The 130,365-nt window shown below is 46.8% G+C and overlaps 2 protein-coding genes across 2 annotated transcripts; one reads left to right on the plus strand and one right to left on the minus strand.

The window, feature by feature from the left end:
• The first annotated feature begins 13,798 nt into the window (after positions 1-13,798).
• On the plus strand, positions 13,799-44,225 carry hal (histidine ammonia-lyase). The gene is made up of 20 exons (XM_068004623.1): positions 13,799-14,117; positions 14,220-14,280; positions 14,709-14,736; positions 16,180-16,254; positions 16,356-16,428; positions 16,650-16,716; positions 17,780-17,817; positions 17,914-18,039; positions 19,313-19,452; positions 22,721-22,768; positions 26,764-26,911; positions 27,745-27,840; positions 27,940-27,998; positions 28,824-28,904; positions 32,601-32,666; positions 33,417-33,582; positions 38,874-39,008; positions 42,337-42,445; positions 42,549-42,618; positions 43,627-44,225. The coding sequence occupies exons 1-20, from the start codon at positions 13,871-13,873 to the stop codon at positions 43,756-43,758; spliced, it is 1,965 nt and encodes a 654-aa protein (XP_067860724.1). The 5' UTR covers positions 13,799-13,870; the 3' UTR covers positions 43,759-44,225.
• Positions 44,226-49,784: 5,559 nt separating this feature from the next.
• Positions 49,785-89,387, minus strand: amdhd1 (amidohydrolase domain containing 1). The gene is made up of 9 exons (XM_068004624.1): positions 88,943-89,387; positions 88,321-88,427; positions 88,154-88,218; positions 77,738-78,015; positions 73,989-74,214; positions 69,859-69,983; positions 56,087-56,180; positions 52,870-53,030; positions 49,785-50,210 (listed from the first exon to the last, which is right to left on the minus strand). The coding sequence occupies exons 1-9, from the start codon at positions 89,077-89,079 to the stop codon at positions 50,105-50,107; spliced, it is 1,299 nt and encodes a 432-aa protein (XP_067860725.1). The 5' UTR covers positions 89,080-89,387; the 3' UTR covers positions 49,785-50,104.
• Between the last annotated feature and the right edge of the window lie 40,978 nt (positions 89,388-130,365).

The following is a 130,365-nucleotide window of genomic DNA, read 5'->3' on the forward strand; positions in this document are numbered from 1 at the left end:
GACTCAGCATCCACAGTCCTCTGGGGTAGAGAATTCCAAAGATTCACAACCCTCTGAATGAAGAAATTTCTCCTCATCTCAGTCTTAAATGGCCGACCCCTTATCCTGCGACTATGCCCTCTAGTTCTAGACTCTCCAGCCAGGGGAAACAACCTCTCAGCATCTACCCTGTTCAAGCCTCCTCAGAATCTTGTATGTTTCAATGAGATCACCTCTCATTCTTCTGAACTCCAAAGAGTATAGGCCCATTCTACTCAATCTCTCCTCATAGGACAACCCTCTCATCCCAGGAAACAATGTGGTGAACCTTCGTTGGACCCCCTCTAAGGCAAGTATATCTGTCCTTAGATAAGGAGACCAAAACTGTGCACAGTACTCCAGGTGAGGTCTCACCAAAGCCCTGTACAATTGTAGTAAGACTTCCGTACTCTTGTACTCCAAACCCCTTGCAATAAAGACTAACATACCTTTTGCCTTCCTGTGTTTCGTGTACAAGGACACCTAAATCCCTCTGAACACCAACATTTAATAGTTTCTCATCCTTAAAATAATTCTGTTTTCCTATTCTTCCTACCAAAGTGAATAACCTCACATTTCCTCACATTATACTCCACCTTCTTGCCCACTCACTTAACCTGTTTATATCCCTTTACAGATTCTTTGTGTCCTCCTCACAGCTTACTTTCCCACCTAGTTTTCTATCATCAGCAAACTTGGATACATTACACTCGGTCCCTTCATCGAAGTCATTAATATAGATTGTAAATAGCTGAGGCCCAAGCACTGATCCTTGCGGCACCCCACTAGTTACAGCCTGCCAACCTGAGAATGACCCGTTTACTCCTACTGTCTGTTTTTTGGCCGTTAACCAATCCCTTATCCATGCTAATACGTGTATATGTGAGTTGTGTGTGTGTGTGAGTTTGAGTGTGTGAGTGTGAGTTTGAGTGTGTGAGTGTGAGTTTGTGAGTGAGTGTGTGTGTTTGTGAGTGTGTGTGTGAGTTTGTGAGTGAGTGTGTGTGTTTGTGAGTGTGTGTGTGTGTGAGTATGAGTTTGTGAGTGTGTGTGTGTGTGAGTGTGTGAGAGTGTGAGAGTGTGTGTGTGTGTGTGTGAGTGTGTGTGAGAGTGTGTGTGTGTTTGTGAGTGAGTGTGTGTGTGTGTTTGTGAGTGAGTGTGTGTGTGTGTGTGTGAGAGAGTGTGTGTGTGTGTTTGTGAGTGAGTGTGTGTGTGAGTGTGTGAGAGTGTTTGTGAGTGAGTGTGTGTGTGGGAGGATAGCTGGTGACTGGGACCAATTACTCCCCGAGTGTAATGTTTGGAAACTCATCCCTGGAGTAAAAAGGCCATAAAGTAAACCTTGCCAATGAGCCTCGTGCGTGACGGTTACCAACAGTGCCACCTAATGGTGGTTGATGATCTGAACCTTGCCACAGGCCTCTGTTTTCTTGGGCCTCAAATTCCGAGGGTCACATTCCACTGCCCCGTCCGCCCATGCACTAAAATGTAGGCCCTTTCCCACACTGGGGGTCATTTGCGAGTTCAGAGCAGGTCACCGGCACCTGAACGTGAATTTCCGCAGCTCCTGCCCCGAGCCGCCCCTTTAAGGTCGAGCTGCCCACAGCTGCGATATCTGACGTTTCCCCAAGGCCCTCCAAGGTCAAAAAAAAATTACAAAGGTCTTCAGATCCAAGTAGAGCCGGCCGGCCTCCAGACAAAGCTTCATCAATCCCCTCTCCAGGACCTCTCGGAAGAGCTGTGTCTCACAAAGGTTTACTTCCTCAAAGCCGTCATTGGCCATCTCTGTGAGCCTCTGGATGAAGATCTGAAGTTGTTGTTGTCTGAACGGAGCCTGGGCTGTAACAGCTGTGGACAGTGGTGACCATCCCCGTCATCACCAGCTGTGGACAGTGGTGACCATCCCCATCATCACCAGCTGTGGACAGTGGTGACCTTCCCCATCATCACCAGCTGTGGACAGTGGTGACCTTCCCCAACATCACCAGCTGTGGACAGTGGTGACCATCCCCGTCATCACCAGCTGTGGACAGTGGTGACCTTCCCCGTCATCACCAGCTGTGGACAGTGGTGACCGTCCCCGTCATCACCAGCTGTGGACAGTGGTGACCTTCCCCATCATCACCAGCTGTGGACAGTGGTGTCCTTCCCCGTCGTCACCAGCTGTGGACAGTGGTGACCGTCCCCATCATCACCAGCTGTGGACAGTGGTGACCTTCCCCGTCATCACCAGCTGTGGACAGTGGTGACCGTCCCCATCATCACCAGCTGTGGACAGTGGTGACCTTCCCCGTCATCACCAGCTGTGGACAGTGGTGACCGTCCCCATCATCACCAGCTGTGGACAGTGGTGACCGTCCCCATCATCACCAGCTGTGGACAGTGGTGACCTTCCCCATCATCACCAGCTGTGGACAGTGGTGACCGTCCCCATCATCACCAGCTGTGGACAGTGGTGACCGTCCCCATCATCACCAGCTGTGGACAGTGGTGACCTTCCCCATCATCACCAGCCGTGGACAGTGCAGAGGAGATTTACTAGAATGGTACTAGGGATGAGGGACTTCAGTTATGTGGAGAGACTGGAGAAGCTGGGATTGTTCTCCTTAGAGCAGAGAAGGTTAAAGGGAGATTTGATCAAAATCATGAACGGCTTTGATAGAGTAAATAAGGAGAAACTGTTTCCAGTGGCAGAAGGGTCGGTGACCAGAGGACACAGATTTAAGGTGATTGGCAAAAGAGCCAGAGGCGACATGAGGAAACATTTTTTTTATGCAGCGAGTTGTTATGATCTGGAATGCACTGCCTGAAAGGGAGCTGGAAGCAGATTCAAAAGTAACTTTCAAAAGGCAATTTGATAAATACTTGAAGGGAAAAGATTTACAGGGGAATGGGACTAATTGGATAGCTCTTTCAAAGAGCCGGCACAGGCACGATGGGCCGAATGGCCCCTCCTGTGCTGTAGCTACTATGATACTATGAAAGGTCATCGACTTGAAACGTTAACTCTGTTTCTTTCTCTACAGACGCTGCCTGACCTGCTGAGTATTTCCAGCATTTTCTGTTTTTATTTCAGATTTCCAGAATCCACAGTATTCTGCTTTTGTGGTAATGTAACTTGCTGGATCAGGGTTATCATTGCTAGAGACAGCTGACCTGTTCCCTCTCCTTTATTAAGCAGGTAGGGAGGGGTCTCAAATAGCAGGTGATCAACAGGGAATGCAATCCCACTCTAGTTATACCCACTCACTTGATATGAGAGTGAGCCTACATCACATGCTAGAACATTCCCTACTTTCATTACCGTGTCGGTATTTGTCTGCCTGGTTTTTAAGGCTGACTCATGTCCAGGATACTCTACTATGTCTTGACCTCTTAGGCCAATTTGGGCGTAGAATCTGTCAAAGAATTGCACCTTTCCTCTGAAAATTGAATGCCATGTTCTTCCCCAGTACTTGCTTCACCCTGGGGAGACTGACCACTGCACCCTGGGGAGACTGACCACTGCACCCTGGGGAGACTGACCACTGCACCCTGGGGAGACTGACCACTGCTGGCCATTGATGATCTGGTCTCTTGCACAAGTAGTAATTCTTCATGACATCCCTGACAGCGAGCAATCAGCAAGCTATTAACCATGGGGGGCGTTTTAACTGAGCCCAACCCTGTTCTCATCTGATGCTGGAGAATTACTCAATAGCACTGTATGTAGGAACTGCCTGTACTGTAACCAAGGAGGTGCTGTCTTTCGGATGAGACATTAAACCGAGGCCCCGTTTGCCCTCTCAGGTGGGCATAAAAATCCCATGGCATTATTCGAAGGAGAGCAGGGGTGTCCTGGCCAATATTAATCCCTCAACCAACATCACTAAAACAGATTACCTGATCATTATCACATTGCAGTTTATGGGATCTTGCTGTGCACAAATTGGCTGCCACATTTCTTACATTACAACAGTAACAAGACTTCAAAAGTAATTTGTGTGAAGTGCATTAAGATGTTTTTCAGAGACATGATAAGACACTCTGTAAATTCAAGTCTTTCTCTAGGAATTCAAATATACAATGAATGGAACTGAAAGGGGGATATAGAAAGGGGCCTGGGAATACCAGCAGACATAGTGACTCCAATCAACAGTTAATGTGGTGAATGCTATGGTGTTCAGCCAGATCAGTGGGTCATAAGTCTACAGGAGTTAGTTTAAGGCTTTACAATGCACTGCTCAGACACACTGACGAATACTGGGTTCTGTTTTGGTCACCATGTCACAAATAAAATAAACTTGAATTTTTTATAAAGGCTGTTGATAAGTGAACGGGACCCTCGATGTTCCTTTCATTTAAATTAAGACCCAGGAAAATCTTCCCTTAATAGTATTGAAATATGGCAACTTGAAGAGTCTGACTAAAGTGTATAAAATACTAATTGTACAGGTGAAGTAAACCCAATTTATTACGTTAAAGTATATCAATAAAAGGTAGATGACAAAAAATTGCATTAGTGTAAAGTATACTTGACAGGAAAACTTTTACTGAAAGAGTGAAGAATGTTTAGGATCATTTACCAAGCTTAGTGATCCAAACTACAGCTAGGTACCAGGACAGGCGAGATAAAACAACGGCGGAGGGAGTGTCTCAGGGCTAAAAGCCCTTCTCGTGCTGTTCCAGCTCTATCTCTCCCTGTGTGACTGGGGGCCGATAGCAGTGGTTCAGGGCTCCCCGGCTAGCGTGCTCCTGAGGGGCAGAGTATCGGCTGGAGGTCGGGGTTCAAGGCTCCGAGAGACAGAGACCCTGATGGTTATTTAAGTGTCAGGAGCTGAGGCAGATTGTTACTGTTCACTTACAACCTGTGGCTCAGGTTTATCAGAAGCAGCAATTCACCCGCGTCAGGATGGACATTGACCTTTCGGTCCGAAGGACAGTGACCTCTCGGCCCGATGGACAGCGGCCTCTCGGCCCGATGGACAGCGGCCTCTCGGCCCGATGGACAGTGACCTCTCAGTCGGGATGGACAGTGGCCTCTCGGTCTGATGGACAGTGGCCTCTCAGTCGGGATGGACAGTAACTTCTCGGTCTGATGGACAGTGACCTCTCAGTCGGGATGGACAGTGACCTCTCGGTCTGATGGACAGTGACCTCTCAGTCAGGATGGACAGCGACCTCTCGGCCCGATGGACAGCGGCCTCTCGGCCCGATGGACAGCGGCCTCTCGGCCCGATGGACAGCGGCCTCTCGGTCTGATGGACAGTGACCTCTCAGTCGGGATGGACAGTGGCCTCTCGGTTTGATGGACAGTGGCCTCTCAGTCGGGATGGACAGTGACTTCTCGGTCTGATGGACAGTGACCTCTCAGTCGGGATGGACAGTGACCTCTCGGTCTGATGGACAGTGACCTCTCGGTCTGATGGACAGTGACCTCTCAGTCAGGATGGACAGTGACTTCTCGGTCTGATGGACAGTGACCTCTCAGTCAGGATGGACAGTGACCTCTCGGTCTGATGGACAGTGACCTCTCGGTCTGATGGACAGTGACCTCTCGGTCGGGATGGACAGCGACCTCTCGGTCTGATGGACAGTGGCCTTTCAGTCAGGATGGACAGTGACCTCTCGGTCTGATGGACAGTGACCACTGGGTCAGGATGGACAGTGACATCTCGGTCTGATGGACAGTGGCCTCTCATTCGGGCTGGACAGTGGCCTCTCAGTCGGGATGGACAGTGACCTCTCGGTCTGATGGACAGTGGCCTCTCATTCGGGCTGGACAGTGGCCTCTCAGTCGGGATGGACAGTGACCTCTCGGTCTGATGGACAGTGGCCTCTCAGTCAGGATGGACAGTGACCTCTCGGTCTGATGGACAGTGACCCCTGTTTGGGATGGACAGTGACCTCTCAGCCGGGATGGACAGTGAACTCTGGGTCTGATGAACAGTGACCTCTCGGTCGGGATGGAAAGTGACCTCTCGGTCTGATGGACAGTGAACTCTTGGTCCAATGGACAGTGACTTCTCGGTCGGGCTGGACAGTGACCTCTCAGTCTAGATGGACAGTGACCTCTCGGTCGGGATGGACAGTGACCTCTCGATCTGGTGGAGAGTGACCTCTCAGTCAGTAGGGTCAGTTAACTCCCGATCAGGATGCACAGTGACCTCTCGGTCCGATGGACATGACCTCTTGGCCGTGATGGACAGTCACCTCTCGGTCTGATGGACAGTGACCTCTTGGCCGTGATGGACAGTCACCTCTCGGTCTGATGGACAGTGACCTCTTGGTCTGATGGACAGTGACCTCTTGGTCTGATGGACAGTGACCTCTCGGCCCGATGGACATGACCTCTTGGCCGTGATGGACAGTCACCTCTCGGTCCGATGGACATGACCTCTTGGTCTGATGGACAGTGACCTCTCGGTCAGGATGGACAGTAACCTCTCGGTCAGGATAGTCAGTGACCACTGGGTCAGGATGGACAGTGACCTCTTGGTCAGGATAGTCAGTGACCACTGGGTCAGGATGGACAGTGACCTCTCGGTCTGATGGACAGTGACCCCTGTTTGGGATGGACAGTGATCTCTCGGTCGGGATGGATAGTGACCTCTCGGTCTGATGGACAGTGACCTCTCAGTCAGGATGGACTCTGGCCTCTCGGTCGGGACTGACAGTGATCTCTCAGTCCAATAGAGAGTGACCACTCGGTCAGAATGGACAGTGACCTCCCGGTCTGATGGTCAGTGACCTCCTGGTCGGGATGGACAATGACCACTCGGTCGGGATGGACAGCGCCCTCTCGGTCCTATGGAAAGTGACCCCTGGGATGGAGAGTGACCCCTGTTTGGGATGGTCAGTAACCCCTGTTTGGGATGGTCAGTGACCCCTGTTTGGGATGGAGAGTGACCCACCCTCCCCCGGTCAGGATGAGATTCAATTATTTGGAGACGCAGGACTGTCCATTAATCTGGCTGGAGTCACTGTACAAAGACCAACCTCTGGAGGGCAGAGGGAGCCACTGCACTGGACCAGAGCAGGGTGAGAGTCTGGGGGCTGAAACTGGGGTGCGGAGGGGGGGAGAAAGGAACAGAAATGGACCATTCAACGGCTCGAGCCATTCAATAAGAAGGTCCAGGGGAGAGTCTGGGACAGGGTCCAGGGGAGAGTCTGGGACAGGGTCCAGGGGAGAGTCTGGGACAGGGTCCAGGGGAGAGTCTGGGACAGGGTCCAGGGGAGAGTCTGGGACAGGGTCCAGGGGAGAGTCTGAGACAGGGTCCGAGGAGAGTCTGAGACAGGATCCGGGGAGAGTCTGAGACAGGATCCGGGGAGAGTCTGGGACAGGGTCCAGGGGAGAGTCTGAGACAGGATCCGGGGAGAGTCTGAGACAGGATCCGGGGAGAGTCTGAGACAGGGTCCGAGGAGAGTCTGAGACAGGGTCCGAGGAGAGTCTGAGACAGGGTCCGAGGAGAGTCTGAGACAGGATCCGGGGAGAGTCTGAGACAGGATCTGGGACAGGGTTTGGGAGGAGTCTGGGACAGGGTCTGGGGGGAGTCTGGGACAGGGTCTGGGGGGAGTCTGGGACAGGGTCCGGGGGAAGGGTCCGGGGAGAGGCTGAGACAGGGTCTGGGGGGAGTCTGGGACAGAGTCCAGAGAGAGTCTGGGACAGGGTCCGAGGCAGTGTCCGGGGGCAGGGTCCAGGGGCAATGTCCGAGGGCAGGGTCTGGGGGGAGTCTGGGACAGAGTCCAGAGAGAGTCTGGGACAGGGTCTGAGGCAGTGTCCGGGGGCAGGGTCCAGGGGCAATGTCCGAGGGCAGGGTCTGGGGGGAGTCTGGGACAGAGTCCATGGAGAGTCTGGGACAGGGACTGGGGGCAGGGTCTGGGGTAGGGTCTGGGGGACCCGGGGGGAGGGGGGTTTATGGGGGGTTCCAGAGTTCCAGTTGCCCTATGGGTGGGCAATGCTTGTGTTCCGTGTCCTGGACACCAGTGGAGAGTTTGACATTAATCAGATATTCGGACCAACCTTTATTTACTGTGTGGACAATTTTAAAATGACTCTTGGTGTACAGACTCCAGGTAAATGTTTCAATCTTTGGGCCGTGTTTGTTCACAAATTAATTCTAATTTTTTTTTTCAGAGACAGAAACAAACCATGAAAAAACACCATCTGAAAACTAATACTCGACGAAGATTGTTCAAGTGAAAATTGTACAAAGATTGAATCGTGTGAAACTAAAACTGGAAACAGAAAATAAGAACAGTAGCTGAAAAACAGAATGAAAAAATAGTTCAACCCTTACTGTCTGTGAACTGATCTGCATCATTTTATGGAATACCTGTTCTGGGATCTTTCTGAAACTGCACTGAGTTGGACTTTCCACAACAATGAATTTCCAATTTCAGGAGATCCACCAAGCATTTTGTAAGAAACTATTCCTTTGAACCACAATTTCCTTATTTAGGAGAATCCAACAGAAAGTGTAACTCCGCTTATCACTGGATTTTGCCAGTGACAGACCACATTAAGCAATACCACTTGTTTCAATATGAGTTCTTTGAAGCCTCCAATTTTGGTCATCATGAAACAAGATAGCAAAGGTCAACTTCATGTCTTATATTGATATACGTTGCCCTACTTCACATTAAATTATCCATATATTTGTCTCTATGATAGTATATTACTGGATGGTTTTATATATATAGTTAAATATGAGGTATCTGATGGATCTCACTCATTTGTCTGTGTTTATCTTGTGACTGGGGTGTATCTGGAGATCTAGCTGATGATTGGTTGTTACTGTGTCAGGCCTGCTCTCCAATACTTGTACTCTGAGCCTGACCTGATTTTATCTCTGAGGTAACACACAATTCCTAGAACTACAGGCTTTATTACAGGAAGCAGGGAGAGCTACGAGACAGACAATCTGGGCGATCCAATTGACTGTGCGATTGATGATGCATCGATTGACTGGACTGGAGACACCACGAGAGGGTCATTTTCAAGTTCACCTCCTGGCAGTAATCTGGTCGAGTGAAATGCCCGCCTTTTATAAAACCCGCCTGGTTTTCGTCCCATTGATGTCAATGAGATGGAAATCAGACAGGTTCTACGACAATCGGTGAAGTTCAAAATGACCCTCCTGATTTGTGTGTTTCTGTGTATTGGTTATGCTTCTCCACTGCTCCTAAATGACCCTCTAGCTACAGGAGTGTCAGTGGCATAAAGTAAGAAAGAAAGGACTTGCATTTATATAGCAACTTTCGCAACCTCAATTTGTCCCAAAACACTTTACAGCCAATGAAGTACTTTTGAAGTGTGGTCACTGTTATAATGTGAGAAACACAACAGCCAATTTGCGAACAGTAAGGTCCCACAAACAATGAGACAGTGACCAGATCATCGGTTTTAGGTGTTGGTTGAGGGATAAATACTGGCCAGGACACCAAGAGAACTCCCCTGCTCTTCTTCAAATAGTACCACAGGACCTTTTACATCCACCTGAGAGTGAGGAAGGGGCTCGGTTTAACATCTCATCCAAAAGACGGCACCTCCAACAATACAGCACTCCCTTAGTACTGCACTGAAGTGTCAGCCTGGATTATGGGCTCAAGTCTCTGGAATGGGATTTGAAACCACAGCTTTCTGACTCAGAGGCGAGAGTGCGACCCACTGGGCCAAGCTGACATGTCACTACTGAGCCATCTCAGTAGTGAGCTGCTTGTGATTCAGAAGGCCACCAAATTACATCTGTAACTCTCTTGTGTCTGCACTAGTGCCTTTTGCTGTAACTACCGTGGTTTCCTAAAGCTGTGCTTGTAGCCACTAGTGACGGCCAAAAACTGCCACTGACACTACTGGCACTCAATGGCCTTTTCACAATTGCCACTGCGGAAAGCCATCGCCTCATGGTGCCCATTATTCTGTCTGAGCGTAGAAGTGTGGGCCTCTATCAGGCCATTGAATCTCTCCCTGGGGTTCTCTGTAAGTATTGTTCAACTGAGGCGACTGCTTTGACTGCTTTCTTGGATCCTGGATCCCAGAGCATCTACAGCAGCATCATGAGAGATGCATGTCTTGCTGCGCCTATAGCAATTGCCATGGGTGTTCCCTGCTACAGTGAAGAAAACTTTTCATTCATCTCTTAAGTGGGAGTAAGTCAAGTGTTGTTCAACACACACCATGTTGTAACACTGGCTGTAGGAAGGCAGGCCATTTAGGATGCTAAACCTGTGGCCTATAGCTGCTGGTCTCTCAGTAGCCATCACCTTCACTAACTGTCATCAGCCCACGTTGACTCATCCTCCAGTGTAAATAAAGGATGGGAGAGGTCTGTCTCTGGCCTGCTGATGATACAAGCATTGATGATGTCACTGGTTGCTATGATGAATGCTCCTCTGCTGCTTCACCAAGCTCCATGAAGAAAGCACATGGGAATTTACTAGTAGCTAAGCACACTTACCTGTTTAGGTAGTGTGCTTTCATTACAGGAAGGATGAAGCATTGGCGGACAAGCAGTGTGCATGGTCATGTTGATGCAACATGTTGTAAATCATACAGTGCCTATAAAACCACCGTACATACCAGGATTTTGGTGGAGATTTGCTGCTCTCCAAAAGTTAGGCCTTTAAAAATAAGACCAATGTGAATTCAGACAGAGTAGTTTGAACCGTGTAATTTGTTGCAAAAATACATTCTCATTGCCATTCTAGCATGTGTAATGCAATTTGCATTAGTCTATGATTTTCACTTACACCAATTTCCCTTGTTACTATCTTTTTCTCTGTGTCCTGCAGATTACACATAATTAAAAATTTATCATACTGATGTATACATCACACCCCGAGTGTCACACATGTTGCATGACTAAATATCCATCACATCCTTCTGATTGGGTTATTTAACCACTATCTGATTTCCTCAAGTATTGACATAGAAAAAAGAGGCATCATAGCCAATCGTAAACGAAGTGCTCACACAAACCCAACCAATCAAATTACGCAATTTTTCCTCCCAAAAAACTGAGCCACTGAGCTAGATCCAGCAGCCGACACTAATCGAGTCTTTCAAACAACGTTCAGCCCTCATTTTCCTTCCTCAGTCAGATTAGAATGTTCAGTTAGATTTATAACATAATAAACACATACAAAATTACACAATTCTGGAAAAAAAAAATCATTAAACTTACTCATAACATTAGTTATATCGTGTTAGCAATACCTGGAAGAAAATTCCCACATAAGTCTTCACCTCTACCTGGGACCTGGGGCTCAGAGATTTTTAAATGACCTGAGGTAACTGAGATAGGAAATACAATAAAAGTAATTGCACATAAGGGTTGTAATATTTATAATATATTAAACATTTTACATCAGCACACACTTGTCTACAAAACTTTACTTCCTGTTGTCATGTTTGTTTCACACTTTTAAGTCACCTTTATCATTACAACTTCCTATGTCCACATTTATAATGGGAACTGCTTATGTAAACGTGTCCCCTGTAATCACTCTGTCGAGCCTCCCATTTTGTGTTTCCCAGATACTCAGTATGTATTACAGAGAAACTCCTATCTTCCAACTGTCTCTACCCCTCTACTTTCCAAAGTAATATAAATTCAATGGATCATGTAAAAATGACAGAATGTGTGACTTCAAAATGGGGTCTGGATTTTATTGTGTGATCTGGTCCAAATATCCCCTGCCCTCCAACTTTATTTCACCTGAACACTACACTTGATCTTGATTCCCCCTGCACAACGCCATGGGAGATCAACAAGGAAAATAAGAAGCAATATTGGTATAAACAAGCTAATAGTGTAACAATAATAGTGTAAACATTCAGGTGTCACACTCACCAGTGAGTCAGAAGGTGATAGGTTCAAGTCCCACTCCAGAGACTTGAGCATGTAATCCAGACTGACACTTCAGTGCAGTACTGAGGGAGTGCTGCACTGTCAGAGGTGCTGTCTTTTGGATGAGAGGTTAAACCCTCTCCGGTGGATGTAAAAGACCTCATGGCACTATTCTGAACTAGAGCTGGGGAGTTCTCCCCGATGTCCTGGCCAATATTTATCCCTCAACAAACATCACTAAAACAGATTATCTGGTCATTTATCTCATTGCTGTTTGTGGGATCTTGCTGTGTGCAAATTGGCTGCTGTGTTTCCTACATTATATCAGTGACTACACTTCAAAAGTTTTGTAAACACCTCAAATTGGTGTTTTGGGATGTCTTGAAGATGTGAAAGGTGCTATCTATATGCAAATCGTTTTTTATTTTGAAGAGAACAGACCCTGCCACTTACATCAGGCTCTGCTTCTGGTCTCAGGCCCTAGACATTGCCACTCCTGGTTGCCAGATCATAGGAACTGACCTTGCTTCACCCCTGCTTCAACTCAGGCTTCATGTCCCGTTACAAGTTTTGGGTCCAGCAATGACAATTTTTTGGACCAATTTTGCTAAGAATGTTTCAGTGTAGCAGCAACGCTGACAGGAGCAGTAAAAACAGAAGCTGCCCTGCTTATTTGTGTCTAGGTTTTGTTCCTCTTTGTTTCAACTTCAGTTTTATCTCTTTTACCCAGTGCAGGAGGGAGATGTCATCTCTCGCAGTCTGAGAGAGTTCACAAGAATCCTTTTGATACAAATATTTACAGATCTTTGGATTGCAAATGAATATTGGGATTTGGGACCAGGGTGGGGAGAGGTAATTAGGGTGGGATGAGGTTCATGTGTAAAATCACTGGCATCAACCTGTTGGGCCGAATGGCCTGTTTCTGTGTTGTAGATTCTATGTAATTCTATATGTAATGAAAGGTTTAAGCAGAGCTGAAATGATGATTGCTGTAACCAGCTGATGAAGCAGATTCATCAAATATCTGGAGCGAGATGGGGCAAGCAGCCTGGGATTTACTCTCCACAGGGTTGACATCTCTGGACAAACCTTTCCTCACTTAGCTTCTCACAGGAAGCCACACGAAGCAGGATATTTGCTTTGCACCCAGTGTCACCCCTACTCGACCACCTGGAGAGAGAGCAGTCAGCTCCTGGGTTAGAGGGGCCGCCGTCCCCAGGAGGCAATGGGCGGGGCCACCCGGTGTGGGCGTGTCTTTGTGGGCGAGGGGCGGGGACTGTGACGGCTTTCCCGCGCGATTTCAATTACACCCTGTAACAATTGGAGGAGGGAGATCGGCGGAGAGGCGGAGGGGAGGAGGGAGATCGGCGGAGAGGGGGCGGAGGGAGATCGGCGGAGAGGGGGCGGAGGGAGATCGGCGGAGAGGGGGCGGAGGGAGGGGGGCAGAGAGTGGAGGGGTGGGATCTGGGGACGGAGGGTGGGATCGGCGGAGATTGGCGGAGGGATGGGCGGAGAGGGGGGATCGGCGGAGGGGAGGAGGGCAGAGAGTGGAGGGGTGGGATCTGGGGACGGAGGGGTGGGATCGGCGGAGGGGAGGAGGGAGATCGGCGGAGAGGGGGCGGAGGGGAGGAGGGCAGAGAGTGGAGGGGTGGGATCAGGGCACGGAGGGGTGGGATCGGCGGAGAGGGGGCGGAGGGCAGAGCCGGGAGCAGAGAGCTGGGACGGAGGGGTGGGATCGGCGGAGGGGAGGAGGGAGATCGGCGGAGAGGGGGCGGAGGGGAGAGAGTGGAGGGGTGGGATCAGGGCACGGAGGGTGGGATCGGCGGAGAGGGGGCGGAGGGGAGGAGGGCAGAGAGTGGAGGGGTGGGATCGGCGGAGGGGAGGAGGGAGATCGGCGGAGAGGGGGCGGAGGGGAGGAGGGCAGAGAGTGGAGGGGTGGGATCTGGGCACGGAGGGTGGGATCGGCGGAGAGGGGGCGGAGGGCAGAGCCGGGAGCAGAGAGCTGGGACGGAGGCGGCTGTGCCGAGATGCCCCGGTACACGGTACATGTGCGGGAGGAGTGGCTGACCGTGCCCTGTAAGGACACCTCGGCCAGTGTCCGCTGGCTGGGCCGGGAGGCTCTCCGCCGCTACACCAAGAACAAGCCGGACAGCGGCGGCCTGAGCTGCGGGGACAGCCCCGAGTTCCTGGTCAGACGCTGCCAGGGGCTCGGCTTGCTGGATCCCGACGATGCCATCGAAGATGTCTTGGAGGACAACGACTTCATCGAAGTTGGTAAGGAGAGGAGGGAGTCCCCGTCCAGTCCAACTTGTTCCTGTCTTAACTAATGAGTTAACTAATTAGGTAACTAATCTCAGCCTTTGTCTCTTTAACTAGTGCTGGAGGGCGATGTCATGTCTCCAGACTTCATCCCGTCTCAGCCCGAGAAGGTTCACCTGTATCCTTTGATAGAAAGGAAGACTTGCATTTCTATAGCACCTTTCACCACCTCAGGACGTCCCAAATCGCTTTACAGCCAATTAAGGACTTTTGAATTGTAATCACTGTTGTAATGTAGGAAACGCGTAAGGTCCCATAAAGAGCCATGAGATACATGATCAGATCATCTGTTTTTAGTGATGTTGGTTGAGGGATAAATATTGACCAGGACACTGGGGAGAACTCCCCCCTGCTCTTCGAAATAGTGCCATGGGATCTTTTACATCCACCCGAGAAGGCAGACGTTTAACGTCTCACCTCTGACAGTGCAGCACTCCCTCAGTACTGGGCTGGAGTAGAATTTTCCCCGTAAATATTTGCAGATCTTTGGACTATAAACAAATGGTTTAAGCAGAGCTGAATTGCCTTAACCAGCTGCTCACCCAGATACACCAGATATCGGGAGCCAGACGAGGTAAAACTATGGCTTTGATATTACTTGATCTACACTTCTATCACTCTCTGTGTTGTTTTTATGTATCCCCTTTTCCCAAGCCCTGAAGGCACTGATGAACTCAAGAGGGTTCTGCTTCTAGTCTGAGGACTGGTTGAGTCTTGGATGTGTTTGAGGAACTGACTTGGAAAAAAGTGTGCATTGTTAATCAGATTCCAATATGCCAACCAGGACCACAACTTGCATTTATTAAAAGAGCCTTTAACATGGAAAAGGCCCCAAGAATGGGAGGGAGGGGGGACATAGATGTAAGGAATAAAGGAAGGGACAGTGAGCCATGGTGGGAGACTTGGGAAAGATGACCAAAAGTCCAGTCAAAAAGTTGGGTTGTGGGAAGGTTTCTAAAGGTAGAGGGAGAAGTGGGGAGGCTTAGGGAAGCAATTCCAATGAGTGGTGTCAATAGTGGGTCGAAGGGATGATGTGAGGCTGGAAGGTATTGCAGAGATAGTGGCTTGTAGATGAGGATATTAAGTTCAATGCATTGGGGGACTGGGAGCCAGAGTAGGTCAGTCAGGACAGGGTCGCTAAGTCAGTGAGGCTTGGGGTGGGACAGGAAATGGGCAGCAGAGTTTTGAACAAGTTTATGGAGGACATTGGAAAAATTGAGTCAAGTGACGACAGAAGTGTGGGTAAAGCTTTCATTGGTGGTGGGGCTGAGATGGGATGGAGATGGGCGATGTTGCCAAAGTGGAACTAAATGGTCATGGTGATGGAGAGGTTGTGAGTTTTGAAGCTCGGTTCTGGGCTGAACAGGGTGCCAAGGTTTCACACTGTCTGGTTCAGCCTGAGCAGGTGAATGGGGAAGGTGATAGAGTCGGTGACAAGGGAGCAGGTGATGATTTCAGTCTCACTGACCTGAGTTGGAGAAAAGATGACTCGTCCAAAGCATGCGTGTAACCTGCTAATCAGCGGCTACTGCCCCAGTCAGTGGTTTCAAGGAAGGCACAGTTCCTGCCCGTTGGAGACAGATCCCATTTCACTGTTGGCTGTTATGGGTTGTATTCCATCAAATATGTGTTTTCCAAAATTGCAGGCTACAAAGACTTAAAATTATAATTTATACACCAGACGTGATAATAAAATTGAGGTTGATTGCATCATTGCTAACTTTCCTTTTTGCTAACCTAATGAATGATCACACAATATCATGGCCCTTCACATATTAGTCCCTATTAACAGGTTTTAAGTATCTTCCCACATTTTAATGAGACCTCAAAACCATGGCTGAAAATGCAGATATTGAGCAGAAACACTTTTCTGCATTGGTGGGTCAAAATTGGAAATGTCCCATTTGAAGCCTGTCTGGTCACCTCGCATTAACCCAGTGTGAAAATTTGCTGCTTTTGTATTTGTAGTTTGTTCAGTGCTAATCAAACATTCTAAAGGAGAAACGCAATCTCTCAGTATATTTATTTAGATGGAAACCATTTAACAACAGAAGATCTAATTCATTTGGGAAGAGGACTTTACAAGATCAAGGTGAGTGCCTTTATTACACCTTTGAGTGTTGCGTTAATACATTTGGAATTCAGTATAACTACAGCTGAATGACAGGGGTTTGACATTTTCACCCCCCCCAGCTCACTGCGGAAGCAGAGGAGAAGATCAAACAGTCGAGCTTACTTCTGGATAATATTGTGAAAGGAAATAAAGGTATGTTGAAAAAGGGAAAGACATGGAAACTCAATGAGGCGAGACATCAATAAAACATGGTCCTTCGAGAAGTTCTAATGAACGCCTCAGTTTACATTTCATACTGGATTCTGTGACAAGTGTTATTCTCATCCCTCCCACATCCCTTATTGTGTGCTAACAAAACACAGCAGCCCAGGACAATGAAGGGAAAATACCTTTACACTTCTTTCTTCTTTCAGTTGTATATGGAATAAATACAGGCTTTGGGAAATTTGCACGGACTGTTATCCCAAACAGTAAGCTCAAGTAAGTTGTGCTGCTTTATGATTCGATGGCTGCTCATGTTAATTCTCTGTAGTCCCTATAGATTCAGGTCTTCATGTTCCTTTGCAACACTGGGGGCAATTTTCACTGAAATCGCCTGTTGGGAAACTGACGGGATCGGGTGCAACGTCGGTTTTACACTCCGCTCGATATCACTCTCCGTTGAAGTCAGTATTGGGCGGGGTGTAAAATCGGCATTCCACCCGATCCCGTGTGGTTCCTGCTTGCTGAGTTAGGTTAAAACTAGCCCCTGTGTTACAGAGAGACTCTAATGATAGTTATTCAAACCCTTAGGCTGGGAATTTCCTTGGAGCTGCTCCCGCTCCGCCACTGCAAATTTGCAGGAAGTGCGACACAAGCTCTAAGTGCATAAGCGGGGTTTCTGCCGCCCTTCCGGTGAAATTCCCGGCCTGTTAAACTCCTTTTACACCAATGTATTCAAACTCACCTTTATTTTGTTAACCATTTTTCAAACGTTGATCTTCCTGTACCCTGCTTCCAATGGTGCTGACTTCCCCCTGGGGTTTTCATCCACCGCTGTCCAGACTACCTCCTCCAAGGCCCTATTCTACCTGTGTGACCCTGGACAAGGAGTGTCAGAGGACTGCTCCTTGCCTCAGAGCTCAAAAGCCAACAGTTACTTGTAAAAAAAAAAGGTCGACCATAATCACAATTGAATGACGAAACAGGCTCGATGGGCTGAATGGCCTCTTCCTGTTCCTATATTCCAGTCCTGTCCTCACCAGTATCCAGTGATCAAGAGTGAGAATTCGGAGAGCTCATTTTTTTTTTGCACCTTTTACATAGCCCGGGGTCTCTCAGACTAATTGCAGCATCTCCCTCCCTCCTGCTGCCTCAGTTCCCATCAGTTAACTCAGGATCAGACCCCGAGCTGCCCCACATTTTCTGAAAGCGTTTTATGATATTCCACATCAGCCTTTCCATCCTCCCCCGCCCCCCCCCAACCCTGTGTCAAAATGTACAAATCAGTTTGCGTTTAATAAAAATATTTCTCCAATGTGTCACCTTTTCTCTCCTCATTCAGAGAACTCCAAGAAAACCTTGTCCGATCCCATTCAGCTGGTAAGGGCCATTCTTCTCAACGTTATATAGGGTGTTTTAATGCTTGTTCTTAGTATCCATTTGCTTCATTTGTCTGTTGCTGTGCTTCTCCCCCAGGTGTTGGTAAGCCCTTGTCACCGGAGAGGTCCCGTATGCTGCTGGCCCTCAGGATCAATATTCTTGCCAAGGGTTATAGTGGAATCTCCTTAGAGACCCTCAGTCAAATGGTCCAGGCATTTAATGGTAACGTACAACTTTTCGAATTTATTAAGCAGACTTATAATAATTTTAATTATTGTGTAATTAACTCCCATTACTGTGGGCTGATGCTTTGTGTTGGAGCACTAACTCCCATTACTGTGGGCTGATGCTCTGTGTTGGAGCACTAACTCCCATTACTGTGGGCTGATGCTGTGTGTTGGAGCACTAACTCCCATTACTGTGGGCTGATGCTGTGTGTTGGAGCACTAACTCCCATTACTGTGGGTTGATGCTCTGTGTTGGAGCACTAACTCCCATTACTGTGGGCTGATGCTCTGTGTTGGAGCACTAACTCCCATTACTGTGGGCTGATGCTCTGTGTTGGAGCACTAACTCCCATTACTGTTGAGGTTAGGATACAGATTCAGTTCCCCTCATTGCTCAGTTTCCAATGGAACCACCAGCAGGCAGGGGGATGATCAGCAAAGGCGTTAGGCCCCTTGAAGATGTAAACGAGAGGCCTAACGATCGTTGAGGACCTCAACTAAACAGCCTCCAACTAAATGTAGGTTATGAAAATTTATAGGTAAAATACGGGAGTCGTGATTGCCCCCTCCTCTCCCCTTCCCCCCCCCCCCCACACCTCACCGTAGCCCCCTCCCCCCCACACCTCACCGTAGCCCCCTCCTCTCCCCCCTCACACCTCCCCGTAGCCCCCTCCCCCCCACACCTCACTGTAGCCCCCTCCTCTCCCCCCCCCTCACACCTCCCCGTAGCCTCCTCCCCCCCTCACACCTCCCCGTAGCCTCCTCCCCCCCTCACACCTCCCCGTAGCCCCCTCCCCCCCACACCTCACCGTAGCCCCCTCCTCTCCCCCCCCTCACACCTCACCGTAGCCCCCTCCCCCCCTCACACCTCACCGTAGCCCTCTCCAACCCCCCCTCTTGGGACTGACCTGAGGGTATGTGCTGGTGAGGCAGGTTGCCCAACATTGATGTGTTTGGTCAGAGGAGGTCCCTGTGGTGAACTACCAGTGCCGACACCTCGTGCCGAGTTTCCCGACGAGGGCCTCTTCCTTCGGGTGTCTGTTGGTTGCACAGCTCCGAGTCCAGGCCTGAAAACGAGTCCCGGCTCATTTTTACCTCATGAACTTTGTTAAACTTTTATTTTAAATGTTTCACATCTGTGTCATTTAGTGTAGCATTTTTTAAAGTATGATATTGTAATAATATACTTTATCTTTAAAGGTACTTGGATGAATATATTCAGTGCAACCACATACCTTTATTAACCTGAGCTATACTGTCTCCTGTAGCTTCCTGTCTCTCCTACGTCCCAGAGAAGGGAACTGTCGGGGCCAGTGGGGATCTTGCTCCTCTTGCTCACCTTGCCCTGGGACTGATGGGTGAAGGCAAAATGTGGTCGCCAAAAAGTGGCTGGGCTGATGCTAAATATGTGAGTTCTCCATTTCCTACTGTGAAGTCGCAAAGTAAGGTTGAAAAAATGGTTTATGTTAGGTTAGTGACACTGGGACCTGTTATGTACCTTGGGATCTACAACTACAATGGCTGAATGACTGCACTTTGATCTCTCTCACTCTGTTCAACAGGAAATGAAAATCCTATTTCTTGCCATTGTCCAAAGATATAGTTCCTTCACGTCTCTCCCAAGTGTACCCTACCACAGCTTATGTTTGGTGACTCCAACCTTAATTTGTTTTCACCTGTCAACATTCTTGGCCTCAGTATCTCCTCTGACCTTATGTGGTTCTCCCACATCTCCTCCCTCACTGACGCTGCATTCAAGAAACTCAGCTTCTTCTTTCATGCCGAGCAGTTATTCTGCCATCGTCTACCCTCGACTCTCTGTAAAGCCCATGATTCCTTGGACTCTTCGTATGTAACACCTCTCTAGCATTCTTGTTCTCTGAGCAATCCCTCCCCCATCTCTACGGTCCAAACTTTCTACATGGTGACCTTTCTTGGTCTTTGCTTTCTCTTTGTTATTCTGGACAGTTCTTATCTGAACTTCCCTCTCTGGTTCCTGCTAAGCTCCAGAGACACTGCATTCTGTGCTATTCCCTATATTCTCACTGCATCGGAATCACGACTCAATGCACAGTTTGTCAACACTTCAAAACTGTAGTGTCCTTACCTCCCTCAGTCTTTCCTTTCTCTTAAATCCACAGGCTTTTAAAATCCAAGCTTGCTGTCACCCAGTCACCTCATCTCTCGTTGTTTTGATGCTATTTTCCATTGTGGGCCTTAGTTTCTCAGTAAAAATATACCAGGCAACAAACTGACTATTATAACATTAGTGAACATCGTTGAGTGTGTCTGCGATCTAAATTACTGCTATTCATGAGAACAGAGGAACAGGAATAGGCCATTCAGCCCCTCGAGCCTGTTCCGCCATAACTACGATAGAACCAGCCACTTGTACCTGACTTTGATGTAACTGCAACTTTATAATTTCTACGTGTTTGGTTGGGTTACATAGAATCATAGAATCATACAGCGCAAAAGGAGACCATTCGGCCCATTGGGCCTGTATCGCTTCTTTGAAAGAGCTATCCAATTAGTCCCACTCCCCCGCTCTTTCCCCATAGCCCTGCAAAATTTTTCCTCTTCAAATATATATCCAACTCCCTTTTGAAAGTTGCTATTGAATCTGCTTTCACCATCCTTTCAGGCAGTGCATTCCAGATCATCTCCCCTCTGGTTCTTCTGCCATTTACAGGCAGTGGGTGCTGTTATAAACTTCGGGTTTGCACTAGATAGTCTCTTGGAGAGCACCATTACTGCTCAGTATCCAGACACACCACAGTATGACCCACAGTGCATGTACTGGACTCTGTAATCTCGCACATGCCCCCTTGTGTGTTCCTCTCGTCAACCAGAAGGCAGACTGGTGAATACTTTAGTGAGATGGGGCCAATTGTAAACTAACAAACTGGTTTATTTTATATGTAGTACAAGAATGCACAGAATACGGTTTGCAGTGAATTTCAATCTGTTTCGTCACGCCCCTTATGATGTGAAAGTAACACATCAAGCTACACTACCCCTGTTACTGGGCTAAATTCACTTCATACACCAGCAACATCCCTGAAACTAGTTGGCTCTAACTTTAGGAAAAGAGTTCTCTCCCTCTGTGTCTTCAACTCCAAACACCCAACTTTAACTGAGGGCGTAAGTGTATGGTGTGGGAGCCAAGGTGAGCAGCAAATCTCCCACCCTCCTCCCACCGCACCCACCCCTCCCACCCTCCTCCCACCGCACCCACCCCTCCCACCCTCCTCCCACCGCACCCACCCCTCCCACCCCTCCCACCCTCCTCCCACCGCACCCACCCCTCCCACCCTCCTCCCACCGCACCCACTCCTCCCACCCTCCTCCCACCGCACCCACCCCTCCCACCCTCCTCCCACCGCACCCACCCCTCCCACCCTCCTCCCACCACACCCACCCCTCCCACCCTCCTCCCACCACACCCACCCCTCCCACCCCTCCCACCCTCCTCCCACCGCACCCACCCCTCCCACCCTCCTCCCACCACACCCACCCCTCCCACCCTCCTCCCACCACACCCACCCCTCCCACCCTCCTCCCACCACACCCACCCCTCCCACCACACCCACCCCTCCCCTCCCACCGCACCCACCCCTCCCACCCTCCTCCCACCACACCCACCCCTCCCCTTCCACCGCACCCACCCCTCCCATCCCACCACACCCACCCCTCCCATCCCACCACACCCACCCCTCCCACCGCACCCACCCCTCCCCTCCCACCGCACCCACCCCTCCCCTCCCACCGCACCCACCCCTCCCATCCCACCGCACCCACCCCTCCCCTCCCACCGCACCCACCCCTCCCACCCTCCTCCCACCACACCCACCCCTCCCACCCTCCTCCCACCACACCCACCCCTCCCACCCTCCTCCCACCACACCCACCCCTCCCACCCTCCTCCCACCACACCCACCCCTCCCACCCTCCTCCCACCACACCCACCCCTCCCATCCCACCCCTCCCACCCTCCTCCCACCACACCCACCCCTCCCCTCCCACCCTCCTCCCACCCCTCCCATCCCACCACACCCACCCCTCCCACCGCACCCACCCCTCCCCTCCCACCGCACCCACCCCTCCCATCCCACCACACCCACCCCTCCCACCCTCCTCCCACCACACCCACCCCTCCCACCCTCCTCCCACCACACCCACCCCTCCCACCCTCCTCCCACCACACCCACCCCTCCCACCCTCCTCCCACCACACCCACCCCTCCCATCCCACCCCTCCCACCCTCCTCCCACCACACCCACCCCTCCTATCCCACCACACCCACCCCTCCCACCCTCCTCCCACTGCACTCACCCCTCCCACCCCTGCTCCCTGCAGTGTGAGGAGATTTCAACTCTGAGCTGGGCTCGAATGAATAAAGCCATTCCACGTCACTGGAATGTCTTAAACTCCACTGCCTCAAACTGATGTGGAATGTGATAAACCCCAAACTGGACTGCCTCATTGCCTGAATCAAATCTGCATTTCCCAGCAGCTCCTCTGTGTGTGTGGTGTGAATTTAACCCTTTATGTGCTGAATTCAACTCAAGAGCAGCATCTTGGTATAAATTCCTCGTGGGTCATATGTGTATTCTGTTTAACATCTCACTTGGAAATGTTTGTCTGGTGCAATAACGGAACCATCTTCTCTTTAGGTTTTACAAGCACATGGACTGAAGCCGGTTTCACTGAGACCGAAGGAGGTAATTGCATAGTTTGTATTTCCAGCTACTCTTTCTTTCTATAGCTTGCACTATTTTCACTAAGACCCAATACAGATCTCTCTCTGTGTAGGGCCTCAAACAGGCTTGTCTGATTAGCTGATGTTTGGTTTAAAGAAAGAAACAACTTTCATTTATACATCGCTTTTCACAATCTCAGTAATTCCCAAAGTGCTTCACAGCCATGAAGAACTTTTGAAGTGTAATCACTGTTGTAATGTAGGAAATGCAGCAGCCAATTTGCGCACAGCAAGATCCCACAAACAGCAATGTGATAATGACCAGATAATCTGTTTTTAGTGATGTCGGTTGAGGAATAAATATTGGCCAGGGCACCGGGGAGAACTCCCCTGCTCTTCTTCGAAATAGTGCCATGGGATCTTTTACATCCACCTGAGAGGGCAGACAGGGCCTCGGTCTCATCCGAAAGACGGCATCTCTGGCAGTGCAGCACTCCCTCAGTACTGCACTAGGAGTGTCAGCCTGGATTTTATACTCAAGTCTCTGGAGTGGGACTTGAACCCACGACCTTCTGACTCAGAGGCGAGAGTGCTACCCACTGACACCAGTATATACTGGCTTATAACCAGTAACCATGGAGCCCAATATCTTTTCCATCTGGAACTACAGAATCCTAAACAAGCATGTTTGCTTGTCGAGGGCCTTTCGTTTTGGGCCAGTGCATTGTACACTTTATATCAATTCTACAGTGTTGAAGGAATGTAAATGTCTGCTGTGTTACGGCAGGATTTGGTTTAACAGATGCGACGTGGGACCATCGTGAGGAGTCAGTCTTTGGGCTATACACTGGCTGCAGTATAACTACCATCACAGCAAAATAAATTTTACAAAGTGCCCTGACATCGAGTAACAGACTGCACTGGAAGGTAACCCTAACCACTGAGAGAATGCACATGGGCTGGAGTTTCCATTTGCCCGATTTGATGCACGCTCCCAGGAGCCCATTATAGGCAGAGACCTTAGACTCAGGCCAGCAAGAACCAAAGCTGAGGAACCCCCAGTGTGGTGGGGATATTACTGGAGATTAACCAGCTGAAAGCACCCAGATTACCCACCCCACAGCAACGGTAAACCTCACCCAAGTTGCCCAGCTACGAACGCTCTACCCGTTGGGGCACTGGTTTACCTTGGGAAGAAGCAGGAACAATCCCAGCCCACGGTGCCAGGTCTACTGCGCTGGCACCCATCAGTGAGACAGGCAGGCTGGTTAATCACCAACAGTGGCCACCTGTACCCGGGAGCACCCAAGACTGGGAGCACCCAGGACCGGGAGTACCCAGAGCACCCAGGACCGGGTGTACCCAGGACCGGGAGCACCCAGGACCGGGAGTACCCAGAGCACCCAGGACCGGGCGTACCCAGGACCGGGAGCATCCAGGACCGGGTGTACCCAGAGCACCCAGGACTGGGTGTACCCAGGACCGGGAGCACCCAGGACCGGGTGTACCCAGGACCGGGTGTACCCAGGACTGGGTGTACCCAGAGCACCCAGGACTGGGTGTACCCAGGACCGGGAGCATCCAGGACCGGGTGTACCCAGAGCACCCAGGACCGGGTGTACCCAGGACCGGGTGTACCCAGGACTGGGTGTACCCAGAGCACCCAGGACCGGGTGTACCCAGGACCGGGAGCATCCAGGACCAGGTGAATCTAGTACCAGGTGTACCCAGGACCAGGTATACCCAGGACCGGGAGCACCCAGGACCGGGAGCACCCAGGACCGGGTGTACCCAGGACCGGGAGTACCCAGGGCCTGACTGACCCAGCTATCAGATTATTAAACCTACTACTTAATAAATCCAACTCCATTCCAGTCTCCCTTTCCCCAGCCATTTCACCTCAAAATCACATTTACCCTGAAGGGGACACTGATTCCCTCCCTCCTTGCGGAAGATTGTCACTAGTTAGTCGCTAGTGTGACAGATAAATGAAAATAACAGAACTGGTGGTTTCCAGTTAATATTTAATAGAAGTTCCACACAGATTGGTTCAGAAGCTTCTATGAACTGAGCGGTTTCCTTATAACTTCATCGTTCTGTACAGCCAGAGACACAGGCTGTGAGAATCCTGGACCCAGGAACAAGGCCACAGGTTGCATGGCGGGGGGGTGGGGGGATGTAATTTGGGGTAGTTCCCTGCTACCCGCCCCTTTCTCTTTACATTGTGAAACTCTAGCAGGGGGCACTTCTTGCACTCTTGCCCCTCCCCCCTTCACCCTGATATGGTTGAAAGAGGCGGGTCTTGGATGGGGGGGGGAGGTGACGTTCCCCTGGGGCAGTTCCACCCTTTCCCACAGCCGGGGGACAGTCTGTATAACTGTGGAGTTCTGGCTCCCTCTTGCCGATCGATCACTAAACCGTCTGGAAAGTGGCTCCGAGATAAATGCCCAACATTTCTCTTTAAAAACTGGAAGCCTTCGTCCGATATGGCCAGCTTCCCCCGCCCCCCCCCCCCCCCACGGTCGATCAGCTCTCTCTGCGCCAGACGTCCAGGGGACACTGCAAATGGCTGGGATTCAGGAGTCTGATGTCTCGCTCCTCCCCCACACTTCCGACGGCGGAGTTATACCGGGGCTGTTACGAGCATCTTACCCACGTTCTGTAACAAGGGCAGGACCGTCCTGGTCAAAATCAACACATTCTCAGGGGTCACTTGTTGCTAAATATTTGCTGAAGCCGTTTTGACCTCTGCGTTGTGCAAATATTACCTGCGGTTGAAGGCTGTCGCTGTAAACCATTGACCCGACATCTACATGAGGGACGGAGAGGCCAAAGGATGAGGGCGTTATTGTACACTCAAGGTCACTTTTCAAACCTGAGGAGCAGCACTTTATTAGAACAAGAAAAATTGTGAACTTAATGGGGGCTAATTTTGAATTTGGGCGATAGTGTAAAACGGGTGATCGACAGCCTGTTTCACATCTCTCCCCATTTTTATTTCCGTTGATTCCAATGGAACATAGGAACAGGAGAAAGCCATTCTGCCCATCGAGCCTGTTCTGCCATTCAGTTAGATCATGGCTGATCTGTATCTTAACTCCATCTACCCACCTTGGTTCCGTATCCCTTAATACTCCTGCCCAACAAAAATCGATCAATCTCAGTTCTGAAATCTTCAATTGACCCCCAGCCTCAACAGCTTTTGAGGGAGAGAGTTCCAGATTCCCACTCCCCTTTGTGTGAAGAAGTGCTTCCTGACATCACCCCTGAACGGCCTAGCTCTAATTTTAAGGTTATGCCCCCTTGTTCTGTACTCCCCCACCAGAGGAAATAGTTTCTCTCTATCTACCCTATCAAATCCTTTAATCATCTTAAACACCTCAATTAGATCACCCCTTAATCTTCTATACTCAAGGGGATACAGGACTAGTCTATGCAACCTGTCCTCATAATTTAGCCCGATTAACCCAGCTTCCATTACAGCCTCCTGCTGCTCCTCTTCCTCCAGGATCTGGATCAAGTACAGAGGGATTCCCATTGGAGGATTCCCATTGAACCTGGTTCAGTAACTCTGTTGAAACAGAATACTTTGCAAGGGTAGGGTAGAATGGAGGGGAGGAATCACTGAGTCCCAGGTTATGGCCGACAATCTCCACAAGCAATCTCAGTGAGCAGTGTCCCTGTAAACGAATACTTTTGCCTCACTGAGCAGGTCCAGGCAAAGTATGGTCCTAACTCGAGAGTAGAGATATGGGCCAATAATACGAAGGAGTGCCAGTCCCTGAGTAATTGGACAAGGAGATCTGAGCCCGGCAAAGTGGCTGATGCTTTAGACTCTCAATACCCTGATAATGGGCTGTGAATGCAGATGGGGCCGGGAGCCAACAGAGGAGACTCCCTGCACGTGGCCAGTACACCCCCCGTGGCAACTGTTTTGTTTTGTTACGATGTTGCTGAGCTTCCTTCTCCCACTGCGACATGTTTTAGCAGAGTATTGTGTTGTGTTTTATCACATAGGGACTGGCCCTCATTAATGGGACTCAGATGATCACGTCGCTGGGCGCTGAGGCAGTGGAGCGAGCGACCGCTATAGCCCGACAGGCGGACATTGTAGCAGCTCTTACACTGGAGGTTCTGAAAGGCACGACCAGAGCCTTTGACAGTGGTGAGTGGTTACTGGGGGCCGTGAGTGGTTACTGGGGGCCGTGAGTGGTTACTGGGGGCCGTGAGTGGTTACTGGGCGTTACTGAACATATAGTTGTGGTGATTTTTGGCCCCTCAGATTGTACCGTGCGCACACATGATACCCAATGTGATAACCTTCTTAATCATCCTTATCCCAACATTTTGTGTTAAGCAATTGCAATGTTTAAATTTGCTGGAACATTTATTTATCAAAGATTGTTTGGATTGTAATGAAAGAATGACCTGCTGCTCCATGGCACAGGCCTTGGCAGCGACTCTCACATCCCGAGAATGAATAAAATAAAGGTGTCCATTAATCCCCGTTCCACAGCCAACTCCTCAACTATCCTATTGCAGTACAGCTGGCCCCCCCCCCACCCAGGCCCCCTTCCCACCCAGGCCCCCTTCCCACCCAGGCCCCCTTCCCACCCAGGCCCCCTTCCCACCCAGGACCCTCCCCACCCAGGATCCTTCTGCCACTGTGAATCTTATGTTGTCTCAGTCCTTTAAACATATAATGAGACACAATGTCCTCTGCTTGCACGTATCAGAGAAAAAATCTCCCCCTTTACCCCAGAGCTGATTTCTTTGCTAAAGTTAGGGGAAGGAAGAAAATATTCCCTCAATTGAATGAACTCGGCAAATTTGCTCCTTGTGCATTGTAAACACAATTAGACACAGAAATAAAACCAGCCAATAAGTTGTGAAAGGCATTTAACGACGAGCCATAATATCCTGTTTTAAACCCTCTGTGCAAATATAACACAATCTTCAGCTACTGGTATTAAAATGTGCTGTTACCCGTGTGTTTAGACATTCATGAATTGCGTCCTCATCCTGGCCAGGTGGAGGTAGCCTTTCGATTTAGGTCACTGTTGGGATCCGATCACCATCCCTCGGAAATAGCAGGTAAGCCCTTTCTAACGGTGTGAGGCCGTTAACAATGTTTCGAGCGTACGTCAAGACGTTATTTTTCAGCCTTCCTCTAACTTTGTGCTCTCTTCACAGAAAGCCACAGGTTCTGTGATCGTGTCCAGGATGCCTATACACTACGATGCTGCCCGCAGGTAGGCACTGCCAACGTTTCACTGAGATCTGACGGTGTAGGACTCTTTTCAAATTAGATTTACAACCAGCAGACGCCAATGATTGACATATTAAAACCGCAATGAGCTGCATCCTATATTCTGTAATGCTGTTGATTTCCTGATTATACTTCTTGTTTCTATTATTGAAAAGAACGAACTTACATTTATCAGGCGCATTTCGCAACCTCAGGACGTCCCAAAGGGCTTTACAGGCATCAAAGTACTTTTGAAGTATAGACAACTGTTGCAATGTAGGAAATGAGGCAATTTGCTCACAGCAAGCTCCCACAGACAGCAATGTGATAATGACCAGATAATCTGTTTTAGTGATGTTGGTTGAGGGATAAATATTGGCCCCAGGACACCGGGGAGAACTCCCCTGCTCTTCTTTGAATATTGCAGTGGGATCTTTTATATCCACAGGGGGCAGCTCATCCGAAAAATGGCACCACCGACAGTGCAGCACTCCCTCAGTACTACACTGGGAGTGTCAGCCTGGACCATGTGCTCAGTGCCCCCACTGAGCCAAGACTGACAGATATTTACACTGTAGAAGATGGGTAAATGTTCTGATTTCATGCTCCTGGCCCAGAGCCTCCTGTAACAAGGTGCAGAATTGGATTCACTCAGTACCTGATTCTCCTCACTTTAATGGTCTGAAGAGCATGTGTGATGTGAGCACTGACCTGTGCCCATTCTCGCTTTGTGTGGGGAGCACTAACTCAGAAAACTGACCACTGCATTTGAAATTTCAAAAAATAAATGCTTACTATACTCGGTTTAATGTGATTGCATTTTTTGCAGGTGCATGGAGTAGTGAATGACACTATTGCATTCGTGAAAACTATAATTGATACTGAAATCAACAGTGCCACAGATAATCCGGTATCCTTTGTGAGTTTAGTGTAGCACAGTGTGAGCTTTCTTCTTTCAGGCTGTGTTGACTCTGGGTCTACCACAGCGAGGCCCTGAAAGAAACTTTGAAAAAAGGCACAGAGGTACGGTAAGACCATTACTGTAAGGGACATACATGGAGGTGAAGGAGGTGCATGGCAGTAGGTTAAGTGGTATGTGTTGCAAAAATGGCTGAACCTAATAAATTTCAATATGCCAAATCACCCAACAAAAGGGGACTATGTGGAAGGTGAATTAATTGTTGTTTGTGATGAAAAGAATTCACAGAAATTAACAGATCTCAATATACCAAATTAACAGACCTCAATATACCAAATTAACAGATCTCAATATACCAAATTAACAGATCTCAATATACCAAATTAACAGACCTCAATATACCAAATTAACAGATCTCAATATACCAAATTAACAGATCTCAATATACCAAATTAACCTGTCTTGATCCAATCTGTTCTGTTTAATCTGAAATAAAAACAGGAAATGCTGGAAACACTCAGCAGGTCAGGCAGCATCTGTGGAGAGAGAAACGTTTCAGGTCGTTGACCTTTCATCAGAATGTTCGAGATTAACTGTTTATAACTAAGTGCAGAGCCAGGGATAAGGTGGGAGGGAGAAAAGAGCAAAGGGGAGGGAATGTGATAGGGTGGAGGGCAGGAGTGATCAATGATAAAAGGGATGATGGTGCAAGGCAAAAGGGGGTGGTGATGGGACAGGTAAAGAAACAAAAGATGGGTCCAGGGGAGGTGTAAATGGTGACAGCAGAATAGCAGAGGGGGAGGGAAACATGGGAATTCTGGCAAAGAGGAGAAGGTTCCCGTGGCCCAGGAACGTGATGGAGAAAGGTAGGTAGACCCCAGGAGTGCGGACCACCCCACCGACCGTGGGGACCCCCACCCCAGGCTCCGGCCCACACCTCCCCCACCCCAGGCTCCGGCCCTCACCTCCCCCACCCCAAGCACCGGCCCACACCTCCCCTGGCCCACACCTCCCCCACCCCAGGCACCAGCCCTCACCTCCCCCACCCCAGGCTCCGGCCCACACCTCCCCCACCCCAGGCTCTGGCCCACACCTCCCCCACCCCAGGCTCCGGCCCACACCTCCCCCACCCCAAGCACCGGCCCACACCTCCCCCACCCCAGGCTCCGGCCCACACCTCCCCCACCCCAAGCACCGGCCCACACCTCCCCCACCCCACCGGCCCTCACCTCCCCCACCCCAGGCTCCGGCCCACACCTCCCCCACCCCAGGCACCAGCCCACACCTCCCCCACCCCAGGCTCCAGCCCACACCTCCCCCACCCCAGGCTCCGGCCCTCACCTCCCCCACCCCAGTCACCAGCCCACACCTCCCCCACCCCAAGCACCAGCCCTCACCTCCCCCACCCCAGGCTCCGGCCCACACCTCCCCCACCCCAGGCTCCGGCCCACACCTCCCCCTCCCCAAGCACCAGCCCACACCTCCCCCACCCCAAGCACCGGCCCACACCTCCCCCACCCCAGGCTCCGGCCCTCACCTCCCCCACCCCAAGCTCCCGCCCACACCTCCCCCACCCCAAGCTCCCGCCCACACCTCCCCCTCCCCAAGCACCAGCCCACACCTCCCCCACCCCAGGCTCCAGCTCTCACCTCCCCCACCCCAGGCTCCGGCCCTCACCTCCCCCACCCCAGGCTCCGGCCCTCACCTCCCCCACCCCAAGCTCCCGCCCACACCTCCCCCTCCCCAAGCACCAGCCCACACCTCCCCCACCCCAGGCTCCAGCCCTCACCTCCCCCACTCCCACTGGCTATGTACTGATGGATCATATTTTTTAATCAGTTTCACGATTCAAGCAGAAGGGGGAGGGCCACAACAGTCCTGGTGGTTTCATTTGCTTTTGTATTTTTACCTGATTTCCATATTAAATAGCCTGCCTCCTCGTAGTCAGCTTTGCTCTGAGAGCAATCTCTGAGTGTCTGAGATGAGTCGGCAATCTCTCGTGCATTAACATTTCAAAAACACGAGGGAACGTCTGAAGCAATTAACTTGCGAATACATGCAACAATTTCAGAGTGGGAGACCAGCTCCACCAGTTGGCCCCTGCTGAAATGTAGAGATCCCTGGACAGTATTCCTGTGTTGTATTTTGTTCCCCCAAAGATAGAAGAATTCTTTTAAGAAAAGGCGAACCGATGTCCATTTTAAATTCACCATATTTTGCCTGACTGAAGCCATGTGAAAAGTAATGTTGGAGGCATGCTTCTTTCACACAGGGAATAGTAGAATTAATAGGGGCCCTGAAGAGGTTGGATGGGTTTGCAGATTACTAGGCATCATCGTAACCATTTGCTCTGATTTTAATTGTACTTTACATCAATAGATACTGGTTATGTACAAGTGCTAAATAGTTCATGTAATGATATTTCAATACCCAAAGGGATACATGATCTGTTATACTCATATGTTCTAGACCCATTGAGCTGTCTGCTCCTTCTTGAGTGGTCTCAGGATGCAGGTCATAGTGGGCATGTTTTAGATTGAAAGTTGCTATAATGGATCCTATTGAGCAGAATCTTGCCTGCATATGCTCCATGGACTTGGATGGAAGGCCCTTCTCTGGTACACCTCACTTCCCCATCATTTATAAAACCAGTGCAGAATATATATTTAATATCTATGCCATACTGATACCCTCCACAGATCCCCTCCTTCATCCCTGAACGATCCTATCCTCTTTAACTGTTCTATTTCTTTTTATATGCTTACAAAAGCCCTTATTATTTCCTTTAATATTATCTGCTAGACTTTTTTCATATACCCTTTTGGCCCTTCTAATCTCCCTGTTCACCTCCCATTAAACTTTCTATATTCCTCACAATCATTTTTACTATTGTTAGCTCTAACTTTATCACACATCTCCCTTTTAAGTTTCAGTTTTTTAATCTCTCTATTCATCCATGGAATTCCATTCTTTGATTCCCCCTTTTTTGCTTTATAGGAATATATTGATCTTGTACTCCATCCATCTCTAATTGAAGATTTTCCACTGCTGATCTGTCATCCTATTTACTAACTTCTCTGCCCATTTAATTTGTCCCAGATCCCTTTTCCAATCTGGCATCATCATTTTTGACTCTTCATTATCCCTTTTCTATTCTTACATTGAAGCTAACTCAACGGTTGTCGCCATTTCCCAATTATTCTCCTACTCTCACGTCAGTTATTTTCCTCACTTCATTTCCCAGAACTAAATTGAGCATCTTGCAGACCTTCCCAGAGGTCAATGAGCCCCTGTCCATCCGATCAGTTCAAGCAACACCAGTGTTGCTTTACCTCCCCAAATATCTGACCAGTGTAGGCCCCACCATGTAGCTGATTTGTGCAGAGATGTTATTAGCCGTGGTTGTATTGCATAGTCTATATCTGCGAGAAAATCAGTAGGTTAGACTTTGCAATTTAAATAAATGGACCTGTTGAATATAACAGATGGATTTAAATGAATCCCAATGTTCTTCTCTTTCACCAAGAACTTTGGGTCAAATTTTACTTGTGTCAACACAAAAACCATTTAAGTGCCTTGGCGAAACTTAATTCTGTGGTAAAGTTTTTTTGGTTACGGCCACTGGGCTCCCGGTGACATCATAGCACCCTACGCCGCTGGTTATAAACCTTAATTTATTTACTTAAGATGGTGTTTGCAGAAAGAGGAGAGACAATTTCTGGCGGAAACTTTCATGGAGAATATCCTGCGAAAGTAAGTACTTGTACTCAATATTATTAGAACAAAAAGGTTAAGAGAGCTGATAGAGGCGTTCCAAATTACAAAGAGTTTTGATGAAGTAAATTGGGAAATACTATTTCCACTGATTGGTGAGTCGGTAACTGGAGGACAGAAATTTAGGATCATCAGAAGAACGAGGGGAGAGGTTGGGAGAACCTTCTTTACACAGTGGGTCATTAAGACATGGACTGTCCCACCAGAAACAGTGGAGGAACCAGAATAAGTCATGGCTTTGAAAAGGCAAGTGTTTGAAGAAGATAAAATTAAAAGGTTCTGGGGGAAAGAGCAGGGGAGTGGGAATAATTGGATATCTCTTTCAGAGAGCTGGCACAGGCATGATGGGCTGAATGACCTCCTTCTGGGCTCTATGGTTCTATGTTTCGTGGTGTCAATTATTTTGGGTCTTACATATAATAACATCTGTGGAATGTTTACTTGTGCAGTATGTTGTTATCGATGGTGGTTAACGGTCTAAATCACCTACTCATCCCATAATTATTACAGATATTAAATACCTTACCATGTTTTTAAAATACTGAAAAGTATTAAGACGGATAAGAATGCCTTTTATTTCTGTCAAACACAAGGTCTGAGATATTTGTAATAGCCAAAGAAAACCCAATCACAGGCAGCGGACGTACACTTTTTAATTTCAGACCATAGTTTGCGCATCGCTGGAGTCCCGTTAATCAGAATCAATTCCTTGTGTTTGTTTTTACACAGGCCCTTGACTACCTGGCGATTGGTGTTCACGAACTGGCTGCGATCAGCGAGAGGAGAATTGAAAGACTGTGTAATCCATCCCTGAGTGAACTGCCAGCCTTTCTGGTCAATGAAGGGGGCCTGAACTCTGGCTTCATGATAGCTCACTGCTCAGCAGCTGCCTTGGGTAGGTCAATATTCCAGTCTGAATTTCAGAAAGGTCTGAATCAGTTGCTGTTTTATTAGTGGCACCTTTCAGGATTTTATAGCCCAGACAGACAGTGGTTTTCCAGTGGGGTACGGTTGGGATTTGGGATATTTGTGGAGGAATGTTCCATCCTTTCTTGGATAGAAAAAAAAATTCCAGCAGAAGTGGGCGGGGCTGGTGCCCCAACGTGACTAACCTGTGGGCAGACGACAGGATAATGAGGGGATATCGTGATCCCAAAGTTAATTCCCACCAGCACTGCACTTGACTTGATCCATCCCAGTATAAAGCAGGTGTGAGTTAACTGCATGACTTGCCAAACCAGGAACTGGTTGAGTTCGCATGGTCTGACTGTCCAGAAACGTGTTCTGATAACTTAGCTTTGACTGGAATGATTTGATTTTTTTTGTGCTGCGCTTCTAAGATTCTACATTCTGCCTTTCAGCAGTTTCAGGCAGGGAATTCTTTTTCCCCACATCCTTCATTCATTGAGCCCTTATCACAGGGTTCGTTGTGGACATTCCCATATATGCACTAATGATGGAGACAGAACAGGAATGGGATGAAGAGATAATGAGAGAAGCTCACAGGATAAGGCTGTTCCAAAGGGGAAAAAAAAGACCAATTAGGAGGTACCCATTCCACTAGATTCCAGAGTCTGTAGGAACATAGGAACAGGAGGAGGCCATTCAGCCCCTCGAGCCTGTTACGCCATTCAATTAGATCATGGCTGATCTGTATCTTCACTCCATTTACCTGCCTTTGCTCCATATCCCTTAATACCCTTGCCCAACAAAAATCTATCAATCTCAGTTTTTAAATTTTTAATTGTCCTCCAGCCTCAACAGCTTTTTGGGGGAGAGAGTTCCAGATTTCCACTCCCCTTTGTGTGAAGAAGTGCTTCCTGACATCACCGCTGAACGGCCTGGCTCTAATTTTAAGGTTATGCTCCCTTGTTCTGGACTCTCCCACCACAGGAAATAGTTTCTCTCTATCTACCCTATCAAATCCTTTAATCATCTTAAACACCTCAATTACATCACTCGGTAATCTTTTAAATGCAAGGGAATACAAGTCTAGTCTATGCAAAATGTCCTCATAATTTAACCCTTTTAGCCCCGGTATCATTCTGGTGAATCTACGCTGCACCCCCTCCAAGGCCAGTCTATCCTTCCTGAGGGGCGGTGCCCAGAACTGAACGCAATATTTCCAGATGGGGGTCTAACCAGAGCTTTATAAACTGAAGCATAACTTCCTCCCCTTTGTATTCCAGCCCCCTGTTAGCCTTTTTAATTATTTTTTGTCATTCCTGTGAGGATGTGTCAGAAGAGGTTTGCTTGAGGAGACGTTGCAGGAATTCTGAGTCCTTTTGCAGCCAGGCCTCAAAACATCCTCTCAGTAACTCACAGCTCTCTCTGTAAATATCACCACGTCTCTCAATTTCTATGCTACGGGGAGCGTTAAGTCTGCAAATGTTGCCTTCCCAGTTTGAGCCTGTTGCTATATACATCAAGTTACTGACGGGCTTTTCCAGAGGGCTCCCCAATTTAGAGCCTTCAGGATGTCCAAACACGACACCCATGTCACAATACGAGCCCCACTTCAGAAACTCCAGAACTTTCTAAATCACGAGGGACTCCACTCCCCCAACGTTCAGGTGTCGTGTGACCAGCAGTGTAAGAACATTCACGACAAAGCCAAATTTTCAGGGAGCTTTCACAACAACTTCATCCTAAGGGACTCAGGTATTCCCCTCCCCCTCCCTCCCCCAACGGTATGTATCCCAACCCCTGTCAGGCATTGCTGCAGGAGTTCCTCAGGGCAGTGTCCTAGGCCCAACCATCTTCAGCTGCTTCATCAATGACCTTCCCTCCATCATAAGGTCAGAAATGGGGATGTTCGCTGATGACTGCACAGTGTTCAGTTCCATTCGCAACCCTTCAAATAATGAAGCAGTCCGAGCCCGCATGCAGCAAGACCTGGACAACATCCAGGCTTGGGCTGATAAGTGGCAAGTAACATTCGCGCCAGATAAGTGCCAGGCAATGACCATCTCCAACAAGAGAGAGTCTAACCACCTCCCCTTGACATTCAACGGCATTACCATCGCCGAATCCCCCACCATCAACATCCTGGGGGTCACCATTGACCAGAAACTGAACTGGACCAGCCATATAAATACTGTGGCTACGAGAGCAGGTCAGAGGCTGGGTATTCTGTGGCGAGTGACTCACCTCCTGACTCCCCAAAGCCTTTCCACCATCTACAAGGCACAAGTCAGGAGTGTGATGGAATACTCTCCACTTGCCTGGATGAGTGCAGCTCCAACAACACTCAAGAAGCTCGACACCATCCAAGATAAAGCAGCCCGCTTGATTGGCACCCCATCCACCACCCTAAACATTCACTCCCTTCACCACCGGCGCACTGTGGCTGCAGTGTGTACCACCCACAGGATGCACTGCAGCAACTCGCCAAGGCTTCTTCGACAGCACCTCCCAAACCCGCGACCTCTAGCACCTAGAAGGACAAGAGCAGCAGGCGCATGGGAACAACACCACCTGCACGTTCCCCTCCAAGTCACACACCATCCCGACTTGGAAATATATCGCCGTTCTTTCATTGTCGCTGGGTCAAAATCCTGGAACTCCCTTCCTAACAGCACTGTGGGAGAACCGTCACCACACGGACTGCAGCGGTTCAAGAAGGCAGCTCACCACCACCTTCTCAAGGGCAATTAGGGATGGGCAATAAATGCTGGCCTCGCCAGCGACGCCCACATCCCGTGAACGAATAAAAGAAAAAGGTATCCCATCCCTTGGGTATCCCTCACTTCGGGTATCCCCCCCTGTGTTCCAGGCAGAAGGAGAAGGGCCCAACTGCCTCCTTCCTGACACAGACTATCCTGGATAACGCCCCTTGTCCATGTCCCTCCAGTGATGCGGAGGCTCACCCCCGTTCATGTTTGGTTGTGGAGCACACCATAGGCATCCTGAAGAGGCACTTCCGCTGCCTCCATAGATCAGCGGGATCGTGGCAGTACAAACCGCTAGGGTCTCTGGAATAGTTGTGACATGCTCTGTCCTGCATAACTTGGTCCTGTATAAGGGCCTTCCGATGAAGATCCCAGATGAGGAAGGAGAGACAATAGAGAGAGCTCAGTGGTCACTTGGCCATCAGCAGGAGGGAGAAGCAAAGAATGGCCCAGGATCTGAGGGAGAGAAATTAGACAACATCTGATAGACTCTGCCCTCTCCATCCAGTAAATGACGAGGTGGCCTAAGACCTGAGGGAGAGAGAGTAGACAACGGGGGAGAAATTGGCCCTCATTGCTCTTGTTTTACAGGTATAAAACTGGTGCAACGAGGGCCAATTTTGGTGACCAACGTCCTATGCCCTGAGGATACCTCAAAGACATCCGACCAATTTTGGATCGGCCATTTTTCATGCCAGATCTCCGCCCCCTTTATGCCAGTGTTGTCCAATATGTTAGCCACTATCCACATGTGGCTGATTAGGAATCCAGATGTGGCTACTTGCATTTCTGATTAGTAAATAAGAAATGAGTAATAGACACCGTCGTTGTGATCTCAATACTCATATTCGCACAGTGTGTACACATGAACTTTAACCTTTTTGTGCGTTTGTTGGTAAAATGGTACGAGTAAAAGCAGAGTGTGGGAGTGTTCTTTTGATCGTTGTGAGTGCTTTACATCCATTGTTCCTGAATGGTGGGAGATGTTTGTTCACTAAATATACACGAGTGACGTACATTTACCTGTCGTGTGTGAGTGTGTGTAAATGCAAGTTGTTGTTGTTGTATTAAGGTGTTTTCTACTAAAATTAGTGAATGTGGTTAAAACAATGTCACCGTAGCCTCAGCTGTGGCTAGTTGGCCATTTTTATTGGGCAAAACTGCTTTATGTTGCTCTCGGTGGTTTCCCCCCCGGGGAGGGCGGAGCTCTCAAGGGTTTCCCCCCCGGGGAGGGCAGCGGTCTCGGGGTTCCCCCCGGGGAGGGCGGAGCTTTGGGGGTTCCCCCCCCCTGCGAGGGCGGAGCTCTCGAGGGTTTCCCCCCCGGGGAGGGCAGCGGTCTCGGGGTTCCCCCCCGGGGAGGGCGGAGCTCTGGGGGTTCCCCCCCCGGGGAGGGCGGAGCTTTGGGGGTTCCCCCCCTGCGAGGGCGGAGCTTTGGGGGTTCCCCCCCTGCGAGGGCGGAGCTCTGGGGGTTCCCCCCCCCCGGGGAGGGCGGAGCTCTCGAGGGTTTCCCCCCGGGGAGGGCGGAGCTCTCGAGGGTTTCCCCCCGGGGAGGGCGGAGCTCTCGAGGGTTTCCCCCCGGGGAGGGCGGAGCTCTCGGGGGTTCCCCCCTGCGAGGGCGGAGCTCTCGGGGGGGTTCTGCGGGGTGGGAGGGGGTTCCCCAGGGTTGGCGGAGCTCTTGTGCCTACAATGTGCCCAAATGCAAATGAAGTGGGAGTGATATCACCATGCTTCCTGCCTCATTTTCATAGCGAGGCCCCGAGGTGGGAGGCACGGTGACATCACTCGGGGCAACACCCACAGTTAGTAGGCCTCAATCTTGCCCGCGGTCAGTTGACGAATACAAGTTTTTTTTAATTAATACAAGATGGCAACGGAATTGGGAGACTTCAGAAACTCACTCCACAGAGCCACCCTAGTGGCCAGTGCCACCAACTATAACAATTTCCAATGGTAAATGCGTGACAACAGGATGCAAGGTTTGTGAACAAGAAGTGCACATCCTATGCAAGATTTTTAATTATATAGTAATAAATCATTTTTGTTTACACACTAATTGATTTCCTGTGATGTCGCACACAAGACCAAGTGTGGTCTTCAGGTGAAGTGGAGTGAGATGCTGGGCATTATTGGACCAGGCGGCCTGGAGTTGGTTGGAGCTCAGGAGGAGTTTCTCCACAGTACAGACCGAAGAGGTGGGAGGTGCAAAATGGAGGCTCCACCAATGGTGGGAGGGTGTAATTACAGTGTGACATGTTTACATAGGCAGTTCTCATTATAAATATGGAGATAACCATTTATAATGGGAAAAGTTGATATAAGTTGACAAAAACACAACAGGAAGTAGGGTTTGTAGACATTCAGTGCATGCAGATGGAAGACTTTTAATATCTCATTGATAATATTCCTCTATCCAAAAATGATACCTCTTTTTCTTCCATGAAAAATTATAGTCTTAAATGTTACCATTTTAGTTTATAAAGCAAGTATATTGGAAATCATTTTTTTTTATTTTTAGTCTCTGAGAACAAGGTACTGTGTCACCCGTCATCGGTTGACTCCCTGTCGACCAGCGCTGCCACTGAGGACCATGTCTCCATGGGCGGATGGGCTGCCAGGAAAGCACTGAGAGTCATTGAGCACGTTGAACAAGGTAAGACTAAGTACCGATGACTGTCCTTTTATTACACTGGTAAATATTGAGAACAACTCAGAACTGTGTATTCCTACTTGTAACATAAGTAAATAATGGTTCTTACTCGTTTTCATATGTTGTTCCTCACGTTTTATTAGTAAAAAGTTTAGTGTCTGTGTAAATGAGTGAGCACAGAGAGAGGACAAAGCAGTCCGCTTGATTGGCAGCCCATTCATTGGCATAAACATCCACTCCCTCCACCACTGGCACACAGTGGCTGCAGTGTGTTCTATCTACACGATGCACTGCAGCAACTCGCCTAGATTAATTCGACAGTACCTCGCAAACCACCTAAGACGACAAGGGCAGCAGGTGCATGGGAACACCATCACCTCCAAGTTCCCCTCTAAGTCACACACCATCCCGACTTGGAAATATATTGTCACTGGATCAAAATCCTGAAATTCCCTCTCTAACAGCACGGTGGGAGCATCTTCACCACACGGACTGCAGCGGTTCAAGAAGAAGGCCCACCACCACCTTCTCAAGGGGCAACTAAGGATGGGCAATAAATGCCGGCTTTGCCAGTGACGCCCATATCATGAGAATGATAAAAAAAACGTCATTGGCTCCCACACGGACCACGATGAATGGTTGCTCTCCCTCCCCTTGCAAAATCTTTTCCAGTCCATGCGATGTGCCCCTAACCCCAGCACCATGTTGGCCCCTCTAATCATTGAATCCCCATCCCTACTGCATTTTTTGCTAATCTCTGAGTGATCTCTTGTTTAAATAGGAGGGAAAGGCTTTCTTCATATTTCTATTTCCTTATACCAGGCAGCATCCTAATGAATCTCTGCTGTACCCTCTCCATTGCCCCAACATCCTTCCTGTAGTGTGGAGCCCAAAACTGCAGACAGCAGAAACAGGCAGTGAGCAGTAATTGGAGTTAGTGGAGAGGACCAAAAGCATGGTTGAAGAGAGAGGTTTTGAGGAGGCTTCATTAGGTACCGAGAGCAAGGGAGAAGGGTTTAGGGAGTAAGGTTACAGAGTAGGGCCAAGCTGGCTAAAGGCTTTGCCAACACTGGTGGAACAGAGGGAGATGGGGATTGCACAGGAGGCCAGAGTCAGAGGACTAAAGTGTGTGGGCCGGTACATTGGGCTGGAGGAGATGTTCCAGCAGTCGGGTGATGGTGAGGCCATGGAGGGGTTTGTAACTGAGGTCAAGGATTTTGAATTCATGGAGCTGGAGAATGGGGAGCAGGTGGAGGTTGGTGAGGAGAGGGATGATGGATGAGTGGGGCAGGATGCGGGCACTGGCGTTCTCAACGATTTGGCATTTATGGAGGTTGGAACTTGGGAGACCACTGAGCAGGGCATTGGAGAATTGGAGCCCGGAGGTTACAAAAGAATGGCTAAGGATTTCAGCAGCAATGGGGATGAGGTAGGGGTTGGAGCAGGGGCTGTTGCGGAGGTGGAAGTTAACAGTCTTGGTGATGGATAGGATATGGGGTTTGAAGCTCAGCTTGGGGTCGAACAGGTCGAGCTTTACTTGACAGAGTTGTTGGGAAGGGGGTGTAGTTGGGCAGACAAATGGCGTGCTGGTGGGGCCTGAACAGAATGGCCAAAACTCCTTGGTTGCATTAGCAAGTCAAAAATGGTTGTATTGTTGCCTAAATAAGTCATTGGGTCAGACACAGTCTTGAGACTAGTGTGTAGTACTGACCATTTAATCATAATGATTTTCTTAACTTTGTTAGGATATAGAGATTAACATGGGTCTGGGTATCCAGCTCCAACAACACTCAAGAAGCTCGACACCATCCAGGACAAAGCAGCCCGTTTGATTGGCACCCCATCCACCACCCTAAACATTCACTCCCTTCACCACCGGCGCACTGTGGCTGCAGTGTGTACCATCCACAGGATGCACTGCAGCAACTCGCCAAGGCTTCTTCGACAGCACCTCCCAAACCCGCAACCTCTACCACCTAGAAGGACAAGGGTAGCAGGTACATGGGAACAACACCACCTGCACGTTCCCCTCCAAGTCACACACCATCCCGACTTGGAAATATATCGCCGTTCCTTCATTGTCGCTGGGTCAAAATCCTGGAACTCTCTACCTAACAGCACTGGGAGAACCGTCACCACACGGACTGCAGTGATTCAAGAAGGCGGCTCACCACCACCTTCTCAAGGGCAATTAGGGATGGGCAATAAATGCTGGCCTTGTCAGCGACGCCCACATCCCATGAACAAATAAAATAAATAAATAAATAAACCCTGAAGAGAAACAAAGAGCGTTGGGCTTAGGAAAAAGAGGAAACTGGCATGGTGACCTAATGGAAGAATCGAAGGTTATGGAGGGGATTTATAGAACGGATCCAGGCAAATAGTGCATTATTATCAAGAGTTAAAATACCAGGCAAAAGCAATTAAAAATTAGGAATTTAGGAGGAAGAGTGAAAATCAGGCTGAAAGTTTTTACACAAAAGGTAATAAATGATCAGGGAAGGCTGTTGGAGTGAATAATGTAAATGCAATCAATAGACAACTAGATATGTTTCTAGAAAAAATAGCTTAAGCAATATGAAGAGAAGACAGTTACGTGGAGTTGAGATTAGTCGAAAGGGTCAAACTTGTTGGGTACAATGGCCTCCTCCGGTTTCTAAATGTTTTTAATTCCTATGCGACGCGAGTCTCCTTGATCTGCTGCCTGCAATAATCCGACGTAAAATATATTTGGGCAAATTTCATCCACAGCGTAATGACTATGAGTTAAGAATTCAGAATAACCCTAAATATTGGGACAGTGTAGAGGGAGCTTTACTCTGTATCTAACCCTGTACCTGCCCTGGGAGTGTTTGATGGGACAGTGTAGAGGGAGCTTTACTCTGTATCTAACCCTGTACCTGCCCTGGGAGTGTTTGATGGGACAGTGTAGAGGGAGCTTTACTCTGTATCTAACCCGCGCTGTACCTGCCCTGAGAGTGTTTGACGGGACAGTGTAGAGGGAGCTTTACTTTGTGTCTAACCCGTGCTGTACCTGCCCTGGGAGTGTTTGATGGGACAGTGTAGAGGGAGCTTCACTCTGTGTCTAACCTGTGCTGTACCTGCCCTGGGAGTGTTTGATGGGGACATGAGATACCTGAAATTTCCCAGCATGATAATTCCTCATGTGATAATATAAATTCACCACAAAAAAGGTGAGAGATTCAGACTGAATTACCTCATTACATACAGTTTCTGTGTTGTTGCAGCCCATTAAAACCTTTGTTTCTGACTGTTTGTATGTGTCTAAAGTTTGTAATTCCTGATGATCGAGTGCTTTTGTTTCACTCAGTGCTCGGCATAGAGCTTCTGGCAGCCTGTCAGGGTATCGAGTTTTTACGCCCCCTAAAAACAACGACGCCCCTGGAAAAGGTCTACGATCTGGTCCGCACAGTTGTGAGGTACGATTAAACTAATGACCTACTTTGGTTTGCGTTTGAACTGTGACGGTCTGGGGTGGTCCCAGTCAAGCTGGTTAATGTTTTCTTACTGTCTGCTTTCTAGACCTTGGATTAAAGACCGTTTCATGTCACCAGATATTGAGGTTGTCCACAGGTTATTGGTGGAACAAAAGGCAAGTTGGTATATTGTGGTGTTTATGTTAGATAACACTTTTAATCTTTAACAAGTGATCTGAGAAAACATTATCGAAATGAAGATCCAGTGGCCCATTATTTTTTAATCATTTATACACAGACATTGGTTCAGAAATGTCTTCATTTCTTGGAAAATTTTCATTTGGCTGTTTTAATAAACGTGAATTAAATATTTTTTGTATGGGATTTGTCATTTAAAGCAGTGCCTAGCCTGTGTTGAATGCTTACAATATGATGTAGTCGAATCTCCATCCCACATAAGTCCTTTGGGATACAAAGGGGTGGAAGTGATGTTCCAGTTATATAAAGCTCTGGTTCGACCCCATCTGGAGACTGGGTTCAGTTTTGGGCACCGCACGTCAGGAAGGATATATTGGCCTTGGAGGGGGTGCAGCACAGATTCACCAGAATGATACAGGGGCTAAAAGGGTTAAATTATGAGGACAGGTTGCATAGACTAGGCTTCCCTTGAGTATAGAAGATTATGGGGTGATCTAATTATGGTTTTTAAGATGTTTAAAGGATTTGATAGGGTAGATAGAGAGAAACCATTTCCTCTGGTGGGGGAGTCCAGAACAAGGGGGCATAACCTTAAGATTAGAGCTAGGCCGTTCAGGGGTGATGTCAGGAAGCACTTCTTCACACAAAGGGGAGTGGAAATCTGGAACTCTCTCCCCCAAAAGGCTGTTGAGACTGGGGTCAATTGAAGATTTCCAAATTGACATTGATAGATTTTTGTTAGGCAAGGGTATTAAGGGATGTGGAACCAAAGCAAGTAGATGGAGTATACGATACAGATCAACCATGATCTAATTGAATGGCGGAACAGGCTCGAGGGGCTGAATGGCCTCCTCCTGTTCCTATGATCCTAGGGCAAGTTATCATGCAAAAGAAATGTCCAACTGCCATTGCACTTTGAGGTCTTGTTTACGCACACACTATTGGATTGCTTCTGTTGCTGACTGGGTTCCGCCTTCTCCCCATAGGTTTGGGAAGTGGCACACCCTTATATCGAGAAGTACAGATCGGCAAACCTGCCAGAGGCTAGGCCCGTTTCACCAACCGCCTTCACATTGGAGCCTCCGAGGTCTCCCTGCAAGCGACCTCGGAAAGAATAGCATGACACGCAATGTTAGCTCAGCTGCTTCACAGAATCATTTGTAAAACTGACACGAACAGAAACACTGTGTAAAATCTTCTGTAATGTATAATATTCTTATACAAGTGCGCAGTTCAATCTTTAAAAGTAATGTTTACAAATGGGATATGAAATACATTTTAATTTAAATATTAAATTGTCAAAAATGTATCTTGTATGTAATGTGATGTGCAAGTAACTAAGGTTAGCCACAGTCTGCCTCAGTATCCCTGAGTTCTTCGAATACTGACAGCTCCAGGAAATTCATTGCTCCCTGGACTGACCATTTTGTTTTTAAAGATTTGACCTCCTATTCTGTGATGCTGGCGTGTCCATGTCACAGTAATGCCACTTTCTTCCTACAATATTACGGCCTATTACAAAATTCGACAATTCTGTTGGATTTTTTCAAAAAAAAAATTTAAGAATAAAAACTGTTACGCCTCCTCTGCCTTTTATTTTGATTTCTTCAGTTTTCCCAGTTTTGTTATTCTGTTTTCATTACTTATTTTTGTATATTTAATACTTATTCCAACTACTTTACGATTTGTTGGGTTCCACGTCAATAGATTTTGGTCGCTCTTTGGTCATTCACATCTCAGCACATTAAAGATTGACATGGCTCTATTATTGAAGTGATAAAATCAATAAGAAAGAATGAACTTGCATTTATATAGCACCTTTCATGACCTCAGGAAGTCCCAAAGCACTTTACAGCCAATTAAGTACTTTTGAAGTGTAGCTATTGTTGTAATGTAGGAAACATGGCAGCCATTTTGCACACAGCAAGATCCCACAAACAGCAATGAGATACAGTGCAGAAATCACTCAGGACTGCACTGAAGTGTCAGCCTAGATTATGTGTTCAAGTCTCTAGAGTGGGACTTGAACCCATGAGCTTCTAACTCAGAGGTGAGAGTGCTACCACTGAGCCATGGCTCTCACAGGACTGGTGTGATCGACCATGTCAAAGGCTGCAGAGAGGACGAGGTGAGAATGCACCACTGATAGTCACAGAGGGTGTTATTTGTGACACTGGTTTGGGCTGTGTCAAGGACAGAACCTGATTGGAGAGATTCAAACATGGAGTTGCAGGAAAGATGAACATGGATTTGGGAAGCGACAACAAGTTCAAGAATTTTGGAGAGTAAAGGGAGGTTGGACAAAAACAAAGGTTTCTTGAGTTCTATGTGGTTTTAAGATCTCAAAACAAGATTATTCACCTGGTTTTGTTTCAATATTCAGGTAAATTATAAGTGAACACAGTAAATAAAAGTAAACCTAAATAGTTCTTTGTGGGCCCTGAAACAACACATCATATTCTATGTATCAACACCGCCTGAAATTTGTGAAAAGATTTGAACCAGAGAGCTGTCAATGCAATGAAACTTGGGGAATTAAAGGAGCGAATTTCCTCTGGGTTTCTCACACTCCACAGATGGAATTTTGGTGGAAACCCCATTTATGGCATCAACGGAATTTCCGTTGAACTTCTGTCGTCGTTTATTACAAGAGGATTTGAGTACAGAAATAAAGATGTCTTACTGCAAATATATATGGCCTTGGTAAGACCGCACCTGGTGTATTGTGTACGAATTTGGTCTCCTCACCTATGAAAGGATATACTTGCCATAGAGGGAGTGCAACGAAGGTTCACCAGACTGATTCCTGGGATGGTGGGATTATTATATGAGGACAGATTGAGTAGACTAGGCCTGTAATCTCTAGAGTTTAGAAGAATGTGAGGTGATCTCATTGAAACATACAACATTTTTACAGGGCTCAACAAGATAAATGCAAGGAGGATGTTTCCCCTGGCTGGGGAGACTAGAACCAGGGGTCACAGTCTCAGAATAAAGGGTAGGCCATTTAGGACCGAGATGAGGAGAAATTTCTTCACTCAGAGGGTGGTGAATCTTTGGAATTCTCTACCCCAGAGGGCTGTGGAGGCTCAGTCATTGAGTACATTCAAAATAGAGATCGACAGATTTCTCGATATTAAGGGCATCAAAGGATATGGGGTTGGTGCAGGAAAATGGCAATGAGGTGGAAGATCAGCCATGATCTTGTTGAATTGCGGAGCAGGCTCAAGGGGCCGGATGACCTCCTCCTGCTCCTATTTCTTAAGTTCTTAGAATGGGAGAAGCTCTGAGGAAATTCACCCTTAAGTTTCTCCTAAGATTCCTATACTTTTCAAAAGAACTTGAGTGCACCTTGCAGAGGAGATTCACCAGAATGATACCAGGGATGAGGGACTTCAGTTATGTGGAGAGACTGGAGAAGCTGGGGTTGTTCTCCTTAGAACAGAGAAGGTTAAGGGGAGATTTGATAGAGGTGTTCAAAATCATGAACGGTTTTGATAGAGTAAATCGGAAGAAACTGTTTCCACTGGCAGGAGGGTCGGTAACCAGAGGACACAGATTTAAGATAATTGGTGAGAAATTTTTTATGCAGCAAGTTGTTATGATCTGGAATGCACTGCCTGAAAGGGTGGTGGAAACAGATTCAGTAGTAACTTTGAAAAGGGAATTGGATAAATACTTGTAAAGGAAAAATTTGCAGGGCAATGGGAAAGAGCAGGAGAATGGGAATAATTGGATGGCCTCTTTCAAAGAGCCAGCACAGGCTCGATAGGCTGAATGGCTTCCTTCTTTGCTGTATGATTCTCTGAACTGAACCTATTTGAAGACTTTGACTAAAAGTCATAATGTGTTTACCCCGAAGGCTGTCTGCAATTGTGTATTTCAACTTGTGATAACAACAGATGTTAGAAACCCAGCAGCATTTGAAAAAAGGTGGGTCAATGTTTCCAAAACCTTCCCTCTGAACACAGGACCTCCCACTTGAAACATTGACCTATTTTTGATTTCTTGGGTGCAGACAGCTGCTAGTTTTCTCAAATTTTTAATTTCAGATCTCCAACATTTGCAACTTTCTCAAAATCTCCATTTTTATTTATATTGATGCTGCCTGCTGAGAATTAATAACTTTGGAATTTTGGACTCTATTTTACTGTAATTTTTTAAAAATTTGCTTCCCACAAAATTATAATTGGGGTATCATGCTGTTGCCATGGTAAACTGATCCCAAACATTTATAGGCCTATGGGGAAAGAGCAGGGGAGTGGGACTAATTGGATAGCTGTTTCAAAGCTGGCACAGGCACGATGGGCCAAATGGCCTCCTTTGTGCTCTATGATTCTTTACACTCAGAGATAGGGTCAGACTGTTAGAAGAAGTATAGTCAACAATACAGAATGTGTAGATGAAAACGAGCAGTCTCACAGTGAGGGCTCCCTTTCATTACTGTGTGTGGAAGGTTCTCCCACAGTGCTGTTAGGAAGGGAGTTCCAGGATTTTGACCCAGTGATGAAGGAACGGTGATATATTTCCAAGTCGGGATGGTGTGTGACTTGGAGGGGAACGTGCAGGTGGTGGTGTTCCCATGTGCCTGCTGCCCTTGACCTTCTAGGTTGTAAAGGTCGCGGGTTTGGGAGGTGCTGTCGAAGAAGCCTTGGCGAGTTGCTGCAGTGCATCTTTTGATGATATGCACTGCAGCCACGGTGCGTCGATGGTGGAGGGAGTAGATGTTAAGCTGGTGGATGGGGTACCAATCAAGCGGGCTGCTTTGTCCTGGACGGTGTTGAACTTCTTGAGTGTTGGAGCTGCAGTCATCCAGGCAAGCGGAGAGTATTCCATCACACTCCTGACTTGTGCCTTGTAGATGGTGGAGAGGCTTTGGGGAGTCAGGAGGTGAGTCACTCGCCACAGAATACTCAGCCTCTGACCTGCTCTTGTAACCACAGTATTTATGTGGCTGGTCCAGTTAGGTTTCTGGTCAATGGTGACCCCCAGGATGTTGATGGTAGGGGATTTGGCAATGGTAACGCCGTTGAATGTCAAGGGGAGGTGGTTAGACTCTCTCTTGTTGGAGATGGTCATTGCCTGGCACTTGTCTGGCACGAACGTTACTTGCCACTTATCAGCCCAAGCCCGGATGTTGTCCAGGTCTTGCTGAATGTGGGCATGGATTTCATTAGCTGAAGAATTGCAAATGGATCTGAACACTGTGCAATCATCAGCGAACATCTGACCTTATGATGGAGGGAAGGTCATTGGTGAAGCAGCTGAAGATGGTTGGTCCTAGGACACTGCCCTGAGGAACTCCTGCAACAATGTCCTGGGGCTGAGATGATTGGCCTCCAACAACCACATTAATCTTCCTTTGTGCTAGGTATGACTCCAGCCACTGGAGAGGTTTCCCCTGATCCCCATTGACTTCAATTTTACTAGGGCTCCTTGGTGTCACACTCTGTTGAATGCTGCCTTGATGTCAAGGGCAGTCACTCTCACCTCATTCCTTCAAGCGAGAACTGGGCCTGTTTCTGGCTGGGCCGGAGAAACCTGGTACAAAAGGTAGGTATTATCAGGGCCAAAGTGGTTCCCTGGACTAGTTCTGATCGCCTAAGAGGGTTGAAGAGGAATTACCCATGTATTTTTTTCCCAAATTGACCTGGGTTTTTGTCTAGTTTTTTGTCCCTCCCAGGAGATCTCATGGTTTTGGGTGGGGTGGGGAGTGCATATATTGTGATGAACAAGGTATCACAATTGTGTGTGACTGGCTGGATGGGCCAAAGGGTCTTTTCCTGTCCATCATTGTTCCTCACCTCTGGAATTCAGCTCTTTTGTCTATATTTGGACCAAGGCTGTAATGAGGTCTGGAGCCGAGTGGTCCTGGCGGAACTCAAACTGAGCATCGGTGAGCAGGTTATTGGTGAGTAAGTGCCGCTTGATAGCACTGTTGACGATACCTTCCATCACTTTGCTGTTGATTGAGAGTAGACTGATGGGGCGGTAATTGGCCGGATTGGATTTGTCCTGCTTTTGTGGACAGGAGATACCTGGGCAATTTTCCACATTGTCTGGTAGATGCCAGTGTTGTAGCTGTACTGGAACAGCTTGGCTAGAGGCGCGGCTAGTTCTGGAGCACAAGTCTTCAGCACTACATCCGGGATATTGTCAGGATCCATAGCTTTTGCTGTATCCAGTGCACTCAGCCATTTCATGATACCACGTGGAGTAAATCAAATTGGCTGAAGACTGGTATCAATGATGGTGGGGACCTCGGGAGGAGCCTGAGATGGATCATCCACTCGGCGCTTCTGGCTGAAGGTGGTATTGCCATGGAGGGTGACCTCGGTGTGAAGACAGGATTGGTCTCCACAAGGACTGTTCAGTGGTCACTTCTACCAATACGTTCATGGACAGATGCATTTCCGACAGGTAGATTAGTGAGGACGAGGTCAAGAAGGATTCCCTTGTGTTGGTTTGCTCACCACATGCCGCAGGCCCAGTCTGGCAGCTATGTCCTTCAGGACTTGGCCAGCTCGGTCAGTAGTGGTGCTACCGAGCCACACTTGGTGATGGACATTGAAGTCCCCCACCCAGAGTACATTCTGTGCCCTTGCTACCTTCAGTGCTTCCTCCAAGTGGTGCTCAACGTGGAGGAGGACTGATTCATCAACTGTGGGAGGACATATCATTTAGATGCATCTGATGGAGTCTGATAGATCATACAGAAAGTCCAAGTCAAATATTCCCATTCATTTGCATATCTTAACCTTGTGAATACTAATGGTATTGGGTGTTCTGATTTAGGATGTATAAACCAACAGCTCTTTCTAAACTTCTAGGCCTATGCGGTTTGAAGAAGACAAACCAACAAATTAGAAATATAAGCAAAAATGTAGCTGAGTTTCCCAGACCCATGAGCTGTAGATCGGACACTATCCCAGTCCCTCCAGTGCATTCTTCAAAGTTTGAACTCCACCTCAGTGCCTGAGTTACCAAGGAAATTACCCAACCAAAAACTAGAATCAACCAATGGGTTGGGTGATGCTGAAGCCAGCTGTGATTGGTTGGACGTCAGAGTCTTTCACACTCACAGATGAGCATGAAAATACAGACCATCCAGACAAGAGAAAACACCTTCAAATGAAATCTGTAAGGCTGTTCTACAGGTAGTTTATTTAAACACAATTTCCTACCGGTTTACAGTGAATAAAGACCTCACTAATATAGATACATAGTATATTTGAATTAATAAATGATCATTAAGACATTTCTTGTGATATCAATGTGAATCCCATTTCAGTTGAGTATCTGTACAAGGCACCATTCAATCTTCATCTTATTCCAGTGTCTTAGTTTGTACACAGATCATTTTAAGCATGAAACAAGGTTGGTGATCCGTCTATTTTAGGTGCTTATATTGATGATCAGAATAGCTCCTAGTCACTTCAGATGAAGATCTGGACTCCCAAGCAGTTAAAAACCCAGACAACTTTCATTTTCATATGCAATCTTTCCCTTGGTAATTACGTACTTGATTAGTTCCCGATGGCCTCCAAACTGGTAAATCAAGTGCTCCCACCTTTAAAAAAAAGAAGGGATTACTGTAACAGTTGTATAAATCACAATGTAGCTTTAAAAAGGAATCTTATCTGGATCTTCAATTTGGGAAGATGAAATGATTTTGTGGATACTTTAGCAGAGTGAAAGACGTGAACTGCAACTCAATCAAAAAAGGATGAAGTAAAATTATAGAAGATAATACACAATTAAAATATTGTATTGTCTAAATGGGGAAAAAAATAACAGTACAAATCTATTGATATATTGCAGGTTTTGTAACTTATTATGGCCTGTTTAAAGAAACAAACAATGTTAAACTTCCTGAGACATGGGCAATGATCAATTTAAACTACTTACCAGTCTGTAAATAAAGTTGTGGAATGGCCATTTTCGAAACATTTTTTCAAGTTATTTGAGGCAAACAATAGAAAAGATCAACACTTTAGTTCAACTTTGATGAAGTCACTGATTGATGTGACTGTTACAAACGGGGGTTTGACATAGATACCTTCTCGGGTTCAGTGGGGTCAGTCACTCCCGTAAGCGGTCTGAGTGCCGTATTTTTATGGGAGTTGACTCTCACTGCCCTGTATTGCCTTGAACGGTTGTGAGACATGGAGGTATAACAACAGTACCCTCTTGTGACCTGAAGTGGATAGTCGTGGCTTTTGAACGTGTACTGCGCCAGTCTCCCTGAAGGCAGACCGAGCAATCATTTGGTGAGGTGAGGCCCGATAGGAATCGATGAGCTGCATTATTTCACAGTGAGGTAAACCATATGGTCAGACTGGCTTCATTCAAATAGCCAACTTCTCTTTGTGCAATGATACAGAATAAGATTAATCTGACACAAGCAGCATCATGAATGTTAAAGATCCCACGGCACTGTTCGAAGAATAGCAGTGGAGTTCTCCCGGTGTCCTGGCCAACATTCATTCCTTAGTCACCACCACCACCAAAACAGATTAACTGGTCATTCATCTCATTGCTGTTTGTGGAATCTTGCTGTGCACAAACTGGCTGCTGAGTTTGTCTACAAAACAACTATGATTACACTTGAAAAGTAATTCATTGGGCGTAAAGTGCTTTGGGACGTCCTGAGAATGTGACAAGTGCGATATAATGCAAGTTCTCATGTATTTAAACTGAAAGCAAAACAAAACAAAATGACTGGCATGGGTTTTAATTGACCAGGGTGAAATGGAAAACTAATTCAGTAATGGCCGGTGATCGTTTGGACTTTATCTTTCACGGTCTTGTATTAAAATCAGTAATAGTTTTTAGATCCAGAATATGAAATACATAAATTTATTGAAAATCTACCACAGTCTCCTCACTGAATGTTGGTGTACGGTGCTGGTCATTTCCATATTGTGCAGATCGGATTTATTTGAACAGTATTAGCCTAGAAGTGACTGCTAGCAATATGAAAGCAGGAATATTTATTTGACATTCCTGTTAATCATTTTAAATGAGGCATTAACATGTTTAAAATAACCAGATTAATGCCTGTTAAGATAGTAGACAGAGGAATATCAAACAAACATGTCAAGTGTTTGCAGTCTCATATTGCAAAGTTTACCACAGACACTCATACTGCAGTTATTTCTAGGTTGTGCTTAACAATAATACCTCACTGCCCAGCAAAGTGGATTTTACTAAAATAAATATTTTCTATAAAGCAAAGCTCTAACAGATGTAATTATAGTTCATTCCTGATAAAGAAAGAAATTGCATTTATATTGCACCTTTCACAACCTCAGGATATCGGATTATCAGATCACTTGAATGAAGCAACTTTGAATCAAGAGGAGTGCATCACTTCTTTTAAATCCATGGGCAAACATTCATCAAATTAAAATTTAAACTGTTTAAAATTAGTTTCATAAAATGTGGCAGAGGAGCAAAAGTTTCAAAGTACATATCAGCACAGCCATAAAAACAAAACTATCTCTCACTTTCAAACCTTTTGTACTTTTAAATTGCCGTATACAACAGTGCAAGTCCTAGGTGAAGAGAAGGCAATCAGTGAGGAATCAATCAATCAATCAGTGAGAAATCAATCAATCAGTGAGGAATCAATCAATCAGTGAGGAATCAATCAATCAGTGAGGAATCAATCAATCAATCAGTGAGGAATCAATCAATCAGTGAGGAATCAATCAGTGAGGAATCAATCAATCAATCAGTGAGGAATCAATCAGTGAGGAATCAATCAATCAATCAGTGAGGAATCAATCAGTGAGGAATCAATCAATCAGTGAGGAATCAATCAATCAATCAGTGAGGAATCAATCAATCAGTGAGGAATCAATCAATCAATCAGTGAGGAATCAATCAATCAATCAGTGAGGAATCAATCAATCAGTGAGGAATCAATCAATCAGTGAGGAATCAATCAATCAGTGAGGAATCAATCAATCAATCAGTGAGGAATCAATCAATCAATCAGTGAGGAATCAATCAATCAGTGAGGAATCAATCAGTGAGGAATCAATCAATCAGTGAGGAATCAATCAATCAGTGACTAATCTTGTATTCTCCTTTAACAAGGACTAAAACTTCCTGTCACCTCATTAAATTTATAAAGATTTTTGTGTGCGTACGAATTTATTTTTTACCAACCAGATTATTTGTTATTTGAAGACAGATAAGTAATGCTTCAATGTGTGACGTACCTTGGTGCATTAATGATGAGGACATCTCCTTGCTTACCCACCTCCAAGGAGCCATGAGACTGAGATTTTCCAAGGGCGTAGGCAGCGTTGATGGTGGCAGCTGCCAGACTCTCAGCCATGGTCATCTTCATGTTTACACACGCCATGTGCATGATCATTGGCTACAGGGGAAAGAAGAGTTAAACGTGACGTAGACAACAGCAAAGTTATAAATTAAATATCCATACAGTACACAGCCCTCACTCAATAACTGATCATTTTTTGTACAGTTGTAAACTCCCATTAAACTACAAAAACTTATCTGAATGTGTGTGACACAACAATTCTAAAGCACAGCCCAGACTCTGTACATTTGATACACACAATCTGAATGTTGTTTAAAGTGCATTTTTCACTACAACAACTTACATTTATAAAAACATCCCAAGGTGCTTGACAGAGGTGATCAAAAAAAATGGATGTTGAGCCAAAGCAGGAGATATTAGGAGGTGCGACCAAAAGCTCGGTCAAAGATGTGTGTTTTAAGGAGGGTCTTAAAGGAGAGAGAGAGGCAGCGAGGTTTAGGGAGGGAATTCCAGAGCGTAGGGCCTGGACGGCTGAAAGATTAATAAATTGTATTAGTGGGTTTCAGCGCGTTTTGTCTCAGTGACCTGAAATTGCATGACTCTGCCAAGAAGAAGATGCCAAGGAAAGGTTAAAGGAGCCATCTGTCCTCCCTTCAGACTACTTAAATGCTAAAAAGCAATATCTTTGCTTGAGAAACCTGGGGGAAGGGTCAAGGCCCACAGACCAGGACAGCAGCAAGGGTGAAAAGAATAGAAGATAAGGTAGTTAAGCAGGTGATGATTAGGTGATGGCAACATTGGGTTTTAAAAGCTTGGAGAGTGTACGAGAAAATGAAGAAGTGAGGAATACCACAATTTTGAGGTCTTGGGAAAGACTATTGGAATAGGAATCATAGTGAGGCATGCAAAGAGGAGGAAATTAGACAGCCTATTCACTGCTTAGGAACAGAGAGTGATAATAATCAAATAATGAGCGTTTTGCTTTCTCTTGGTCTGTTGGCCTATCCAAGGAGTGACACTAATGATTGTTGGATAACCCAGCTTCCTTCCCTTCCCCCTCCCACCAACAATGAAGTGACACGGACTGAATTAGGCCAGAGGGACACGTCATACTTTGCCAAACTAGGATCAGTAATGATGACCATGAAACTACCAGATTGTTGTAAAAACCCATCTGGTTCACTAATGTCCTTTAGGGAAGGAAACCTGCCGTCCTTACCCAGTCTGGCCTATATATGACTCCAGACCCACAGCAACGTGGTTAATTTTTAACTGCCCTCTGAAGTGGCCTAGCAAGCCACTCAGTTATCAAGAAGGCGGCTCACCACCACCTTCTCAAGGGCAATTAGGGATGGGCAATAAATGCCGGCCTTGCCAGCGACGCCCACATCCCATGAATGAATTAAAAAAACCTAACGTTGGTTGCTGTAGTTTGTTGAAGGAGGTGGATATATGTGGTGATCTGGCCTCTGGACATTTTATTTTTGCAGTGTCAGATACGACTGATGTTTTCACGAATAAAACGTAACTTTTATTCAGTCACTGCTACGCAGATTATTTAAGCAGAACACATTGTAGAAATTGACACAAAATTAAACTTTGCAATTTAATTATTGCTCTCAGGTAATGCTCAGTATTCTTAACAGGGACAGAACTATACTCTGCCAGCTGTATTGCTGCACACACTGAAAATATACAGGGATTCAGAAACTAAATACAGCAGAAAACAAGAAACCCCAAAACTGCAGATGCTGGAAATTTGAAACACTCAGCAGATCAGGCAGCATCTGTGTAGAGAACAGTGTGGACCTTTCATTAAAACATCTGTCAGCCGTGGCTCAGTGGGTAGCACTCTCATCTCTAAGCCAGAAGGTCGTGGGTTCAAGTCCCACTCCAGAGACGTGAGCACGTAATCCAGGCTGACACTCCCAGTGCAGTACAGAGGAAGTGCTGCACTGTCAGAAGTGCTGCCTTTCGGATGAGATGTTAAATTGCCCCATCTGCCCTTTCAGGTGGTTGTAAAAGATCCCATGGCACTATTTGAAGAACAGCAGGGGAGTTCTCCCCGGTGTCCTGGCCAATATTTATCCCTCAACAACCATCATTAAAATCAGATTATCTGGTCATTATCACATTGCTGTTCGTGGGATCTTGCTGTGAACAAATTGGCTGCTGTGTTTCCTAGATTACAACAGTGACTACACTTCAAAAGTATTCCATTGGCTGTAAAGCGCTTTGGGACATCCTGAGGTCATGAAAGGCGCTATAGAAATGCAAGTTCTTTCTTTTCAAAGGGTCCATATCGAAAACGTGAACTCATCTGTTCTCTCCACCAGATACACCATTCCATTTACCAAACATTTCAAAAACTGTAAGAATATGGTTAAAAACAAGAATAGTCAAATATCCCGGGTCACATGGAGCCAAAACGGCAATGTTGAGAAGGGAGGCATGGGTTCAGCATCTCTGAGAACAAGGACAGCTCACACAGCAGAACATCAGGGAGGTCATAGAATAGATAACATTAACGTCATAAGATGGTTTACACCAAAACAAAAGGTGTGGTTGCTAAGTAACCGACATTGGTGGGGCCGTGCAAGGCCGAATAGGGGGGCTGTACTCAAATAAGAAGGACCCATTCCTCAGAGGAACAAATAGCTTATTATCTGAGATAAAGGTTGAGGTCATTAGTTACGTTATGTGAAACAGCTTATCTTGAATTGCTAACGTGATGTCAACACGGTGGGATGACTTACAACTAGGAGATAAGACCAGAGATGCTTACGTGCAGAACAACATAGCCGAATAGTATAGATAGGTTATGCTCCCTCCCAAAGGTTAGAGCTCTCAAGAGCACAGTCGGACGTCCACTGCCCCAGACAGTCTAGGAGGTCAGAGCTGATCAATCTGAGTCCGCAGGCAAACCAGGTTGTATTAATTGCTTGTCATTTAATGTAATCTGAAGACAGTTGTACTGTAATTATTATACTGTTGTTAGTCAATATATTAAAGCTTGTTTAATAACAACTCGTGTCAGAATCATGCGGAAGTTACTGTTGAAGGATTAACAATCCTTTTGTTGCGAGACAGTAATGGGGAAAATCCGTCAACAAAATCACTGAATCAAAAGATGAAAGAAGGGATTTACTTACCATAGAGAAGCAATACGCATTAGGGTTAAAGTCACTGCCTAGAGCAACAATCACTCCAGCGTCAAGCATATCTCTAGCACGTGGCGTTTTAAGCCTGAAAATGTTAAACATTCAGTATGATTTCACACTACATAAAGTTTAAAAAATATACTTGTAATATTCTAATATACCCTCCAGTTTCCTCCAACTCTGGCCTCATGCATCCTCCATCTCTTTGCCCCACCGTGTAATTCAGTCCTCACATCTGATCCAATTATCCCCCGCCCTCTAACCCCACTTCACCCAATGACTACATTTGGTCTCGACCCCCCCCGGAGGCAACTTTAACTTCCATCACCGGGCAAATCCCGGGTAATAGTGAATCAACCACCTGACTTACACTTCCGTTGACATCAATGGAAAAGAATATCAGGAGAGTTGTAAAACGGGCCCCTGATTCACTATCACCTGGGTTTTGCCTAATGATAAAATATAGGATCAGGAAGAGGTCATTCAACCCCTCGAGCCTGTTCCTCCATTCAATTAGATCATGGCCGATCTGCATCTTAACTCCATTTAAGCCTTAGCTCCATATTCCTCGACACCCTTACCTAACAAAAATCTATCGATATAGGAACAGAAGTTAAAAATACCCTCCTACGTGCATCGTCATGGGAGATTGAGTAGTTTTCTCTCTCCTTCTTTCATTCTCTCCACTATCTTGAATCTTTTAACCTCAACTGCTTCGCATGAACTTATATTGGCCCTGAAAATACACCATGGGGTCTCAGGATACAAACGGTCATCCAACATTTCTCTGCCATTCTAGCCGAAGCATGAACCTGTTTGAGATAAATGGATCAACATCTCTCCTATAATCACACAGAAGTACTTCAGACAAATGCATTAAATTCTCGTAGGTTAGTGTCCCTCAGTGCAGCTCCGAGGCCACAGTTTAAGACAATTTGAAGACATTTTTATTGGCTGGGTCTAAGTATGAACCTTTTTGCTTCCATATGCTAATTGACTTTTTGACTCTTCCATGAAAGCAAGTAATTTGCCTGTGATTGGTTTGTCTCATAATTCAATGTCCCAGTTTATCTGTTAAAGCCAACATTCAGTGCTAAATGCAGGCCTGCACATGACTCTTGGTAATGAACCAGGATAAGTTAAGAACCTTTAGATCCAGTGACCACAACATAAATAGGTTCACAGACCAGCAGTGAAAAGTATGAGATGGGTGGGTATAGAATATAAACATCCCGACCAGGAGTAATCCAGTTGCAGCAAAGGCCAGAGCTCCATAGGTGAATAGGGAGATTAGGTCTAAGAACAAGCTATACAGTAAAATTAAGGCTGGTCATAGAGGAGGAAACCAGTAGAAATATCAAAAGCACAGAAGAGAAATAAAAAGGGAGATTAAAAGTGCTGAGTGTATAAAGAAAGGTTGATTGTCAACATAAGGGGCACAGAAAAGTACTTTTATAAGAACATCACATACTAAAGGACAGAGGAAGGAAAGTTGGCACTACTAAAGATAAAGGTCACCATCTTATAGGGAGAATGGCAAAGGTGTTTAAAACAAGAGAGGAGGATGAAGGAAGGGCTGTAACTAGGGGTTGCCAACCCTCCAGGAATGTCCTGGAGTCTCCAGGAATTAAACACTTATCTCCAGGACACTGCTGTGAGCAAAACCCAGGAGAAAACTCACAGGGGCAATAAAAACAATTGTGTGTCTTTTTCATTTTCTTTGAACACTTTTGTTTATTGGTTATAAAAATACTGGCGATGGGGAAAAAAGGCTGTTTGGCTGTCAGTCAAGAATCATCCAATTGGGTAATGACGAGTCTGTTGGCTTTCCAATTGGTGCGTTGCGGTGATGGACGTGTCGAGCGGCCAATGGCGGCAATGTGGGCGCGGGGCAGTTGGAGACAGGAGGCCATGTGATGAAACCACCTGGAATAGGTCCATGTTACAACCATGGTTCTAGCAGTAGCAGAGAGTGGCATGTAGGAACAATCAAGATATATAAATATTGAAAGGATTCCAGGGATGTAGTTAAGTCACTGGGCACTGATGGGCTGCACTCCAGAATACTGAGTGAGCTTAGGGATAAAAAAGCAAAGTTAGTAACCATGCAATTTTCCAAAATTCTCTGGAACCAAGAATTGAATTCAATTTCCTCTGGGGCTCCACCAGACTCTTACGTAACTCCGGCGGAGCCTTCCGGAAGACGGCAGGGACCCAGGTATGTCGGGTTCCCGTTTCTGGGGTTTTCCTCCCACTCCTTACACAGCCAATGATGCTGGGGGGGGGGGGGGTGGATGTTGAGGAACAGTCCTGGGAGTGGAGACTCCCTACACTGGGTGCTCTTCCTTCCCCAGCACCTAGCGTAGGACTGGGAGCCAGTATGCTTGAGAGAGATAAGGCACGCTGGTCTCCAGGTGGGAGCAAGTGGGCCCCACCAAAGGGGTGGGTGATCCAGGCCAGGGAAGAAACCTGGACCCCCGAAGATTGGCACTCAATGGGGCTGGGGGAGATTGCAGGTGGTCACTGGATTTTGCGATGACCAGGGGACAGGCATGTGTTGGAGATACACCCCTATTGATGTGGGTGCCATGCAAATTAGGTGACCCCTCGCTGACCCTACCGACTCAACGGTCCTGCCACAACCTTCTGCCACCGCGGCCCACAGATTTTCGGGCAATGATTTACCCGCTGGCCTCACCTACAGTACAAGAATCACATGCAACAAACTAAGAGCTTCCATATGTAGAGCAAGGTCAATGAGCTTTATCCATACTGGAGGATTGTACTCTGGTTCCTAACCCGTTATTGAATTGCTTACAGCATTAACTATCAATTATAGCCCCAAAAATGGCTAACGTTAGCAAAACATATTTGCCATTACAACTAATATTGACTGAATGTTTCACCTATAACCCTTTAAAAAAGCAACACTGATAAACTCTTAGTAAATCATTATCTCATGCAAACAATGCCAGATTAAGTGGAATGTATCTCAGTGACCCATGACAATTCTTTCATCAGTAAGAAAGGTTCATCTCTCAAGAGGCTCATACACACACATGGTCCTTCACAAGTTAAAGAATGCTTGGTGCTGCTAATTCCACAAAAGGGAGATATCAGCATCATTACATAAACTTGGGAAAATGTGGAGTGAGATTATTTTACCCGGGTTATCATCATTTTGGGATCTCTCGTGTGTAAAATGTTGTTCTGGGGTAAGCAACCAATTGACCCCACATTATTTATACTCCAACAAAGTAAAGGGTGGTATGTGATCTGAATTAGTTTGCCTCCTGCTCGTTACGCTTCTGCTCCTGCAAACCCCCTCCACCCCCCCCCCCCCAGTTTTCTGGAGCCAATGACACAAAGTCATGTTGGGATACAAGTTTTGCTGCCCTTTGTCACTTTGCCCAAGTGGCTATTCTTGGATCAGCTTAGGGGGTGAGCATTTCGATCACACCCGAGATCAATCTGTCTTCCCCTGCAAACCATGGCTGATGTCCTCTCCTCTCCTTTGCTCTCCTTCCACGAACCCTGAGGTCAATTGCAGTGCCCCCCAATACCATCTCCACTGAGAAGAGCAATCCCAGCAAAAACCTGAACCTTCCTGGTCAGTATGGCTCACTTGCACACTGCCTTTACCCACAATCACTGGGGAGTGGTCAATATGAAGGGAAGTCAATGCAGTTGACTTATTTAGAGAGTCAGTTGTGGCTCAGTGGGTAACACTCTCACCCCCGAGTCAGAAGGTTATGGGTTCAAGTCCCACTCCAGACATTTGTGTATGAAATCCAGGCTGACGCTCCCAGTGCAGTACTGAGGGAGTGCTGCACTGTCGGAGGTGCTGTCGTTCAGATGAGATGTTAAACTGAGGCCGTCTGCCCTCTCAGGTGGACATAAAATATCTCAAGGCACTATTTGAAGAAGAGCAGGGGAGTTCTCCCCAGTGTCCTGGCCAATATTTATCCCTCAATCAACATCACTAAAATAGATTATCTGATCATTTATCTCATTACTGTTTGTGGGATCTTGCTGTGTGCAAATTGGCTGCTGTGTTTCCAATATTGCAACAGTGACTACACTTCATTAGCTGTGAAGCACTTTGGGATGTCCTGAGGTTATGACAGGTGCTATATAAATGCAAGCCTTTCTTTCTTTCTGATTGCACTGAAGTAATACATTGTAAGAAATACTACAAGGATTAAAAGAAAACCAACAAGGCCTTTAACGTTAGAAAAGTGACATATTTCAAGGAAAACAATTGAAAGCCAGTCAGCCTAATTGCAAAAGTGTAAACTTTGACTTTGACTGTTTTCCTTGAGTTGATTAACCATTGAGCTGATTTAACTCAATACTCTTATTACTCATGCCCAAGAAATAATGCAGGCAACCTCTATGTGAACGATTCTGAAATAAATTCCTGTACAGCCCAGGGGTCCGTCAGTTTGGGTCATGGTCACGTCAAGTTTCAAACAGGGGTTTCAGGAGGCTCTGAATGGAGGTTAGATATTCCATCCCAGGGGAGAGGCTATCGAGGAAGTGTCACCTTGGACTTCTCTCCTACACAGGTTAGCTGCGTAAGCAGGGCCTGAGAGCAAGGTCCCTGCCTGGCCCCTCAACAAAGGAAGGACACCTTACACAAGGTGTGGGAACTGTGCGAATAGAGAAACTGTAAATAAAAACAACATGAGCAGTACTTCCCAGTGAGCTATTCAACCAAGTGAGCCTGGTCTTGTCTTCACCTGATGTCCACAAGCATGTTCTTCGCAGCAGGTCGCACTGGGTAACTTGTCTTACATAGAATTTACAGCACAGAAACAGGCCATTCGGCCCAAATGGTCTATGCCAGTGTTTAAGCTCCACATGAGCCTCCTCCCACCCCACTTCATCTCACCCTATCAGCATATCCTTCTATTCCTTTCTCCCTCATGTATTTATCTAGCTTTCCCTTCAATGCATCTAAGCTTCTCGCCTCAACTACTCCTTGTGGTAGCAAGTTCCACATTCTTACCACTTTCTGGGTAAAGAAGCTTCTCCTAAGAACGTAAGAGAAAATAAGAAATAGGAGCAGGATAGGCCATACGGCCCCTCGAGCCTGCACCGCCATTTAATCAGATCATGGCTGATCTTCGACCTCAAGTCCACTTTCCCGCCAGATCCCCATATCCCTGATTCCCCGAGAGTCCAAAAATCTATCCATCTCAGCATTGAATATACTCAATGACTGAGCATCCACTGCCCTCCGGATAGACGATTCCAAAGATTCACAATCCTCTGAGTGAAGAAATTTTCCTCATCTCAGTCCTAAATGGCTGACCGCTTATCCTGAGACTATGACCCCTCGTTCTAGACTCTCCAGCCAGGGGAAACAGCCTCTCAGCATTTACCCTGTCTGGCCCTCTCAGAATCTTATATGTTTCAATGAGATCACCTCTCATTCTTCTAAACTCCAGAGAGTATAGGCCCATTCTACTCAATCTCTCCTCATAGGACAACCCTCTCATCCCAGGAATCAATCTAGCGAACCTTTGTTGCACCGCCTCTAAGGCAAGTATATCCTTCCTTAGATAAGGACACCAAAACTGGTCTCACCAAAGCCCTATACAACTCCTTTGCAATAAATGCCAACATACTATTTGCCTTCATAATTGCTTGCTGCAGCAGCATGTTAACTTCCTGAGTTTCGTATACCAGGACACCCAAATCCCTCTGAACACCAACATTTAATAGTTTCTCACCATTTAAAAAATATTCCATTTTTCTATTCTTCCGACCAATGTGAATAACCTCACATTTCCCCACATTATACTCCATCAGCCACCTTTTTACCCACTCACTTAATCTGTCTATATCCCTTTGCAGACTCTTTGTGTCCTCCTCACAGCTTACTTTCCCACCTAGCTTTGTATCATCAGCAAACTTGGATACATTACACTCGGTCCCTCATCGAAGTCATTAACATAGATTGTAAATAGCTGAGGCTATTTGCGGTACCCCACTAGTTACAACCTGTCAACCTGAAAATGACCCCGTTTATTCCTACTCTCTGTACCCCATGAGCCCTAATCTTGTGTAACAACCTCTTAAGTGACACCTTATTGAATGCCTTTTGTAAATCCAAATAAACTACATCCACTGGTTCCCCTTTATCTACCCTGCTAGTTACATCGTCAAAAAACTCTACTAAGTTTGTCAAACATGATTTCCCTTTCATAAAACCATGTTGACTTTGCCTAATCATATTATGATTTTCTAAGTGTCCCATTACCTTGTCCTTAATAATGGATTCCAGCATTTTCCCGACTACTGATATCAGGCTAACTGGCCTGTAGTTCCCTCATTTCTCTCTCCCTCCTTTCTTGAATAGCGGTGATATATTTGCCACCTTCCAATCCACTGGGACCATTCTAGAATCTAGGGAATTTTGGAAGATCACAACCAATGCACCCACTATCTCTGCAGCCACCTCTTTTAGAACCCTAGGATGTAGGCCATCAGGTCCAGGGGATTTGTTGGCTTTTAGTCCCACTAATTTCTCAAATACTTTTTTTTACTAATATTAATTACTTTAAGTTCCTCAATCTCATTTACCCCTTGGTTCCCCACTATTTTTGGTATGCTTTTCGTGTCTTCTACCGTGAAGACAGATACAAAATATTTGTTTAACGCATCTGCCATTCCTGATTGCCCATTATAATTTCTCCCGTCTCAGCCTGTAAGGGACCAACGTTTACTTTCGCTACTCTCTTCCTTTTTACATACTTGTAGAAGATCTTACAATCCGTTTTTATATTTCTTACTAGTTTACTCTCATATTCTATTTTCTCCCTCTATCAGTATTTTGATCATCCTTTGCTAGTTTCTAAAACTCTCCCAATCCTCAGGCTTCCTATACTTCTTGGCAACATTATAAGCCTTTTCTTTTAATCTAATACTATCCTTAACTTCTTCAGTTAGCCACGGATAGATCACTTTTTCCCGTGGAAGTTATATTCCTCAATGGAATGTATATTCGTTGAGAATTATGAAATATTTCTTTAAATGTGCGCCATTGCTTATCTACCACCCTATCTTTTAATCTAATTTCCCAATCAACCTTATCCAACTCACCCTGCATACCTATGTAATTGGCTTTAAGTTTAAGACTCTAGTTTCATACTTAAGTACGTCATTCTCGAACTCAATGTGAAATTCTATGATCCCTCTGCCCCATAGGATCCCTTGCTATGAGATTACTAATTAACCCTGTCTCATTACACAAGACAAGATCTAAAATGGCCTGTTCCCTGTTTGGTTCAATGACATATTGTTCTAGGAAACTCTCTCGAATACATTCCATGAACTCATCCTCCAAACTACTTTTGCCAATTTGATTTGCCCAGCCTCTGAGGATTAAAGTCCCCCATAATTATTGCATTTCCTTTGTTACACGCTCCTCTTATTTCTTGATTAATACTCTGTCCAACACTATAACTACTGTTAGGGGGCCTATAAAATAGTCCCACCAGTGTTTTCTGCCCCTTGTTATTTCTTGTCTCCACCCATACTGGTTCTACTTCCTGATCATCCCAGCCAAGATCCTGTCTCACTGCTGTCTTTATCTCATCCTTTATTATCGGGGCTACCCCCACCCCCCCCCAGCTTTTTCCATTTTCTGTCTTTTTGAAAAGCCAAGTACCCTAGAATATTTAGTTCCCAACTTTGATCACCTTGCAGCCACATCTTAGTAATGGCCACCAGATCAAACCCATTTATCTCTGTGCCATTAATTCATCTATTTTGTTACGAATGCTTCGTGCATTGAGATAAAGTGCCTTTAATTTTTAACTACTTACTATTTTTCCCTGATTTGACCTTATTTGCTGATGCACTATTATCGTTAAACTCTGTCCCTTCCTGACGGTCTGCTTATCTTTACCCAAATTGCTACACTGCTCTATGGCCAGGACTTTTCTCTTTAGATTTATAAATCTACCTGTACATAAACCCTCTTTCTTCACCACCCCTGCCTCTGCCCCCACACTTCTTAGTTTAAAGCCCTATTTACTGCCCTAGTTATTCGATTCACCGGGACAGTAGAGCCTGTCCCAATGGAACAGCTCCCTCTTTTCCCAGTACTGGTGCCAGTGCCCCATGAATCGAAACCCCTGTCTCCCACACCACTCTTTGAGCCATGCGTTTAACTCTCTGATCTGTTTGACCCTATGCCAATTTGCATGTGGCTCAGGTAGTAATTCAGAGATTATTACCTTTTTGAAGTGCTGCTTATTAATTTGGACCCTAACTCCTCAAACTCCCTCAGTAGAACCTCATTCCTAGTTCTACCTATGTTGCTGGTTCCTACATGGACCACGACAACTGGATCCTCCCCCTCATGCTCCAAGTTCCTTTCCAGCCATGAGACATCCATAACCCTGGCATCGGGCAGGCGACGCAGCCTTTGGGACTCTCGGTCGTGGCTGCAGACAAGTGTCTATCCCCCTGACTATACTATCCCCCACCACTACCACATTCCTTTTTACTCCCCCCCCCCCCCCACTTGAATGGCCTCCTGTACCACAGTGCTGTGGTCAAATTGCCCATCCTCCCTGCAATCTTTGTTCTCATCCACACAGGTAGTAAGTACCTCGTACCTATTGGACAAGGTCAAAGGCTGAGGCTCCTCCATATTGAATTTATTAGTGACTATCTTATATTTAAGGCCCCTTGTTTTGGATTTCCCCATAAGTGGAAACATCTTATCTACATCTACCCTATCAAACCCTTTCATAATTATAAGGACCTCGATCAGGTCACCCCTCAGTCTTCTCTTTCCTATAGAAAAGAGCCCCAGCCTGTTCAATCTTTTCTGATAATTATAACCTCTCAGTTCTAGAATCATTCTTGTAAATGTTTTTTGCACTTTCTCCAATGCTTCGATATCCTTTTTATAATATGGAGACCAGAACTGTGCACAGTACTCCAAGTGTGGTCTAACCAAGGTTCTATACACAGAGTGAACAGCTGAGAGTTTGGTGAGTGTGGGAGTTTAAGGGTTAATCTCTTTAAAATCTAGTGTAAATTGCTATCAACTGTTTAAGTTCAATTTTAAAGTTTAAATTTGTAAGTTTCTGTCAGGCTTCAGCAGAGAGCTGCTGTAGTAAGTTAATTGGTTAGCTAGATTAAACTGGTACCTGAAGGTGGAGCAGGCCTGACTCATCTGAGTCACAAACTGTAGAAATACAGGGGCCTGTCAGTGCGACAGCACGGTGTGCGGACAAAACAGTGTGAACTGCTGAGAGTTTGGTGAGTGTGGGAGTTCGGTGAAGTGGGGGAAGGAGGTGCTGCTTTGCCTTGCTTTTCATAACTTTTTCCACAGAGCGGTGGCGGACCTGAGAGTAGAAAACTGAGAGTGGGGAATAAAAGCAGCAGGTGAGGTGAGGCAGGAGAGTCCGAGAGGTGAGCACGGTATAAAAGGAGAGACCGAGAGCGGGAGGAGAGTCTGAGAGGTGAACGCAGGGTAAATCTAAGGCAAGTCATGGCCGCAGAGCTCGCACCCGTGATATGCTCCTCCTGCACGATGTGGGAAGTCATGAACACTACAGGTGTCCCTGGCGACCATGTGTGCAGGAAGTGTGTCCAGCTGCAACTACTGGCTAACCGCAATTTGGAGCTGGAGCTGCGGTTGGATTCGCTGTGCAGCATCCGCGATGCTGAGACTATCGTGGATAGCACGTTCAGTGAGGTGGTCACACCGCAGGTAAAGAATACGCAGGCAGAAAGGAAATGGGTGACCGCCAGGCAGAGTAAAAGGACTAGGAAGGTAGAGCAGGAGTCCCCTGGGGCCATCTCCCTCTCAAACAGATATTCTGCTTTAGATGTTGGGGGAGATGGCTTATCAGGGGAAAGCAGCAAGAGCCAAGTTTGTGGCACGACGGGTGGCTCTGCTGCACAGGAGGGGAGGAAGAAGAGTGGCAGGGCTATAGTGATAGGGGATTCAATTGTAAGGGGAACAGATAGGCATTTCTGTGGCCGCAAACGTGACTCCAGGATGGTATGTTGCCTCCTGGTGCTAGGGTCAAGGATGTTGTGGAGCGGCTGCAGGACATTCTGGAGGGGGAGGGTGAACAGCCAATAGTCGTGGTCCATATTGGTACCAACAACATAGGTAAAAAAAGGGATGAGGTCCTGCAAGGTGAATTTAAGGAGTTAGGAGATAAATTAAAAAGCAGGACTTCAAAGGTAGTGATCTCAGGATTACTACCAGTGCCACGTGCTAGTGAGTATAGGAACAGGAGAATAGACAGGATGAATGCATGGCTGCAGGGATGGTGCAGGAGGGAGGGATTTAGATTCCTGGGACATTGGGACCGGTTCTGGGGAAGGTGGGACCTGTACAAGTGGGACGGGTTACACCCGAGCAGGACCGGGACCAATGTCCTCGCGGGGATGTTTGCTAGTGCTGTTGGGGAAGGTTTAAACTAGAGGGGCAGGGGGATGGGAACCTGAGCGGGGAGTCAGAAGGGAATAAAGTTGAGAGCAGCAAGAGAGGGGAAGACCCAGGGGAAATCTACAATACAAATAGTACAAACAGTTGTTCAAGAACAAGTGAAAGGGAAAAGTGTAGAGCAGCAGAAAGAAAGTGTACTTTAGACACTACAGATAAAGTGAAAACTAGAAGGCGTAAGGCGATTAACCCAGCATCAAAGCTGAAGGTCAGGCTAGGGTGTGTGGCCCAACTAAGAGTTCTATATACAAATGCACGGAGTATAAGGAATAAATTAAATGAACTACAGGTTCAAATTCAAATTGGAGGGTATGACATGATAGCTATTACTGAGACATGGCTGCAGGATGGTCAGGATTGGGAACTAAATATACCGGGTTACAAGGTCTACAGGAGAGATAGGGAAAATGGAAGAGGGGGAGGAGTAGCCTTAGTGATTGGAGATGAAATCACTTCAATGATAAAGGGGGATATAACGAGAGATAAGCAGCCAACAGAGACCTTATGGGTTGAATTGAGAAATAGGAAAGGATCTAAGACTATAGTGGGAGTTGTGTATAGGACCCCTGGCAGCAGCTCTGAAGTGCTAGATTGTATAAATGCAGAGATTAGACAAGCGTGTAAGAAAGGCTTGGTGGTCTTAATGGGGGACTTTAACCTTCACATAGATTGGGGAAAGCAGACTAGCAACTGTCAGAAAGGTAGTGAATTTCTTGAGTGTGTTTGGGATAGTTTTCTACAGCAGTATGTCCTGGAGGCAACAAGGGGGCAAGCCATACTAGATTTAGTAATGAGTAATGAACCAGATTTAGTTAACAGCTTAACTGTACGCGAACATCTATCCAATAGTGATCATAACATGATCGAGTTCAATGTAGTGTTTGAAAGGGAAAAAAGTGAATCAGATGCTCAGATTCAAGACTGGGGTAAGGCTGACTTCAAAGGGATGAGACAGACTGTCCACAATAAACTGGGCAATTCTGTTAATGGGTAAAACGACTGATGATCAGTGGGAAATGTTTAAAGAAACATTTAACGTGATACAGAATCTGTTTATACCCCTGAGGGGCAAGAACTCTACTTGCCAAAAAAACAGCCATGGACAACTAAAGAGGTAAGGGACAGTATAAGACATAAGGAGAGGGCATACAAAAAGGCAAAAAATGGCACAGATCCTGGCGAATGGGAAAGATACAAAGATCAACAAAGGGTCACAAAACAGATAGTAAGAGCTACAAAAAGAGAGTATGAAAAGAAACTCGCAAGGGATATCAAAACCAATATGAAGAACTTTTATAGTTATATTAGGAAAAAGAGGGTGGTCAGGAGCAGTGTTGGCCCCTTAAAAACTGAAAGTGGGGATATTGTCATTGACAATGGGGAAATGGTGGACATGTTGAATAATTACTTTGCGTCAGTATTTACAGTAGAAAATGAGGATAGCATGCCGGAAATCCCAAGAAAACTAATATTGAATCGGGGACAGGGACTCGATGAAATTAATATAAGTAAAGCAACAGTAATGAAGAAAATAAAAGCACTGAAGAGTGACAAATCCCCAGGACCAGATGGTTTCCATCCCAGGGTTTTAAAGGAAGTAGGTGAGCACATTGCAGATGCCCTAACTATGATCTTTCAAAGTTCTCTAGATTCAGGAACTGTCCCTCTGGATTGGAAAATTGCACATGTCACTCTGCTTTTTAAGAAAGGAGAGGGAGGGAAACCAGGGAATTATAGACCAGTTAGCCTAACATCTGTTGTGGGGAAAATGCTGGAGTCTATAATTAAGGATAGGGTGACTGAACACCTCGAGAATTTTCATTTAATCAGAGAGAGCCAGCATGGATTTGTGAAAGGTAGGTCGTGCCTGACAAACCTGATTGAATTTTTTGAAGAGGTGACTAAAGTAGTAGACAGGGGAATGTCAATGGATGTTATTTATATGGACTTCCAGAAGGCATTTGATAAGGTCCCACATAAGAGACTGTTAGCGAAGATAGAAGCCCATGGAATCGAGGGAAAAGTACAGACTTGGTTAGGAAGTTGGCTGAGCGAAAGGCGACAGAGTGTAGGGATAATGGGTAGGTATTCACATTGGCAGGATATGAATTGTGGAGTCCCATAGGAATCTGTCTTGGGGCCTCAATTATTCACAATATTTATTAACGACTAAGATGAAGGCATAGAAAGTCTCATTTCTAAGTTTGCCGATGACACAAAGATTGGTGGCATTGTAAGCAGTGTAGATGAAAACATAAAATTACAAAGTGATATTGATAGATTAGGTGAATGGGCAAAACTGTGGCAAATGGAATTCAATGTAGACAAATGTGAGGTCATCCACTTTGGATCAAAAAAGGATAGAACAGGGTACTTTCTAAATGGTAAAAAGTTAAAAACAGTGGATGTCCAAAGGGGCCTAGGGGTTCAGGTATATCGATCATTGAAGTGTCATGAACAGGTGCAGAAAATAATCAATAAGGCTAATGGAATGCTGGCCTTTATATCTAGAGGACTAGAGTAGAAGGGGGCAGAAGTTAGACCGCACCTGGAGTACTGTGAGCAGTTCTGGGCACCGCACCTTCGGAAGGACATATTGGCCTTGGAGGGAGTGCAGCGTAGGTTTACTAGAATGATACCTGGACTTCAAGGGCTAAGTTACGAGGAGAGATTACACAAATTGGGGTTGTATTCTCTGGAGTTTCGAAGGTTAAAGGGTGATCTGATCGAAGTTTATAAGATATTAAGGGGAACGGATAGGGTGGATAGAGAGAAACTATTTCCGCTGGTTGGGGATTCTAGGAGTAGGGGGCAGAGTCTAAAAATTAGAGCCAGTCCTTTCAGGAGCGAGATTAGAAAACACTTCTACACACAAAGGGTGGTAGAAGTTTGGAATTCTCTTCCGCAAACGGCAATTGATACCAGCTCAATTGCTAAATTTAAATCTGAGATAGATAGCTTTTTGGCAACCAAAGGTATTAAGGGATATGGGCCAAAGGCGGGTATATGGAGTTAGATCACAGATCAGCCATGATCTTATCAAATGGCAGAGCAGGCATGAGGGGCTGAATGGCCTACTCCTGTTCCTATATACAAGTTTAACATAACCTCTCTGCTTTTCGATTGTATTCCTCTAGAAATGAACCCCAGTGCTTGGTTTGCACTTTTTCTGGCTTTGTTAACCAGCATTGCTACTTTTAATGATTTGTAATGAATCTGTACCCCTAGATCCCTTTGCTCTTCTGTCCCATTTAGACTCTTATATAAAGCACAATACCTCAGTATGTAAGCAGTGGTCGGGAGAAGCACGGCAGATGATTTTGCAGTCGCCATGGCGGCGATCCCAGCGTCGCTTACCTCCTCTAGGTGACTTATAGCGAGAGCGCCAAGTTCAGCACCGAGCTGTTTGGTAGGAAAGATTAACGGTGAGAGACAACTACAGATCTTCCTGCATTAGAATGCCCCACCCTAACATTAATTTATAGCACCACTGATTAAAATACACAGGGCACCAGAGGGTCAAATGAACATGTGGACATGAATTAAAGACCTCAGCAGGCATAGAGTCTCTTACACTGGTCACTGGTTATCGAGGTGTTTCAAAAAACACAAGTCACAAATACTTGAAGGCATGGTTCAGATGAGTGAATTAATCTTGCTTATCTGTTACTGTTTTTAAGCCTGTTATTTTTGTGAATTAACCTATTAAAGTTGCAGTGAGCAGCACCACACATCAGACCCAACTTCCCAGGTTCTAGAGCATCTCTTTCTTGAGAATTTCATCAAGCGATGTTGAAAGCACGAAGGAAGAAGTCAATCTGAAGGACTATTGATGGGCTGCCAGTTCTGGATGTAACGCCAGTTTGTAGATTCAATGATTTCCGTTATAGTGTTTCTCTGATTAAAGATACTCCCTTTAGCTCTCCCTTGCATTCGGTAACATAAATATTCCAAGAAGCTTCTAATCCATCGCTCTGTACAGCTAATTGTTTTACTAATGGCTTGGCCCCCTCCCATTTCTTATCTATATGCTGCCTCTCGGCGACACCATCCGAAAGCACAGCATCAGGTTCCACATGTACGCTGACGACACCCAGCTCTACCTCACCAGCACCTCTCTCAACCCCTCCACTGCCTTGGACTTGTCACGCTGCTTGTCTGATATCAAGTATTGGATGAGCAGAAATTTCCTCCAATTAAATATTGGGAAGCCCAAAGCCACTGTCTTCAGTCCTAGCCATAAACTCCATTCCCTAGCCACCCACTCCCTGGGCCACTGTCAGAGGCCAAACCAGACTGTTCACAACCTTGGCATCCTATCTGACCCTGAGCTGAGCTTCCGACCCCATATCCACTCCATCACCAAGACCGCCTACATCCACCACTGAACCATCGCCCGTCTCCGCTCCTGCCTCAGCACATCAGCTGCTGAAACCCTCATCCATGCCTTTGTTACCTCTAGACTCGACTATTTCAATGCTTTAAGATAACAACATAAGAAATAGGAGCAGGAGTAGGCCATACGGCCCCTCGAGCCTTTTGCGCCATTCAATAAGATCATGGCTGATCTTCGACCTCAACTCCACTTTCCCGCCTGATCCCCATATCTCTTGATTCCCTTAGAGTCCAAAAATCTATCAATCTCGTTCTTGAATATACTCAATGACGGAGAATTCACAGCCCTCTGGGGTAGAGAATTCCAAAGATTCACCACCCTCAGAGTTTTTTTTTTATTCATTCATAGGATGTGGGCGTCGCTGGTGAGGCCGGCATTTATTGCCCATCCCTAATTGCCCTTGAGAAGGTGGTGGTGAGCCGTCTTCTTGAACCGCTGCAGTCCGTGTGGTGAAGGTTCTCCCACAGTGCTGTTAGGTAGGGAGCATAGTCTCAGAATAAGGGGTCACCCGTTTAAGGCGGAAATGAGGAGGAATTTCTTCTCCCAGAGGGTCGTGAATCTTTGGAATTTTTTACCCCAAAAAGCTGTGGAGGCTGAGTCATTGAATACATTCAAGGCTGAGTTAGACAAATTTTTGATTAGCAAGGGAGTCAAAGGCTATGGGGAAAAGGCGGGAAAGTGGAGTTGAGGTAAAAATCAGATCAGCCATGATCTCATTAAATGGCGGAGCAGGCTCAAGGGGCCGAATGGCCTACTACTGCTCCTATCTCTTATGGTCTTATGGAGTTCCAGGGTTTTGACCCAGTTACGATGAAGGAACGGCGATATCTCTCCAAGTCAGAATGGTGTGTGACTTGGAGGGGAACATACAGGTGGTGTTGTTCCCATGTGCCTGCTGCCCTTGTCCTTCTAGGTGGTAGAGGTCGTGGGTTTGGGAGGTGCTGTCGAAGAAGCCTTGGCGAGTTGTTGCAGTGCATCCTGTGGATGGTACACACTGCAGCCACGGTGTGCCAGTGGTGAAGGGAGTGAATGTTTAGGGTAGTGGATGGGGTGCCAATCAAGCGGGCTGCTTTGTCCTGGATGGTGTCGAGCTTCTTGAGTGTTGCTGGAGCTGCACTCATCCAGGCAAGTGGAGAGTATTCCATCACACTCCTGACTTGTGCCTTGTAGATGGTGGAAAGGCTTTGGGGAGTCAGGAGGTGAGTCACTCGCCGCAGAATACCCAGCCTCTGACCTGCTTTTGTAGCCACATTATTTATGTGGCTGGTCCAGTTAAGTTTCTGGTCAATGGTAACCCCAGGATGTTGATGGTGGGGGATTCGGTGATGGTAATGCTGTTGAATGTCAAGGGGAGGTGGTTAGACTCTCTCTTGTTGGAGATGGTCACTGCCTGGCACTGGTCTGGCACGAATGTTACTTGCCACTTATCAGCCCAAGCCTGGATGTTGTCATGCAGGCACGGACTGCTTCATTATCTGAGGGGTTGTAAATGGAACTGAACCACTGTGCAATCATCAGCGATAGTCCCCATTTCTGCCCTTATTATGGAGGGAAGGACATTGATGAAGCAGCTGAAGATGGTTGGGCCTAGGACACTGCCCTGAGGAACTCCTGCAGCAATGTCCTGGGACTGAGATGATTGGCCTCCAACAACCACTACCATCTTCCTTTGTGCTAGGTATGACTCCAGCCACTGGAGAGATTTCCCCCCGATTCCCATTGACTTCAATTTTACTAGGGCCCTTTGGTGCCACACTCGGTCAAATGCTGCCTTGATGTCAAGGGCAGTCACTCTCACCTCACCTCTGGAATTCAGCTCTCTTGTCCATGTTTGGACCAAGGCTGTAATGAGGTCTGGAGCCGAGTGGTCGTGGCGGAACCCAAACTGAGCATCGGTGAGCAGGTTATTGGTGAGTAAGTGCCGCTTGATAGCACTGTCGACGACACCTTCCATCACTTTGTTGATGATTGAGAGTAGACTGATGGGGCGGTAATTGGCCGGATTGGATTTGTCCTGTTTTTTGTGAACAGGACATACCTGGGCAATTTTCCACATTGGTGGTCGATGCCAGTGTTGTAGCTGTACTGGAACAGCTTGGCTAGAGGCGCAGCTAGTTCTGAAGCAGAAGCCTTCAGCACTACAGCTGGGATGTTGTCGGGGCCCATAGCCTCGAGTGAAGAAATTTCTCCTCATCTCAGTCCTAAATGGCCGACCCCTTATCCTGAGACTATGCCCCCTAGTTCTAGACTCTCCAGCCAGGGGAGACAGCCTCTCAGCATGTACCCTGTCAAGCCCCCTCAGAAGCTTATAAGGCCAGCCTCCCACCTACCACTCTCCGTAAACTTGAGCTCAACCAAAACTCTGCTGCCCGTATCCTAACACGCACCAAGTCCCGTTCACCCATCACCCCTGTGCTCACTGACCTACCTCGGCTCCTGATCCGGCAATGCCTCGATTTTAAAATTCTCATCCTTGTTTTCAAATCCCTCCATGGCCTCGCCCCTCCCTATCTCTGTGACCTCCTCCAGCCCTACAACCCTCCGAGATCTCTGCGCTCCTCCAATTCTGGCCTCTTGCGCATCCCCGATTTTAATCGCTCCACTAATGGCCTCCGTGCCTTCAGCTGCTTAGGCTCTAAACTCTGGAATTCCTCCATAAACCTCTCTACCTCTCTCTCCTCCTTTTAAGACGCTCCTTAAAACCTACCTCTTTGACCAAGCTTTTGGTCACCTGTCCTAATAGCTCTTTATGTGGCTTGATGTTAAATTTTGAAGCGCCTTGGGACTTTTTACTATGTTAAAGGCACTATATAAATGCAAGTTGTTGGATCATTTCTTTTGGTGCCTACAGTTTGATTTAGTTTGTTGCTATAACAGGTTAATTTCAGAGCTATTGCTAGCATATGATCTTCATAAAATCTTATTGATTTGACAATATGCTTATATAGCACATACTGTGGTGTGTAACTATTTCTATTTTAACTTATGTATGTTAATATCTCTCACATTACCTCTGCTGCGTGCATTGGATGAAGTTCATCGCCATGAAAATTAATCTGGAGTTTCATCTCTTTCCCGGCCTGTAATATAGCTCTGGTGGAATCCAGGTCAAAGACTCCTTTCTCACAGAAAACGTCGATATTATCGATGTGAAATTCGCCATTCGCCGCCATCTCCTTCAGTTTAGGGAGCTGAACTTTAATTATTTCATCCACTGTTTCTCCCACTGTCTTCCCTCTGGTGTATGGAAATCACATTTACAGCAGTTACTTTTATTGTGTGCATCGTACTGTCCCGTATTCTTCTATATATTTTAAAATTAAAACCTTTGGATGAGTAAAGCTTTTAGTCATCTCAAAAACAATTCAGGAAAAAAAGGACTTGAGTTTTTATAGCACCTTTCACGATCTCAGGACGTCCCAAAAGTGCTTTACAGCCAATGAAGTACTTTTGAAGTGTAGTCACTGTTGTAATATAGGAAATTTGACAGCCAATTTGCGCACAGCAAGATCCCACAAACCACAATGAGATAATGACCAGATAATCTGTTTTATTGATGGTTGAGGGATAAATATTGGCCAGGACACTGGGGAGAACTCCCCTGCTCTTCTTTGAATAGTGCCATGGGATCTTTTACATCCACCTGATAGGGCAGACAGGGCTTCAGTTTGAAGTCTCATCCCAAAGACGGCACCTCCGACAGTGCAGCACTCCCTCAGTACTGCACTGGAGTGTCCGCCTAGTTTATGTGCTCAAGTTCCTGGAGTGGGACTTAAACCTATAACCTACTGACTCAGAGGTGAGAGTGCTGCCCACCAAGAAAAGGGTTGATGCCTTAACGTCACTAAAAAAACAGATCATCTGGTCATTACCTCATTGCTGTTTGTGGGATCTTGCTATTTGCAAATTAGCGATCGCATTTCCCACATTGCAACAGTGACTACACTTCAAAAAGAACTTCATTATCTGCCAAGCGCTTTGGAACGTCCTGAGGTCAGGAAAGGCTCTGTAGAAATGCAAGTCTTTCTTACTGTCTGATTACATTAATGTAGAACCAGGAGGAGCAGGATTGCACCTCTCGTCTCCACAGCAGTACGACCAGCCCGAGCTCGACCCCATCCCATTTACCTCCCCCCACCCCTCCCCCAGGACCTACTCACAGGTCAGTTCGGTGTTGGGGCCGGACAACATTCCTGAAGCCCTGACCCGAGGCCCAATTTCCAGTGAACCTCAGGCTGACATCACTGGCCGCACATTCCAGGTGTGCCCCTCACTCCCGCTGGGCTCGGGTGCTGCACAAATTTCACACCCGAAATACTTTTAATATTTCTGCAGAATATTAGATGCCAACAAATCAGCGCATAAAGCTATTTTTCTACATTTTAAATTTAATCCACTAACAGCCTTTATAATGAAGTGAATGGCTTATTATGGACAGATGTTTTGAACAACCTAAAGATACAGCACTTTCTAGAGGCCTATTTAAGTTCACTTGACATTTGTCAACGTGAGACCTCAATGTAAGAAAATGTTGGAAATAGGATAAAGATCGAATTTACAGACAGGGGGATTAGTTTTAATAGTGTCCACACTCTGAACAACAGCCTGGCAATTCTCACAAGGCAAACAAAAGTGGATAATTCAGCACCAGTGACATCTACAGGTTCAAGACCAAAGATTCATCAGTAGCTGAAAAAACACTCCCTCTTTCTATTTTCAGTCCCACTGGTTCGAAAGAGCCAGCTGAGGACCAATATCCCACCACGAACAACAAGTACAGGCCATCCTTACAAGCTAAACATATAAGTTGAACGGCACAGTTGTGGAAGTCAACAGCAACTTGCATTTATAGAACGCCTTTAACTCAGAAAAATATATGAGGAGAGGGAGGTGGAGAGGTAGAGAGGACGAGGGAAGGAATTCCAGAGCGTGGGGCCTAGGTGGCTGAAGGCACGGCCGCCAGTGGTGGGGTGAAGGGAGAGGGGGAGGTACGAAAGGCTGGAGTCAGAGGAATGGAGGATACCAAAGAGAGGGGTTTTAAGGCTGGGGGGAAGAGATGAGGCCCTGGAGGAATTTAAACATGAGGATGAGAATCTTAAATTTGAAGTGTTAGGGGATCAGTGAGGACAGGGTGATGGTTGAACAGGACTTGGTGTGAGTTAGGAAACGGGCAACAGAGTTTTGGAGGAGCTCAAGTTTATGGAGAGTGGAAGATGGGAGGCCGGTCAGGAGAGCATTGGAATAGTCAAATCTAGAGGTAACAAAGGCATGGATGAGGGTTTCAGCAGCAGATGGGCTGGGGTAAGGGTGGAAATGGGCGATGTCACACTGGTGTAAGTAGGCAGTCTTGGCGATGGAGAGGTTATGGAGTCAGAAACTCAGCTCAAGGTCAAATACGATGCCATGGTTGTGAACAGTCTGGCTGAGCTTGAGACAGTGGCCAGGGAGGGGATTGGAGATAGAGTTGGTGGCTAGAGTTAGCACTTTGTGGTGGGGGTCAAAGATGATGGTTTCAATCTTCTCATTGAATAATTCTCTCTAGATAAACATTCACATTCATCATTCCCAGCTGAGGGGATGTTTATTATGATGGTTTAAAACTATTTGCTTTGATAGACATTTTCTAACCTTACATTATCAAGATGCACTTGATTTTTTAAATAAAAAATATAATGTGTAATAAGCGTGTGTGTGATTAGTGCTATTGTGGTATTACCGACATTTAATATTTCACACACATGACAAATATTAGTTTCATAGTATGCTGAGAGGAAAAGTTTAAAAAAATCATGAAAATCTGAAAGTGTGGATGGTCTTTAGTGAAACAAAGTCACTTCAACAAAGACGTTAATGCAGTTCAGTGTCTGTTTATAAGTCACTCACCCTTCAGTCTCATTGCTAGAAGAAAGGAATATCTTGCAAAGTTATTCCTTGGACTTTTTTCTGAGCTTTCTAAATTAAATTAACTAGTTAAAGCTATTAAACCTAACCAGGAAAATAAATTCTAAGGAATACAGACTGGTAGCAAGACATCAACCTGGGAAAGGGCTGCAACAGCAGTCCACAGTAGGTGCAGCAAGAAATCAGAGGGGATAAAACAACAGTGGACTAGAGAGGAAATAGTTCTCTCTATCTACCCTGTTGAATCCTTTCATCACTTTAAACACCTCAATTAGATCACCCCTTAATCTTCTACACTCAGGGGAATACAAGCCTAGTTTATGCAGCCTGTCCTCATAATTTAGCCCTTTTAGCCCCCAGTATCATTCTGGTGAATCTGCGCTGCACCCCCTCCAAGGCCAATACATCCTTCCTGAAGTGCAGTGCCCTGAACTGAACACAGTATCTCCAGTACAAGTAATGAATTACTTTTTTTGAAGTGCAGTCACTTTATGTAGGCAAACACGGCAGCTAATTTGCACACAGCAAGTTCCCACAAACAGTAACTGAGTGACTGACAAGTTAATCTAATTTAGGTGGGGGTGGTTGAGGAAGGAAGGTTTGATCTGCAAACATGGGGAGAACTCCCTCCTGTTCTTCAGCAAAAGCCATGGGATCTTTTACATCTACCTGAGCTACCGGAACCGGAGACAGGGCCTCGGTTTAACGTCTCATCCGAAAGACGGCACCTCTGGCAATGCAGCACTCCCTCGGCACTGCATTTGAGTACATGCAGAGCAATGGTAGGGGGAAAAATAAAACTACAAGCCACTGTTAGCATTATACAAACTAAGTCCATTTCAGTAACTGGTGACATTACCTCGGGACAGAATGAGCACCGCAGTAAGTGGAAGAGATGCTGACATTGAGCTCCCTTCGAGCTCGTTCAATCACCCGAAGCATTTTGGCTTCAGTTTCCAGATTCAGACCATATCCGCTTTTGCACTCGGCCAGAGTGGTCCCTGCTCTCACCATACACAGCAGTCGCCGCTTCAGACCATCAAACAGCTCCTCCTCCGATGCCTTCCTGGTATGTTCCACAGTAAAGTGTATCCCTCCTCCAGCATTGTGAATCTCCATGTACGATGCCCCTGCCAGCTAATGTATGAATTTAATAACAAAAAAAATTAAACTCAGTTATTGTGCAGGTCAACCTTCCTTCCTCAAACCCCCCATTAAAGTTAGGCATCTGCCATGGCTCAGTTGGTAGCACTCTCGCCTCTGAGTCAGAAGGTCGAGGGCTCAAGGTCCATTCCATAAACACATAATCCAGGCTGACACCCTAGTGCAGTACTGAGGGAGTGCTGCACTGTCAGAGGTGCCATTTTTTGGATGAGATGTTAAACTGCCCTCTCGGGTGGATGTAAAAGATCCCATGGCATTATTTTGAAGAAGAGCAGGGGAGTTCTCCTCAGGGTCCTGGCCAATACTTAACCCTCAGTCAACACCACTAAAACAGATGATCAGGTCATTATCTCATTTCTGTTTGTGGGATCTTGCTGCGTGTAAATTCGCTGTCGGGTTTGCTACATTACAACAGTGACTACACTTCAAAAAATACTTCATTACCTGTAAAGTGCTTTGGGACATCCTGAGGTCGTGAAAGGTGCTACCAAAATACAAGTTATTTTTTTTACAGCAACTCATGTTGTTTAAAGCTGGAGGCAACGGTCACCTCACTGATATCTGGCAGTACATTATTCGGGTGTGAATTCACTTTATATGGGTCTAGTTATGTGCTGGATTAGGCATTGCCAACCAGGTAAAGCAAGCTGGGTACACTAACTGAAGCACACGTCACTGGGAACATAGACCGTGTGAAATGAATGTAGAATAAACTCAGTGGTGCTAGGAAAGAAAGAAAGAACGAGCGAACAAACAGACAGACAGACTTGCATTTATATAGCGCCTTTCAGGCAGTTCAAGAACTTCCAAAGCACTTTACAGCCAATGAAATACTCTTGAAGTGTAGTGTCTGTTGTAATGCAGAGAAACACGGCAGCTAATTTGTGCACAGCAAGCTCCCACAAACAGCAATGAAATAAATGACTAGATCATCTGTTTTAGGTGTTTGGTTGAGGAATAAATGTTGGCCAGGTCACCAGGGAGAAGTCGCCTACTTTTTGAAGTGTGGTCACTGCTGTAATGTCAGAACTAATCCAGCTCCTTATCATATAGTATGTGAAAGTTTATAGATCGCCAGTACTTCGTTGCACTATAAGGAAACTAGTTTCTTTCATTTATTTTAGCTTTCCTCTTAACACATTATTTTAGCTGGTGGTTTAAGTAAATTCAGCCCCGGAGAGGCAGCAGGCAGCTGTCTAATCTGTTATCAATTATTATTGTGCATATCCTAATTTGCACCAAGTCCCGTTCACCCATCACCCCTTGTGCTCGCTGACCTACACTGGCTCCCGGTCCACCAACGCCTCGATTTTAAAAGTCTCATCCCCATGTTCGGTTCCCTCCATGGCCTCCCCTTCCCTTTCTCTGTAACCTCCTCCAGCCCTATAACCCTCCAAGATCTCTGCGTTTCTCCAATTCTGATTTCTTGCGCATCCCCCACTTCCTTCACCCCACCACTGGTGGCTGTACCTTCAGCGTCTAGGCCCTGAGCTCTGGAAAGCCTTCCCTAAACCTCTCCACCTCTCTCTACTCCTTTAAGATCCTCCTTAAAACCTACCTCTTTGACCAAGCTTTTGGTCACCTGTTCTAATGTCTCCTTCTTTGGCTTGGTGTCAATTTTTGTCTGATTACACTCCTGAGAAGAGCCTTGGGACGTTTTACTATGTTAAAGGTGGTATATAAATGCAAGTTGTTACTGTTATTAAAGTTTTGAGCAACTCTTAGTAAAATCAAATCTATGGGCAGAAATACAAACCACAATATTTGTGCTTTTTTTGTTTGCATAGCTCAAAGTTTGTGTAGAAAAGTTCTGAAAACGTCCAAAGGATGTGGACAACTATTATTGGTGGTAATTTGCAATGCTCCCCTTGTCCTCGGTGTGAGATCAGGGCGGGTTCAGCATGGGCTTCTCTTTGACCATCATTCACCCCTTCATCCTAAATCATCCAGAAAACCAGGTTCACACTGAGTAGGATGATATCACCCATTCAGAAGGGATAGTCACACCTCTACATGATGCTGCGGCCATCACTGCAGACTAACCAAGCTCACCCAAGCCTTAAACAGGCCAGATTAAGGGTTGAGAAATTAGGAGATGCTAGTGCGACAGCATGTTCGTACTCTCACAAGATTACAGATGAGAAAGGTCATTCGGCCCATCATAAGTCATTCATCCAAGGAGTTTCTAACCCACTCTACCCCTACTGCAGCATCCAATTGTTTCCTAAATGACTCCAGGGTTTTTGCCTCCACTCCCCTATCTAGAAGTTTATTGATCACTCTCTGTGCGAAGAAGAATTTCAAGATATCAGGCCTAAAATAACCCTCTAATAGTTTGAACCCGTACTCCCCCGGTTTAAATTACTGTACTATTGAGAATCCCTACGTGGTCAGTTTTCGGTAAAATATTAAAATGCCTACGTGGCAAAGAAGCAGAATGCAAAATGGTTAGAAAGGGTTAATTAGTTAGTAACTGAGATTGGTACAGGTGGCCTGGCCTCCTGCTGGGCCATATGTTTGCGTAGTCAGCAGGTTTGCATGGTCTTAGCAATGTAGAGTCTTGATGTGATTCAAGGACTGGTCTGAATGTCTCCATGTTTATGGCAGATCAATATAGGTAACGAGCTTAGCCAAAGTTGAAAGACATTCCAGGTTGGGAGATAAGGAACAGAAGGAACAGGGAAGAACATTCCAAGTTGGAAGGTGAGGAAGTATCCCCTTTGATGTCTAACAGCAGCATGATCAGCACATGGACGATTTATGATTGGCCGGAAATAATGTAACCTCGCATGGCAACCTGTGCCCGGCTTATGATTAGTGTTGACCCTCGTTAAGTATGTTCCAACCCTATTGATTTGTATAAAAACGTGTGGATTTCTGTATGTTTTTGTTCTTGCTCTGCCAGCATAGAGGGACTCTATCAGGAGTCCAAATCAATGCTGCAGACTAAGAACCCTGCTATTAAAGATGTGTTGAACTTTAAAATGTATTCGACTTCAGTTATTACTGAACCAGACTGAGGGGAAAGAATCCGGATCGTCATTTGGTGGCAGCGGTGGGATCTTAACGGTCGTTCACCGAGAGTTCGCGGAGTAAGAGGCGGATTGTCTCAGACACGGAGGAAGGAAATGGCGCCCCGATGTAAGTAGTCTTAATTTACTATGTCGGTTTTCCTCCAATCCGTCAGTCTGACGACGAATCGTCCAATCGCTAACACTCGTGTGGCGTCCTTACAAGATTCAGGTCAGTCTGGCGAATACACAGAAATAGCAGGAAGAGGTCAGTGGTCGAATATCACTGAGGGAATAACTTGTAAGCGGTAGGTCAGTGGTTAATATCACTGAGGGTAGTCAGGGTTTAAGTTCCTGGTGATTGGATATAAACAGGAACTATTGATAAAAACTTAGATGCCGCCAAAAAAGGCTCAGGAATTAATTTGGAAAAATAACAGAGGTACCACAGCCAAAGAATTCATTGCTTTATGGAAACAGTACTGTAAAAAAAAATATGGATAGAATTAAGTGACTAGACAAATGTTTAAAAGACAGAGACCCGAAAAAGAAAGGTTCTGTTGTTTAAGTGTACTGTCCCTTTAAAAAGCCTGTCTTGATCAGTGTTTTTTTTTGTCGGTGTTGTGGGCCACGCCCCCTTCTTACTGTGTCTTGCGTGTTTTCTTCCTTTGTGTAATGTATCTGTCTTGTCGTGTGTTTAATTCTGATACTGCCGAATTAAAATTGGAGTTATTGAGGTTAAGTGACCTATTAAATTCTGGTTCTTATAAAGTGTGGGCATGTTAAATTCTAGACATGGGATCTTCCAAAAATTGGCATTTTGAATGTTTATTTTGTGATTGGCTGTGGTTTAAAAAGAGGTTAAAAATTAACGGGATAGATTAAGAAAACTATCAGGATCATTGTGATAGGAAAAGTCGGAAAGTTGGAACAGCTCGGAGCGTTGATTATAATCACATCCACTAAAAGTATATGAAAAAATAGTGTGCAAAAATATAGTATAAAGCAATCCACAAATGTGAGAAGTAAAAAAATCAGTCAAACCTGTGTGAAGTGAAATTTTGAAGGTGGGAAGTTAATCTCAAAAGGGAGAAGGATCAAGTTACTCCTACCACAAGAGCAAGTTAATGTTAACCCCTTCCATCCCAAGAAGCCAGACTCTCATGCCAAGACCAGTTCAAACAGATAGAAATGACCCAGTCGGTTGAGAACTGTCTGAGGCTTGCCCATTACACAGGTGAATATGAGGTAACAATTGGTATAGGTTATATTAGTAAAATTGTCCCAATCACTCGGAAATGCCAAAGGCTACAATTGACTGAGATATAAGTTTTCACGCTACAGTGAAAAATTGATAAGAAAGGAATGTAAAACAAATCATATGAAAAGGAAGCATAGGTTAGACAATTGGAAGTTCATTACTTGAGCTATGTACTGACACAGGGTACTAAACACCTATCAGTTTTACCCTGCCACAGTATGATAAGGAAGTTTTGACAAGTTCTGGGGCTATTCAATTTTATTTGAAATTAATAGTAGAATACAAGATCTGACCAAAGAGGGGAGACCTTCCCTGACAAATTATATAACTCGCATTGAGACTGCTAAGAAAACTCAACAATTAGATCAACACCTCCTAACTCAAGTGTTAAAACAAAGAGCGACATGGAATGGAGGTGGACATCGTAAAAAGAGATAGGCAAATATGGAGACGTAAAGATCTGTGATAAGTGATATAGCAACTGCCTTTGCCTCAGTTGTTAACACCATTGATTTGGCAACATTAGATCAAAAGGTCAGAGATTTAGGGTCTCGCATTAAAGATATATTAAAAGATAAATGAAAATACAGATAAGGAATTGTCTGAGGATCAAATGCTGACCATATATTTGCAAAGGATAGCTACAGTGCTAGAAACACATGCCCAAACCATTAATAAATTAATAAAAGAGGAATATAACGTATCTTAGCAGGCGGCTGCTAATGATATCTGCTTAATGTGGTTACATCTTGAAAACACAGAGATTAGGACTTGGAGTTAGAAATTCCAGTCTGCAGCCCTGCGTACATCTGTATATGGGAGAGACAGTGTTTATTTCAGACAGGCTGCGTGCTTCAGAGAGAGAGAGACTAGGCAATTTCTCTCTCCTGTTTTGTTTTCTAAATTTGTTTCGGGTATAGGGATTATTCCTTTGGATAAATAAATAATAAATGAAGATTTGACAAATTAATCACTTGGGCTCTCAAGAAGAGCCGCAATGGATTTTCTGTGTTTCTTTTAAAACAGGTGACCCTGGTTTTTTTTTGGGACCACGTGAGTGTTGATGGTGCAGGATTACCAAGAGTAGTTACAAAGTTACGGTGCAACCTTTGCTGGAGAAATTTGGTGCAGGAAACGATCCAGTGGTGTTAAAGATTTAAGACTTTAGCTGCAGACATCAGCGGATACCAAATGTCACAGCGTGGTGATATCAACCTGATTCTCTTCTTTTGAAAACATTTTGATTTGTTTTGTTTTAACCTATTTGTTGTCTTCCGAGACAGAGTGCTCGAGGTGGGGAGATATGGGAATTTCTCTAAAGTCATTGAATTGGGCATGATAAAAAATCAATCTGGCATAAATATACAATCTAGTGGAAGTCAGGAAAGTGTAGTTGAGAATAGTAAATTGATAGCTTTCTCGTGGAGATATTTGTGTCCTTGCCTATAATGAATAATGAGAAAAATACACTCAATAGCCTGGCCACTACCCTGACATCGGGACCATGCAGGGGGAGATAAGCACTCGAGACACCCCTGATCTTTTTGATAAGATAACCTGCAAACCTAAGAATGGCTACAGTGGACATAAAAGATACAAATGTATGTTGCCATCATCTGAAACGGAGATCAGGATGAAGAACATGATTACAAAGGCCTATGGCCTGGTGAGCTATTGCAACCACTCTTTAAACAAACCAGTTGCTTTTACAGGACTGAATCCTACAGGACATATGATGTGTGCCATGGAAAATGTTCGGAAATACCATGAGGAAGAAGAGACTGGCCAGCAGAAAGTTAATATCCAAGAACACTAAGCTCATTCCTATGAGATGCTGCTAGTATGCGGAGATACATGAAGAAGATACATTGAAGAATGAGTCTCAGACAGGCTCAGTTACTTGACAACAGCACAACAGGACAATGGTTAATGTGGTCCAGGCGAGTGAGAAATCCTTTTAAACAAGGCACTGACACATGGTCCATAGAGAAACCAACTAATTAATGAAACAGTCAGGAAACACTGGTATCAATCAAAAGGACTGAAATTAAAGTAAAGAGGGACACAGTAATTTGGATTTCCAAAATTCAGGGTTAGGTTCCCATCAGTTAACAATAAAATTGGGAGAAACAATATTTAGAAGATATCCGCACGATGGATACAAAATTACAAGATTATGAGGGGCCCAGATAAAGTAGACAGGAAGTACCTGTTTCCCCTAGCAGAGGGTTCAAGAACTAGAGGACGTAGATTTAAGCTGATTGGCTGGAACAAAATTAAAGGGATGTGTTACGAGACATGCTGTCACTGTGTGTCCACATAGTGTTGGACACAGCCTAGAAGCACAGTGTGGGTTTAATAATACCGGTACCAATCGGGATATTAACTGTACCATGGAGGTCCTAGAGGCGGATCTAAAACCCACTTAAGTGGCATATGCCGGAGAGGGCGAATACTGTGTTACAACTAATTTGAAAACGTTTAAATATGCCAATCTAACTTGTGATATTTTAAGTCCAGAATTCTACTCCATTTCTGAAGTCCTGGTTCGGATTGGACCCGAGGAACTGGTAGAGATACACCGGCATAACCTCACCACCTTACAAGTTTCTGAGAATGTCAGAAAGGACTTAAAAGCATATCAGGACACATTTGGGTATCTGACACCCCTGTTGCCTAAATACTTGGAAGCATTGCGAATGGAGATACGCCTCTCCCAGAAGGTTTATTATAACCTACAACAGGACAATAACAACATTAAGCATGACATTGACCAAATTAAAGTCACCACCTGGTGAAATGACCTCTGGAATTTGGGACTGAATATACAGATCCATCTTTGGATTAGATTAGTTTCATATGTATTAGTCGTAGTGCAGTTTGTTGTAATGTGCTTCTTGATTTTCATTGCATGTAATAAATGTAAGCAGAGGATGAAGGGTTTGGCAAAGATAGTAAAACAGAGCCTGGGTGAGAATGTCCCCATTGTCTCTGTGGTTTCAACTAAGAAAACATCTTAATGGTACCGGGAGTAGCACCCGCTGGGGTAAGGTGCATGTAAAAGGGAAGACAATTATAGTTTGATAGGATTATCAGATGCTCTGCCTCTCTTCCACCCGGACTGGTGGCCAACACGAAGGGAACCTGGTTAAGATGAGGTACAGCATCTAACGGGATATTGTAGGGAGAATTTGGATTAAGGGATATAATGGGGAGGGCACCAATTCACAGGTGTAAAATGGTCTGAAAGGTACCATTCAGTCTAGTTAGGCTGGAAACAAAATATAAAGCACCATAGGACATTTGACCATGTTAGCCTTTTCAAACTAACATGAATAGGTTTAGCTGACCAAGGACATTCGCAGCTTACTTGAGAGATGTTTAGAAGGAGTCTGTTCCTGAGAACAGATAAGATACAAAGGCGTATTGATGAAACATGTCTGTGTTCTATTGGGACTTCTCTAGTTCAAGGGCTAGTCATATTCATTGTTATAATTCTTATAGTTTATTGCTTACTTAAATGTTGCTGCACTGCAGAACCTGCAGAACCAGTGAGCACCGTAATAATTGGTTATCATAAAATGATAAAAGGGGGGAATGAGAATCCCTACGTGGTCAGTTTTCGGTAAAATATTAAAATGCCTACGTGGCAAAGAAGCAGAATGCAAAATGGTTAGAAAGGGTTAATTAGTTAGTAACTGAGATTGGTACAGGTGGCCTGGCCTCCTGCTGGGCCATATGTTTGCGTAGTCAGCAGGTTTGCATGGTCTTAGCAATGTAGAGTCTTTGATGTGATTCAAGGACTGGTCTGAATGTCTCCATGTTTATGGCAGATCAATATAGGTAACGAGCTTAGCCAAAGTTGAAAGACATTCCAGGTTGGGAGATAAGGAACAGAAGGAACAGGGAAGAACATTCCAAGTTGGAAGGTGAGGAAGTATCCCCTTTGATGTCTAACAGCAGCATGATCAGCACATGGACGATTTATGATTGGCCGGAAATAATGTAACCTCGCATGGCAACCTGTGCCCGGCTTATGATTAGTGTTGACCCTCGTTAAGTATGTTCCAACCCTATTGATTTGTATAAAAACGTGTGGATTTCTGTATGTTTTTGTTCTTGCTCTGCCAGCATAGAGGGACTCTATCAGGAGTCCAAATCAATGCTGCAGACTAAGAACCCTGCTATTAAAGATGTGTTGAACTTTAAAATGTATTCGACTTCAGTTATTACTGAACCAGACTGAGGGGAAAGAATCCGGATCGTCACTATTCCATGTTAACCTTTTCCAGTGGTGGCTGGTGACCTTTTTAACAGGTGAGGCTCAGCTATACAGGTCTAACCCAGCCAGCGTGTCACCGTGGCAACGGACCCTTTGCTTTTTATCTTGTCCAGAGTTATCTTTCATTATAAGAAGGAAGCAAAGTCAAAAGTAAGAGTAAGAGGGTAATCAGTGACCAGACGGGAGGAGAGGAAGTCGATAATTACTTTGTCTAAGCCAGCTCCTTTACTGCAATTTGATTTTCCAGGCATGCACATCATGGACCTCCATTCGCCCCTCCCATCAGAGCCCAGGCCCCCTCCCTCCCATCAGAGCCCAGGCCCCCTCCCTCCCATCAGAGCCCAGGCCCCCTCCCTCCCATCAGAGCCCAGGCCCCCTCCCTCCCATCAGAGCCCAGGCCCCCTCCCTCCCATCAGAGCCCAGGCCCCCCCCCTCCCATCAGAGCCCAGCCCCCCCCCTCCCATCAGAGCCCAGGCCCCCTCCCTCCCATCAGAGCCCAGGCCCCCTCCCTCCCATCAGAGCCCAGGCCCCCTCCCTCCCATCAGAGCCCAGGCCCCCTCCCTCCCATCAGAGCCCAGGCCCCCTCCCTCCCATCAGAGCCCAGGCCCCCTCCCTCCCATCAGAGCCCAGGCCCCCTCCCTCCCATCAGAGCCCAGGCCCCCTCCCTCCCATCAGAGCCCAGGCCCCCCCCTCCCATCAGAGCCCAGGCCCCCTCCCTCCCATCAGAGCCCAGGCCCCCTCCCTCCCATCAGAGCCCAGGCCCCCTCCCTCCCATCAGAGCCCAGGCCCCCTCCCTCCCATCAGAGCCCAGGCCCCCTCCCTCCCATCAGAGCCCAGGCCCCCCCCTCCCATCAGAGCCCAGGCCCCCTCCCTCCCATCAGAGCCCAGGCCCCCTCCCTCCCATCAGAGCCCAGGCCCCCTCCCTCCCATCAGAGCCCAGGCCCCCCCCTCCCATCAGAGCCCAGGCCCCCCCCTCCCATCAGAGCCCAGGCCCCCCCCCTCCCATCAGAGCCCAGGCCCCCCCCCTCCCATCAGAGCCCAGGCCCCCTCCCTCCCATGTTCCCCATTGTCACTTGCCTCACCTGACAAGCCACCTCTGCTATTTTCTATACTTTTGCCAATCCTCCAAACACCAAAATCTAGAAGGACAAGGGCAGCAGGCGCATGGGAACAACACCACCTGCACGTTCCCCTCCAAGTCACACACCATCCCGACTTGGAAATATATCGCCGTTCCTTCATCGTCACTGGGTCAAAATCCTGGAACTCCCTTCCTAACAGCACTGTGGGAGAACCGTCACCACACGGACTGCAGCGGTTCAAGAAGGCGGCTCACCACCACCTTCTCAAGGGCAATTAGGGATGGGCAATAAATGCCGGCCTCGCCAGCGGCAGCCATAACCCAAGAATGAATAAACAACGTTTGGTTGTTCATATTACCTAAAACAATTACTCTGCAGCCATTTCCTTAGCCAGAGTGATGTTAGGAACTCACAGATCAGGCAGTGTGCTCTGTTCTAGGCCCTGCGCTCTGTTCTAGGCCCTGCACGGTCTTACCTTCATTGCAAATTCGTGAACCCTGTCCCCAGCCCACACTGGATGAGTGTGTGCATCTACCAGGCCTAGAAAAGAAAGATTAAAACAACACAAAAAACACGAGTGAGAATGGAATTGCCTTCACTGTAAAGTTGTCATTTGAATTTAAATTACCCCAAGAAACTAACCTGGCAGCACACACATTCCACACGCATCGATTTCTTGGTCAAAGGAAGCTCCCCGATACTCAGACTGGATAAACGCAGTGGGCCCCACCGCCTCAATCAGCCCATCTCTGTAAATCGAGGTTAGAAAACTGCCGTCAATTGTTGGAAGCACAAGAACTTGCATTTCTACAGCACTTTACACCACCTCAAGACATCCCAAAACACTTTACAGCCACTGAAATACTTTTGAAGTGTGGTCACTGTTGTAATGTAGGAAACGCGGCAGCCAATTTACGCACAGCAAGATCCCATAAATAGCAATGTGACAACGACCAGATAATCTGTTTTAGTGATGTTGGTTGAGGGATAAATATTGGCCCCAGGACACCGGGGAGAACTCCCCTGCTCTTTCTTCAAATAGTGGCCATGGGATCTTCTACATCCACCTGAGAGGGCAGACAGGGCCTCGGTTTAACATCTCCTGGGAAAGACAAACCAGGTCGATTGCCCAGAAGAAAATGAACTAACAGAAGGAGTTTTGAATAAGTTACATTGCCAAGTAACTCTGAATTTCGGACACCATGCATTTTTTTTTTAAAAGAGAGTTTTGTCGTCCCCCCCCCCAAAGGGTTTGAACACTTACCTCCCGATCACTATACTCCCACGGGGAATGACTGCAATATTCTGCATGTCCCCTTTGGTCATGTACTGAGCTCCACTCTCACAAACCACAACGATCTGCGCAGCGTTTTTAACCAGCAGCCCGCACTGTCTCGACATGGTGAAGCCGGAGCTCCGAGACCCGAGACCCGCCCGGTAGCAGCTCACAGCCAGCCCCCGGGGAAGGGGACACTTCCTACCCCTCCTCACTCCTTCCAAACGGCAGCGGTTCCGGGCCGCAGCGACGGTCTGCTCCGCTCCGCTCCGGTTTGCTTTATTATTCTTACACTAAATGGTTGCTGTCAATGAGCTGGTGGGTGTGCTGTGCCCTGAATGTTACCGAGGGTTCAACTTCCTCATCGCAACAAAATGACATATTGTCAGAAGCTCCTCCAGCAGAACCTCATTAAAAAAATAAACGTCCACAAAAGCTGAGGACTCTTGGACAGAGTAATTATTTACCGATCAATGAAGCCAGCAGTGTTAACTTCGCCTGTTGCAGCTTATTGTTTGAGGACACACACACACACACACATATATATATATATATATCTCAGTGCAACAGAAAAGTACTGAGGATGCTGGAAATCTGAAATAAAAACAGAAAATGCTGGAGAAGCTCAGCAAGTGAGGCAGCACCTGTGGAGAAAGAAACAGAGTTTTAACATTTCGGGTTGATGACCTTTCGTCAGAACTGGAAGATGTTAAAAGAATTAAAGTTTTTGAGCAAGTACAGAGTAAGGGAAAGGGGGGGGGGGAGCACATATATCTCTGTGCAATGTGTGCAGACTGTTATAATTCAGTACAATGTTTGCAGACTGTTATCTCAGTTTAATGTATCCTTGTACCCCATACCTGGCCTGGACACAGCTCCTGGTGCCCACTTGTTTTGATTCTTGTAACAGAGTTGAGAGAGGGACATAGGATGTTGAGAGCTCCATATCTGAGTTAGGGATTCCACTTTAAGAAATTGTTGACCTTAATTGCTTTTAATGACTCCCAGGGCTGTAAGAATAAAAGGCTGGGAAATGGGTCAGTTAGAAGTGGGGGTTTGAAGAGGAGGGTAGTGAGAGGGGGAAGTGTTATGCTGGAAAGTAATGTCTGGTTCATCACTGTAAGTAAAGACCTCTTGTGGGAGAATAAACCTTGTGTGTTTTAATGTGGGGAAATTTGTAATTATCAATTGGTGGGAAGAATAGAATCATAGAAAATTTATCACACAGAAGGAGGCCATTTGGCCCATTGTGTCTGTGCTGGCTGAAAGTGAGCCACCCAGCCTAATCCCACTTTCCAGCACTTGATCTGTAGCCCTGCAGGTCATGGCACTTCAGGTGCACATCCAGGTGCTTTTTAAATGAGTTGAGGGTTTCTGCCCCTACTACCTTTTCAGGCAGTGAGTTCCAGACCCTCAACACCCACATCCCATGAATGAATTAAAAAAGACTAAGAAATGTTGGTGTTCAGAGTGATTTGGGTGTCCTTGTACATGACTCACAGAAAGTTAACATTCATGTGCAGCAAGCAATTAGGAGGCAAATGGTATGTTAGGCTTTATTGCAAGGAGTTTGGAATATAAGAGTAAGAACATAAGAAATAGGAGCAGGCCATACGGCCCCTCGAGCCTGCTCCGCCATTCAATAAGATCATGGCTGATCTTCTACCCAACTCCACTTTCCTGCCTGATCCAATATCCCTTGATTCCCTTAGAGTCCAAAAATCTATTGATCTCAGCCTTGAATATACTCAACTACTCAGCATCCACAGCCCTCTGGGGTAGAGAATTCCAAAGATTCACAACTATCTGAGTAAAGAAATTTCTCCTCATCTCAGTCCTAAATGGCTGCCCCCTTATCCTGAGATTATGCCCCCTAGCTCTAGACTCTCCAGCCTGGGGACACAGCCTCTGTAAGGAGGTCCTGCTGCAATTGTACAGGGCTCTGGTGAGACCACACTGTGTACAGTTTTGGTCTCCTTACCTAAGGAAGGATATACTTGCCTTAGAGGGGGTGCAACGAAGGTTCACTGGATTGATTCCTGGGATGAGATGGTTGTCCTGAGGAGAGATTGAGTAGAATGGGCTTATACTCTCTGGAGTTTAGCAGAATGAGAGGGGATGTCATTGAAACATATAAGATTCTGAGAGAGCTTGGCAGGGTAGATGCTGAGATGTTGTTTCCCCTGACTGGAGGGTCCAGAACTAGGGGACAGAGTCTCAGGATAAGGGGTCGGCCATTTAGGACCATTGATGAGGAAAATTTCTTCAGAGGGTTGTGAATCTTTGGAATCCTCTGTCCCAGAGGGCTGTGGATGCTCAGTCGTAGATTATATTCAAGACTGAGATAAATAGTTTTTTGGACACTAAGGGAATCGATGGATATGGGGAGGGGGGGGAAAATGGAGTTGAGATCAAAGATCAGCCATGCTCTGATTGAATGGCGGAGCAGGCTTGAGGGGCCGTATGGCCTACTCCTGCTCCTATTTCTTAGGATCTAGTCTGTGTGTCTAATTGACCACTGGGTCCTGGGCCTGCATCATTTTGTTACATGTGGTGTCAGAAGTGGAGATCTTGGCACTCAGATAAAGTCTTGACCCACCATCATGGAGGAAATGCTGAGAGCATTCAAACAGTCCACATTGGAACAACGGGAGTGGATTAACAAGATTCAGGAACTACAACCCGAAACAAATCGGATCATGAGGGCGAAAGTGGTCGAAGAGGCAGTAAAGCAAGCACCCGAGAAGGTGGATGGAAAGCAGTGGGTGAACGGCGAGATAGCCGCAGGGCCCGAGATGGACAATCACAAAATCGAAGAGGAAAATGTGGTGTTTTCTGCTCCGGACCGAGCAGAACAAGAAGAAACCAGAGTCTGAGACCACGTGAACTGAAGAGGAGGAATGAGCGGAGATGGTATGTGAAGAGAGCTTGGAAACCAGTCCCGCAGAAGACTGGGGAAAAGCCAAAGACTACAATGCGAAGAGCCTGTTGAAACTACTGGAGCAAGTGGTATGGAAAAAGTTCAGACAGAATGTGAAGAGACCATGGAGGCCACTCCTGCAGAGGTTGCTGAGAAAATGGGAGCAGTGCAAGTTGTTGGATGCAGATAGACCATCGAAATCACTCCGGCAGTGGGAGTGACTGAAGCTGTACATAGTGAAGAGGTCATCGAAGTCAGTCCAGTGGAGGGGGCAGTGGAAGAGATTAAGTCTGTGCACGAAGGCAAAGGTGATCTTGAAATTACAAAGGAGGAAGAGATTGAAAGAATTGAAGAGGATGTACAAAAGATGGCAACCGACAATGATACAAGAGCACAAGAGCAGTTCACTGCAGTCAAGATTGTGCAACAGATGACTGAAGCCAAAAAGCACGGGGAAGCTGTAGTGAGAATATGGAAACTGAACTGATGGGGGCAGTGTCTGAAGGGATCACTAAAACCCTTGAAAGAACGAAGGGACAAACAGTTGAAACATCGATTGCAGCCACTGAAATTATAGAGCAAGAGTCGAGTATTGAAGGACAATGCAAAGGAACAATTGGAACCACCATAACTGAGGTTGTAAAGAAAGTGGAAACAGAAATAACTGAGGCCGTTTGCATGACTTCAAGTCTGTCATCACAATCAGTGTGGCTTGTGGAATGAAAGAGGAAACCTAAATTGAACTCAGACAAGAACCAGATGTGTCTGCACCTAAACCGAGGAAAAGACACCGAAAGGGCTGATAAGGCACAAGGAGAGGATGATGTGGAGTTAGCCAATGGAGCGACTGATAAACCCGTAATCAAGTTGGAGTCTCCTGGAGATTGGGTCTCCACTATAACTTCAATTGAAGGAGGCAAAGAAGAATCAGCACCAGAGGCCAGATAAGGATGAAAACCAGAAAAAGGTGGAGAAAGATTCCTCTGAGGCAAGAGCATCAAAGTGCTATGGTAAAGGCAGCAGGAGGGCTGGGCGGACCAAAGGGGGTGGGGTATACGGCCTCCCAAGAGGACAGTTCAGGTGATGAACAGAGAGCTCATCAGGTATGAAGGATATCCATGTCTTCAAAAAGCCTAGTATCTCCAAGAAGAAAAAGACTTTAAGGTCAAAGAGAAGCCAATGGGAGGAAAAAGTCCAAAGATATAATAACAGAGGTTGTTAAGCAGTAGAAAGAGAGAAAGAGGAAGCCTGCTCTGGACCAGGAAGCATTTCAGGTGAACACTCCTCCTTCCCTCAGGCCTATCTTTGGTGGTCCATTGGCTGAGGTTGCTGAGAGGACTATGCTGTATGATGGGATCCAGCTGCCAGCAGTTTTTTGAGAGTGCATTGACTATGTGGAGAATTATGGCATGAAGTGTGAAGGCATTTGTAGGGGATCAGGTACCAAATGAAAAGTTGATGAGCTGAAAGTTGTGTTTGATCATGAAGAGTCTCCCAATCTGGAGGATTATGATGCAAACACGGTGACTGGGTTCTAAATGAGTTTGTCAGGCCAATTCTTAGGGCCACAAATGTTGCACCAGAGAGTCTTGGATGAATGAACTTCCACCGGAGTTACAAAACGTAGGCCTCGGTGCGAGAACATTTAAGAGGCGTGCAAACAGACGGTCATCTGAACAGTCCTTATGGATAGATACTCTGGCTGACAAGGAAGGGAAAGCTCAGGAAATGTCAGAAGTCAAAGACTCCCCTGGGAAAGAACCTGAGCATCCCAGTCTCTCCGAGAGACAAACAGATGGCCAGGGAGGTGGCAATGTACAATGAGTCCAAACGGTTGGAGTCCCTTCTCGACATGCACAGCAAGAACTTGAAAAGAAAAGGGGAAGGCGAGATGGGCAGATCCCAGGACCAATGGGTGTTTGACCATGAACAAGATATCCAGGTTCATCGGTTCGATGAGCCCCAGAAGAAATCCTTAATCAAAAAGTTGAAGGAGCTGAACACCAGAGTTCTCACATGGGAATGCGGATGCCCTCTGCCAAAAGTCATGCCTTACGCCAGGAATCGCTCGAGCCCCTGACTCTTTGGCAGCGGAGGGGATATGTAACAGAGTGAGAGGGACGATACGTAAGGCATAGGATATTGACAGCTTTGTGTCTGAGAAAGGGATAGCACTGAGGACACCATCCAACGTGTTGTGTGGCACTACCACCATGCTAAATGGGATAGATTCAGAACAGATCTAGCAGCTCAACTGGGCATCCATGAGGCGCTGTGAGCCATCAGCAGCAGCAGAATTGTATTCCAGCACAATCTGTAACCTCATGGCCCGGCATATTCCTCACTCTACCATTACCAACAAGCCAGGGGATCAACCCTGGTTCAATGAGGAGTGTAGAAGAGCATGCCAGGAGCAGCACCAGGCGTACCTAAAAATGAGGTGCCAACCTGGTGAAGCTACATGCATGCTAAACAGCGGAAGCAACATGCTATAGACAGAGCTAAGCGATTCCACAACCAACGGATCAGATCAAAACTCTGCAGTCCTGCCACATCCAGTCGTGAATGGTGGTGGACAATTAAACAACTAACGGGAGGAGGAGGCTCTGCAAACATCCCATCCTCAATGATGGCAGAGTCCAGCATGTGAGTGCAATAGACAAGGCTGAAGCGTTTGCAACCATCTTCAGCCAGAAGTGCCGAGTGGATGATCCATCTCAGCCTCCTCCCGATATCCCCACCATCACGGAAGCCCGTCTTCGGCCAATTCGATTCACTCCACGTGATATCAAGAAACGGCTGAGTGCACTGGATACAGCAAAGGCTATGGGCCCCGACAACAACCCGGCTGTAGTGCTGAAGACTTGTGCTCCAGAACTAGCTGCGCCTCTAGCCAAGCTGTTCCAGTACAGCTACAACACTGGCATCTACCCGACAATGTGGAAAATTGCCCAGGTATGTCCTGTCCACAAAAAGCAGGACAAATCCAATCCGGCCAATTACCGCCCCATCAGTCTACTCTCAATCATCAGCAAAGTGATGGAAGGTGTCGTCAACAGTGCTATCAAGCGGCACTTACTCACCAATAACCTGCTCACCGATGCTCAGTTTGGGTTCCGCCAGGACCACTCGGCTCCAGACCTCATTACAGCCCTGGTCCAAACATGGACAAAAGAGCTGAATTCCAGAGGTGAGGTGAGAGTGACTGCCCTTGACATCAAGGCAGCATTTGACCAAGTGTGGCACCAAGGAGCCCGAGTAAAATTGATGTCAATGGGTATCAGGGGGAAAACTCTCCAGTGGCTGGAGTCATACCTAGCAAAGGAAGATGGTAGTGGTTGTTGGAGGCCAATCATCTCAGCCCCAGGACATTGCTGCAGGAGTTCCTCAGGGCAGTGTCCTAGGCCCAACCATCTTCAGCTGCTTCATCAATGACCTTCCCTCCATCATAAGGTCAGAAATGGGGATGTTCGCTGATGACTGCACAGTGTTCAGTTCCATTCGCAACCCCTCAAATAATGAAGCAGTCCGAGCCCGCATGCAGCAAGACCTGGACAACAACCAGGCTTGGGCTGATAAGTGGCAAGTAACATTCGCGCCAGATAAGTGCCAGGCAATGACCATCTCCAACAAGAGAGAGTCTAACCACCTCCCCTTGACATTCAACGGCATTACGATCGCCGAATCCCCCACAATCAACATCCTGGGGGTCACCATTGACCAGAAACTTAACTGGACCAGCCATATAAATACTGTGGCTACGAGAGCAGGTCAGAGGCTGGGTATTCTGTGGCGAGTGACTCACCTCCTGACTCCCCAAAGCCTTTCCACCATCTACAAGGCACAAGTCAGGAGTGTGATGGAATACTCTCCACTTGCCTGGATGAGTGCAGTTCCAACAACACTCAAGAAGCTCGACACCATCCAAGATAAAGCAGCCCGCTTGATTGGCACCCCATCCACCACCCTAAACATTCACTCCCTTCACCACCGGCGCACTGTGGCTGCAGTGTGCACCATCCACAGGATGCACTGCAGCAACTCGCCAAGGCTTCTTCGACAGCACCTCCCAAACCCGCGACCTCTACCACCTAGAAGGACAAGAGCAGCAGGTACATGGGAACAACACCACCTGCACGTTCCCCTCCAAGTCACACACCATCCCGACTTGGAAATATATCGCCGTTCCTTCATTGTCGCTGGGTCAAAATCCTGGAACTCCCCTCCTAACAGCACTGTGGGAGAACCGTCACCACACGGACTGCAGCGGTTCAAGAAGGCGGCTCACCACCACCTTCTCGAGGGCAATTAGGGATGGGCAATAAATGCGGATTATTATATCAGTGCGGTCTGTGCGGATTATTGTATCTCAGTGCAGATTATTGTATCAGTGCGGTGTGTGCGGATTATTGTATCTCAGTGTGGTGTGTGTGGATTATTGTATCAGTGCGGTGTGTGCGGATTATTGTATCTCATTGCGGTGTGTGCGGATTATTGTATCTCAGTGCGGTGTGTGTGGATTATTGTATCAGTGCGGTGTGTGCGGATTATTGTATCTCAGTGCAGATTATTGTATCTCATTGCGGTGTGTGCGGATTATTGTATCTCAGTGTGGTGTGTGTGGATTATTATTCTCTCAGTGCGGTGTGTGCGGATTATTATTCTCTCAGTGCGGTGTGTGCGGATTATTGTATCTCAGTGCGGTGTGTGCGGATTATTATTCTCTCAGTGCAGTGTGTGCGGATTATTGTATCTCAGTGCGGTGTGTGCGGATTATTGCATCTCAGTGTGGTGTGTGCGGATTATTGTATCTCAGTGCGGTGTGTGCGGATTATTGTATCTCGGTGCGGTGTGTGCGGATTATTGTATCTCGGTGCGGTGTGTGCGGATTATTATTATCTCGGTGCGGTGTGTGCGGATTATTGTATCTCAGTGCGGTGTGTGCGGATTATTGTATCTCAGTGCGGTGTGTGCGGATTATTGTATCTCAGTGCGGTGTGTGCGGATTATTGTATCAGTGCGGTGTGTGCGGATTATTGTATCAGTGCGGTGTGTGCGGATTATTGTATCTCGGTGCGGTGTGTGCGGATTATTGTATCTCGGTGCGGTGTGTGCGGATTATTATTATCTCGGTGCGGTGTGTGCGGATTATTGTATCTCAGTGCGGTGTGTGTGGATTATTGTATCTCAGTGCGGTGTGTGCGGATTATTATTATCTCAGTGCGGTGTGTGCGGATTATTATTATCTCAGTGCGGTGTGTGCGGATTATTGTATCTCAGTGCGGTGTGTGCGGATTATTGTATCTCAGTGCGGTGTGTGCGGATTATTGTATCTCAGTGCGGTGTGTGCGGATTATTGTATCAGTGCTGTGTGTGCAGATTATTGTATCTCAGTGTGGTGTGTGCGGATTATTGTATCTCAGTGCGGTGTGTGCGGATTATTGTATCTCAGTGTGGTGTGTGCGGATTATTGTATCTCAGTGCGGTGTGTGCGGATTATTGTATCTCAGTGCGGTGTGTGCGGTTTATTGTATCTCAGTGCGGTGTGTGCGGATTATTATTCTCTCAGTCAGGTGTGTGCGGATTATTGTATCTCAGTGCGGTGTGTGCGGATTATTATATCTCAGTGCGGTGTGTGCGGATTATTGTGTCTCAGTGCGGTGTGTGCGGTTTATTGTATCTCAGTGTGGTGTGTGCGGATTATTGTATCTCAGTGCGGTGTGTGCGTATTATTGTATCTCAGTGCGGTGTGTGCGGATTATTGTATCTCAGTGCGGTGTGTGCGTATTATTGTATCTCAGTGCGGTGTGTGCGGATTATTGTATCTCAGTGCGGTGTGTGCGTATTATTGTATCTCAGTGCGGTGTGTGCGGATTATTGTATCTCAGTGCGGTGTGTGCGGATTATTATTATCTCAGTGCGGTGTGTGCGGATTATTGTATCAGTGCGGTGTGTGCGGATTATTGTATCTCAGTCCGGTGTGTGCGGATTATTGTATCAGTGCGGTGTGTGCGGATTATTGTATCAGTGCGGTGTGTGCGGATTATTGTATCAGTGCGGTGTGTGCGGATTATTGTATCTCAGTGCGGTGTGTGCGGATTATTGTATCAGTGCGGTGTGTGCGGATTATTGTATCAGTGCGGTGTGTGCGGATTATTGTATCAGTGCGGTGTGTGCGGATTATTGTATCAGTGCAGTGTGTGCGGATTATTGTATCTCAGTGCGTTGTGTGCGGATTATTGTATCTCAGTGCGGTGTGTGCGGATTATTATTATCTCAGTGCGGTGTGTGCGGATTATTGTATCTCAGTGCGGTGTGTGCGGATTATTGTATCTCAGTGCGGTGTGTGCGGATTATTGTATCAGTGCGGTGTGTGCGGATTATTGTATCAGTGCGGTGTGTGCGGATTATTGTATCTCGGTGCGGTGTGTGCGGATTATTGTATCTCGGTGCGGTGTGTGCGGATTATTATTATCTCGGTGCGGTGTGTGCGGATTATTGTATCTCAGTGCGGTGTGTGCGGATTATTGTATCTCAGTGCGGTGTGTGCGGATTATTATTATCTCAGTGCGGTGTGTGCGGATTATTATTATCTCAGTGCGGTGTGTGCGGATTATTGTATCTCAGTGCGGTGTGTGCGGATTATTGTATCTCAGTGCGGTGTGTGCGGATTATTGTATCTCAGTGCGGTGTGTGCGGATTATTGTATCAGTGCTGTGTGTGCAGATTATTGTATCTCAGTGTGGTGTGTGCGGATTATTGTATCTCAGTGTGGTGTGTGCGGATTATTGTATCTCAGTGCGGTGTGTGCGGATTATTGTATCTCAGTGCGGTGTGTGCGGATTATTGTATCTCAGTGCGGTGTGTGCGGATTATTGTATCTCAGTGCGGTGTGTGCGGTTTATTGTATCTCAGTGCGGTGTGTGCGGATTATTATTCTCTCAGTCAGGTGTGTGCGGATTATTGTATCTCAGTGCGGTGTGTGCGGATTATTGTATCTCAGTGCGGTGTGTGCGGATTATTGTATCTCAGTGCGGTGTGTGCGGTTTATTGTATCTCAGTGCGGTGTGTGCGGATTATTGTATCTCAGTGCGGTGTGTGCGTATTATTGTATCTCAGTGCGGTGTGTGCGGATTATTGTATCTCAGTGCGGTGTGTGCGTATTATTGTATCTCAGTGCGGTGTGTGCGGATTATTGTATCTCAGTGCGGTGTGTGCGGATTATTGTATCTCAGTGCGGTGTGTGCGGATTATTATTATCTCAGTGCGGTGTGTGCGGATTATTATTATCTCAGTGCGGTGTGTGCGGATTATTGTATCAGTGCGGTGTGTGCGGATTATTGTATCTCAGTGCGGTGTGTGCGGATTATTGTATCAGTGCGGTGTGTGCGGATTATTGTATCAGTGCGGTGTGTGCGGATTATTGTATCAGTGCGGTGTGTGCGGATTAGTGTATCTCAGTGCGGTGTGTGCGGATTATTGTATCAGTGCGGTGTGTGCGGATTATTGTATCAGTGCGGTGTGTGCGGATTATTGTATCAGTGCGGTGTGTGCGGATTATTGTATCTCAGTGCGGTGTGTGCGGATTATTGTATCTCAGTGCGGTGTGTGCGGATTATTATTATCTCAGTGCGGTGTGTGAGGATTATTATTATCTCAGTGCGGTGTGTGCGGATTATTGTATCTCAGTGCGGTGTGTGGGGATTATTGTATCTCAGTGCGGTGTGTGCGGATTATTGTATCTCAGTGTGGTGTGTGCGGATTATTGTATCTCAGTGCGGTGTGTGCGGATTATTGTATCTCGGTGCGGTGTGTGCGGATTATTGTATCTCGGTGCGGTGTGTGCGGATTATTATTATCTCAGTGCGGTGTGTGCGGATTATTGTATCTCAGTGCGGTGTGTGCGGATTATTGTATCTCAGTGCGGTGTGTGCGGATTATTATTATCTCAGTGCGGTGTGTGCGGATTATTATTATCTCAGTGCGGTGTGTGCGGATTATTGTATCTCAGTGCGGTGTGTGCGGATTATTGTATCTCAGTGCGGTGTGTGCGGATTATTGTATCTCAGTGCGGTGTGTGCGGATTATTGTATCAGTGTTGTGTGTGCAGATTATTGTATCTCAGTGTGGTGTGTGGGGATTATTGTATCTCAGTGCGGTGTGTGCGGATTATAGTATCTCAGTGTGGTGTGTGCGGATTATTGTATCTCAGTGCGGTGTGTGCGGATTATTGTATCTCAGTGCGGTGTGTGCGGTTTATTGTATCTCAGTGCGGTGTGTGCGGATTATTATTCTCTCAGTCAGGTGTGTGCGGATTATTGTATCTCAGTGCGGTGTGTGCGGATTATTGTATCTCAGTGCGGTGTGTGCGGATTATTGTATCTCAGTGCGGTGTGTGCGGTTTATTGTATCTCAGTGCGGTGTGTGCGGATTATTGTATCTCAGTGCGGTGTGTGCGGATGATTGTATCTCAGTGCGGTGTGTGCGTATTATTGTATCTCAGTGCGGTGTGTGCGGATTATTGTATCTCAGTGCGGTGTGTGCGGATTATTGTATCTCAGTGAGGTGTGTGCGGATTATTGTATCAGTGCGGTGTGTGCGGATTATTGTATCTCAGTGCGGTGTGTGCGGATTATTGTATCAGTGCGGTGTGTGCGGATTATTGTATCAGTGCGGTGTGTGCGGATTATTGTATCAGTGCGGTGTGTGCGGATTATTATATCAGTGCGGTGTGTGCGGATTATTGTATCAGTGCGGTGTGTGCGGATTATTGTATCTCGGTGCGGTGTGTGCGGATTATTGTATCTCGGTGCGGTGTGTGCGGATTATTATTATCTCAGTGCGGTGTGTGCGGATTATTGTATCTCAGTGCGGTGTGTGCGGATTATTGTATCTCAGTGCGGTGTGTGCGGATTATTATTATCTCAGTGCGGTGTGTGCGGATTATTATTATCTCAGTGCGGTGTGTGCGGATTATTGTATCTCAGTGCGGTGTGTGCGGATTATTGTATCTCAGTGCGGTGTGTGGGGATTATTGTATCTCAGTGCGGTGTGTGCGGATTATTGTATCTCAGTGTGGTGTGTGCGGATTATTGTATCTCAGTGCGGTGTGTGCGGATTATTGTATCTCAGTGCGGTGTGTGCGGTTTATTGTATCTCAGTGCGGTGTGTGCGGATTATTATTCTCTCAGTCAGGTGTGTGCCGATTATTGTATCTCAGTGCGGTGTGTGCGGATTATTGTATCAGTGCGGTGTGTGCAGATTATTGTATCTCAGTGCGGTGTGTGCGGATTATTGTATCTCAGTGCGGTGTGTGCGGATTTTTGTATCTCAGTGTGGTGTGTGCGGATTATTGTATCTCAGTGCGGTGTGTGCGGTTTATTGTATCTCTGTGCGGTGTGTGCGGATTATTATTCTCTCAGTCAGGTGTGTGCGGATTATTGTATCTCAGTGCGGTGTGTGCGGATTATTATATCTCAGTGCGGTGTGTGCGGATTATTGTATCTCAGTGCGGTGTATGCGGTTTATTGTATCTCAGTGCGGTGTGTGCGGATTATTGTATCTCAGTGCGGTGTGTGCGTATTATTGTATCTCAGTGCGGTGTGTGCGGATTATTGTATCTCAGTGCGGTGTGTGCGTATTATTGTATCTCAGTGCGGTGTGTGCGGATTATTGTATCTCAGTGCGGTGTGTGCGGATTATTGTATCAGTGCGGTGTGTGCGGATTATTGTATCAGTGCGGTGTGTGCGGATTATTATATCAGTGCGGTGTGTGCGGATTATTGTATCAGTGCGGTGTGTGCGGATTATTGTATCTCGGTGCGGTGTGTGCGGATTATTATTATCTCAGTGCGGTGTGTGCGGATTATTGTATCTCAGTGCGGTGTGTGCGGATTATTGTATCTCAGTGCGGTGTGTGCGGATTATTATTATCTCAGTGCGGTGTGTGCGGATTATTGTTATCTCAGTGCGGTGTGTGCGGATTATTGTATCTCAGTGCGGTGTGTGCGGATTATTGTATCTCAGTGCGGTGTGTGGGGATTATTGTATCTCAGTGCGGTGTGTGTGGATTATTGTATCTCAGTGTGGTGTGTGCGGATTATTGTATCTCAGTGCGGTGTGTGCGGATTATTGTATCTCAGTGCGGTTTACTGTATCTCAGTGCGGTGTGTGCGGATTATTATTCTCTCAGTCAGGTGTGTGCGGATTATTGTATCTCAGTGCGGTGTGTGCGGATTATTGTATCAGTGCGGTGTGTGCGGATTATTGTATCTCAGTGCGGTGTGTGCGGATTATTGTATCTCAGTGTGGTGTGTGCGGATTATTGTATCTCAGTGCGGTGTGTGCGGATTATTGTATCTCAGTGTGGTGTGTGCGGATTATTGTATCTCAGTGCGGTGTGTGCGGATTATTATATCTCAGTGCGGTGTGTGCGGTTTATTGTATCTCAGTGCGGTGTGTGCGGATTATTGTATCTCAGTGCGGTGTGTGCGTATTATTGTATCTCAGTGCGGTGTGTGCGTATTATTGTATCTCAGTGCGGTGTGTGCGGATTATTGTATCTCAGTGCGGTGTGTGCGGATTATTGTATCTCAGTGAGGTGTGTGCGGATTATTGTATCAGTGCGGTGTGTGCGGATTATTGTATCTCAGTGCGGTGTGTGCGGATTATTGTATCTCAGTGCGGTGTGTGCGGATTATTATTATCTCAGTGCGGTGTGTGCGGATTATTGTTATCTCAGTGCGGTGTGTGCGGATTATTGTATCTCAGTGCGGTGTGTGCGGATTATTGTATCTCAGTGCGGTGTGTGGGGATTATTGTATCTCAGTGCGGTGTGTGCGGATTATTGTATCTCAGTGCGGTGTGTGCGGATTATTGTATCTCAGTGCGGTGTGTGCGGATTATTGTATCTCGGTGCGGTGTGTGCGTATTATTGTATCTCGGTGCGGTGTGTGCGTATTATTGTATCTCAGTGCGGTGTGTGCGGATTATTGTATCTCAGTGCGGTGTGTGCGTATTATTGTATCTCAGTGCGGTGTGTGCGTATTATTGTATCTCAGTGCGGTGTGTGCGGATTATTGTATCTCAGTGCGGTGTTTGCGGATTATTGTATCTCAGTGAGGTGTGTGCGGATTATTGTATCAGTGCGGTGTGTGCGGATTATTGTATCTCAGTGCGGTGTGTGCGGATTATTGTATCAGTGCGGTGTGTGCGGATTATTGTATCAGTGCGGTGTGTGCGCATTATTGTATCAGTGCGGTGTGTGCGGATTATTGTATCAGTGCGGTGTGTGCGGATTATTGTATCTCAGTGCGGTGTGTGCGTATTATTGTATCTCAGTGCGGTGTGTGCGGATTATTGTATCTCAGTGCGGTGTGTGCGGATTATTGTATCTCAGTGAGGTGTGTGCGGATTATTGTATCAGTGCGGTGTGTGCGGATTATTGTATCTCAGTGCGGTGTGTGCGGATTATTGTATCAGTGCGGTGTGTGCGGATTATTGTATCAGTGCGGTGTGTGCGGATTATTGTATCAGTGCGGTGTGCGCGGATTATTGTATCAGTGCGGTGTGTGCGGATTATTGTATCAGTGCGGTGTGTGCGGATTATTGTATCTTGGTGCGGTGTGTGCGGATTATTGTATCTCGGTGCGGTGTGTGCGGATTATTGTATCTCAGTGCGGTGTGTGCGGATTATTATTATCTCAGTGCGGTGTGTGCGGATTATTATTATCTCAGTGCGGTGTGTGCGGATTATTGTATCTCAGTGCGGTGTGTGCGGATTATTGTATCTCAGTGCGGTGTGTGGGGATTATTGTATCTCAGTGCGGTGTGTGCGGATTATTGTATCTCAGTGCGGTGTGTGCGGATTATGGTATCTCAGTGCGGTGTGTGCGGATTATTGTATCTCAGTGCGGTGTGTGCGGTTTATTGTATCTCAGTGCGGTGTGTGCGGATTATTATTCTCTCAGTCAGGTGTGTGCGGATTATTGTATCTCAGTGCGGTGTGTGCGGATTATTATATCTCAGTGCGGTGTGTGCGGATTATTGTATCTCAGTGCGGTGTGTGCGGTTTATTGTATCTCAGTGTGGTGTGTGCGGATTATTGTATCATTGCGGTGTGTGCGGATTATTGTATCAGTGCGGTGTGTGCGGATTATTGTATCTCGGTGCGGTGTGTGCGGATTATTGTATCTCGGTGCGGTGTGTGCGGATTATTATTATCTCAGTGCGGTGTGTGCGGATTATTGTATCTCAGTGCGGTGTGTGCGGTTTATTGTATCTCAGTGTGGTGTGTGCGGATTATTGTATCTCAGTGCGGTGTGTGCGGATTATTGTATCAGTGCGGTGTGTGCGGATTATTGTATCTCAGTGCGGTGTGTGCGGATTATTGTATCTCAGTGTGGTGTGTGCGGATTATTGTATCTCAGTGCGGTGTGTGCGGATTATTGTATCTCAGTGTGGTGTGTGCGGATTATTGTATCTCAGTGCGGTGTGTGCGGATTATTGTATCTCAGTGCGGTGTGTGCGGTTTATTGTATCTCAGTGCGGTGTGTGCGGATTATTGTATCTCAGTGCGGTGTGTGCGTATTATTGTATCTCAGTGCGGTGTGTGCGTATTATTGTATCTCAGTGCGGTGTGTGCGGATTATTGTATCTCAGTGCGGTGTGTGCGGATTATTGTATCTCAGTGAGGTGTGTGCGGATTATTGTATCAGTGCGGTGTGTGCGGATTATTGTATCTCAGTGCGGTGTGTGCGGATTATTGTATCTCAGTGCGGTGTGTGCGGATTATTATTATCTCAGTGCGGTGTGTGCGGATTATTGTTATCTCAGTGCGGTGTGTGCGGATTATTGTATCTCAGTGCGGTGTGTGCGGATTATTGTATCTCAGTGCGGTGTGTGGGGATTATTGTATCTCAGTGCGGTGTGTGCGGATTATTGTATCTCAGTGCGGTGTGTGCGGATTATTGTATCTCAGTGCGGTGTGTGCGGATTATTGTATCTCGGTGCGGTGTGTGCGGATTATTGTATCTCGGTGCGGTGTGTGCGTATTATTGTATCTCGGTCCGGTGTGTGCCGATTATTGTATCTCAGTGCGGTGTGTGCGTATTATTGTATCTCAGTGCGGTGTGTGCGTATTATTGTATCTCAGTGCGGTGTGTGCGGATTATTGTATCTCAGTGCGGTGTTTGCGGATTATTGTATCTCAGTGAGGTGTGTGCGGATTATTGTATCAGTGCGGTGTGTGCGGATTATTGTATCTCAGTGCGGTGTGTGCGGATTATTGTATCAGTGCGGTGTGTGCGGATTATTGTATCAGTGCGGTGTGTGCGCATTATTGTATCAGTGCGGTGTGTGCGGATTATTGTATCAGTGCGGTGTGTGCGGATTATTGTATCTCAGTGCGGTGTGTGCGTATTATTGTATCTCAGTGCGGTGTGTGCGGATTATTGTATCTCAGTGCGGTGTGTGCGGATTATTGTATCTCAGTGCGGTGTGTGCGGATTATTGTATCAGTGCGGTGTGTGCGGATTATTGTATCTCAGTGCGGTGTGTGCGGATTATTGTATCAGTGCGGTGTGTGCGGATTATTGTATCAGTGCGGTGTGTGCGGATTATTGTATCAGTGCGGTGTGCGCGGATTATTGTATCAGTGCGGTGTGTGCGGATTATTGTATCAGTGCGGTGTGTGCGGATTATTGTATCTTGGTGCGGTGTGTGCGGATTATTGTATCTCGGTGCGGTGTGTGCGGATTATTGTATCTCAGTGCGGTGTGTGCGGATTATTATTATCTCAGTGCGGTGTGTGCGGATTATTATTATCTCAGTGCGGTGTGTGCGGATTATTGTATCTCAGTGCGGTGTGTGCGGATTATTGTATCTCAGTGCGGTGTGTGGGGATTATTGTATCTCAGTGCGGTGTGTGCGGATTATTGTATCTCAGTGTGGTGTGTGCGGATTATTGTATCTCAGTGCGGTGTGTGCGGATTATTGTATCTCAGTGCGGTGTGTGCGGTTTATTGTATCTCAGTGCGGTGTGTGCGGATTATTATTCTCTCAGTCAGGTGTGTGCGGATTATTGTATCTCAGTGCGGTGTGTGCGGATTATTATATCTCAGTGCGGTGTGTGCGGATTATTGTATCTCAGTGCGGTGTGTGCGGTTTATTGTATCTCAGTGTGGTGTGTGCGGATTATTGTATCATTGCGGTGTGTGCGGATTATTGTATCAGTGCGGTGTGTGCGGATTATTGTATCTCGGTGCGGTGTGTGCGGATTATTGTATCTCGGTGCGGTGTGTGCGGATTATTATTATCTCAGTGCGGTGTGTGCGGATTATTGTATCTCAGTGCGGTGTGTGCGGTTTATTGTATCTCAGTGTGGTGTGTGCGGATTATTGTATCATTGCGGTGTGTGCGGATTATTGTATCAGTGCGGTGTGTGCGGATTATTGTATCTCAGTGCGGTGTGTGCGGATTATTGTATCTCAGTGCGGTGTGTGCGGATTATTGTATCAGTGCTGTGTGTGCGGTTTATTGTATCTCGGTGCGGTGTGTGCGGATTATTGTATCTCGGTGCGGTGTGTGCGGATTATTATTATCTCAGTGCGGTGTGTGCGGATTATTGTATCTCAGTGCGGTGTGTGCGGTTTATTGTATCTCGGTGCGGTGTGTGCGGATTATTGTATCTCGGTGCGGTGTGTGCGGATTATTATTATCTCAGTGTGGTGTGTGCGGATTATTGTATCTCAGTGCGGTGTGTGCGGATTATTGTATCTCAGTGCGGTGTGTGCGGATTATTATTATCTCAGTGCGGTGTGTGCGGATTATTATTATCTCAGTGCGGTGTGTGCGGATTATTGTATCTCAGTGCGGTGTGTGGGGATTATTGTATCTCAGTGCGGTGTGTGGGGATTATTGTATCTCAGTGCGGTGTGTGCGGATTATTGTATCTCAGTGTGGTGTGTGCGGATTATTGTATCTCAGTGCGGTGTGTGCGGATTATTGTATCTCGGTGCGGTGTGTGCGGATTATTGTATCTCGGTGCGGTGTGTGCGGATTATTATTATCTCAGTGCGGTGTGTGCGGTTTATTGTATCTCAGTGTGGTGTGTGCGGATTATTGTATCTCAGTGCGGTGTGTGCGTATTATTGTATCTCTGTGCGGTGTGTGCGGATTATTGTATCTCAGTGCGGTGTGTGCGGATTATTGTATCTCAGTGCGGTGTGTGCGTATTATTGTATCTCAGTGCGGTGTGTGCGTATTATTGTATCTCAGTGCGGTGTGGGCGGATTATTGTATCTCAGTGCGGTGTGTGCGTATTATTGTATCAGTGCGGTGTGTGCGGATTATTGTATCTCAGTGCGGTGTGTGCGGATTATTGTATCAGTGCGGTGTGTGCGGATTATTGTATCAGTGCGGTGTGTGCGGATTATTGTATCAGTGCGGTGTGTGCGTATTATTGTATCAGTGCGGTGTGTGCGGATTATTGTATCTCAGTGCGGTGTGTGCGTATTATTGTATCTCAGTGCGGTGTGTGCGGATTATTGTATCTCAGTGCGGTGTGTGCGGATTATTGTATCTCAGTGAGGTGTGTGCGGATTATTGTATCTCAGTGCGGTGTGTGCGGATTATTGTATCAGTGCGGTGTGTGCGGATTATTGTATCAGTGCAGTGTGTGCGGATTATTGTATCAGTGCGGTGTGTGCGGATTATTGTATCAGTGCGGTGTGTGCGGATTATTGTATCTCGGTGCGGTGTGTGCCCATTATTGTATCTCAGTGCGGTGTGTGCGGATTATTGTATCTCAGTGCGGTGTGTGCGGTTTATTGTATCTCAGTGCGGTGTGTGCGGATTATTATTCTCTCAGTCAGGTGTGTGCGGATTATTGTATCTCAGTGCGGTGTGTGCGGATTATTATATCTCAGTGCGGTGTGTGCGGATTATTGTATCTCAGTGCGGTGTGTGCGGTTTATTGTATCTCAGTGTGGTGTGTGCGGATTATTGTATCATTGCGGTGTGTGCGGATTATTGTATCAGTGCGGTGTGTGCGGATTATTGTATCTCGGTGCGGTGTGTGCGGATTATTGTATCTCGGTGCGGTATGTGCGGATTATCATTATCTCAGTGCGGTGTGTGCGGATTATTGTATCTCAGTGCAGTGTGTGCGGATTATTGTATCTCAGTGCGGTGCGTGCGGATTATTATTATCTCAGTGCGGTGTGTGCGGATTATTATTCTCTCAGTCAGGTGTGTGCGGATTATTGTATCTCAGTGCGGTGTGTGCGGATTATTATATCTCAGTGCGGTGTGTGCGGATTATTGTATCTCAGTGCGGTGTGTGCGGTTTATTGTATCTCAGTGTGGTGTGTGCGGATTATTGTATCATTGCGGTGTGTGCGGATTATTGTATCAGTGCGGTGTGTGCGGATTATTGTATCTCGGTGCGGTGTGTGCGGATTATTGTATCTCGGTGCGGTATGTGCGGATTATCATTATCTCAGTGCGGTGTGTGCGGATTATTGTATCTCAGTGCAGTGTGTGCGGATTATTGTATCTCAGTGCGGTGCGTGCGGATTATTATTATCTCAGTGCGGTGTGTGCGGATTATTATTATCTCAGTGCGGTGTGTGCGGATTATTGTATCTCAGTGCGGTGTGTGCGGATTATTGTATCTCAGTGCGGTGTGTGCGGATTATTGTATCTCAGTGCGGTGTTCGCGGATTATTGTATCAGTGCTGTGTGTGCAGATTATTGTATCTCAGTGTGGTGTGTGGGGATTATTGTATCTCAGTGCGGTGTGTGCGGATTATTGTATCTCAGTGTGGTGTGTGCGGATTATTGTATCTCAGTGCGGTGTGTGCGGATTATTGTATCTCAGTGCGGTGTGTGCGGTTTATTGTATCTCAGTGCGGTGTGTGCGGATTATTATTCTCTCAGTCAGGTGTGTGCGGATTATTGTATCTCAGTGCGGTGTGTGCGGATTATTATATCTCAGTGCGGTGTGTGCGGATTATTGTATCTCAGTGCGGTGTGTGCGGTTTATTGTATCTCAGTGTGGTGTGTGCGGATTATTGTATCTCAGTGCGGTGTGTGCGGATTATTGTATCTCAGTGCGGTGTGTGCGGATTATTATTCTCTCAGTCAGGTGTGTGCGTATTATTGTATCTCAGTGCGGTGTGTGCGGATTATTGTATCTCAGTGCGGTGTGTGCGTATTATTGTATCTCAGTGCGGTGTGTGCGTATTATTGTATCTCAGTGCGGTGTGTGCGTATTATTGTATCTCAGTGCGGTGTGTGCGTATTATTGTATCTCAGTGCGGTGTGTGCGTATTATTGTATCTCAGTGCGGTGTGTGCGGATTATTGTATCTCAGTGCGGTGTGTGCGGATTATTGTATCTCGGTGCGGTGTGTGCGGATTATTGTATCAGTGCGGTGTGTGCGGTTTATTGTATCTCAGTGCGGTGTGTGCGGATTATTGCATCTCAGTGTGGTGTGTGTGGATTATTGTATCTCAGTGCGGTGTGTGCGGATTATTGTATCTCAGTGCGGTGTGTGCGGATTATTGTATCTCAGTGCGGTTTGTGCGGATTATTGTATCTCAGTGTGGTGTGTGTGGATTATTGTATCTCAGTGTGGTGTGTGTGGATTATTGTATCTCAGTGTGGTTTGTGCGGATTATTGTATCTCAGTGTGGTGTGTGTGTGGATTATTGTATCTCAGTGCGGTGTGTGCGGATTATTGTATCTCAGTGCGGTGTGTGCGTATTATTATTCTCTCAGTCAGGTGTGTGCGGATTATTGTATCTCATTGCGGTGTGTGCGGATTATTATATCTCAGTGCGGTGTGTGCGGATTATTATATCTCAGTGCGGTGTGTGCGGATTATTGTATCAGTGCGGTGTGTGCGGATTGTTGTATCTCAGTGCGGTGTGTGCGGATTATTATTATCTCAGTGCGGTGTGTGCGGATTATTGTATCTCAGTGCGGTGTGTGCTTATTATTGTATCTCAGTGCGGTGTGTGCGGATTATTGTATCTCAGTGCGGTGTGTGCGGATTATTGTATCTCAGTGCGGTGTGTGCGGATTATTGTATCTCAGTGCGGTGTGTGCGGATTATTGTATCTCAGTGTGGTGTGTGCGGATTATTGTATCAGTGCGGTGTGTGCGGATTATTGTATCTCAGTGCGGTGTGTGCGGATTATTGTATCAGTGCGGTGTGTGCGGATTATTGTATCTCGGTGCGGTGTGTGCGGATTATTGTATCTCGGTGCGGTGTGTGCGGATTATTGTATCTCGGTGCGGTGTGTGCGGATTATTGTATCAGTGCGGTGTGTGCGGATTATTGTATCTCGGTGTGGTGTGTGCGGATTATTGTATCTCGGTGCGGTGTGTGCGGATTATTGTATCTCGGTGCGGTGTGTGCGGATTATTGTATCTCGGTGCGGTGTGTGCGGATTATTGTATCGGTGCTGTGTGTGCGGATTATTGTATCTCGGTGCGGTGTGTGCGGATTATTGTATCTCGGTGCGGTATGCGCGGATTATTGTATCTCAGTGTGGTGTGTGGGGATTATTGTATCTCGGTGCGGTGTGCGCGGATTATTGTATCTCAGTGCGGTGTGCGGGGATTATTGTATCTCAGTGTGGTGTGTGCGGATTATTGTATCTCGGTGCGGTGTGCGCGGATTATTGTATCTCAGTGTGGTGTGTGGGGATTATTGTATCTCAGTGCGGTGTGTGCGGATTATTGTATCTCAGTGTGGTGTGTGCGGATTATTGTATCTCAGTGCGGTGTGTGCGGATTATTGTATCTCAGTGCGGTGTGTGCGGTTTATTGTATCTCAGTGCGGTGTGTGCGGATTATTATTCTCTCAGTCAGGTGTGTGCGGATTATTGTATCTCAGTGCGGTGTGTGCGGATTATTATATCTCAGTGCGGTGTGTGCGGATTATTGTATCTCAGTGCGGTGTGTGCGGTTTATTGTATCTCAGTGTGGTGTGTGCGGATTATTGTATCTCAGTGCGGTGTGTGCGGATTATTGTATCTCAGTGCGGTGTGTGCGGATTATTATTCTCTCAGTCAGGTGTGTGCGGATTATTGTATCTCAGTGCGGTGTGTGCGGATTATGATATCTCAGTGCGGTGTGTGCGGATTATTATATCTCAGTGCGGTGTGTGCGGATTATTGTATCTCAGTGCGGTGTGTGCGGATTATTGTATCAGTGCGGTGTGTGCGGATTGTTGTATCTCAGTGCGGTGTGTGCGGATTATTGTATCTCAGTGCGGTGTGTGCGTATTATTGTATCTCAGTGCGGTGTGTGCGTATTATTGTATCTCAGTGCGGTGTGTGCGTATTATTGTATCTCAGTGCGGTGTGTGCGTATTATTATATCTCAGTGCGGTGTGTGCGTATTATTATTCTCTCAGTGCGGTGTGTGCGTATTATTGTATCTCAGTGCGGTGTGTGCGGATTATTGTATCTCAGTGCGGTGTGTGCGGATTATTGTATCTCGGTGCGGTGTGTGCGGATTATTGTATCAGTGCGGTGTGTGCGGATTATTGTATCAGTGCGGTGTGTGCGGATTATTGTATCTCAGTGCGGTGTGTGCGGATTATTGTATCTCAGTGTGGTGTGTGTGGATTATTGTATCTCAGTGCAGTGTGTGCGGATTATTGTATCAGTGCGGTGTGCGCGGATTATTGTATCTCAGTGTGGTGTGTGTGGATTATTGTATCTCGGTGCGGTGTGTGTGGATTATTGTATCTCAGTGCGGTGTGTGTGGATTATTGTATCAGTGCGGTGTGTGCGGATTATTATATCTCAGTGCGGTGTGTGCGGATTATTGTATCAGTGCGGTGTGTGCGGATTATTGTATCTCGGTGCGGTGTGTGCGGATTATTATATCTCAGTGCGGTGTGTGCGGATTATTGTATCTCAGTGCGGTGTGTGCGGATTATTGTATCTCAGTGCGGTGTGTGCGGATTATTGTATCTCAGTGCGGTGTGTGCGGATTATTGTATCTCGGTGCGGTGTGTGCGGATTATTGTATCTCGGTGCGGTGTGTGCGTATTATTGTATCTCAGTGCGGTGTGTGCGGATTATTGTATCTCAGTGCGGTGTGTGCGTATTATTGTATCTCGGTGCGGTGTGTGCGGATTATTGTATCAGTGCGGTGTGTGTGGATTATTGTATCTCGGTGCGGTGTGTGTGGATTATTGTATCTCGTTGCGGTGTGTGCGGACTATTGTATCAGTGCGGTGTGTGTGGATTATTGTATCTCAGTGTGGTGTGTGCGGATTATTGCATCTCAGTGTGGTGTGTGTGGATTATTGCATCAGTGCGGTGTGTGTGGATTATTGTATCTCAGTGTGGTGTGTGTGGATTATTGTATCTCAGTGTGGTTTGTGCGGATTGTTGTATCTCAGTGTGGTGTGTGTGGATTATTGTATCAGTGCGGTGTGTGCGGATTATTGTATCTCAGTGTGGTGTGTGCGGATTATTGTATCTCAGTGTGGTGTGTGCGGATTATTGTATCTCAGTGTGGTGTGTGTGGATTATTGTATCTCAGTGTGGTGTGTGCGGATTATTGTATCTCAGTGTGGTGTGTGCGGATTATTGTATCAGTGCGGTGTGTGCGGATTATTGTATCTCAGTGCGGTGTGTGCGTATTATTATTCTCTCAGTCAGGTGTGTGCGGATTATTGTATCTCAGTGCAGTGTGTGCGGATTATTATATCTCAGTGCGGTGTGTGCGGATTATTATATCTCAGTGCGGTGTGTGCGGATTATTGTATCAGTGCGGTGTGTGCGGATTGTTGTATCTCAGTGCGGTGTGTGCGGATTATTATTATCTCAGTGCGGTGTGTGCGGATTATTGTATCTCAGTGCGGTGTGTGCGGATTATTGTATCTCAGTGCGGTGTGTGCGGATTATTGTATCTCAGTGCGGTGTGTGCGGATTATTGTATCTCAGTGTGGTGTGTGCGGATTATTGTATCAGTGCGGTGTGTGCGGATTATTTTATCTCAGTGCGGTGTGTGCGGATTATTGTATCAGTGCGGTGTGTGCGGATTATTGTATCTCGGTGCGGTGTGTGCGGATTATTCTATCTCGGTGCGGTGTGTGCGGATTATTGTATCTCAGTGCAGTGTGTGCGGATTATTGTATCAGTGCGGTGTGCGCGGATTATTGTATCTCAGTGTGGTGTGTGTGGATTATTGTATCTCGGTGCGGTGTGTGTGGATTATTGTATCTCAGTGCGGTGTGTGTGGATTATTGTATCAGTGCGGTGTGTGCGGATTATTATATCTCAGTGCGGTGTGTGCGGATTATTGTATCAGTGCGGTGTGTGCGGATTATTGTATCTCGGTGCGGTGTGTGCGGATTATTATATCTCAGTGCGGTGTGTGCGGATTATTGTATCTCAGTGCGGTGTGTGCGGATTATTGTATCTCAGTGCGGTGTGTGTGGATTATTGTATCAGTGCGGTGTGTGTGGATTATTGTATCAGTGCAGTGTGTGCGGATTATTGTATCTCGGTGCGGTGTGTGCGTATTATTGTATCTCAGTGCGGTGTGTGCGGATTATTGTATCAGTGCGGTGTGTGCGGATTATTGTATCTCGGTGCGGTGTGTGCGGATTATTGTATCAGTGCGGTGTGTGTGGATTATTGTATCTCGGTGCGGTGTGTGTGGATTATTGTATCTCGTTGCGGTGTGTGCGGACTATTGTATCAGTGCGGTGTGTGTGGATTATTGTATCTCAGTGTGGTGTGTGCGGATTATTGCATCTCAGTGTGGTGTGTGTGGATTATTGCATCAGTGCGGTGTGTGTGGATTATTGTATCTCAGTGTGGTGTGTGTGGATTATTGTATCTCAGTGTGGTTTGTGCGGATTGTTGTATCTCAGTGTGGTGTGTGTGGATTATTGTATCAGTGCGGTGTGTGCGGATTATTGTATCTCAGTGTGGTGTGTGCGGATTATTGTATCTCAGTGTGGTGTGTGCGGATTATTGTATCTCAGTGTGGTGTGTGTGGATTATTGTATCTCAGTGTGGTGTGTGCGGATTATTGTATCTCAGTGTGGTGTGTGCGGATTATTGTATCAGTGCGGTGTGTGCGGATTATTGTATCTCAGTGCGGTGTGTGCGTATTATTATTCTCTCAGTCAGGTGTGTGCGGATTATTGTATCTCAGTGCAGTGTGTGCGGATTATTATATCTCAGTGCGGTGTGTGCGGATTATTATATCTCAGTGCGGTGTGTGCGGATTATTGTATCAGTGCGGTGTGTGCGGATTGTTGTATCTCAGTGCGGTGTGTGCGGATTATTATTATCTCAGTGCGGTGTGTGCGGATTATTGTATCTCAGTGCGGTGTGTGCGGATTATTGTATCTCAGTGCGGTGTGTGCGGATTATTGTATCTCAGTGCGGTGTGTGCGGATTATTGTATCTCAGTGTGGTGTGTGCGGATTATTGTATCAGTGCGGTGTGTGCGGATTATTTTATCTCAGTGCGGTGTGTGCGGATTATTGTATCAGTGCGGTGTGTGCGGATTATTGTATCTCGGTGCGGTGTGTGCGGATTATTCTATCTCGGTGCGGTGTGTGCGGATTATTGTATCTCGGTGCGGTGTGTGCGGATTATTGTATCTCGGTGCGGTGTGTGCGGATTATTGTATCAGTGCGGTGTGTGCGGATTATTGTATCTCGGTGCGGTGTGTGCGGATTATTGTATCTCGGTGCGGTGTGTGCGGATTATTGTATCTCGGTGCGGTGTGTGCGGATTATTGTATCTCGGTGCGGTGTGTGCGGATTATTGTATCTCGGTGCGGTGTGTGCGGATTATTGTATCTCAGTGCGGTGTGTGCGGATTATTGTATCTCAGTGCGGTGTGTGCGTATTATTGTATCTCAGTGCGGTGTGTGCGGATTAATGTATCTCAGTGCGGTGTGTGCGGATTATTGTATCTCCGTGCGGTGTGTGCGGATTATTGTATCTCGGTGCGATGTGTGCGGATTATTGTATCTCGGTGCGGTGTGTGCGGATTATTGTATCTCGGTGCGGTGTGTGCGGATTATAGTATCTCGGTGCTGTGTGTGCGGATTATTGTATCTCGGTGCGGTGTGCGCGGATTATTGTATCTCAGTGCGGTGTGTGCGGATTATTGTATCAGTGCGGTGTGTGCGGATTATTGTATCAGTGCGGTGTGTGCGGATTATTGTATCAGTGCGGTGTGTGCGGATTATTGTATCTCGGTGCGGTGTTTGCGGATTATTGTATCTCGGTGCGGTGTGTGCGGATTATTATTATCTCAATGCGGTGTGTGCGGATTATTGTATCTCAGTGCGGTGTGTGTGGATTATTGTATCTCAGTGCGGTGTGTGCGGATTATTATTATCTCAGTGCGGTGTGTGCGGATTATTGTATCTCAGTGCGGTGTGTGCGGATTATTATTATCTGAGTGTGGTGTGTGCGGATTATTGTATCTCAGTGCGGTGTGTGCGGATTATTGTATCTCAGTGTGGTGTGTGCCGATTATTATATCTCAGTGCGGTGTGTGCGGATTATTGTATCAGTGTGGTGTGTGGGGATTATTGTATCTCAGTGCGGTGTGTGGGGATTATTGTATCTCAGTGCGGTGTGTGCGGATTATTGTATCTCGGTGCGGTGTGTGCGGATTATTGTATCTCGGTGCGGTGTGTGCGGATTATTGTATCTCGGTGCGGTGTGTGCGGATTATTGTATCTCGGTGCGGTGTGTGCGGATTATTGTATCTCGGTGCGGTGTGTGTGGATTATTGTATCAGTGCGGTGTGTGTGGATTATTGTATCAGTGCAGTGTGTGCGGATTATTGTATCTCGGTGCGGTGTGTGCGGATTATTGTATCTCAGTGCGGTGTGTGCGGATTATTGTATCAGTGCGGTGTGTGCGGATTATTGTATCTCGGTGCGGTGTGTGCGGATTATTGTATCAGTGCGGTGTGTGTGGATTATTGTATCTCGGTGCGGTGTGTGTGGATTATTGTATCTCGTTGCGGTGTGTGCGGACTATTGTATCAGTGCGGTGTGTGTGGATTATTGTATCTCAGTGTGGTGTGTGCGGATTATTGCATCTCAGTGTGGTGTGTGCGGATTATTGTATCTCAGTGTGGTGTGTGTGGATTATTGTATCTCAGTGTGGTGTGTGCGGATTATTGTATCTCAGTGCGGTGTGTGCGGATTATTATATCTCAGTGCGGTGTGTGCGGATTATTATATCTCAGTGCGGTGTGTGCGGATTATTGTATCAGTGCAGTGTGTGCGGATTGTTGTATCTCAGTGCGGTGTGTGCGTATTATTGTATCTCAGTGCGGTGTGTGCGGATTATTGTATCTCAGTGTGGTGTGTGCGGATTATTGTATCAGTGCGGTGTGTGCGGATTATTGTGTCTCAGTGCGATGTGTGCGGATTATTGTATCAGTGCGGTGTGTGCGGATTATTGTATCAGTGCGGTGTGTGCGGATTATTGTATCTCGGTGCGGTGTGTGCGGATTATTGTATCTCGGTGCGGTGTGTGCGGATTATTGTATCTCGGTGCGGTGTGTGCGGATTATTGTATCTCGGTGCGGTGTGTGCGGATTATTGTATCTCGGCGCGGTGTGTGCGGATTATTGTATCTCGGTGCGGTGTGTGCGGATTATTGTATCTCAGTGCGGTGTGTGCGGATTATTGTATCAGTGCGGTGTGTGCGGATTATTGTATCAGTGCGGTGTGTGCGGATTATTGTATCAGTGCGGTGTGTGCGGATTATTGTATCAGTGCGGTGTGTGCGGATTATTGTATCTCGGTGCGGTGTGTGCGGATTATTATTATCTCAATGCGGTGTGTGCGGATTATTGTATCTCAGTGCGGTGTGTGTGGATTATTGTATCTCAGTGCGGTGTGTGCGGATTATTATTATCTCAGTGCGGTGTGTGCGGATTATTGTATCTCAGTGCGGTGTGTGCAGATTATTATTATCTCAGTGCGGTGTGTGCGGATTATTGTATCTCAGTGCGATGTGTGCGGATTATTGTATCTCAGTGTGGTGTGTGCCGATTATTATATCTCAGTGCGGTGTGTGCGGATTATTGTATCAGTGAGGTGTGTGGGGATTATTGTATCTCAGTGCGGTGTGTGGGGATTATTGTATCTCAGTGCGGTGTGTGCGGATTATTGTATCTCAGTGCGGTGTGTGCGGATTATTGTATCTCAGTGCGGTGTGTGCGGATTATTGTATCTCGGTGCGGTGTGTGCGGATTATTGTATCTCGGTGCGGTGTGTGCGGATTATTGTATCTCGGTGCGGTGTGTGCGGATTATTGTATCTCAGTGCGGTGTGTGCGGATTATTGTATCAGTGCGGTGTGTGCGGATTATTGTATCTCGGTGCGGTGTGTGCGGATTATTGTATCAGTGCGGTGTGTGTGGATTATTGTATCTCGGTGCAGTGTGTGTGGATTATTGTATCTCGTTGCGGTGTGTGCGGATTATTGTATCTCAGTGCGGTGTGTGCGGATTATTGTATCTCAGTGTGGTGTGTGCCGATTATTATATCTCAGTGCGGTGTGTGCGGATTATTGTATCAGTGTGGTGTGTGGGGATTATTGTATCTCAGTGCGGTGTGTGGGGATTATTGTATCTCAGTGCGGTGTGTGCGGATTATTGTATCTCAGTGCGGTGTGTGCGGATTATTGTATCTCAGTGCGGTGTGTGCGGATTATTGTATCTCGGTGCGGTGTGTGCGGATTATTGTATCTCAGTGCGGTGTGTGCGGATTATTGTATCTCGGTGCGGTGTGTGCGGATTATTGTATCAGTGCGGTGTGTGTGGATTATTGTATCTCGGTGCAGTGTGTGTGGATTATTGTATCTCGTTGCAGTGTGTGCGGACTATTGTATCAGTGCGGTCTGTGTGGATTATTGTATCTCAGTGTGGTGTGTGCGGATTATTGCATCTCAGTGTGGTGTGTGTGGATTATTGTATCAGTGCGGTGTGTGTGGATTATTGTATCTCAGTGTGGTGTGTGTGGATTATTGTATCTCAGTGTGGTGTGTGTGGATTATTCTATCTCAGTGTGGTTTGTGCGGATTATTGTATCTCAGTGTGGTGTGTGTGGATTATTGTATCAGTGCGGTGTGTGTGGATTATTGTATCTCAGTGTGGTGTGTGCGGATTATTGTATCTCAGTGTGGTGTGTGCGGATTATTGTATCTCAGTGTGGTGTGTGTGGATTATTGTATCTCGGTGCGGTGTGCGCGGATTATTGTATCTCGGTGCGGTGTGCGCGGATTATTGTATCTCGGTGCGGTGTGCGTGGATTATTGTATCTCGGTGCGGTGTGCGCGGATTATTGTATCAGTGCGGTGTGTGCGGATTATTGTATCAGTGCGGTGTGTGCGGATTGTTGTATCAGTGCGGTGTGTGCGGATTATTGTATCAGTGCGGTGTGTGCGGATTATTGTATCAGTGCGGTGTGTGCGGATTATTGTATCAGTGCGGTGTGTGCGGATTATTGTATCTCGGTGCGGTGTGTGAGGATTATTGTATCTCGGTGCGGTGTGTGCGGATTATTATTATCTCAGTGCGGTGTGTGCGGATTATTGTATCTCAGTGCGGTGTGTGCGGATTATTGTATCTCAGTGCGGTGTGTGCGGATTATTATTATCTCAGTGCGGTGTGTGCGGATTATTGCATCTCAGTGTGTTGTGTGTGGATTATTGTATCAGTGCGGTGTGTGTGGATTATTGTATCTCAGTGTGGTGTGTGTGGATTATTGTATCTCAGTGTGGTGTGTGTGGATTATTCTATCTCAGTGTGGTTTGTGCGGATTATTGTATCTCAGTGTGGTGTGTGTGGATTATTGTATCAGTGCGGTGTGTGTGGATTATTGTATCTCAGTGTGGTGTGTGCGGATTATTGTATCTCAGTGTGGTGTGTGCGGATTATTGTATCTCAGTGTGGTGTGCGTGGATTATTGTATCTCGGTGCGGTGTGCGCGGATTATTGTATCTCGGTGCGGTGTGCGCGGATTATTGTATCTCGGTGCGGTGTGCGTGGATTATTGTATCTCGGTGTGGTGTGCGCGGATTATTGTATCAGTGCGGTGTGTGCGGATTATTGTATCAGTGCGGTGTGTGCGGATTGTTGTATCAGTGCGGTGTGTGCGGATTATTGTATCAGTGCGGTGTGTGCGGATTATTGTATCAGTGTGGTGTGTGCGGATTATTGTATCAGTGCGGTGTGTGCGGATTATTGTATCTCGGTGCGGTGTGTGAGGATTATTGTATCTCTGTGCGGTGTGTGCGGATTATTATTATCTCAGTGCGGTGTGTGCGGATTATTGTATCTCAGTGCGGTGTGTGCGGATTATTGTATCTCAGTGCGGTGTGTGCGGATTATTATTATCTCAGTGCGGTGTGTGCGGATTATTGTATCTCAGTGCGGTGTGTGCGGATTATTATTATCTCAGTGCGGTGTGTGCGGATTATTGTATCTCAGTGTGGTGTGTGCGGATTATTGTATCTCAGTGTGGTGTGTGCCGATTATTATATCTCAGTGCGGTGTGTGCGGATTATTGTATCAGTGTGGTGTGTGGGGATTATTGTATCTCAGTGCGGTGTGTGGGGATTATTGTATCTCAGTGCGGTGTGTGCGGATTATTGTATCTCGGTGCGGTGTGTGCGGATTATTGTATCTCGGTGCGGTGTGTGCGGATTATTGTATCTCGGTGCGGTGTGTGCGGATTATTGTATCTCGGTGCGGTGTGTGCGGATTATTGTATCTCGATGCGGTGTGTGCGGATTATTGTATCTCAGTGCGGTGTGTGCGGATTATTGTATCTCGGTGCGGTGTGTGCGGATTATTGTATCTCGGTGCGGTGTGTGCGGATTATTGTATCTCGGTGCGGTGTGTGCGGATTATTGTATCTCGGTGCGGTGTGTGCGGATTATTGTATCTCGATGCGGTGTGTGCGGATTATTGTATCTCGGTGCGGTGTGTGCGGATTATTGTATCTCGGTGCGGTGTGTGGGGATTATTATATCTCGGTGCGGTGTGTGCGGATTATTGTATCAGTGCGGTGTGTGGGGATTATTGTATCTCAGTGCGGTGTGTGCGGATTATTGTATCTCGGTGCGGTGTGTGGGGATTATTATATCTCGGTGCGGTGTGTGCGGATTATTCTCTGTGCGGATTATTATATCTCGGTGCGGTGTGTGCGGATTATTCTCTGTGCGGATTATTGTATCTCAGTGCGGTGTGTGCGGATTATTGTATCTCGGTGCGGTGTGTGCGGATTATTGTATCTCGGTGCGGTGTGTGGGGATTATTATATCTCGGTGCGGTGTGTGCGGATTATTGTATCGGTGCGGTGTGTGTGGATTATTGTATCTCAGTGTGGTGTGTGCGGATTATTGTATCTCGGTGCGGTGTGTGGGGATTATTATATCTCGGTGCGGTGTGTGCGGATTATTCTCTGTGCGGATTATTATATCTCGGTGCGGTGTGTGCGGATTATTCTCTGTGCGGATTATTATATCCCGGTGCGGTGAGTGCGGATTATTCTCTGTGCGGATTATTATATCCCGGTGCGGTGAGTGCGGATTATTCTCTGTGCGGATTATTCTATCTCAGTGCGGTGAGTGCGGATTATTCTCATTGCGGATTATTATATCCCGGTGCGGTGTGTGCGGATTATTCTCAGTGCGGATTATTATATCTCAGTGCGGTGAGTGCGGATTATTCTCTGTGCGGATTATTATATCCCGGTGCGGTGTGTGCGGATTATTCTCTGTGCGGATTATTATGTCTAAGTGCGGTGTGTGCGGATTATTCTCAGTGCGGATTATTATATCTCAGTGCGGTGTGTGCGGATTATTCTCAGTGCGGATTATTGTATCTCAGTGCGGTGTGTGCGGATTATTATATCTCAGTGCGGTGTGTGCGGATTATTCTCAGTGCGGATTATTCTATCCCGGTGCGGTGTGTGCGGATTATTCTCTGTGCGGATTATTGTATCTCAGTGCGGTGTGTGCGGATTATTCTCTGTGCGGATTATTCTATCCCGGTGCGGTGTGTGCGGATTATTCTCAGTGCGGATTATTCTATCCCGGTGCGGTGTGTGCGGATTATTCTATCCCGGTGCGGTGAGTGCGGATTATTCTCTGTGCGGATTATTATATCTCGGTGCGGTGAGTGCGGATTATTCTCATTGCGGATTATTATATCCCGGTGCGGTGTGTGCGGATTATTCTCAGTGCGGATTATTATATCTCGGTGCGGTGTGTGCGGATTATTCTCTGTGCGGATTATTCTATCCCGGTGCGGTGTGTGCGGATTATTCTCTGTGCGGATTATTATATCTCGGTGCGGTGTGTGCGGATTATTGTATCTCGGTGCGGTGTGTGCGGATTATTGTATCTCGGTGCGGTGTGTGGGGATTATTGTATCTCGGTGCGGTGTGTGGGGATTATTGTATCTCGGTGCGGTGTGTGCGGATTATTGTATCTCGATGCGGTGTGTGCGGATTATTGTATCTCGGTGCGGTGTGTGCGGATTATTGTATCTCGGTGCGGTGTGTGGGGATTATTATATCTCGGTGCGGTGTGTGCGGATTATTGTATCGGTGCGGTGTGTGGGGATTATTGTATCTCAGTGCGGTGTGTGCGGATTATTGTATCTCGGTGCGGTGTGTGGGGATTATTATATCTCGGTGCGGTGTGTGCGGATTATTCTCTGTGCGGATTATTATATCTCGGTGCGGTGTGTGCGGATTATTCTCTGTGCGGATTATTGTATCTCAGTGCGGTGTGTGCGGATTATTGTATCTCGGTGCGGTGTGTGCGGATTATTGTATCTCGGTGCGGTGTGTGGGGATTATTATATCTCGGTGCGGTGTGTGCGGATTATTGTATCGGTGCGGTGTGTGTGGATTATTGTATCTCAGTGTGGTGTGTGCGGATTATTGTATCTCGGTGCGGTGTGTGGGGATTATTATATCTCGGTGCGGTGTGTGCGGATTATTCTCTGTGCGGATTATTATATCTCGGTGCGGTGTGTGCGGATTATTCTCTGTGCGGATTATTATATCCCGGTGCGGTGAGTGCAGATTATTCTCTGTGCGGATTATTATATCCCGGTGCGGTGAGTGCGGATTATTCTCTGTGCGGATTATTCTATCTCAGTGCGGTGAGTGCGGATTATTCTCATTGCGGATTATTATATCCCGGTGCGGTGTGTGCGGATTATTCTCTGTGCGGATTATTATGTCTCAGTGCGGTGTGTGCGGATTATTCTCAGTGCGGATTATTATATCTCAGTGCGGTGTGTGCGGATTATTCTCAGTGCGGATTATTGTATCTCAGTGCGGTGTGTGCGGATTATTATATCTCAGTGCGGTGTGTGCGGATTATTCTCAGTGCGGATTATTCTATCCCGGTGCGGTGTGTGCGGATTATTCTCTGTGCGGATTATTGTATCTCAGTGCGGTGTGTGCGGATTATTCTCTGTGCGGATTATTCTATCCCGGTGCGGTGTGTGCGGATTATTCTCTGTGCGGATTATTCTATCCCGGTGCGGTGTGTGCGGATTATTCTATCCCGGTGCGGTGTGTGCGGATTATTCTCAGTGCGGATTATTCTATCCCGGTGCGGTGTGTGCGGATTATTATATCCCGGTGCGGTGAGTGCGGATTATTCTCTGTGCGGATTATTATATCTCGGTGCGGTGAGTGCGGATTATTCTCATTGCGGATTATTATATCCCGGTGCGGTGTGTGCGGATTATTCTCAGTGCGGATTATTATATCTCGGTGCGGTGTGTGCGGATTATTCTCTGTGCGGATTATTATATCTCGGTGCGGTGTGTGCGGATTATTGTATCTCGGTGCGGTGTGTGCGGATTATTGTATCTCGGTGCGGTGTGTGGGGATTATTGTATCTCGGTGCGGTGTGTGGGGATTATTGTATCTCGGTGCTGTGTGTGCGGATTATTGTATCTCGGTGCGGTGTGTGCGGATTATTGTATCTCGGTGCTGTGTGTGCGGATTATTGTATCTCGGTGCGGTGTGTGCGGATTATTGTATCTCGGTGCGGTGTGTGCGGATTATTGTATCTCGGTGCGGTGTGCGCGGATTATTGTATCTCAGTGCGGTGTGCGCGGATTATTGTATCTCGGTGCGGTGTGCGCGGATTATTGTATCAGTGCGGTGTGCGCGGATTATTGTATCAGTGCGGTGTGTGCGGATTATTGTATCAGTGCGGTGTGTGCGGATTATTGTATCTCAGTGCGGTGTGTGCGGATTATTGTATCTCGGTGCAGTGTGTGCGGATTATTGTATCAGTGCGGTGTGTGCGGATTATTGTATCAGTGCGGTGTGTGCGGATTATTGTATCAGTGCGGTGTGTGCGGATTATTGTATCAGTGCGGTGTGTGCGGATTATTGTATCTCGGTGCTGTGTGTGCGGATTATTGTATCTCGGTGCGGTGTGTGCGGATTATTGTATCTCGGTGCGGTGTGCGCGGATTATTGTATCTCGGTGCGGTGTGCGCGGATTATTGTATCTCGGTGCGGTGTGCGCGGATTATTGTATCAGTGCGGTGTGCGCGGATTATTGTATCAGTGCGGTGTGTGCGGATTATTGTATCAGTGCGGTGTGTGGGGATTATTGTATCTCAGTGCGGTGTGTGCGGATTATTGTATCTCGGTGCAGTGTGTGCGGATTATTGTATCAGTGCGGTGTGTGCGGATTATTGTATCAGTGCGGTGTGTGCGGATTATTGTATCAGTGCGGTGTGTGCGGATTATTGTATCAGTGCGGTGTGTGCGGATTATTGTATCTCGGTGCGGTGTGTGCGGATTATTGTATCTCGGTGCGGTGTGTGCGGATTATTATTATCTCAGTGCGGTGTGTGCGGATTATTGTATCTCAGTGCGGTGTGTGCGGATTATTGTATCTCAGTGCGGTGTGTGCGGATTATTATTATCTCAGTGCGGTGTGTGCGGATTATTGTATCTCAGTGCGGTGTGTGCGGATTATTATTATCTCAGTGCGGTGTGTGCGGATTATTATTATCTCAGTGCGGTGTGTGCGGATTATTGTATCTCAGTGTGGTGTGTGCGGATTATTGTATCTCAGTGTGGTGTGTGCCGATTATTATATCTCAGTGCGGTGTGTGCGGATTATTGTATCAGTGCGGTGTGTGCGGATTATTGTATCTCGGTGCGGTGTGTGCGGATTATTGTATCTCGGTGCGGTGTGTGCGGATTATTGTATCTCGGTGCGGTGTGTGCGGATTATTGTATCTCGGTGCGGTGTGTGCGGATTATTGTATCTCGGTGCGGTGTGTGCGGATTATTGTATCTCGGTGCGGTGTGTGGGGATTATTATATCTCGGTGCGGTGTGTGCGGATTATTCTCTGTGCGGATTATTATATCTCGGTGCGGTGTGTGCGGATTATTCTCTGTGCGGATTATTGTATCTCAGTGCGGTGTGTGCGGATTATTGTATCTCGGTGCGGTGTGTGCGGATTATTGTATCTCGGTGCGGTGTGTGGGGATTATTATATCTCGGTGCGGTGTGTGCGCATTATTGTATCGGTGCGGTGTGTGGGGATTATTGTATCTCAGTGCGGTGTGTGCGGATTATTGTATCTCGGTGCGGTGTGTGGGGATTATTATATCTCGGTGCGGTGTGTGCGGATTATTCTCTGTGCGGATTATTATATCTCGGTGCGGTGTGTGCGGATTATTCTCTGTGCGGATTATTATATCCCGGTGCGGTGAGTGCGGATTATTCTCTGTGCGGATTATTATATCCCGGTGCGGTGAGTGCGGATTATTCTCTGTGCGGATTATTCTATCTCAGTGCGGTGAGTGCGGATTATTCTCATTGCGGATTATTATATCCCGGTGCGGTGTGTGCGGATTATTCTCAGTGCGGATTATTATATCTCAGTGCGGTGAGTGCGGATTATTCTCTGTGCGGATTATTGTCTCTCAGTGCGGTGTGTGGGGATTATTGTATCTCGGTGCGGTGTGTGCGGATTATTGTATCTCGGTGCGGTGTTTGCGGATTATTGTATCTCGGTGCGGTGTGTGCGGATTATTGTATCTCGGTGCGGTGTGTGCGGATTATTGTATCTCGGTGCGGTGTGTGCGGATTATTGTATCTCGGTGCGGTGTGTGCGGATTATTGTATCTCGGTGCGGTGTGTGCGGATTATTGTATCTCGGTGCGGTGTGTGCGGATTATTGTATCTCGGTGCGGTGTGTGGGGATTATTATATCTCGGTGCGGTGTGTGCGGATTATTCTCTGTGCGGATTAATATATCTCGGTGCGGTGTGTGCGGATTATTCTCTGTGCGGATTATTGTATCTCAGTGCGGTGTGTGCGGATTATTGTATCTCGGTGCGGTGTGTGCGGATTATTGTATCTCGGTGCGGTGTGTGGGGATTATTATATCTCGGTGCGGTGTGTGCGCATTATTGTATCGGTGCGGTGTGTGGGGATTATTGTATCTCAGTGCGGTGTGTGCGGATTATTGTATCTCAGTGCGGTGTGTGGGGATTATTGTATCTCAGTGCGGTGTGTGGGGATTATTGTATCTCAGTGCTGTGTGTGGGGATTATTGTATCTCAGTGCTGTGTGTGCGGATTATTGTATCTCGGTGCGGTGTGTGCGGATTATTGTATCTCGGTGCGGTGTGTGGGGATTATTATATCTCGGTGCGGTGTGTGCGCATTATTGTATCGGTGCGGTGTGTGGGGATTATTATATCTCGGTGCGGTGTGTGCGCATTATTGTATCGGTGCGGTGTGTGCGGATTATTCTCTCTGTGCGGTGTGTGGGGATTATTGTATCTCAGTGCGGTGTGTGCGGATTATTGTATCTCGGTGCGGTGTGTGGGGATTATTATATCTCGGTGCGGTGTGTGCGAATTATTGTATCTCGGTGCGGTGTGTGCGGATTATTGTATCTCGATGCGGTGTGTGCAGATTATTGTATCTCGGTGCGGTGTGTGCGGATTATTGTATCTCGGTGCGGTGTGTGGGGATTATTATATCTCAGTGTGGTGTGTGGGGATTATTGTATCTCAGTGCGGTGTGTGGGGATTATTGTATCTCGGTGCGGTGTGTGCGGATTATTGTATCTCGGTGTGGTGTGTGCGGATTATTGTATCTCGGTGCGGTGTGTGCGGATTATTGTGTCTCGGTGCGGTGTGTGGGGATTATTATATCTCGGTGCGGTGTGTGCGGATTATTGTATCGGTGCGGTGTGTGGGGATTATTGTATCTCAGTGCGGTGTGTGCGAATTATTGTATCTCGGTGCGGTGTGTGGGGATTATTATATCTCGGTGCGGTGTGTGCGGATTATTCTCTGTGCGGATTATTATATCTCGGTGCGGTGTGTGCGGATTATTCTCTGTGCGGATTATTGTATCTCAGTGCGGTGTGTGCGGATTATTGTATCTCGGTGCGGTGTGTGCGGATTATTGTATCTCGGTGCGGTGTGTGGGGATTATTATATCTCGGTGCGGTGTGTGCGGATTATTGTATCTCGGTGCGGTGTGTGGGGATTATTATATCTCGGTGCGGTGTGTGCGGATTATTGTATCTCGGTGCGGTGTGTGCGGATTATTGTATCTCGGTGCGGTGTGTGGGGATTATTATATCTCGGTGCGGTGTGTGCGGATTATTATATCTCGGTGCGGTGTGTGTGGATTATTGTATCTCAGTGTGGTGTGTGCGGATTATTGTATCTCGGTGCGGTGTGTGGGGATTATTATATCTCGGTGCGGTGTGTGCGGATTATTCTCTGTGCGGATTATTATATCTCGGTGCGGTGTGTGCGGATTATTCTCTGTGCGGATTATTATATCCCGGTGCGGTGAGTGCGGATTATTCTCTGTGCGGATTATTATATCCCGGTGCGGTGAGTGCGGATTATTCTCTGTGCGGATTATTCTATCTCAGTGCGGTGAGTGCGGATTATTCTCATTGCGGATTATTATATCCCGGTGCGGTGTGTGCGGATTATTCTCAGTGCGGATTATTATATCTCAGTGCGGTGAGTGCGGATTATTCTCTGTGCGGATTATTATATCCCGGTGCGGTGTGTGCGGATTATTCTCTGTGCGGATTATTATGTCTCAGTGCGGTGTGTGCGGATTATTCTCAGTGCGGATTATTATATCTCAGTGCGGTGTGTGCGGATTATTCTCAGTGCGGATTATTGTATCTCAGTGCGGTGTGTGCGGATTATTATATCTCAGTGCGGTGTGTGCGGATTATTCTCAGTGCGGATTATTCTATCCCGGTGCGGTGTGTGCGGATTATTCTCTGTGCGGATTATTGTATCTCAGTGCGGTGTGTGCGGATTATTCTCTGTGCGGATTATTCTATCCCGGTGCGGTGTGTGCGGATTATTCTCAGTGCGGATTATTCTATCCCGGTGCGGTGTGTGCGGATTATTCTATCCCGGTGCGGTGAGTGCGGATTATTCTCTGTGCGGATTATTATATCTCGGTGCGGTGAGTGCGGATTATTCTCATTGCGGATTATTATATCCCGGTGCGGTGTGTGCGGATTATTCTCAGTGCGGATTATTATATCTCGGTGCGGTGTGTGCGGATTATTCTCTGTGCGGATTATTCTATCCCGGTGCGGTGTGTGCGGATTATTCTCTGTGCGGATTATTATATCTCGGTGCGGTGTGTGCGGATTATTGTATCTCGGTGCGGTGTGTGCGGATTATTGTATCTCGGTGCGGTGTGTGGGGATTATTGTATCTCGGTGCGGTGTGTGGGGATTATTGTATCTCGGTGCGGTGTGTGCGGATTATTGTATCTCGGTGCGGTGTGTGCGGATTATTGTATCTCGGTGCGGTGTGTGCGGATTATTGTATCTCGGTGCGGTGTGTGGGGATTATTATATCTCGGTGCGGTGTGTGCGGATTATTGTATCGGTGCGGTGTGTGGGGATTATTGTATCTCAGTGCGGTGTGTGCGGATTATTGTATCTCGGTGCGGTGTGTGGGGATTATTATATCTCGGTGCGGTGTGTGCGGATTATTGTATCTCGGTGCGGTGTGTGGGGATTATTATATCTCGGTGCGGTGTGTGCGGATTATTGTATCGGTGCGGTGTGTGGGGATTATTGTATCTCAGTGCGGTGTGTGCGGATTATTGTATCTCGGTGCGGTGTGTGGGGATTATTATATCTCGGTGCGGTGTGTGCGGATTATTCTCTGTGCGGATTATTATATCTCGGTGCGGTGTGTGCGGATTATTCTCTGTGCGGATTATTGTATCTCAGTGCGGTGTGTGCGGATTATTGTATCTCGGTGCGGTGTGTGCGGATTATTGTATCTCGGTGCGGTGTGTGGGGATTATTATATCTCGGTGCGGTGTATGCGGATTATTGTATCGGTGCGGTGTGTGTGGATTATTGTATCTCAGTGTGGTGTGTGCGGATTATTGTATCTCGGTGCGGTGTGTGGGGATTATTATATCTCGGTGCGGTGTGTGCGGATTATTCTCTGTGCGGATTATTATATCTCGGTGCGGTGTGTGCGGATTATTCTCTGTGCGGATTATTATATCCCGGTGCGGTGAGTGCAGATTATTCTCTGTGCGGATTATTATATCCCGGTGCGGTGAGTGCGGATTATTCTCTGTGCGGATTATTCTATCTCAGTGCGGTGAGTGCGGATTATTCTCATTGCGGATTATTATATCCCGGTGCGGTGTGTGCGGATTATTCTCTGTGCGGATTATTATGTCTCAGTGCGGTGTGTGCGGATTATTCTCAGTGCGGATTATTATATCTCAGTGCGGTGTGTGCGGATTATTCTCAGTGCGGATTATTGTATCTCAGTGCGGTGTGTGCGGATTATTATATCTCAGTGCGGTGTGTGCGGATTATTCTCAGTGCGGATTATTCTATCCCGGTGCGGTGTGTGCGGATTATTCTCTGTGCGGATTATTGTATCTCAGTGCGGTGTGTGCGGATTATTCTCTGTGCGGATTATTCTATCCCGGTGCGGTGTGTGCGGATTATTCTCTGTGCGGATTATTCTATACCGGTGCGGTGTGTGCGGATTATTCTATCCCGGTGCGGTGTGTGCGGATTATTCTCAGTGCGGATTATTCTATCCCGGTGCGGTGTGTGCGGATTATTATATCCCGGTGCGGTGAGTGCGGATTATTCTCTGTGCGGATTATTATATCTCGGTGCGGTGAGTGCGGATTATTCTCATTGCGGATTATTATATCCCGGTGCGGTGTGTGCGGATTATTCTCAGTGCGGATTATTATATCTCGGTGCGGTGTGTGCGGATTATTCTCTGTGCGGATTATTGTATCTCAGTGCGGTGTGTGGGGATTATTGTATCTCGGTGCTGTGTGTGCGGATTATTGTATCTCGGTGCTGTGTGTGCGGATTATTGTATCTCGGTGCGGTGTGTGCGGATTATTGTATCTCGGTGCGGTGTGCGCGGATTATTGTATCTCGGTGCGGTGTGCGCGGATTATTGTATCTCGGTGCGGTGTGCGCGGATTATTGTATCAGTGCGGTGTGCGCGGATTATTGTATCAGTGCGGTGTGTGCGGATTATTGTATCAGTGCGGTGTGTGCGGATTATTGTATCTCAGTGCGGTGTGTGCGGATTATTGTATCTCGGTGCGGTGTGTGCGGATTATTGTATCTCGGTGCAGTGTGTGCGGATTATTGTATCAGTGCGGTGTGTGCGGATTATTGTATCAGTGCGGTGTGTGCGGATTATTGTATCAGTGCGGTGTGTGCGGATTATTGTATCAGTGCGGTGTGTGCGGATTATTGTATCTCGGTGCTGTGTGTGCGGATTATTGTATCTCGGTGCGGTGTGTGCGGATTATTGTATCTCGGTGCGGTGTGCGCGGATTATTGTATCTCGGTGCGGTGTGCGCGGATTATTGTATCTCGGTGCGGTGTGCGCGGATTATTGTATCAGTGCGGTGTGCGCGGATTATTGTATCAGTGCGGTGTGTGCGGATTATTGTATCAGTGCGGTGTGTGGGGATTATTGTATCAGTGCGGTGTGCGCGGATTATTGTATCAGTGCGGTGTGTGCGGATTATTGTATCAGTGCGGTGTGTGCGGATTATTGTATCTCAGTGCGGTGTGTGCGGATTATTGTATCTCGGTGCAGTGTGTGCGGATTATTGTATCAGTGCGGTGTGTGCGGATTATTGTATCAGTGCGGTGTGTGCGGATTATTGTATCAGTGCGGTGTGTGCGGATTATTGTATCAGTGCGGTGTGTGCGGATTATTGTATCTCGGTGCGGTGTGTGCGGATTATTGTATCTCGGTGCGGTGTGTGCGGATTATTATTATCTCAGTGCGGTGTGTGCGGATTATTGTATCTCAGTGCGGTGTGTGCGGATTATTGTATCTCAGTGCGGTGTGTGCGGATTATTATTATCTCAGTGCGGTGT

This window comes from Heptranchias perlo, chromosome 24, assembly GCF_035084215.1.
Source record: "Heptranchias perlo isolate sHepPer1 chromosome 24, sHepPer1.hap1, whole genome shotgun sequence".
Lineage (NCBI taxonomy): Eukaryota > Metazoa > Chordata > Chondrichthyes > Hexanchiformes > Hexanchidae > Heptranchias > Heptranchias perlo.

Coding starts and splice junctions, on each gene's coding strand:
- hal (XM_068004623.1), top strand. CDS start 13,871: ATGCCCCGGTACACGGTACATGTGCGGGAGGAGTGGCTGACCGTGCCC. Junction 14,281..14,708: donor CAGCCCGAGAAGGTTCACCT/GTATCCTTTGAT, acceptor CTGCTCACCCAG/ATACACCAGATATCGGGAGC. Junction 14,737..16,179: donor GATATCGGGAGCCAGACGAG/GTAAAACTATGG, acceptor GCAATCTCTCAG/TATATTTATTTAGATGGAAA.
- amdhd1 (XM_068004624.1), bottom strand. CDS start 89,079: ATGTCGAGACAGTGCGGGCTGCTGGTTAAAAACGCTGCGCAGATCGTT. Junction 88,219..88,320: donor TGGAATGTGTGTGCTGCCAG/GTTAGTTTCTTG, acceptor TTTCTTTTCTAG/GCCTGGTAGATGCACACACT. Junction 50,211..52,869: donor CTCATCATTAATGCACCAAG/GTACGTCACACA, acceptor TTTTTTTTAAAG/GTGGGAGCACTTGATTTACC.